The sequence below is a fragment of the Dufourea novaeangliae genome, unplaced genomic scaffold, assembly GCF_001272555.1.
Source record: "Dufourea novaeangliae isolate 0120121106 unplaced genomic scaffold, ASM127255v1 scaffold124, whole genome shotgun sequence".
In the NCBI taxonomy this organism is placed as follows: domain Eukaryota; kingdom Metazoa; phylum Arthropoda; class Insecta; order Hymenoptera; family Halictidae; genus Dufourea; species Dufourea novaeangliae.
Genome location: NW_015374010.1, coordinates 2,315,274 through 2,458,805, shown reverse-complemented (window position 1 = coordinate 2,458,805; position 143,532 = coordinate 2,315,274). Strand labels below are relative to the sequence as shown.

Sequence of the window (143,532 nt, the reverse complement as noted above, 5' to 3'; positions counted from 1 at the left end):
AGGGGGGGGGGGGGGGAGATTGGTCGATACTTTCGAAGCTTTTTGCGCCGCAACTTTTGTTAATTTGCAGTACAAGCAGACTGCGGGCCGCCCCGCTGGTTCTCGTTATCCATTACACACCACCACGATTACAGAAAGTTTCGGCTGTGAGTGGAGAGCGGAAGAAAATTCCTGCGAGTTCGCTCTTTTTAGTTCTTCCCACTCCCGCTCCCCTCCCCCTTGGTTTTGAGTGTTGGTTGTGGAGGAAAAAATTGAACAGGGGGATCGAACGGTGATAATAGGTGTTATTTGTAACAGATTAACAAATTTGTTATTTAAATAAATACGTGAATAAAGAAATTTTAAAAAATTTCATTACACTAGTCATTTTAAGACTATTTAAAACATTTAAAGGAATTTTTTTTGTAAACAATATGCTTGCTCACGATAAACAACGTGGTCGCAGTAATACCGTTATTCTAATGCTTGGATGTCATTTAAAGAATGTGAACCGTGGCAATCGTGAATTTATCGTGGTACAACTGCAACACGCGTCTTTATACCTATCTAATCCTTTTTTCTGTTCGTTGTTTCAGCGTCGAAGACCAATCTGGTCGTGGACATCGAGCCGAAGGGACAGGTCGCGGTGCGTCTCGGCGAGAGTCTGCAGATCATGTGCAGAGTCGGCAGACCTTTGAAGGTCTGCCGTGTCGAGATACCAGGCGAGGCAGGCGGTATGGTATTGTCCAAGGGTCAGCCGGCGGAGGACGGGATCGAGTACTATGGGGAGGGCACCGAGGCGGGCCAGTGCGGGGTCCATATCGCTAAAATCAAGGAGAGCCACGACGGGGTCTTCAAGTGCACGCTAACGGCCACCGACGTACGACAGGAGGCCCAGGCATCCGTGATGATTATTGTTGCCAGTAAGCATAGACTTAACTACTACAATCAGAATTATATGCTTTTTCCCAGCGTGATTGAAATTGAAATCGAGTGAAATACAAGGGTCACCATATATTGTTATTTCATTGAAAAATATACGAATGGTGATCTAACTCATGGAAACATCAATTTTATAGTATCAGCCCAATGGAAGATAATACCGTATTTTATTCGTTTAGATCCTATTGCAGGGGGCAACTTGCCGCCCCCCCCCCCCCCCCCGGGCGGAAGAAAGTGACTTTTGAAAAGATGCATTGATCTTGAAATAAACTTAAGGTCACCTTGATATTTCAACAAAAATATAATATAAAAAAAATTTAAACGAGTTATTTTAAATAGTAGTTCTTATTTACTCACCCTGTATTATCGTGTTGAAACTAGAGGATTTACGTAAAACATAACTGATTGCTGCGCGTCTAGCGTGTATTCTCTAAATTAATAAAAGAATGGCGGGAAGGTTCATAAATTCTCGTGTCGGTGGAAAAATATCCTACCGTAAAGGGAGAAATATTACGGGATGGGCCACGTCGGAGAATTCGAGAACTAATTAATCTTCATTAAGAGAATTGCTTACGGGAGAGCGAAATAAGAGAGCGCGAAAGGATATTACTGTTTCGAATAAAGTCGATAGATATGAATAACCGAATCTAAATGAAAATTTGCACATTCGATCCGCGCAGTAAAATTAATGGACAGAACAACATGGCGAACAAACACAATTCCATCGACCCTTCTAATCAAAATTCCAACAACGTTATCCTCTTCTCCGATCAATGGATTTTGGGGCGTCCCAACGATCGTTCAACGGTACGAATTAATAATATTCTATTCGATTTCTGCAGAACCACCGAACAATCCTGAACTTCAAACCAGTCCCGGAGCTTACGGCAGAAGCGTCTACAGAAAAGGAGAGAAACTGGAAGTGAGTTGCAGCGCCCCCTCCGGAAGACCAGCAGCCAACGTATCGTTATTCCTTGGTAATTATTTTTATTATTAATTCATTATTGTCACGTTACAGTCGAATATTCGGGGTTAACATGTATTATTCGCCTGTTCTTTCGATCCAGACGACGAACCAATCGGTTACGAGGAAAGACCAACGATCTACGACTCGAACGTGAACGAGAACTCGTTGGCAGTGCAAAACGCGTCGCGCAGCTTGGATTGGACCGACAATGGCAAAGTTCTTCGGTGCAGAGCCAACCATATCGCCCTCGACAAGCCTAAGGAAACCACTATGCAGATACAAGTACGCTGTAAGTAACAAGTACTGTCTATAAAATAACAAGCACAGTCTAAAAAATATCTTTTTTTAACCGATTAATTTTTATTTCGTACTCTTATGTCTCCACTGTAAGTACCCGCAAAGCTCATTTCGATCAGTTTGTTAGTTCAATAGTTATGATTTATTGAAAAAAGGGTGACTCTAAATTTCAAACAGCTGCAAAATAAAAAATTTTTTAAATTTTCAAAAGTCATTCGAGATAAGTTTACATATCGCTAAAGAATACATCATATCCAACTTTTATATAATAAGGATATAAAAAGTTAAGCACCAATGAAGTGCAGTTGCAGAAAAAATGTTAAAAAATTTCAAAAAGTTTAGTTAATCATTTTGGCCTGTGAATGGCTCAAATATTCAAGTTTAATATTCAAATTGAACCCTGAATGATTTCTTCCAGATCCGCCGCAGCCACAGCCAACCATCGAGCGATTCGGATACGTGATTGGACGTGAGGGTCACGTGAACGTAACCGTTTACGCGAACCCCAAGCCACATTTCTTATGGCGAGTGAACAACGAAAAGATCCTCGAGGGTCACCTGGACCAGAGCCACAGACTTCAAACCTCGACCGCCGTCGATTTGGTAAATTCATTAAACTTGTTCCTTTATGTTTTTATACTTTTTTACTACCGAACGAACTGGTATGCAAGCGCAGAACCACAGAGGACCATACGGTACGCAACACCATGAATTTAAGTGGAAAATATCGAAGAAGAAGAAGTTTCTCCTCGCAATATGTATGAAGCTTATCGCAAAGTTTCTCAACGTAAAAGGAACGTCTATCGTGAAACAAAATCTTCGCCTACTTGGAAAGTCTAATATCCATCGATGTGGTCCTGGTTCGATTCTGAGTAACGCGATTCAACGTGAACATTTATAATGGGAAAATTTTATTCATGGCCAAACGAATACAAACGAAACGTTCAACTTCGAGTGGGGTCTCGAGAAAGGCAATTGAAACAACGACCGATTTTCCATATTTCTTAACGAACTAGAAAAACCCGAATAGCGACGAAATTTTGCAGTATACTGAAATCAAAAGAAAAAAAAAACAAGAAGGGTTACAACGTTTGAAATATTGGGACGATTGCAACGCGCCAAATTCGACAAAGAGTTGGAGAATTGTGAAAAATATCCAGAGTAATGAAATCCAACGAATGTTACGTGTAGGTATTGAAAAATGTAAAATGGCGATGCGGCGTATGCAGATATAGAGGATGCTGTGAACGAATTACTTTCGTGAAAGTGCAAATTGAAGCAGACGAGAAAACTAAATCGGAACAAGAACGAAGGTATCGGGACAAAAGTTTCGTTCTCTAACGCACTTAACATTTTTTTTCAAGCATTGCGTGACTTGAAAGTTTCTCGTTAATCAAAGGACTTTAATGAAATTCCGCTGAATTCGGACGGTACAGATCGACGGAGGGCAATTACTCGAAATAATTCGACTGTCGGTGTCTTTGGCCGAGCCAGGCTTCTTTCATTCGTAAGAAGCACTGTAAGAATATACCAATGGTAGTCTAACTCATGAAAATATAATTTTTATAGTATCAGCCCATTGGAAGAGAATACAGTGTTTTATTCCTTTAATTTCTATATTTGCTAGAAGACTGAAACATATAAAAAAAATCATCGCAAAAAAAAGTCGAGTTGAAAATATATATTTATGATACAGACACTAATTCACCCCTTTTTTAATGATATGCAATACACAGAAACAATATTTTATTGAAGATCCTCAAAGTCCAAAGGCTATCACTAGCTACCTTGTAAAAGAAAAAACATTTTTTCATTGCTAAACGGTTCAGTAATTAAAGATTTTCTACCACAACAAAACGCAATTATGCTCGACGAAAGAGTAGCGTGTTACCCCGTTTGTGGCGATCATAGATTTATAAAGATAGACCGCGCGCCCGATACGAAAAGGTGTCTTCCCTTTCTTTTTACCCAAGTTGGATATTATACGAATAAAATTTAATTCGAATAATAAGTCATTCGAAGAAACCAGCGAATAAAAATTTATTCGAAGGAACCAGCGGATACAAGTTAGTGTTTAAATAAATAGAGGGAGGATGTAACGCGTCAAACATATAAATGTAAAGCTGAATATAAGTATTTGAATGAAGTGTGTGTAACCTGGTATTCCAGGGAAGAGGAGCGTGGAGCGTAATCCTCACTATCGACAGCATTCAGAAGTCCGACACAGAGAAGGAGTACATATTGGAAGCCCGCAATGACGAGGGAGCGTACGAGTACCGTATCGTTTTGTCGACTTCCACAGAACCCGCAGGTAAAACTATCGTGATGCTCACGTTTCAAACTTTCATCCCACTTACTCACATTCCGCACCAGTTGTAGCAAACAAAACACAGACCACACTTGCATCGATTTCGAATCGAAAGTATAAAAGGAAAACGAATATCATTTTCAAAAACAGTGCGAAGCAATATTTCCACTCATTATCTCCCGTGTACCTCATCTTTCTAGCTATGACTATGAAAATGAAAAAAAAATTTAAACATTTTACAATCAGTAAAATTCCTGAAAAATTATTAATATTGCCGGTCGGGGGTTGAAAATAGAAGAAAGCTCAGTATTCCCTTTTTATATTCACGCTTTGTCAGTTTTCTCACTAGATCGACCTTTAAATGTACTTATTATTATTATTGCTTACAAAAATTTAAGTACATAATGTAATATTAAATCATTATGAACCTTTTAGTATTTATAAAATGGAAGGGTTGCAACGAAACACGATTGAAAATCACTGGTAGCTGTCGATCAAGCTGTTAGTTCACGCACTTCGTTTTCGTCACTTCTCGTCTCATACCAATCGAGCATACTCACTCCCCGTCTATCGATCTACATCACGTTCGTTGTCACCTTCACGTACTGTCAGTCATCATTACACCTTCGGTCATCGCCGAAAATACGAATTAGAATATCTCTCTGTGTTTATGCTCTCTGTCTCTCTCTCTCTCCCCCTGTCTATATCTACCTCTATTCTGTATATACATATGTTACAGTGAAAGCGTTAATTCAGTAAATGTATACATTTCCTAAATAGTCAATGTACGCACTTACTAATCTGGTTAGTAAATGTATTCACAAGGAACGAAATTTATACTTTGACTAGTAAAAGCATGCACAAACAGAAATGCATTAATTTCAATAAATACTTTTGCTAGCATTTGTTCATATGAATCATATAACTTACAAATTTTAATTTAATAGAGACGCGTCTTTACAGTTTATATATAGGTAGTTAATTTCACGGGTACAAATCATGTAGATTATATTACTAAAATGAATAAAAACTGTACGAAGGAAATTTCTCTGTTAATTTATGTAACTGAAGTATTTATATTACATTATAATTATTTCTTTCTAAGTGTATTAAACGAAAATATAACCTAATCAAACCTAGGTTCTTATGTTTATTAAACAAAAACAACCAATTTTCTTAAAAACAATTCTTAAACTAACAAATAATGTGTTAAGTTTTCAGTTTTCATTTTTGTTCTTTAAATATGATTACATTTTAAAAAATCATACTTTTGACATTATGCTTTTACTAACGTGCTGTAGGAAATGTATACATTATCTGGTAAAGGAATGCATTTACTAGAAATAGTATACATACTTATATTCGATTCATACTTCTGCCAAAATCGTACGTAAATACATACATTGACTAGTAAGTGTATACATTTACTAAACTTCACGCTTTTACTGTGTGACATATACATGTGTTTATGTGTTTTCTAACGATATCGATCCTTCACCGCATGCACTCACACAGGGGCGTTCAGTCACTTCTATGGTAAGCTCTCCGAACACATGCACGCACTAGGTAATGTCATTTTTTCAATTCATTATACGTAAGTAGTCGGCGTAATGACCGGTGCGCGAGGAGCTTCATTCGAGGGAAAACATGGTTAACGAAATTGAGTTATAATTCGATTACTCGTGATTGATACTGAATTCAGCAGGGAAACTATACACAGGCCAACGTAACTGATTCACCTTTTTTGCATTTTTCAAATTCCAGCGTCAGACCACTTGATTGGTGCTTGACTTTCTAGATAAAATTTCTTTAATCATTTTTAAAATTATTTTCATTCGTTCAACAATTGAAACGATGTTTAAACTTTTAATCAGCTGTATGTAATGCTGTCAATGTGAAAAAGGTATAATTATGCAAGATCTAAATGGAACTACCGTTAAGAACTGTTGTAAATATTAAATTACTTCGGAATATTATGGAATCTGAATTTTTAACCACCGTTTAATTCACGATGGTTTACAAAATGTAGCAAAATGCGTTATTTAAAAATTACTAATATTTGATCTCCTTCATGTTACTATACAAATAATATTTAACACAGTTCTCTTTCAAAAAATGTCTTTCATTCAAAACGAAAACCAAAAGAAAAATTAATTTCTCTTAACATCGTTTCCATGTAATAGTTCAAATACTAAACCAACTAATCTGCAAAAATTCTTCCAAAAAAATTGATTACCACGTTTATAAAATACACTTTCTTCAAATTCGACATGTCAAAGAACCGAGCTTATTCGCGACATTTACAAGGGACGATTTGTTTTTCAATCAATTTTCGCACAGTCGTATGTTCCGAGCATCGAACAAAAATTTCACCTGGACCTCGTTTGTCCCGAACCTTTTACCTTTCGCTCGATCCCACGATGTTATTGGGGATCGGACGTTTCAATGGATCCACGGAATTCACGTGAATGGAGCTCCGCACGCGGCGGTGCACGCGTATATGCGTTAATGTCACACTTTTTACTCGTACCAGTTGGACCGCGAATGGCAGATTCATATTTTCGATCAAAACCGCGAATAAATTTCTGTTCGATCGCTTCTCTATGAATTAACGCTTACTATGACGCCGCGTGCACATATCGGCGCCGTTGATTTCTTTGCTTATTCTCGCACAAAAACTGGCCCGAGCAGCGTTTTCAAAAAGCTTTGGATGCTTTTTCCACTGGTTTTTTTCAATATATGATCGTTTGAAAAGTTCGTAGCGTTTCGAGCACAAGTGTCTTCGTTACCTTTCCTACTGGACGAAGGAAAGATCGTTTGAACAGGTTAGTTTGTTGCACGTGAAATGGCCAATTCTACTGATAAGAATATTTAACGTTACTTTTATGAATGAAAACTGTTAGAAATAGCTCCCTTTTTAACTGCAAAATTACACATTGTGTACTGTACTCGTTTCAAAGCACAACTACTTAACGTAGCAATGAAATCAGTTATGTTAAATAGGTACTAAAGTTATTTAAATTGAGGATTACTCTTAGTTAATCTAATTAATTAGACTTTACCTCAACTAGTCATTTCGATCGTTAGAATATTCTGTATCAGGGGAAGAAACTTCGACAACAAAGTCCATCTTAGAAGCAGATTAAAAAGTTCTTCAGTCAAAACCATCGAAGTTGTGCATCACTGGCACAATGATATTAATCGAAAAATGGAAAGAAATTTGTACACGAAAATAGTAAATAAGAAAATATAGAACTGTGCCCTTAAAAACGCTACGAAGTTTCCAAACAATTCGATACTTTATCGCGTCGAAATGTTCACGCTTGCTGCGCCTCTTTCTCTCTGTTAAACATTTCTCCAATATCGATGAAAATTGCACAATTAATTTACGAACAGAAAGATCCGCAATCGAACCGCCATTATTTCATGGACGTGTTCGAAGCTTAAGCTGGCTTATTGTTGTCAGTTACTGAAGTTCCGTTTTATTCGTGTGAAATTACTAGCGCATGATATCGAAGATAATTATTCGTCCTTCTAACCCTTTAACGCCCAGTGTTGCACCGGTGCAACGCTCATTTTAAAAGCTCGTCAAATTCTGTCGCCAGATAATATCTAACTTTTGTCAACAAGGATCCCCAGTTTCGTTTATTTCCAGTAAATCTTCGCGTTTTCAGTTGAGAAATTCAAGTATTCCCTCTAAAAATAAATAAAAAAAGAAAGCAAAAAATTAAACAAAAATGGGTCTCTTTAATGTCGATATTTTCAACTTCAAAATAACAAGATACAATATACACAGCAGTCTCATAATTTTAAAATAACGATTTCAGGGTCTGGGCGTTACAGGGTTAATGTGTATCACGATTCTATTTGTGTAAATCACGTTTCAACACAAAACATTGATATTTTAGATAGTCTATATTGATCCAAATGTACAGATATTTTGAGGATGGAGAATATATCGTGAGAATATTTATCTTTCTTTTTTTTTTCTTTATGATAGTACCATAATCGACCGTAGACGATTTCGCGATCGAATAAAAATTAACGTTCGTTTCGTGGAACGCGATCAGGAATCATTTCCGAAGGTTTTAAATGTCCTTTTGCAAAATTTCAGGCGTTGATTTAGACACTGGCTCGATCATCGGTATCGTCGTCGGAGCCCTGGTGCTACTTCTCCTCGTTTTCGTACTTATTTTCGCCCGTGCAACCGGTCGCTGGTGCTTCGCAGGTGAGTACTAGTTCATTTAATTATCGTTCACATTGATTGTCCGCGGCCCGAGCCGACGTAATTCCCTTTTTTTCCCCCTATTTGGCGATTCTTCGTGTACTTTTGTTGTTCAATTCTATATGTACCTACCTACATACGAGCAGTCGAGTGTACGAGCAACGACGACTTTAATAACAAACGAACGAGCGATGGATTGAATCATCGAAATTCTCTTTTTCAGCGTCCTTTCACGTTTTATGAACTGACAGGAAGAATTGACTGCCTCGACAGAGTATACATTACATTATTATTACGCGACGACGAAATCTTTTTTTTATACGTTCTTTGTTTTTCTTTGTATATCAGTCTGTATCGATGTATAAAAAGATCATTTAATCGTTAGTCGTTAGATGTACCGATTCATTTCTAAAAGGTGTACTCTGTAGCTGATTGTTCTCGCCAATTTAATTTACACTGCTTTACTTTTTATTTAATAGCGCAGGCCTGATGTCGGATAATTGTCTGTGCAGAGACGAATGCGTATACTCGTAGGAATTCGTAAACTGTATTATGCAATCGAAGCTACATATATCTTTTTTAACGTGTTATTATTCGAATGTGGATTTTCTGTGTTTTAGGAGTGTATACGATTGTCCAAGACTTAATATATGTACAGCCAAAAGTTTCGTAAAGCTTAGCAAAATTTTTATTTTATTTGCAATATTTTAGAAACGAATTTCTGTAAATTACTCCTTAAAAATTCATACGTCTGCATAAACAACCGCAGTCTAATTAATACGTTCTAATCGCGTTTTTAACCTGGAACGCTGCAACTATAAAAAGGGAATGCTGTGACCCAAAAATTCCTAACTAGATCCTCAACAATTAAAACAAAACACAGTTTTTAATTCATTCTGGTGATTATTCAAAAGTATCCACGTTGAAATATTGGTTTATAAAATCGTCTACGATAAATCGAAGAAAACAGCGAAAAAATGTTCCATCAGGAAGAAATGTTACAAAAAAAGAAATACTTATACACGTGCGTGTGATGATTAAATGTCCTAGAGAGCCAAACGATTTCCCGCAGCTGTAACCAACACCTTAATATTTAACCCTTTGCACTCGATGGGATAACTGAGAGACACTGTATTACATTGTTATACTGACACTCACAGCAACTCGAGCGACTAGTGGGGAATCGGCAGTAATAATGGCCACGGTTATCTTTTATTTTTGCATTGTAGACGCGTAATTCTGTCGTGCTGGTGCATCTGATAATAATACGTTGCATTTCTGTATGTTATAATACTTGAACGTTAATTTTTATTTGATACCAAGTGGTAAAATTTGTGGCAGCGAAGATTGGTTTGATTTTACAATTTTTGGACATAATACTGATCACCAAAGTGCGAATGTTTATGCATTTATGGCATCTCCCAATCCGCAAGTCGTAGGAATAAAATGATTTTTCTGAAGTTTGTTACCGTTTATACATTATGATTAATATATTAACATCCTTAGCACAGACAGTAAAATTCTGTTGACATTTCATTTTCGTATGACAGTATCGAAAATTCTGAATTTGCATAAACATCCGTAGTCCAGCAATCGTATTATAGAGGTAGCAAATATAATACGTACAGATAAAAGTAATAAAAAGAACGATTCAATGATTGGTATAAGAAGAAAGAAAATTGGAATATTAAAAAGCAATAGTGAAAGAAATTAAGCATCAAGTCCAACAAAAATTAGAAACCTTGAAATTCAAATATTATATTTTACATAATGTAAAATATACGAAATATTGAAATAAAAATATTTCTATTCATTTCTTTATACGTTTATTTCAAAGAAATTTCGTCGAGTTTCTAGTTCCATATTGGGAAAAAACTTCGAGTTGCTTTGTCCCCTTACAGCTTTGAGTGCAAAGGGTTGAATGCCTATTTATTTGATATTTATATATTTATGTATGTATACAAATGTCTTGTGTGTTGTGCTGCTACCGATAGGACAGCATGCAAGTCGGGCCAAGTAAAGAGTAAGGAGAAACATCAACAATTACCTTGCGATTCCGTACTCTAGGCATGACACTGTCCAGGGGTAAGTCACCTCAGGCAGCAAAACAACCACCAAACTTTCCCCCTTTTCTGCAAAAGTACTACTGCTCGTTCCTCGTTCATCATCAGCTCGTCTCCGCTCGCCACCCCCTTTTTTCTGTTTCGTTTTTTTTTGTTTTTGCCCAGCAACCATTTTTATCAGTCAACCATGCCCCCGCGTTCTCTCGTCTCGGTTCATCGACGGGAAACACTTAATCACTGCACAGAACCCCGTCTGTGTTCCTTCGACATTAACAAAAAATAATCAAGACAATTTCTTTAGTCCCTTTTAAGGATTCTGTTCCGATCAGACATGGTATTATTGTGTTAGATCCGATTATTCGATTACTACTACTCGGATCTTCACTTATTATCGAGTAATAAGTACTCGATTTATATAGCGAAGAAGGGAAATACATAATTGTAAACTTCTAAAGAAACTTGGATCATCGGTGACTCTCACGACGGTGAAATGAGATTTTTGCATGGGTACCTTTGTGTAACTTTCATGGCAGCTAGCATCGGATTAATAGTAAATAATTCGATGTGCAGAACAAGAAACGGAAAGAAAAAGTCTGTGTTCAAATTAATTTATCCAGTACTGTAAATCGTGATAAAATATTAATGTTAAATTAATACGCGGATTTCGTTAATAAACAAGTAGAATTCAAAATCGAGCTTCGATCGGACCACGTGAGTGGAAGATAAATTGAATCGTGTGAAAGGTCTGTGTAGGCGAAACTGGATCGTTAAATATAAAGTAATCATCTAATTCGGCGATAAAACAGAATCTCTCCGAACGGTAAACATTTGCTTTTCCGTTTGAAAACGAACGATAAAACCCAATCGCTGCTGTTTAAAGTTACTCCCCGTTCGAGCCCGTGGGAAAATAAAATCGATTTAAATATATGTATATGTACCACTGTTCCATTCCGAGTCCTGGATAAATTCCGGTGGCGATCGATTTCTGTGAATCCACCGCCACCCCCGTTCATTTTTTAATTTCATTCGGCCCGGTGCCGCGTCGCCAATGGAGAAACACGAGAGAAAAAGGTACAAATTTACCGACATGCAGAAAAGAGAGAGAGAAAAAAGCATGGCGTGGGTTCGATTATTCGCGCCAGAAGTCTACTATATAATCGAGAGGCGCGAGACGAATGAACAAATCAAAATTTCATTGTTCGGAACGATCCGTTTATCGGTTTACGGTAGAATCAATGTACACTGCTAACGAACACGTTTTCTTTTTTTTTTTTTTGTGAAATCGACTAGCTTGTGGTTGACAACGTAACAATATTCTCTTTTTTTTAATTCTTGATTGCCATTTTTTTTTGTTTACCATTTCCATGTATAAAGCACCTATTTAGGTTGAACAGGATAATGATATAAAAATCCTATAAAGATACGATAGAAGATAGACACGAAGTGGTATTGAATACCCTTATAAAAATAGATAATATGTAAAACAGAGAAGATAGTGTGTAAGAACTCAAAAAGTCTCAGGGTGTACATACAACTTCAAATTCGTAAATAGTATTAAGTTTCAAAATCAAAACACAGAACCAGATTTAACAGAAAAAATACTTTATCAGAGTCCTTATTTTATTACGTTCTGTGTATTCGAAGCAGAAAAAGCAACTACCTATTCCAAAATTTTCTCATAAACACCATATCTAATAAATAATTTATTCAGATATACCGTGTATTCAATGCTGTTTCGAATTTTTCTCCACACAATAACTCGAAATCACCGAACTGTCTTGAAAATTAGCTTCAAAATCTGTCAACGACTATAGGTATATACATCCACACGTCGAACATCCGTGCATGCACGTTGCGCTTAAGAGCTCCCCGCCGCATGTACTAATATATAGTACCTATTTGATATTGCATTCACCATTATTCATGCAGTGTTTTTACAAACATAGTTCCTTGCGGCCTACTACACGCGCATAACTAATTTTCCAAGCGGGGAGGAAAAGTTCACCGCGGCGAGCGAACAAGCTCGCAGAAATCCGGTGAAAAATCATCCTATGGGATATCGGTGGCGTCCGCTGTTAACAAACTACGATATACACACCGGAAAAACAGAGCACAACTTCTTCAGAAACCGCGAAATTAATGTATTAGGCTGCTGGAAAATTCTAAGACCATTCGAATCTTACAAAATTACCATATTTGTACTATTAGCGAACATACAGTGACTACGAAAAATATTTTTCGACTTTCATGTTGTTAAAGTAATTTTTTCGATTCTTAGATTATGTTACAAAAATTTTTATGTTTATGCACTGCCTTGACTAACGTTTGACTTTCAAATAATTCAAATTCTGTTCGCTGCAATTTTTTATCCATCTGCATATATTGACCTAACAAACCAATGTTTGTTTACGACATTCCTGAAAATTCCCATGATTCGTCTAAATTTGGAGAGCCCACGTGGCAATTGAACAGAATTGGGCAACAGAAAACAAACTACATGAAAAATTTCGAACAGCAACTACAAGACAAAAAAGTTATCACATAATTCGACCAAGAAATATGAAAACTTCTAATCATAAAATGATAGAATGTCATCCTAAATAATTGTGCCCATGTTTGTGAGTAGAAAGCGTTCCCTTTAGCGACAAGCAACGATAAACAATCGGCGAAGGCAAGTGTGGTGGCATTTGTTCGAATCGAAACAATGGAAACCGTACTATCTATGTCGAAATTAATTTCCTTTATTTCTGTTTGCTTCTCAGTCTGTTTCTCTATTTTAAAAGAAAGAACAAAAAATGGTCTGTATCCCCCCCCAAGTATTAGATCGTTCAAGCATGTTTATATAATCATCCCCCCTCGCACCCAAGGCCCTCGATCTTCATTCTCTTCGTTTCCTCATGGACACGATCTCAATATTGTTTAGACGACAATCAGCTAATTACATGTTCAACCGATGCTGTACGTGCTCATTCACCGTCCACCTTTTGCTTGGATTGAAATCTACGTTAGTGTGATGACTTGCCTGTGAATGTTATATGATTGTTAATTGCCCCCCCTCCCCCCCACAGATAATCGATCGATCCGCACACCAAGGAACGCAAACGCCCGAGTGACGCGACGGAAAATGAATTTTAATCGTGCTCTCCTTTTAAGTTCACGAGGATCGAGATCCGTCGTCATTACGTTAACGTCTCGCGACGCAAATAAACTTCGACGGTTGTTTTTCTTTTTCGCGGAATCTGCCGAGACAGTTTGTTTTTCGCGAGACTTGTTATCGAGGGATCGAAGTATATGTAATGAATTAAGTTTCTCGGAACAGATCAGCCGTTTTTTCGTTCAACGTTTCAAATGGGTGGTTTCCTGCAGAATTGCGTTTATTAATTGTTTAACAGATGGTATACGACTGTATGAATTAGTCAGCTGTTGAAGGAAACATATTTTTTTTTCGTTGGTCGAGTGATAGTATAAGTAGTATCTTGAATATACTATAATAATTGTAATCTTTGCCATATTTGCAGTTACTTAAAATGTAATGTCACCTTTACTGTTTTCAATGGAGATCAATTATTTCCGCTATTTCGTAAGCAAAACCACACATAATGTTTTTCGACGTTTAACATGAATTATTTAGATCAGTTTAGCTTTTTTCGTTTGATTTTTTTGTTAGGTTGGTGTTTGAAGTGGTCATTTTCTGATGAAAATATGCATTAAAGAGCTAAGACTAGTGGTTAAAATATACTGGAGCTAGTAAATAATACATAATATGTCCTTCTATTGAGTCTGGCATACAGTTCATAAAAAGTTACGTAGAAGTGTTGGAAACATATGCTGACGAAATTAGCGTTTTGTTTAACGAGTAGATTTGTTAGAGCGATCTCTGTCAAATACAGGAAATCAAGAAGAGTAATTAGAAGTAATAATATCAGAAAACTGATGTCCATAATTCTAGGATAATACTACACCCAAAAAATTATCTTTGCCTTTGACGATGTTCAATGAATTAAAATTGGCAGGAATTGATTGAATTATAGTTATATTAAAATTTCTGTTTGTAGTATTTCATACGGTTGCATTTACAGCGTAGGTCATAGTCTATATATCTTTCTAGTAATCAACAAAGTAAAATAATTGATGCAGATAATTTGTCAAATGTGAATATTAATTGTATATTAATATAGTATATCTTTTGTCTGATATGCAAATTATTGTGGACGAAATATAATGAAGTACCTACCAATTACGTGAATTGATTAAATCACCACATAATTATTACCAATTTTAATATCCACATGATTCATTTCTTCGTACTATACTTCAATGGTTATGCTTAACGAATAGAACAATTAACGTTTAAAAATAATTACGGCAATTATTATACAAATATACCTCCATTTATTTCGAAAAATGAAAATTTTCTAAATTACATATTAGAGAGCAGAAAAATTGATTTCCACTAAATAATAAAAGGTGACCAGAACATACAATGTTAATTAAAAAAAAAAACAACAACAGTTGCTAAATTTCATCAATTATCCATGTACCTACGTTATACGTAGTATTAGAAATCCTCATTATAATCTCAAAACATACGTATTACAACGAAATTACTAAATCATCCCATAAGTAACGTCGTTCATAAACTCACTTTTAACCACCAATAAATTGCTTTCAATTATCAATATACTCTCTAGAATCACATCTCTTCCCTCACTCATTTTCAGAATACGTCTTCAAAAATCACTCATTCACCCTTTCAAAAATCATTCCTTCTTTCTTTTCAAAAAATCACCTTCTATATGTAGAAGTCACTGTTCCTTTCATCCCTTCAAAAAATCACCTTCCATGTTAAAAAATTATTATTCCTTCCTCCCTTTAAAAAATCACCTTACATATTCTAGAATCGCCTTCCATATTAAAAAATTACTATTCCTCTTTTCCTTTCAAAAATCACCTTCTATGTTCAAAAATCACCATTCCTCCCATCCTTCCAAAAATCACCTTACACATTCAAGAATCACCATTCCTACCTTTCAAAAATCACCGTCACTCAACACAACAAACAACGTTACTTACCGGATGATCCGTCACAACCAAACAGTTCCAGTACGCCAGAGAATTTACCGCCAAGCGTCAAACTCGCGCATTTGCCGTACCCCCTCGAACCACCAGCCCCATATACGCATCTCATGACACCTTCCACCGCTAGAAACAAAAGCGTAGCTTAGAGAAATACCGCGAAACGAATCCCGAACACGAAAGACACTAACCCCAAAGCTACCCCCCGCTTAACAATGCAACGTATAAGATATACTAAATTCACGAAAACAAAAACAGAGAAAGAAGTAAAAAAAAAAAAAACTACGGAAATCCACACGCACACTTTTGCCTTGACCGATCGTGGCGTTGCTTGTTGCAGCGAGGCGTCGGGGCGACGAGGAAGCTGCGAGCGGTGTCGGTGCCGGAAGCGAGGCGCACATCACCCCCGGGGACGAGGACGACGAGGATCACGAGGACCCACGTATCATCGACGAGAAAATACCGCAGGGCGGCCAGGAGAATCCGATACACGCGAGCACCGAATACGTGAACGGCCGTACGGACCTCAAGGAGCCAAAGAAGGACGAGAAAACGGACACGCCCGTTTAAATACGGCTGTTACCCTCCCATGGTGTCCTGGTCCTTCTTCAACCGCGGAAATAAGCTGTCACCGCCTCTCTGCCATCCCCCTTTTTACCACCATCACCCACCACAACTCAGTTCGACAACCCTTTGCGCTGTTCTATCACCTTGGGAAATTCTATTCGCGACACGCTCGATGCGTTTCTCCATGGTCATTGGATGAATCGGATGATCATTTTATGCTACGTGTCCACGGTAAAGAGTAACCGGTTGTGTACACGCCAATTGTCGCGACATTTATCTGTGGAATGGATACAATTTTTGAATCAGATGGTCGTGAAGTCGTGAACGGTGCAGATTCTATGGGATTTAGTGGTATTTAATAATATTTTGGAGTAGATTCTGTGGAGGAATTGGACGTTTTACGGTTTGATAATCGGGATATTGTGGAATGGTAGTTTTGGAGAATCCGGGACGGTGTTTTTGGAACTATGAACGGTAACCGGGGCATAAATTTTAATAAGATGTTTGTACTGAATTTTGATAAATATTTATTTGCACGACACGTCCCGTGGTATTTGGTTTCGTGTATACGCAGCTTGACAGGTGGAATTTGATCCTCTCGAAACGACACATAGCATTGCTATTATTCGTTGTAATCTTGTATTTAATTATGATATCTGTTATTTGCCACTTGCTACAGTAGATTACTTCGGACCGAAATGAAAAGAACATCTACTGGGACGAATTTATTTTTATTATTTATGTACGTTAGATTCTAATCGTGAAATTACTATTCTTAGTATTTATTATTTTCCAGTGTGTCTGATACTTGAAATTAAGAGAGAACTTTTATTTTTATATTTCGTGTGTCTAACGATAGGTGAAAGTCTAATAATTACTTCTAGAGGTTATTGTATAGGAGACCCTATTCCAAGAGTTTATACGATTATAACACAATAACATTTTATTATCGTCGTGATCGAATCAATAACTTCTGTCGAATTTAAGAAATTAATTTATCAATTTATTAACTAATAGACTATAATTTCATCGTACAATGTATCAAATAAAATTCCTATAAGTAAAATATAACGTTTCTTCTGTGAGATTATGTACAATATTCTCATTCAGTATTGCAAGAAACCGAAGTTGTTGATTTTATTACGGTAATAATATACCAGCGACGTGTTATAATTACGTGACTGCTTGCAATCAGATCAACAGCTAAATTCACCTGAAATTTTCTCTTCGACACGACCTCTCATCGACGTTAGTTGTCAGACATTTTTACGGACACGGTAAAATCCCCCATGGTCACCGTTTAATAACGAATGCAAGAAAACTTAGTGACCATAAATTGATGCCCTTCGATCCGTGTGAGAAATTTATTTTCATCGACCTCCGTGTACTCAGCACCCATCCAACCCTGGAAGAAACACGAGCATCGAGACATATCAATCTCTGACGTCTATTTCCGAATCTGCTTCTTATTCAAACGACAAACTGTTTCAAACTTCCTGACTGTATAATTTACCCACGATATATATATATTGACCGATCGAGGTAAAGTGCAAAGGGTTTCAAGTCGATCGAAGAGGATCACGTGTCCCAAGCGCGCACGTGATCCATCTCTCGCCTCGAATCTCGATATATAGTTTTCTCCCCTAACCAATAAATCTTCGAAATCGTGCAACGAGAACAATTCCTGTCGGAACGAAAATGGAACGAAGGAAGTATTTCGTTATACGCTCGCGACCCTTATTTTTCTACGATTTTTCGTCTGTTCGATGGCAGCTGTGTTCGTATAAGCCCCGAGATACTATCCGTATTCCGCGCGTATTGGTCGCGTGAAACACACACCGTTTACCCCCGGCGATCGACGATCGAGAACGATCCACCTCGATATGCCTCGACGCCTGCGACCATTCGCTCGAACTTCGTCACGATGTAAGTTTTGTAAATAGAAAACACACTGAAAGGCGACGCGTGTGCCACGCTCGTCTTCTTTTTCACGCGATGATCACACACATACACACACACACACACACACACACACACAGGCACACGGGGAAATTCGCTTGGTTTCAAGATACCTTTAACACACTACACAGAAATATTCACACACGCGCAACTGTACGATCGTTAATTTTTCGAGGATCAACGATGAAATTATTGTATGGGGGAAGCTTTGTCGAAAAAATAGAATTTTATATGTTCCGTTGTGGAATCGAATAGATCACGCGTTTTATCAGTGGAGTCCTCTCAGGACCTCGAAAAGTTAACGGATTCAGAGATCCCTAAGGTGTATCCGTTAAGTAACACGTGTTTAAACGAACTGTCCTTTAAATTGTACCGTTCTACTATAAGTGAAGATAGTCGATTCTTAAGCGAGACTTTCGTACAAGCTCTGGTGACTTCTCGCCGGAACTAAATTTGTTTTCGCGACCCAACGACCTCTTTAACGACTGGGAAGAGTTCAGTGTCGAGGGGCGATCTTCGACTGGTACCGATATTATTCACGAGGTGATTAACGGAACGACGTATAGGAGGACGAGACGGTTCTCCGTGGATTGAGAATTCACGGGGTGATCGCGAAACAAAAGTCAAATTTTCTAGAGGTTTTTTCTAATAAACACATCAACCTCTCATATAGAACGAAATGTGGATTGCGCGTGCACGTTCGGCTGAAATTTTCACGATCGAATTAATATGAAATTTGGGAAATTTTGACCCAGTCAGGGTAACTATGTCCCGAGTCAGAAAATGATCATTTTCGATTTTGTAGCTTTCCAAATTGTTCAGTTAAGTTGATTTTTATCTGAAAAGCCACAAGACAACTGTATTAATATCACACCCGTTACCACGTTCGAAGACAAACGAGCACATTCCACGATGTAGAGCTTTCGTTAGTAGGCAAACCATTAATTTTTATCGGAGTAATTTAGAACGTTCCCACGGACAGTATTATTTCGATCGAAGCGAACTCGATGCCTCGAAAAACGGGGCCCCGTGACTCCTTCGATTTTCGATTTTGAAACGACGATTCCATGAACGATTTTACTTTTTTTTTACGTCGTGAAAAAAACCACTTATAATACTCGTCTCACTTATACACTTATCACGATTAAACGATCCACGAAGAGCTATCGAAATCGTTAACCCTTCGAACAGTATTAGGTTAAAATCGTTCTTTGATCTCGTTGTTTCGAGACGGTATTTTAAAGAATTTTTAAATATTCGATCGTTTTTAGACATTTTCATGGACAATAGACAAACGCCCGATTTTAAACAGATCATTATGAAGAGATTCTCTTCTGGGCAGAGATTTCTATTATGTGGTACGAATGGAGAGACAGTGATTACGAAGAAAATATTATGTGATTATAAAACGTGTTCATTCGAGGCTTTTTTTTCTAGAAAATCGAACTTGAAAATTTCCATTCGTTAATTTTACACTATGAAAACGTTCGTTTTTAGGAGGTACATTTCGTCAACTTGAATAATGCTGAAAATTTTATACCGATTTTCACAGAAATGAAACGTACCATTCAAAAAATTGCAGTCACTATTTTTCGTCTGTACCACTTATTGTAGAAAAAAAATATTGTACGCTTAATGGGAAAACATTCGAAACAGAATGAAATGTGAAGAAAAATAGAATGTCAAATCACTTTCATACACTTTTATCGCTAATTTCAGACCGAAGGGTTACGACGGTAACTATAGGCGCAATTTTCGAAGCCCAAACACATAATAAAAATCGCAAACGTTCAACTTTACTTATAAGCTTCAATTGCTGTCGTTCACTTTAGTCAGAGCTGCATCCGTACGCCGTGCATCTTTTTTATATCTCGAACGAAGACTAAGACTGGAAACATTCCGTGAATACCAAGACTTTTTAACGGTTTTTTAGATCGAGTTTTACAAATTAATCGTGAATTATGACCAATAAGACCTCATTTCTCCGACGTTTATTCCACACATCTTTCACAAAGATCACTGCCACGTTTCTTATAACTACAAATTACATCCGAGTATCACAGAATCGATCGATAACGAGTATCACAATGAACAAAAACCATACTTCATTTACCACACGAACGAAGAGAAACAAGAAGAGAAGTAGAAAAACTTTTCGAGCGAGTAAGACAAACGCTGCTACCGGAATACTTTCGAGACAGTGACTTTCGTAATTTCATTATCATTCCCCGTCGACAATAAGTGTTGTTTGTACTTTTGTACGGGTGATCCTTGCTTAGCTCAGTCGTCCCGAAACTAAAGGAAAACAGACGTAAAACTTGAAAGAGACAAACAGAAAAAAAAGCGAAATGCACGTGCACACAGATATATCTACACAGATGTATCTACACAGATATATTTACACAGCGAAAGAGAGACAGACACAACATTTACACACCACCAGAAGAGAAGTTCCCGAACGTATAGCTCTCCACGACGTGTCGTACGGAAGGACAATTGAATCCAAGAATTGTTTGTTTTTTCGGGGGTCAAAGAGAATGTACGGTATTGACGAAAATATAAAGAATCGATCCCTGTATCCGTCATACACATTGACGAAAACCATTTCCGAATTCTGCACATACACTCCTTCACTTTTTCCATATGCGATCGTGTTTTCACTTACAAAGAGAGATCGTCCTGTCCGACGAGCTCCACGTGTTCTCCAGCGACGTGTGCACGCAGTTCGAATGATTCGTGCTCTGTCAGCCCGTAAATCAAACAGGTATATAGAATCATTCGGTCGACATGTACACGTCCACCAATTTGTATTAGAGACAGACAGCGCGTATCGAAGAGAAAGTATGAACGAAGGAATGAAAAATATTATTGAATATATATATTATATTCTGTGTCGAGGGCACTTGGCTTGCAACTCGTAAATATTTACTGAATACTTATTTAACCACTTGCACTCCAATTGCCGTGCGACCTGTCGTTATCCGTGGAATTTTTTGAGAGGAAGACTATTATCGGGCAGAGTAATAGGGTTTAACGCTTAAGAGGGTGATTTAAGGTATTTCGGCGAGGAACCCCGGGGGTGGGTGAGGCCACGCGGAATCAATCCGTGGACCTCTCCCCCGCGACACGGTAGAGACGTGAACTAGATGGATATTTAAGGAGATATTAAGAATCGATTTTATGTGGATGTATGTTGCCAATTATGTACTTTGTATCGTGTCCGCGATGTCGAGGCGTTGTTTGTACCGTTAACGGGGATGACAAGTATCCGATGTATGTAGTGTCCGTACGCCGTGGAACAAGTGCCCGTTAATGGCGGCTCTGTTCCGCCGGGTTCGAAGGAAAATGGCACGCGTTTACTGGCCCCAGCGTGGTTTCGTATTTCTACTGACGTATACAACGTCTATTTCGATCAATTTTTTGTTTATTCGAATCATTTCGACTCTGGAACTATACTATTACACGTAAAGGACATTTCAAATATGAAAATCTTCGTCGAAATAGAAACTTTGTTGAATGAAATGGAAAGTGTATATTCAGGATTTGTCAGGATTGTTCAACCTTATTGAGCTTCTTTAAATTTGTTTTATATAATATGTGATTGAAATTTTCAATGTAGGATGCAATTGCAGCAGTCAGTGTGTTAGTATTTTCTAACCCTGAACATTCACACTTACATTTCATGACCGTAAACTTCCAATAACCGGGCTTATTTTTTTATTAGCAACAGTAATGATTAATTTTTTCATGTTTCCAGTAATGTCTAGTAATAGAACAAAGGACAGGATAGATGAAAACCAACGTTTTCATTTTATTCGCGTAACGTAGGTAAACAAAACAAAGTTCACCAAACTTGTTTTAAGACACTCCTTCATTTAAGTGACTCACTTGGATTACTCAGACCACTTTGCAGTTCCAGGGTTTATCTTCCGTTCTATTCGAAATTAACGGTATCTGTTTAAAAAACTCGTTACGACATATTTTACGCATATTTTTTACTATTTACAACTTATATCGATTCAGAAAAATATAGACGTACATCATTTACCAGTTTTATTACACTGACCTTCAAGATGCAGGAAAACACTCTAACTTCTCAAAGAGAAAGATAATAATATTTCCATTCATAAGACCACACTGCGGATGTTTATACATTTATTGCATCTCCTAATTTACAAAGCATATTAAAATAATGATTTTAATAAATTTTAATAGAATTTATGTCCAAGTCTGTGGTACGGGAAATAAAATTCTGTTTGCTTTTAGTTTTCAAAAAAAGAGTTTTTAAATTATAATTACTACTAGTATCCAAAGTTTGTAATATGCATAAATTTCCGCAGTCTACATATAACCAGTACAAAATATAAAATCAGTCCAAAAACGTTTCACTAATTTATTCGTTTTCGTAGAGCACTTTATTTTCCAACCGACGTCTCATACGTCACGGACTCAGTATTTCGAATAGCTCTTAAGAATGTCTGCTTTTTTACGCTAGTTTTATGGAAGAAGAGACACGATACTGCCGACGAAACATAGCACAACCTTTTATCGACGGCCATTTCCTCCCTCGGCTGGAGCGGAGAGTCGTTTTACGCCGCGAATTCCCAGCGAATTAATAGCCTTTCGTGGTTTATGTTACCTGTACTAACGATCAGCGTATTAGTACCTACACGCAATCGAGCCTAACAAACGAAAGAATGATACACGTTATTTGGCCAACGTATAATAAGAAAAACACGAGGGGATGATTCGACGACGAGTAACAGTCAGGCCGAATGGCCGACTGAACTTTTTTTTCCCGTAGCTCAGACACCTAACCCACGACTTTTTGAAACGTTCTTATTGCGTCAGTGAACCGGAAACTGACGAATTCTGAGAAAAGGTTCCACAATGAAACCCGTGTTTTACAACCGTGTTGCGGTTAAGATGACCACAGAGAGACGACAAAAACGTATTTTTCAGTGCCTTCTCGAGAAATCGTACGGATTGGGAAAGCTCAGCCGCGATTAAAGGGGATTCACGAACTGGAAATTCGTTCGATGTGGACTACAGAATTCGAGAACTCTGTTTTTAGTGAAATACCTTGTTGAAATACCATTTTTACTCTAATACTTGACCTCTCCAATTGGACAGTTTCGGGGCGTAATCGGGACTAATGCGTTGAAAAAATCAAACTGTAACGGAAACTTCTCTATTGGTCGTCTTAAACGTAACAGGTACTGAACAAATAGACGCGATAGATTTAGCACAAGCAGCTGGATGGAAATCCTGGAAGCCTGTGTGTCAAAGGTCACTGCCAAATTATATGCACCGATCCATTCGCAATCATTCGACTCGTAGCGATTTATTCTACGCTCCGAATCCCCCCCTCTTTTGAGTCCTCGCGCGATTTTATTCCCGTACGAAATGGTAACTGTTACTGGAAAATAATCTGATGGTCCTTCGAAATATCGAACAAACGAGGGAGAAAATTTGCGCGAAAGGCTCTCGTAGGACGCCATTTTCAAAACCATTCACAGCCTGCGTAGCGACCATACCTACACACAAAACACATATAACAATGAAAAGCGTCGATACGATGATCGATTTACGGAGGGGTTTTAAGGATATTACCCCCACGGATTTAAGTTTTAATGTACAAACAAATTAATTGCGGTACATTTTTAATGGTATTAAGACACTTATTTCGTAATCGACTTTTATGATTCATTAATGGGTAACGATATTGTATAATTAATTTAGACCACGCGATGATCATGCTGACACATTTGTACGTGTTATTACATCGCAACATACGTGTGCAACGCGAAGATAGGTGAAAAAACTGCGTACGTATACAAAAAGCGTACGCAGGAAAGGAAAATGGGAATATCCGTGAAAAATGTTTCGACTTCCTTTACGAATCGGTGCATGTTGCATTCGAGCGTCAAATTATCGAATCGCGAACTTACGTTCACATCTATATTTCGTTAGATTTGTAAATGAGATTAGAGGAATCAGCTCGAAGTTGAGAATTTTTGTAAAACTTCTAATATTAATAAGGAGGGTTAATATTGTAATATTGTAAGAAGCATGATCGTTGGCCATACAATGGAGTAAATATATATATATATATATATAAATATATATGAATATATATATAATATTATAAATATATTATATGTATATGAATATAATGTTAACGTAAGTTTAGGTATTAAAATACGACTATAAAGATAACGGATTACGAATACCTGAAAATGGTGTTCTCTGAAACATTTTTAGAAGTCAATCAAGATTATTATTAATTAGACGAGCGTTTAAGACAACGGGAGGCAGAACGTGCGATATCCTTGTGTTTGTGAACGTCAAGTTTTTTCGATGATACGTTTCTCGGTAACCGACGTTTTTTCTATGGTTTTTACGTTTCTGTAACGAGGGCCCAATTGTAAACAGCATCACCGAGATGGAAGAACTTTAAGAATACTTCAGAGATCGCTACTTTAAAACGAGACGTTTGAGTATAAAGAAAAAGATATTAAAAGTACGATTTTAAGAATTTAACAAAGAAAACGAAATAAAAGAAAGAAAGAAGGTGGAGTTTGAATGTTATACGGTCGATAAAACGGAATACGAGAAACATATGTAACACACGGAACATACATAAATACACATGTACACACATACAGGCGACATTGCGAGCACACGAAGAATTAAAATGAAGAAGAGAAGATACGAATACGTGGAGAACATGAACATTTTGTATCTGTACTTGTAGATACAACGCAATAGGCAAGAGTAAATCTAATTAAGAATTCAAATGAAGTTAATATATAGAGAGCTGTATGTAATTAATTGTAAGTTCATTCATCGCTATGATATTATACTTAGGTATTATATGATTTTTGAAATAAAACATTTGTTTTAAATACAACACGAACGTACACGAGAATATGCCATCCTTGTCACCGCTATGTTTCTCCGAAACGTATGGTTTTGATTTCTGCTCATAAAATTATGTGATTGTAGATCCTTCAATCTGATTTTTAGAACCACTAAAAGAAGTCAACAAGTATGTTTTTTATATGTTTCCGATTTTAAGTTAATTCTTTATTTTGATGTGTGTTATAAGATTCGTTAATAAACTTCCACAGTTTCTCAAATAATATTCAAAAGCTTAGGTATTCTTATAATACAAAAATAATTACTAAAGTTTCTTAAAGAGCCAGAATTCGAATAGTAAATAAGTGACATGTGATATAATAGCTTTTATTAGATGTAAATTATCATTAATCCTGTATTATTATTATAATTAAACAAAAACTGTTTCTTTTGAATAATTTTCAGGTAACTCATCATCAAGGACTTTCGGCGAGTCGTGAGTATAAAGTTCTTTCCTTCAGGTTTCTCTAGTAGATTTCTGGTAGCACAATGCACTGTTGGGTCTTAGTATATTCTTTCGAATTCCGTAACTAATACACGTTTGTCCTGCCAGTGCTTCACAGTAGAACACTTTGACTGCTAGCCTGACACATTATTTTGCACACGTTGTGATGTAACGTTTAATTTCTATTAAAATGAAAATCGGTTTCATAGTAACACCAATCTTGCAATACAGACACGAAATATTACCCAAATTATTGATTTTACTGAAACACAATATTCGTATAAAGCACACAAATATATTCGACAAATCTGGATCACCCTATTGTCTAGAGACTCAAATTCTTAACCAAACTATAGAAATACCTAAAACTCCAACGGATGATCAACCAATATACAAATATTTGTAATACCTATCTTTTCGTGTAAATGTGATAAACATATATCTAAGGTAATTCCCACCAATGAAGCATGTAGAAAATCGTGCAGACCTCGATTTAAATGTATCTGTAACTTAAGCACATTTGAATTCAGCGATCTGTACGATTTTCCGTTGCTTGTACATCAGGAGAGCGGTTAAAAGGCGATTTGTTTCATAGACTTCCGTTAAGGGTTTATCTATCGGTATTTACCATGTTGCAAGCAGAACGAAAATTTTACAGAGACGTCGCGGATCCGGCACTGAGCGTTAGTCTCCTTCGTTTTGAGAAATCGAAAACACCAGACGATAACAATAAGCAAAGGCAAGCCTCTTTCTATTTCATTCTCGAAACTGTCATCAAGCTTTCAACGGTGTTCAACATTCGAATCGTCATTTTATGGGAAATACCGAGATACGCGGCGTTAACATTGCTCGAGAACGGTTTGCACAAGCTTCGTTTCACATTGGCCTGGGTTAATGTAATTCTTGATCAATGTTGCTTCGCTCTTACAGTAATCAACACGCCACGAAATCTGACCATCGGGCGCCTTGCTATACTTAAAATATGCGAAAGAAAGAATGAAAATATGGAAATCTTGACGCAACTGCTTTTTTCGTATAATTATTGACAACCGCGTCACAAATTGTGGTATAAAATTAACATATTTCCTGATCCACGTCAGCTAATAAATTGAAAAAAATAACGTACCAAACAATGCAATTGACGTTGGTCTTGTAAGGCTGCTACTAAATTTCAATTTCATGATAATGGATTGTAGCTAATCTACTTAGTCTTAACAGAACATAAATCTTCACGTCGTAAATCAAATTAAACCATTCATAAAACAACCAGTTGCGAGAGTGTTAATAAATTATTTCTTAGCATGAAAAGCTTCACGAAATTGACTTTGTTCCATAAAATTCTCTTATTTCGATCAAATGAATGTTCATAGATAAATTATGATATGATGTTTTAGTTAAAAAAATGGAGTTACGGCCTAATTAAATTGTAATCAAAACTAATTTAGCGATTAACACGTCGTAAATGTTATTTCTTTGAAAATGTGAACAACGATTTAATTATAGCAATAAAGAATCTGCTACGTGATCATACTTGACCGCAGAGCTTCAAGTAATTGGAACTCCGGTTATGCTAATCTATGGATATCGATATTAATTGGAGTGCAAAAAGTGGTTATAATTTAAGACAAAGTAAAATCATGTCTAATATTTTACACGGCGATTGGGATCGTCGGTTATTATCAATAATTTCCGTCTGCCTTTTTGCCAGATGCCACGTTGTTGATTGGTCTGATCTATTTAATTGGCGCACATGCAATCTAGTTTTTTCCCTCCAAATTTGAATTTTTCCTTACGACAACACTGACAAAACGATGCTTATCTTTTAATTGTTACGTAACGCATTGCGAAAAAATATAGTGTACCACACAGACACGATTCGCAATAGTAATCGATAACCACCTGTGATTCCGGTTTATTAGTTCTTCAGGGCGTAGCACAATTACCAAGAATTTATTGCAAATAGATGCATTAAGTAAAGAAAAAAATTGAAATAAAGACTGCAGAGACCACCGAGATATAATAAGAAATAATATGTGTATATTAGAAGTCTTTTAATTTAATAATCGATTAAATGATTACATTTAATGTAACTAATAAAGAAGAAACAGTAGTACCGTAATTTACTTCCATTCAAATTACTTCCATTTAAGTATATTTTGTAAAAGAAATGTAATGAAGATTTAACCTCCGGAATTTTTGTCAGTTAATTAAACTAATAGTAAAATACTATAGACATATAAATAATAATAATCATCATAATAGCAATGAAGACAAACTATTCCAAGCATTAGAAATTACAAATAAATTTTTGTATCGTTCCTTCTATTTTTCACCTTAATGTGACACTGTGAATCATTCCGTTGTTCATTAAGAACATATTTTATTAAGAAATATTTTTATTCGGTAATCTGACACAAAGAGGTCGACCTTGAAGTATATTAAGCGAGTTAATTACGTTTGTTTTTTGTTGTCCCGAGACAATAGCTAGTTATCGTATGAGTTACACAGTCTTTATGATCGTATTTATTCAAGAATCTATTCATTAAAGATCTTTTTTTCCGGTGTGCATTACCATAGAAATTTAAGTCGCTTATTGTGGATAAGTCATTAATATTTCCGTAATACATTTCGCAACGGATGGCAAAGACATGTCGCGATCAATCTGAATTATTCGTCGCTGAATAATTTTTTTAATTTGCTTCAACGTCACCTTGTCAGTAACTAATAGGCTGTTATCGAGTCTCTTCAGTGAATCGTGTAATCGTTTATTAGCAGTATTTTTCTTTGCAGCTGAATAATTCGAATAATTGTTCTAGTTTCTGTTGTCCATCTTCGGGGCACTTTTCTTTGATCATTAAACTCAATATACCTATTGCCATTGCGCTTTCAGCAGCAACATACATTTGAACCCTATTCGACCTTTTCGTAAAATATCATCATTGTTTCATATAAGACTAATATAAGAAATGTTTGAAACTGTGTTACAAGTGTTTTGAGTTTGCTTCATGTTATCTCAATTTTCGTCGCTTTAAAAAAGTATGCAGTTGCTTTGAAAATTCGTTTTAAATAAAACCGCGAAAAGTTATTTTTTTTAAACATGTTAATTTTGTTTACTAGAAGCGACACGGAAAGTGCTGGAAGGTACTCTAGAACGGAAGTGGACGGATCAAGGGGTGGACGAAAACCAAAAATCAGCTTGACCAGACTCTTTAAACGGAACAAGGACAAAGTTTCTGGCGCTGACACTGATACCGTGAGGACTGTTGTAACAGTCGATGACGAGAAGGTATTATCTTCATACAACAAAATATTTATTGAAAATAATATTATAATAAATATACTAAGATCCACTATTTCGTAACGAAATCAGTATTCATTTCTATGGAAATCGAGGGTCTGTACTATTTCACTTACAGTCATAATTGTTTTTCAACGTTCTACCCCATTTTTACTCGGTGAAAAATTGAGAAGATACATTTAATTTAAAATTTATTGCTCGTAATTACAAGAAATAGTGGAGTACTCAGTGCTACACCTAATAAGAATGAAAATGTTAAGGTGAACATATGAAATTTAAATATTCACGATTAAATAAATTGTAAATTATTTGTAGAAAATGTTCACACCGATAAAAGTGGTAATTTTAGAATAGTAGAATCGAGAACGCAATATAGCTACTATACGTCTCGCTGGTGACTTCGACGCGTGGTAAAGAAATCATTACCAAACTCCAAGCGTAAAGTTTCGACTACTTTTCTAGTATTTCGTGTTTGACAATTCATATCGAGTTTCTCTACAAACCAAGAAATGTTTGTTGAACAAAATCATTCTGAAATGAAAAAAAAAACTATTCACTTACAAATATGATTAATTGCACAAAATTTAACAAACAAGTACTTTGCCGCTAAAATTTGAAAAAATTTGAAACGTGGTATTAGTCACTTTGGTCTGCGGAACGGTTCAAATAATATTCTACAGTTTATATGAACAAATATTAATAACAGATTGTGTAAATACACGTATAATAAAAGAGTAGATTTCAGAACTATGATACATAATAAAAGAAAAAAGGCGATCTGCAATCGTAAACTTCTATTCGAAGCAATAAATAATATTTCGTACTTTTCAATTTTGTTAAATGCTTAACAAATTATGCAAATACATCTACAACAAAAAAGAAGTAGATTTCTTGACAAGATAATTTCAATTTTACAGCTTCAGACCACGGCGTCGGATGCACAGGAAGGCAAGCCTAATCCTTCGACAGGCGAAGGCGGTATCGTTTACGCGGAATTGGACTTGACGCTGCAACAACAGGGCGTTGCGCCGCGTCGTTTGAACGAGGACAAAACCGAATACGCTGAAATCTTGTACACGAAACCAGCAACGGAAGAACAGACGCCCAACGAATAAACTCGCGTCACGATCACGAAAGAAGAGTAAAAACGCTTGCAATCAAACATCCAATCCTTCGGTCATTATCGGGGCGTGACTTAATATTCGATCCTTTTCAGTTCATGTGTCCTTACGTAAGAATAGATTTAAGAATTTGTTTCGATATTTCGTTTCACATTTTCTACGTGACAGTTGATTTTACTCCATGAAAGATTTTATTTATTTCTAGTAAATCGTGGAAAATTTACGGAAATGCGAACGTATGATGATTTATTGTGAATTTGAAATGTGCTCCACGAAATCGTGGCGGTTGATATGTATAGAATGATATTTGAATGGATGGTGGGTAATTAAAAATAATTTTAATTACAAGACTTTACCATACGATCGCATTTGTCTGAAAAGGGTCGTAACGATCTAGGTTAATTTTAATATCCTATATAATTCCTTTGATAGTGTTACTTAAATGTTCTTGAAGTCACGTGTATAAGACAATGAATACCAGAAGCGGTTCTATACGAATCAAACGAAGTAATTAATGTTAAGTCGGGACCGAACTTTCGACAATTGAAGAATTAAGATAATCTTGTTATACGAACATTGTAATACGATAATCTCTAAAGAATTTTGAAACTATACTGATCAATTTTAACTAAGACGATAACGTTAATTTGTGAAAAATTTAAATATGCTATTCGGAAATGACGTGTCCATGACAAGCCTGTGACGAGTCAAATTGATTGGAGGTTTCAGAAAGGGCAACCGGTTGTCAAAGTACACGCGTCTTTATGCGGGTAAACAAATTCCGCGTTACCATAACCATTAGTCGTAATTGTTTGCCTTTCGATATGCGCCAAATACCATACGATGTTTCAGAACAGTGAACAGTGGAAGTTAAGCGAGCAGAAAATAACCAACGAAGAAGCCTAATTATTTCTTCCGTGTACAGATCGTTCGTGTACATCAAACAGAGAGGGAAAATATGCTGAACTTGATGCAGACACGAAGTAAAGTAAATAACTTAAACAATTTTCATTAGTAAATATTAATTACCCAGAACGTTTTACAAATTAATTTTCTTTTATCAATACGAATTTATTATGAGACTGAGGATTTTGTATGCAAATATAGATTTTTACAAGTTAATAACAAGGAACCGGCAACAAATAGAAATTTGTTCACGATATTTACTATACTATCGAGTTCCAAATAAAACGAAAACTCAATTCTAGACAATCCTTTACACTATAAATGCACAAAATCCGTAGTCTACTTATTATACAGAGATATTGTTATCATCGTTTCTTTCATAATTCTTGGAACTGTTCAATTAATTACATTCTTATGCAAAGTCAACAAGAATTAATGTGCACCAATGATACTAATTTTGTAAATTTGTTTCTATTCGACTCCATAAATGGATCAAGTTTAAAAAAAAATATGTTAAAATTTCATCGTCGTCGTACACGAAAGAAAACAGATTGACGTACTTAAATTCTATTGTTACTATTGTTATCGCGCATATAAATATAATAACTAATGAGTGTAACATTTGTATCGTACGTGCTGTTCGGTTGACAGTTGCTTAAAAATGTTCGCTTCCTATAAACTGCTGTGAGTACGTACAAAATATATATCGAGACCTGGATCAGTGCACTGATTTTGTCCTGTATTAGCGACGAAACTAATTTATTTAATAATTGACACTTCTATCAATAGACTTCCAATTATATGAATTTATCATAACTTAAATAAACTTACAAAATCTTCTAAAATGAAACTTTTAATAGAGAATCCTAATATTTTTATTTTATTCATATCGTAATAAAACATTCAAGAAAGAAAAACAATTTCCTTGAGATTCCCTTTTTCCATTTTCTCTGTGCAAATATGAATATGCATAAATATTCATCATCTACTCATCGATATTCTCGTCGCAGTTTAATCATTCCACACTCACATAAATGCATTTTTATATTACGATTCAATTTTGTATTGATAAAATACGTATGCCTTCCGTGCATTTATGTTATCGTGAAATGCATCAAATAACACAAATACCAGGAGAATATTAAATATAAATATTGAACATTTTCCGATTTCGTAATTTGTCGTCGGTTCCGGTTTCGTGCACTGATTCAGGGACCTTATTGCACTTGTAACTAATAAAATGCAAATGTATCGAATTTTACGAAGGTTGAATTACGAAAGATATAAATGTGAATGTTAAAGAACCACCAGTTGATGTATGAACTCCGCCGATCTTTTCGATTCACCTTAATTGCACAATGTTTTTATCTTTTGGTATCGTATATACAAAAGGCAATTGAAGTTTATCATTGAATTAACGTATCGACACTGAATCCATATCAGAACAATCTACAGCTGCTTCGAAATGTTGTACACACTGTATTCTGTATATTGTGGATTTTCAAGCGCTTAAAGAATACATGTTATATAGATCCTATTAATTTTTCATTTACACTGCGATCCCGTAAGGTTCAGTGACTAGAACGAATTATTATTTTAGTTATGTATTGTGTCGCCATTAACTTTGTATCCCTCTAGATATTTAAGACCTAACGTATCATAACACTGCTTGTACGATTTACAGATATTTCGACGGTGTCTTTACAAACGTAATTTTTACCCCGAATTTACTATTACCTTTATAGTTTGTAATAATTTTATACTTAACCATGTGTCATCGCGGATAGAATAATATTACTACGTAACAAATTGTTCGCTAATTATATGTATCGTTTCGTTGTAAAGTTTTAATTTTTAACATTAATTGCCGTCCATTCCCGAAGTTTCTCGCTAATTTGTACGTTTCTTGTCAAATAAACTCACAATTTGATCAACGTGTGTTGTGTAATCATTCCCCACGTACGACGCCGACGACGCGGGACCAATTCGATTATGCTTGATATGCTTTAAACTATCTCACGACTGTGAAGAATTCGATGAAATTTTAGCAATTTCTTCCAGTATTAACAGTGTGTTATCGTGAGTGGACTGACTTATTCTGATACGAAATGTTTCGATCGACATTGTGGATTATGTACGTAAATCGTTGAGTGTACTTATCCAGAAAAAGAAAATATTATGAAGAGTCACATTGAAAATATTATCAAGACAATTAAAACATAAATAACTAAGGCATAAACAACTTAAACATTTTTGCTGATATTCCGTTCCATTTCAAGTGATAACTTAAGACTAACTAACTTAGTAATTATTATATAGGATAATTAAATTAAATAGTTAAATCATCTGAAATGTAGTTGAGACAAATAAACGAGACTGTTTCTAGAACTCTACAAAGCACGCAGGGTACTCTAATTTTAATTACAAGTGAGAAAATTTAAAATTCCAAATATTTTGAAAAATTTTTTAAAATGATTATATTTTGGATAGGACATTTTAGCTAAGGAGGGCAGATGTTCTTTGTTATCATGCATATAAAAATGGAAAGAGTAATTCTTCAAACGAGAAAGTAAAGAAGTGTTCTTGCTAATTTTACGCGTTTTTACAGATTTATCTGAGCCGATTCAAATATTCCAATGGAGATTGCGTTGCCATTTCCTTCCACTACAAAGTTATGTAAGAATCATATGATTAAACATTTCCACGATCGATGAAATTGCACCATTAAGTACGATGTGATATTTTTTCCTATCAATCACTTGGAGAATCTGATCAGTATGGATCGTGATGAATGTGTTTGAATTTCAAAATGGCGAACAATGTTTAGAATATGCCACGGAATATATCTCACGAAAAAAATAGCACTCCACCATATTCAACCGTACAGAGTTGCGATTCCTTTTTCAGAAATAAAGGAACACTCAATATATAATATATTCTTCTTATAATATTTTTCATTTGCAATAATTGTATTTATAAGTATCGAGAACTTCGTATATTTATAACGTACAATATAATGGTACGTAAATGTTATCAAAATATGTAAATTAGTAACTGAAAGCAATCATTATTACTAGACTGAGGATTCATTTATGGCATCCCTTGACTTGCAAAAGGTAGAAGACAAGAATTCTAGTAAAATTTAATAGTATTCACGTATTGTGATTAACATACTAAACTCATTAGTGCAGGAAATAAAATTGTGTTCAATTTTATATTCCATATATTATTAAAATTATTAAATTATATAGTATAAAGTCAATAAAATTATAAATGATAATAAATTTGCATAAATATTCGCAATCTATTTATTATTTTCTTATCGTATAAATAATTTTATAAAAACTCACCAATTGTTGCGTCGCAAAGTCTAGCACTATGTATTGTTGTTCTTGATGTGTCCCGACCTCGCACATCGAATTAACTTTGTGTGAATGCACTGATAGCGAAAAATACTTGTTTCAACGAATAACGGTTTATCAAAAACTAACGAAGTAATAACGGAGACAACAGAAACGACGCGATCTATTTTGAGAAGTTGACTGTTCAATGGTTGAATTTCGACTGAGGATTGAAGATTCTAGCTGTACGATGGGAAAAACTATTGGCTAAATTCTAACGGAACTGTGTTCCCACAAAGTAGAAAAGGAAAACTGTTACTAAAAAAAAACTACCTGGGGGAAATGTTCTACAAGACTCCCGGCCCCCTTGTGGAAGGAGTTGGGTAGGGCAGAATTCTTACCTCCCTTGCTTATCCTTAATGCTTTGTTTCTGGATTCCAGTATATAAAAATATGAATTTGCAGAACACCCGTAGACTAGTTATCAGACATTAGTTGAAAAGTTTATATACAAAAGTCGATTTCGTCGTATCATAATATTCCACTAGATACAGCTGTAACAATAGCAATAATTATTTTAGCACTTTCGTACGTCAGTTAAAGTATATTCTGTCAATAATATTTTTTTATGTATTAACAGGTAGCGTGTATTGACGTACAAACCACACGAGTTTCGTTTCTCGAGTCGACTGTAAGATTTCGATGGAATACAAATTGCATCATATGTACGAAAACGATGTAGCAGTTTGTCCTGTGTTAATCAGTTCGTTTTTTGCTAATTAATACATCGTTGACGTAAATTCTGGACGTTTAGACGTAATTGGTCGGTCGTTGTTATACGACCGTGAAGTAAACAAAGTTCAATTCACGGAATTATTTGTAAAAAACGAGGAAGAAAATCAGAGATTTGTTATAAAGTTTTTACACGTTTTCTTCTGAATTTCTGATTAACCCTTCCTCAGGGTCTATAACAAAACAGAATCAACGTGAATATAACACAAAGCACAATTTTTAGTTGAAACATAAGAAACATACATAAGCGTGGTACATAAAAAATTTTATACACTTATTACGCTTTTTATTTAGGAAGCTACTATAATTGTGATGAATGAAAGTCATAAACAGTTTTTAGTTGTAGCGATGAAGACCTGTTATAAAAATTGAAAATACTTCCCACTATTTTGTAAATATTTTGAGTACGTTCTTATTTTGCGAATTATGAACATGCTAGGAACATGTTGTTTAAGAATTGAGAATAATGCTTATCATTCTTTGGTATTAATTGCTGTTGGACAAGATTTAATTTTTAGTATGACGCATATATAAAATTGAATAAAAATGAAACAGGATTGCGAGTCTTCTATGGATCATAAGAAATCTGTTAATAACAGCTTCGTGTTTTGCAGCAAGTTAATATGAATATGACCGTTAATGTACATTTAATGACAAGCATTTTTATACGATAAGTGAATGAGAAAAAAACTAAGAAATCATCATTATCTACAGATGAGTACAAGGTGACAAGATGTCACAATAATTTATTCAATCGAATGTACACTTCTTAGCAAAAGACAAAACGATCACAATTGTGTATAATACTATTTCATTACTACATTGCGAATTTTATAAATATATATATATATATACCTTATACACAGATATAGAACACAATATAATGTAAACGTTACTATAAATACAATAAATCTTTCGACTTACGTTTACCTCTAACAACTCTTACGAAAAAAATGTTTCTCTGCACTTTCAGTCTCATATGTTGTTTACATCTGTCATAGTTTTCAAAATATACAGGAAAATAGGAAAACACACTTTAACCTTCAAGGGGTGTTCTCACTCGGAAGAATTAAAAAGTAACACAACAGAAAAATTTCCTGATACTTTTATTAACGTCCCCTACAAACGTGCGGAAATTTAAAAAAAAATCCGAATTATCGGCTTACCTTGTTTCGTCAGTTTCTCACACTAGAAAATCAATCGTCTTCAGTCGTGGCTTCCGCTTCCGTAGCAGTCTCATCTTCCGTGCCCTCGGTCGCCTCCGTATTATACAGTACTTCATCCTCGTCGTCCTCTTCAGCAATCGACTGGCTGATCTCCGATTTCAGTGGTTTCGGCATTCGATGCTGGTAAGTCTTGTAGACCTCCTGTCCCATATCCTCCGTCCAAGTGTTGAACTCTTGACGAGCAGTTTGGGTGAGGAAATTGGGTGCAGCAGCGCATACCACGGGCGTATCAACATTGGTCACCTCGCTCCTGAAGTCCACCACTCTTGGATAATCATCGCAAGCCGCCAATAGATCGGTGATCGACATCTGCACAGGATTATGGGGCATAAACGAATCCACCACACGTTTCTCACACTTCTCCGGATCGTAAGCGATGAGCGTGGGATCGAACTGGGGCTCAGCCTTCTCCAGCGGCACTTCCTGGCCCAAATTCAGATGCCAGGTAGTGCTAATTAGCGCGCTGGTCATTGCGTTCCGGCCTAATACAGGTTCGACGGACGGTAACTCGGGATTCTCCAGCTGATGGCCCTTATTGATACCCAGACCTAAGTTCTTCCTGTAAACCAGGTAGGACTCCCCATCCGGTGCAACCTCCGCGCCTGGCATCACCGGGCCAGGCTCGAAACTTCGTCCTGGGCTGGTTCTCACCGGATCCAGTAGAACCTTCTTCTTGGTCTCGTAGACCTTCCCGTCCACGAAGTTGAAATCCTCTTGCTCGAACGCGAACGACACCGGGACCAGCCGGAAGTCCACCCTCTTGTTCGTGTTCAGCATCTTGACCACCGCGTAGACCAAACAATTCATGTTCCTGCAACGTAGCACATAGATCGCCCCGTGGTCCTTTTGGAACAACGGTGGACCAACCCAACAGGGATCAGCGACGTAGAACCCATCCTTGGCAGCTAACGCTGCCAGAGTGACCTTGTTGCACTCGATCAGAACGTTCGGTGACTCGTCGAACGCTTTGTTCAACGCGGCAGCCAGAGTCATCCTGTTTTTCGCGCCGTAGAGGACGCCGCAGATGTTGTCCCTGAAATCGATCACCCACAAATGGGGAAAGATCTTGAAGCAGGTCTGCAGGTTGAAGTGATTAAAGTGTTTCGCGCATTTCTGGGCCGAGCTTCTCAGGCTCTCAGTGTAGTAAGAGTCTCCGCAGATTACGGCTGAGTCCAAGATCGCTGGGCCCCAGCGAGATGGATGACTGAGGTACTGCATCGCCAAGACCGCAACGCAGATTGCTGCCTGATTCCTACCGGCTCGATCGCCGAACCTGGAATCGTAGGAACCGATCGTTCCCCACACGGAATAGATCAGGTTGGACACCTCGACAGCGTAGTTGTTCCAGAACTGCTTCACTTTCTTTACATCCTCGTCATCCGGCTTCTTTTTCTTCTTGCCGTTCGACTTGACGATCTCAGGCGCGTGACGGAAGTTCCAGTGGTAGTTCAGGTAGAGCCACATCGGGTCTTCCTTGAACGTCGTGAACGGAGGCACGTTGATCGAGTCCACGTGGACACGATGAATGAAGAAGCCTGTCGTGTCCTCGAACTGATTGAAGCACATGTTCTTCACCATCTGACAGACCGTCGGAAAGATGCACAGACAAGCCTTGCCCCCGCTCGATACCTTCCGTCCTTTCTCGTTGCATTGGTACGGGTCCAGGTAATAATAAGCGTTCGTGATTCGGCTGTACCAGAACCCGTAGCAGCAGTTCGTGAAATGTATCATTCCGTTCGCGTACGTTTTGAAGAATTTTTTCAGGTGCTTCCTTACCTGCGATAAGAACCTCTGTTAACATTAGACACAACGAATTCTTCATTTTATTCTGAACTCAATGAGATACTTAAGCGGTGAAAGGAATTCCTGCAATTCCTCTCCGTTTTATGAATTACTTTGGAAAATGTAATTTTGCATAATTATTAGACTGTGGGTGTTAGGAGGAAAATAGAAATACTTACACTAATACTAACTCGAGGTTGAAACCCTTCGCTAATCCATAAGCTACTAACCTGAACATAGAAATCGTTTCTCAGGGTCCGCGGATTCACTGTGAGCGTCACCAAAGGGGACGCACAGTCTCGTAGATCGAAGATTCTATTCATCACAGTGACGTCCCGTAAAATATGCTCGGTATGAAACTTAGGTTCCTGAAACTCTCTGTAAACCGATTCAGCGACTTCCAGAATCTTGTCCACCATCCCCGGCATCGGACTCTGAATTATATCCCTCTGCACCATCACCGCTAAGATGGCGACGAAGTAACACCTCTTGACCCTCGGTTCCATGATACTGTCCCTATTATTCAAAGCAACCGTTCCACGAATGAATATCGGCCTCGAATCCGGTACGGACGGCTTGAAAATCGCTTCCAGATCGTAAGGTTCCTCTGACATCCTATGGATCTCTGGCAACGAAGTAACTGGAATCACCGGTTCGTGAAGTCCCTTCATATCGCTGCAATCAGGATCCATTTTCTGAGCATAAGACACCGTGATCACTCTCATCACAAACGTTTCCTCATCCGGTTGATCGATCTGCTTAACGATCAATCTGAGGAACTCCTTGGTGTCTGCAGAAGTGACGATCCTCAAGTTTTTAGTGCCTGGAACGACCCACCAGGCGAAGTAATTCTCCTCTTTCTTCATAACACCAATATGCGCCACGCCGCAGATCAAAATCGCGCCTGTGTAACTGGGTGTGTCGAATATCTTCTGCAGAGACATCGACAGATTCCAACCCTCGACTGCATACAGGGTACCATAATGCAACGGAACGAATACCACACGGAAAACGTAATTGGCTATCTCGAATTCAGGTAACATGCCATCAGTCATGTCGCTGACGGTTGAGTCTTCGGCAGCTAGTAAAGTATCGAAAGCGTAATCGAGAGCAGCCTCGAATAATCCCCTCGTGGTTCTCACGGACCAGGTGATTGGATCGTGAATCAAAGACCAGGCCATGATACAGAGATCCAGAGGGGTCGTCACCACTGTGTGAGCCTTGAACTTTCTGTCGTACGTTTTTCTCCTGACTAATCGTTTACTTATCTCGAACTCGTCCATATCGTCTGTTATTTTATTAGGGAAGTTTTTGAAGGGTGCTAACAATGGTGTAGTGATTTCGTTCTCTAATACAGTCACCTCCAGGATCGAAGCGTTGTAATGTTTAATGGGGGCAAATCCAGGAATCGTCATGTCGTACGCGAAACTAGTTTCCGACTCGACTTTGACCCAGTCGGATTGTTCGATCAAGGACACAGAGGATTCGGCGGATAACTCAATTTCCGGCGGTTCTTCAACGCCGATTTCCTGTTCTGTTTTCTCCACGCAACGAACCGCTTTCCTTTTACGTTTCTTCCTTCTTCTTTTTGTTTCCATATGGGCTATGCAGACGGTGTACAGGCGATACGGTTTCCTGGTGTTGTCCCCGACATTCATTTCGATTTTCTCGATTATGGCACTTAGATCGCAGAACTCCATCAGGCAAGAGTATCCGTCCTCGGCGACGTTACCGTTTTCGTCGCACGCGTACGGATCGAATAGGTAATACCTGTCGTTCGCGGTCCAGAATGCATACGAGCAGTTTGAGAATACTATTATACCCGTCTGGTTCTTCTCGAAGAATGCGTCCATAACGAACACGAGATCGTCGTCCTCGGAGTAGTCTGGATCAGCATAAATAGCTTGTTTGGTGATCACGTTGTAAATCGTGTGAAGGATCTCGATGTGGTGAAACCATCGGTACGGTTTGAAACGGAGTTTCCCGGTTTTTTGGTAAATCTTGTCCCCGAGGTAGATGAACTGATCTAGAGTATTTGTACGGAACTTGTCTGGATCCAACTTGATCTTCGTCAGGATACACAGCAAGGCAGAAAAGAAGCATGACTTGAAATGGCAGGCTTCGTTCTCAGCGCGGTTCTCGAGGCACATATTACCTTGGAGTATTCGAATTCCATCGTCGGTAACCTTTAAATATATACACACGATAGAAAACAAAGTTGATATTTACAAGGAACACCACCAAATTGAAAGCCGGTCGTTTTTATAAAACTTCGTTAAAAGTTCTAAGAAAGTATAATCGCGTTTAGAAACAACCTAAAATTCAAATTAAAAAAATTCACGGTGTGGAAGACTGAACTCCAATATTCGATATAGAGTTGACAGACTGACGGTAAGACTACCCAGGCTGAACAAACTAGATCCGATCCAGATTCGTGTGACTCAAATTAGATACATACAGGGGTATACTCAAATAAGATCAAGGCAGGATTAAGAGACTCAAATCAAAGTCATCTATGACTGAAAAATACGAGTAGTATGTATCCAATATCAAAAAACTCTAATCCCATTTAGGTCCAAGGAGCTCTGATCGAACGCATTCGAGAACAGAGACCCAAGTAACCAAGCAGGAAGACCCCCGGACCTAGGGACTGACGCCAGAAGAATTCATGACCAAATCAGGGCAGCCCCAAGCTTAGGGATGACTCAGAAAGCCCCAAGCTAGACCCCTTTTTAAAATTTGCATATATAAATTGAGTAATCTCCCTTATTATAGATTTATTGGCAGTTATAAAACTGCGAAATGTAAATCATTAAGCTTACTTTCAGCCCAATAGACTGCTTCTGTTGTTTCTTTTTCGGAACTTTCATTCGAATCGTGGTCACTACCGAATCCGTTGATTCCTTATGAGAAGCTTTATGCTTAGAATCTGCATTTTGATCCTCCGATTGTAACTATTACAACAACAGAGTACTCCTAAATAACAACTCCGTTTCGAAACATCTGACATATAATTTAATATTGTCCATACTTACCTGGTCATTCACTTTGAAATCAGGAAAAAATAATTCTAACAACAAGTCCTCGGTATTGCAAAGAATCTTCTCAATAATCGTATCCCCCACGTCACCCTTAGCCAACATGCACTTTCGTTTCTTCTTTTCATTACAGCTACCAACTTTCTTCTCCGGCATCGGTGTTCTAATAGTTGGTCCGAGCGGTATTAAAACCGGACGAATACGAATTCCAACAGGTGCTTCCGGCACCTCCTCGCGAATCAAATCCTCCTGCCAATTCGCATCTTTGACCTTTTCCTCCAAAGTTCTATTTCGCTCGTCATACTGAATGTAGAGATCATCGATGGCCCTCATGGGCATCAGACAAATCGGCAGTAGCCTGGAGAACAAATACCTCTTCGGGCACAAGTTAATCTTCTTCGAGGGTACATATTTATCCGCCCCAGGTCCGAAACTCGTCGCTACGATGGTTGATCTAGATAGATGTATGGCTGACATGCCACCCTTCTTCTTAACATCTAATCTAGAATCGATGGAGAACCTGGACACCAACGAGGGAATTGATCTCTTCGCCCGTTTCGCGTCGAGAAGCTTCTTCAGGGTTTTATTCGACGGCATAACATACGGAGGAGGATGCTCGTACTTCAATTGCTCCAAAGCTTTCTGTTCGTGTATACGTTGCATGTCTTCCTCGGTTTCCTCGGGAATCTTCAGGCCAGCCGTGAGTAAAGCTAAATTTAATCTATAGGGCGCGTCGGATTGATCCTTCTCTCGAATCTCGAGCAAAGGATCGACTATAGGCTTCTCCACGTGGACTAATAACCCAGCCCTCGGTTTTCGTTTCCCTTCTTCTTCTTCCTCTTCCTCTTCTTCCTCCTCTTCCTCGTCCATAACGACCTCGATCACGTCTTCTTCCTCTTCTACCTCCGGGTTCAGCTCAGCCTCTAGCTTCTCTAGATCCTCGTCAGTGATTGGTAGGAATCTCGTCTTGAACAGCTCGAGGTCATCATGTGGTACAATTATTTCGTACTCGACCGCGTATTTGCCAGGTTGAATCGAGTCCAACACGACGAAGTGAATTGTAAAACCGGGATCGTTAAACTCGATCACACCGTACAGTAGATCGATCAGCTCGTTCAGGCTACCAACTACGGCGAACGAAGCGGGGTAGTCGCGAAGCCGCCAGCCCTCAGGGTCGCTACCATACGGGTTGAACATAAAGTACTGGCTGCCGTCTTTCCAAATACCGTACATTAGCTTGTTATTCTCCAACACCAGTTCGTTATACCTCTTGAAGTAACACTCGAGAGCCTCCGCAAGGTTCGCGAGGGGAACAGCCTCTCCTTGAATGACATTCGCCTTCGTTTTGAAAAACACGTCGTTCTCGCCCAGTTTCAACCTAACCGGAAGCATATTGAGGTTCAAATGGCTCGGTATCGGTAGTAGTTTGTCTACTTCCTCTTCTTCAGCTCCCTCTTCCTCTTCCTCCTCTTCTTCGCCCATCACTTCCTCCTTTCTATCCACTATAGCAGGACTCCCTTTCCGGATCCATTCCACAATGTCACCGTACGTTTTATCGCTGACATCTATCAATTGATCGATATCCATGTTCCTCCAGCGTTTAGGATCCTTCAGCTTCCTGTACGCCATCGCCGTCATCGCCGCCACCAACCCCTGCTTTCCCCTTGACCTAATCTCAAATCCATCGTCCAAACAGTTCTTGGAGCCCTGAACTACCAAGCGATTCGGGTTTATCTTTATGTATCCTCTAACGACCTTTTCGACCGGTTTCTCCACTTCCTCTAGGTCCTCAGTCTTCAGCTCCTCCTCTTCGTCCTCCGTGAATTCATCCTCGTCCGGCCTCATCGTATCCTCGTCCTCCTCCTCTTCTCCAAATTCCACCACTGGTTCCTTCTCCTCTTCTGGCGGTAGAACCACGTAAGTCCTTGGCTCGTCATCCGGCATCATATATAAATCCGCGTCCTTCATCAAAGGAGGAACCTGGACCGCAGCGTCCTTCGTTTTATTCATCTCCGGTCGTATCATTGGTCTCATATCCACGCTCTCTTCCACATCCACTTTCTCACTGGGTTTCTGAGCAACTAACGGATGCTGGGCAAGGGGCCTGCGATTGGTGCCTTTCTCTCGGTAAATTACTCTCTCCAAAGGACCACCAGGTGTGGTCCCAGTCTTCACGTAGAGGACTCTGACCCCGTGTATGATGAAAGGATCCCTCTCCCTGCTACCAGTGTTCTCCATGATAGTCTCCAGCACCTGGTTGACAGAGCTGTTCATCGTTACGCAGGCTGCCTCCCCAAGCTTATCCGTTCCATCAATTTCAGCTGTACCGGATCTAAACCCCTCGTCGTCGCACGCGTAAGGATCCATGAAGTAGTACGTGTCGTCGTGTCTCCAAATGGCGTAATAAATACCCTTGATCTCGAGTAACCCGCACACCTGTGACTGAAAGAACTCTCGCACCCCGGTGTCGAATGCTACCTTGCCCCTTTTTTGTCCGTAGCCTGGAACTACGTTCGTTCGAATCTTCACTTTGGCGGAATAAACGCCTAGTATCACATCGCCCATGGCATCGTCCATTTTCAGTTCGAAGTCCTCGTCGTTCAGATTCTTGTCTAGGACCCGTACCAGGTCGATGAAGTATATATTCGACTGATTGAAGATCAGGTCTACCAACGCGCTAGTCCATTTGTTACCGTTCACCAATCTAGAGTAGACCAAAGCGGCTAAGGCGATGATCATGTGGGTACGGCCGCGTAACACCGCTGGGATTGCTGGGTGCATCATGTGGTAAGATCCTTGGACCACGGCTCGATATTTATCCTGCACCTTATAACCACTTGGTCGTCTTTCGACCGCGTGAGTGTAGACCTTCTCCGTATCGTCCACGGAAATTGGTTGTGTATAATGGTCCACCCCGCTAATGGCTATCGCGTAAAGGACGAACGGCTCATTCTGAACGTAACTTTTTTCGAGAATAATGAACAACACTCCTATTAAGTCCTTCACGAGGAACAGCTTCGCGGTCCCGCTAACACCGTCTGCGGCGGGCTCGCTATTCTCCTTTCTGGCCTGGCCGTCAAAGATATTGTAGTACTTGGTGTCCTTCCAGATCGCTATATTCAACACGGTTGAGCACAGGATGCCGGCGTTGTAACGTTTGAAGAACAGATCCAGAGCTTTGACCAGGTGCAATTCCGTCGGTTCCGTGGACCGGAATTTTCCGGCGTACGCCGCGTCTTCGATGCTCACGTTTACGGTTAGTTTGTCCTGGACACATAGCGTCCTCTGGAGATCGAGGATAGTCAACAGTCGTCGATCGTCGGTGTTTATTTCCATGTAGGACTGACAGTAGAACGTATCCCCGTCCTCGATGATCTGATCGATAACTGCCTCGTTCCAGCAACGAGACTTGTAGACTGTTGTCGTGGCGAACGCTGCTATCGCCGTCGCTCCACCCTGTGATTTCAGAGGATCGGTAAGAACGATCGAAGCCACGGGTCGATTCTGATTATATATTAGCGGGTACAAGAAGCGAAAGAAATTAGAAGGCGCGTTTGCCCTGAAAAAAACGTTCGAAGGAAGGAGATAACGTCTAGAATCAAAGTGTTTATAGTCTCGATCGAGAAACCTCGATGATCATATAGGAACCAAAAGAATCTCGGTAAACGCCATTTTGGATTGCTTAAGTTCGACTTTCTAATCAGACGTGATCGATATGTCTAGTGATTATAGAGTGGTGTTCGATTTCTGAATCACCGATGGTGGTGGTCGACAGAGAATTCGCAAGATTTCGAAATGGTCAATATTAATTAGAAATGCAGCAGTAATGCTGGAGGCAGTTTGCCATAATTGTTCATGCAATAGTCGAACAGAAAGTTTTTATAGCTCGAAAAATTCTTATTCATAGATACCAATTATTTAAATGTTGTAACTATCATGTTATACTACTATTGCTAGCAATTTTTCGTAAAATGAAAATTAGTTTTATTACCGACATACAGTAATCATTGGCATTGTTCATAAATAAAAATATAAATATCATCAATAATTATTACTCAACGGAAATTGTTACAAGAAATCGAACTGATGTTCAATATTCTTTTCTTTTTCTTATCTTTACATCTTATCGATTACTATATAGTTCATTATTAATAGACTGTGCATTTTTTTATAAAAATATATTTCTGTAGACTAGTTTACAGAAATTGGAATCTACAAGAATTTATTCTCATTATTAAAGGTTCTGTAAGGTAATGTAAAAATCTCATCAATTTTTGTTGTGTATGTTACAGTAAGTACTGAGTTTCAGATAATCTGCCACCCAAGTTATAAAGCTAAACGATAACGCTTTCAATGATTGGTCAATTAGTGTTTCTGCATCATTCTCACAGGAATAACTAAAAGAAAAACACGTTTTTCGAGTTGTATCATTTTTGTAGCAAGGGTGCAATATGTTTGTGGCAGTTGTTGCAGGTAACGTTGTTCCGTTTGTTCTTTTCAAACCGCGTAATTTTCGAGTGACCGGTTAATTGATCGTTGAAACATGAAATATCCGTTTACCTGATGACCTCTGGATAAAGGGGAGAACTTGGGCATATTTATGTGAGTCAATCCAGATCGAACGCCATACCTAACGCAGGTTGGTAGCTCAGGTCTGATCTCAGTCAGAGAATAAGTGTCGTCTGGCAGATCGAGGAAGAAGTTCAGGTCTTTGTACTGCTCCTCCAGGTTCTCATCGAGCTCGTCGCTGCTCGGGGCATTTTCGTCAGCAGCTCGAACAACTTCGGTCACTCGACCGATGGCGTTCACAACATCAGCAGAAACGATCGAATCGCATTCCACCAATTGCAATATATGTTCCTTATGCGTAACCTTCTTGTCGCGATCAATCTCCACCACCGACTTTGTTCTTTCCATGTTCGGCCTTGATCTTGTCTATTTCGTCCAAATCATTCGTAGAATATTCGAACGATTATCGGTACCGAATAGAATATTGAACATCAAACAAGTCACACTTTAAATGAACATTTTACACAGAGAGGTTTGTTCGTTGAATTTTTCACTTGAAATTTCGACGATTTTGGTCAATTCCTCCGTACCCGAAGGTACTAAGTACACTTCATTTTACATTGAAGATTTCCTTTTAGAAGGTTATCACTTGAAATTTTGAGAATGGTACACAGTACAGTCTGAAATACGACTCCAATTCCACGTGACAGTACGAGAAACAAAAGGATGAAGATCATTTTTCCGTTATCCAGACGAAATTCATTCGAGTGACAAAATGTCACCGTAACCCCGTAAGGGAACATCTTTGAACCGTCAACATGTATTTAACGTAGAAAAATCAATCAAAAATCAAAGCAAGATGCTGCACAATAGCATCACAAAACTCCTCCGCCATGCAGTCCGTCTCTGAAATCAATATGCAATAGGACAACTATCACATTTCGAGGAATACACCGCTGTACCTCGCACGTAAGAAGAATGAATCATCGACCGGAATGCCGGAAGTACAAGCAATGGAAAAAGGAACAGGCCAAGATGTCGAAGGCGACCGACAAGACAAACAAGAAGAAGAAGAAGAAAGAAGAAAGGGAGAAAAAAGTGGCCGATTGTGTCGACGAGGACGAAGAGGACAACGGCCCGTTGAAAATCAATTACCGGAAGTGCAAGAAGCCGAAGAAGACCAGACGGAAATCGATGAAACCGTCGATGTACGTGCTGAAACGTGTTTCCATGTCGGAGATCGTGGTGAAGAAGATTCAGCCGCCGATGGAGGTCAGAGAGTTACTTCTTAATCCGCGTCACACAGCCTGCTTGCGGTCCAGCTCGGCGGAAACGCTCGTAGAAGTTCTGGATTGTGCAAGTAAAAATTCGGGGAACATGATTTTTGTTGGCCTCATTGAATTAAATTTTTAAAAATAACATATTCGAGAAATCTCAAGTTTTAATCAAAATAGAATTTATTACAAAATATGATATTAAGGTAAATTGAACATTTGTTTCTTCTAACGAATGTTGAAATATCCATGAATATTTAGGAATACTTGATGCGAATAAGTAATATTTATGATATTACGAATGTCTCTTTATCATATGTACATAAAAATACATTTCTTTTGTAGTGTTTCCTTAATATTTCGTGAAACACAATGCTACGTGGATAAAACCACAGAAGAGGGCAGACATGACTCTGCAATAAGCAAAATATCATTTTTATTTCATATTCCTGGTATTGAAGGATGTACGTGTTTACAATTTCACCTTCTATTTTCCTTTCGTTGCTCACTTTCCTTCGAAATAGGATTCCACGAACCGGGAAATCCAAGATCGTACTCTGTTTGCAGTGTATGAATTATATCTTGTGTAATATTTTGAGTCCGTATTAAAAGTTATTAGGGTACCAATAACTATTCCACTATTTCATTTCAATAAACTAATAAAACTTTAAATTCAAAATATTTTCTTTTTCTCTTTTCTGAAAATGGCGGTAAATGTCGACTGGACAAATAGCTCTGAAACAGCATAGACTTCCAGCTTTCAAAAAACATAAATACTCAATTTGACAAAAGGTAATGAATTACTTATCGGTACACCAAATACAATATCAAATTATTTAAAAATGAAATACACACAGATGAATTTAATTCCTTTCGTTTCTTATATTCTAAACAACATCTGTCATCACGTCCTTCGTGCATAATAATGCTCGAAACAATGACAATTCCTTTTTCGTGTCAATACGGTATTATCAATAACACGTGTCATTGTGAAATTTACAAAGGACCATCGTGCATAGACAGCCCGAAAAGGTCGCGAAAAAGACGCAGAAGAAGAAAGACAGCTGCGAAGACAACGACGAAAGAAGATAAATCGAAACAACAGGAAGAAACAGAGGCAGCCAGCGTTAAAGCAAAATCAAAAGACAATCATGCAAGCAAAAGCAAAAGGAATGGAACGGTCGCCGGCAAAAGAACGAAGAAAAAAGGCAAGAAGAGTGAAAAGAAAATGATCGGAGACTCGGATTCAGACGAGGACAGCGTGTGCGACAGTATTTGCTCTTTCGACAGCGAAGTATGCCTTGCAGGTAATGTGTTCGATGATAATAAATAATAACACCGTTATGATTGTTTTTTAACGAAAGTGCAATTAATAATCGGACCAATTTCATTGGAATATTTTAATGTTGATTGAGCCGTGTACCAATAAGTAATCCACCATTTATTTTCAATAAACTGGTAATACAGTTTAAGGTGAAAACTTTAGCGAACGTTCAAGGGCAAGAACAAATATCACTGAAACGGATTCTGATTTCCTCGAAAATGAGCATTGAATTTGACAAACTATAGTGGATTATTTATTGGTACACCTTATACATCTAATGCTCATGTTACATATAAAACATAGATTATTATTACACGAAACATATAAAACCTCGTACATTCATTTATGTTATTATATTTCTATGAAAGAAATGGAAGTTCGTTCCTTGATAATTAAATGGCTCGAAACTTTTCAGTAATATCACATTATAACCGTCTAAATGGTTTAAATATTGAAAAATGTATTGTTAATTTTAATAAGAATTTCGACAATGAAACGGTTATTAATACACGTTTGTACAGTAAATATAATTTTTTCTGAAGTAGTTTGTAGAAACTGGAATTAAAAAATTGTTTACTCTACTAAGCTTCGTCAGTAATAAAGAAGGTACCATCATAAGTGCATTTTCAATTCCGTTCTTGATCAAAATTCAAACGAGTGACATCAATTTCGAAGTGTTCATAATAATTTGATTATCCACTGTACCTGTGAACACAATATCTTTCCAATAAAATACACTATTTGCGTCGGTCACAATATTGGTATCATTCTGACGGGACACGATCTGTACAGGCATCAAGCTAACATCCACGGACAAGAAGAAAATAAAAGAATATCTACATCAGGTCGAAGATGCAAATGCGGTGGAAAATAGTGATCCAACCGATTAGGCGGAGACGAACGACGCAAATATGTAATACCGAGCAGAAAAAGGCCGCGCGTTTCCGCGAATGTCGTGTATGTTACGGAAGAAGCGAAAACTGGAAGGCTAAGAAAAATCCCAATAACATGTCGTGAAAAAAAACGTGCAATTAAATGGAAGAATAAAAAGTGCATTCATCGAGCCGAGAAAAATACTCTAGGCAAGACGTCACAACTTGGGGAGGGGGATTATAATCACACCCGACGACACCGTAAAAATGGCGTACCCTCTACCTGAGACGACCACCGACGATCCGAATATTGGTCCATGTAAAAGGTCCGTCCCGATTTTCCTATAACGGAAAAGTCGTTTTCACGAGTTTCACCTGGCCGAGGTGATCGGTTTCACGCCCGTTTCGTGGACCAATGACGATCGAGTGCCCAGTCGGATCGGACCATTCTCGTTGAAGGAATGTTGATGAACTAGGTGTTGCGTGTCTGCGATCGGAAACGGTTCGATACAAATCGTTGGAAAAACGATTCTGCTCTCCGACACTTTTTTTTCGTTCTTATTTATCTGAATAATGCAGTCAGATTTTGAGACAAGGACGCTAAATGGTCTATTAATCGCATCATAACGAGGCGATGTTAATATCTTAAGTATCGGTATCGAGAGCAGGTGATGTGATTAATTGCGCACCCGTCCCGCGAAGTCCCAGGAAACAACAACAACTATGATTTTACGAAGAATTCAGCTGTGTCTTATGACGTGATCGTTGATTGGAGGTACTAATGGAACAGGTTGATTTATGTCGGTGTTATTATCCGTAGGGAATAATGGGTTTAACTATTAGTACATACGCTGCGCTAATGTATTATACTAGCAGTTCCCAGCGGCTATGCTTGCGTTAGTTTCTAATATTATTTTCGTATCATATGGAGCTGAATTTGAAGAAAGTTGAAGCTTTTACGAATACACTGTTAAATTTTCAACTAAATTTATAATTATTAAACTTTAGCGGAAGCCACTTTAATTTATTTTTACGAAAATCTACACGAATCATATAGGTTTAGAGTAGTTTTTACAAATATTGAGAATCCATTTTAACAGGTACATTCTGGAGTAATAGGTATACCAATGAACAATCCATCGTTCCGTCTCAAAATCAATGTTTGTTCGAAAAGAAAAAATTACACGATCTCTTAACCCTTGGACGATGAACGTGAGTCAGTGGAAACCCAGATTTGAAAACTACACTAAAGCGTAGGATAGAAACTTTAGGTCAGAAATCACTCCACTTTTCCACGAGTTAATAACATCTGTTGTTCTTCTCCAATACGGTATGCCATTTTCATTAAGCCCAGGATCGAAAATATACATTGAATTTCACCTATATTCCACTTTCCTGAAAAGATAGCGCAGTCCGTTTGGATTTATCTAATACATCAATTTACAGTTTCTTCTCGCAGCAGTACATACGTAGTGTCCACGATATTACTAAAAAGGCAATGGATTATATACCGGTATGACAACCTACAGTAATTTCTAGTTTACTTCTCGTGACACATTTTACCCACCTTATTCCACGACCTACTCATAAAACTATGAATAACAAGACACCATGATAGATTACACTTATAACTAGCAAATCATGCTATGGTTGTCGCTTCTATTAATTACAAACTTTGGGAATAAACGTGGATATAGATCTTTTCAGCGATCTTTCAGGTTCTATTTAGGTCAAATCTGCTGTACAGTGGGGTATTTCCAAAAGATCGTTATAACCTGTGGACGGCAGCCATCTTGGATACTGGGCGTGGGAAAAATACATTCTCGGATGGCCAGGGGTAATTTATGTAATAGGACGACCGTCCCATCAACGAAGAACCTGCCTTCGATGCCTCGGATGCACCGTTGCAGATGCCTTTTTTTTCACCAAGGAATCGCGGTGAACGCCATCTTGGATTGTTTAAATTCGATTCTTTATCACAGGTAACTGTAAATTTCCAATGTGATTGTAGAGTGGTATTCCATTTCTGAATCACTGATGTATCGTCGATAAAGAACTTTTAAGATTTCGAAATGATCAATGTCAATCGTGACAGAGTAGTTTGTGTTTAGAATTTCTAGGTTAGCGGACCAATAGATGCGATGGTGGAATTTTCCACGTTCCCCCGGGTTTCATTTAGATAATTAATTTTAATAAACCTGTGAACAGCGGCCATCTTGAATACTGGGTGTGTGGAACATATGTATATTCCCAGATAGCCAGGAATATTTAGCTAATAGGACGACCGTCCTATCGACGACGAACGACGAAGAACCTGCCTTCGATGCGTCAGATGCACCGTTGCAGATGCCTTTTTTTCAACAAGGAAAACCAAACCACACCTCCGAGAATCCATTACGGCCTTGTACTTGCCCGGTTGTTGACCTTGCAGATAGGGCTGTAATACGTTGACCGGTGTTTAAGTAGGAGGAGCCAAATTCTGGAGGTCCCTGAACTTACTCAGGCCATCATCAACCTGTGTCAATCCCTTTCCGACGATGTAACAGGTATTTGGACAAACATCGAGAAACTGCCTGTATTACGCATTGGGAATTTGTACCCAATTTCTCATCGTATGTGAACTTTGGTACTGTGTCTGGTATTTTTTTTTTGGTCCGTAATTACAAATTACTTTCTTGTATGATATATACGTGATCGTACACGACGAAAAAAGTTCATGCGTGATAAATGACTTAAACCGCGGAGGGAATATTCGCAGCTGGAGATAAAACGTATTTTTTTGCGAGATTAATGATACTCAAGACCCGATATAGACATTTATTTCAGGTACACCTTGAATGCCTTGGGTGAAGTACAGTTACGGTACAGCTTTCTTCGGAATTGAATATTTTTAGTGCAGATTCTATATTTGGAATAACCAAGTTGTTTGCAATTTACCAGAGACGTTGACAAGTTAGCTCCAGGCTTAAGCAAGTGGCTTAAGCAAATTTTTTCCCATCAAGCATCTGCTTGATACTTGTACATACCATGAAATAGTGTATAAATTACATAATAAAGCAATAATTTTGACAAACCTGGGTCAACTTTTTATTTTGTTCTTGGTTAAATAGTATTGTTGAGGGAGAAAGTAATTTTCTATGTTAATTGAGACTTTGTAAATTAATTTTCAGATATGTAAATTTATATGTGAATTTTCTTTTTAAATTTATAGTTCAATAAATTTCGAGGTCGATATACATTCATTATGTGTGTTGCTTCATCAGTCACACAACGACGAATTTTAATTATATTTAATATCAAGACCTGAAAATAACCTTGACCTCCAGTACACGGAAATAATTGCGCTTTGTTAAGCACCTCCCCCTACGCCGTTCCGTTGAGCAATCGAGAAGATTCGTAAAGTCATAAATACAATTTTGAACTGTCTTGAAGTTCAAGGACGCTTCAAGTTCGTTTCGTAACAGATCCTTCACACAGTCTTTAGAGCAGGTGAAAGACCGTATGATGAAAACGATCGCGGCCAATTTTGAGAAGGTCAGTATTCTCAAAATTTTCCAAATCATAAAAGTTTATAAAAAAATTTCTAAATTTATATGATTTCATTGGAATCTTCTAAAACGACTCAACCCATGAATTTAGAAATCTGTGTTCTAAACATAATTCTAAAATACACTTTAAAGTAGTTTTTCATTTTCTATAATAATAACAATTTTATACTATAGATAGTACAACAATACATTAATAACAATTCTATAATACTAAAAGTAATAATAACAATAAATCCTTATTACACCACAGAAAAAAATTAATGCATAGCAAATAAACAGACAGCATACTTTAATCTTGAATTAAGTTATATTTAAATTAATTGTTATATTCTCAGTTTTTATAAACATTTCATTCGGTGTTCGAAGGATCATTGTGAACATATCTCAAAAATGATTATACACGGACGCGTCTAAAGACCCAAACAACGGTGATTCACCAACTGTTTTACAGACAAAATAATAATTAAGCCCCAAAACTATCACGTTATCTCTGTTTCCTCATTCCTGTATCTTCGTTCCCAGCATTCTACAATCTACCTATTTAACTCTAATGTGAAACATGGCAGTGCACTCACAATCTGGACAGATAAGATACTCGTATATAAACAAGTTTTCTACGAGTCATCCTACAACAGTTTAGTCTGTAAATGCATCGATGTGAAAGAAAAAATGAAAAAACTAACGGACATCTTTTTGGAAAATAAGAGGACATAGTATTGTTTTATTTCGATTATAAATCTGTTCATCCTCAATTCTAAGAGCGACTGATTCTCTGGTTAAAGATCTACTTACACGGTTGCAGTAGTGTGTTGAAGCGCGAGGTGGACACTTCGAACGTATTATTTAATCGTCCATAGCTTGAAAACTAATGTATATAGGACATATGTCCATATGACATTTTTTACTTGCTTTAGCGTGTAGATATACCCCCTGAAGTATTGGCATGTATTTATGAATCACCCTGTATATTGCAAAGAAATTCACTTATGATATAAACATTAATGTTATACCGAAAGAATCGATTTTAGGACCTATGGTGATCAGACATCTTTTATCTTAAATACTACAAGCCCCTCAAGGCCCTATAGTCTCAAGTATTTTTCTGTTTATCACCCTGCATATGTGTATAACACCTATACACAAACTAAGACCTATGCGCATTTACTTAACGAGGTGTTATTGTGTATACTGAATCAGTGTTTATATATCCGCGGTCACACGAACTACTCGATAGTCGTGCTATGTAGTAGCAAAGGCTGCTCTATCTTCACCCGCGCCGTATTTCTCGATAGATAGGTCATTGCTGCCCTCAGACGAACAATCCGACGTGTTATCGGCTCCTAACGGCAACTCCCGGTTATCACACGACGATTTCAGACTCGTGCCGAACAGAAAAATATCGGATTTACGAGGGAGTCTCAGCTGCTGCGTTCAGTGCACGGACGGTCGTCGACGGAGACGTCCGAAAACTGCACTGAAAACCGTCCAGAAAATTGTATTTTTCGTATCTTTTTTTCCTTCGAATCGTATTTGCTGTGTATTTTTATCGAAGAACTTTGAACAACCGGTGTTTTCGGGTATTCTTCTGTACGAAGGACACACATCCAGAAGCCAATATGTTCTACTACGCAAGAATACCAAAGCTGATCCGTAAGTAAAATTATTTATCGTTATCGATCAGCGTGCGAATCGATAGTCGGGTGTAGAATGGATTGCGGCAATCATTGAGTGATCACGAAAGATCACAATCTTCTTGCCCGGTTGCGTCAATTCGGTGACGGAGGGTTAAAATTATACGGTGTGCATACACGGCCATTAAAATTCATGAATGGAACTGGTTCGGTTATGAATGACGGATGACCGTGAAAATATCACGACGATATTCATAAGGCCCAATCGTAGCGAACAGGTGGGTATTCTTCAATGTACAGTAATTTAAGTAAGCAGATCTTTATTGCGATTTCGTTTAATTATAACCTTGAGAACAGTTATAACGATCTGGATACATTATTCCATTCTGGTTAGAGATGGGGGACGATGAGAAAAAAATTCTACGTGTGAGACTGTTTCTTTGTCGATACTGTGGAATACACCGGATATTTATATCGATCGATAAATCACATTTAATTATCCATCGAACTGTTTGAAGAGTTGAGTGCACAATTTTTAATAATCGACGTCGTAATCACACCTGTTCTGACAGATATTGATTTATTTTTTAATTCATGTCTGCACCGATTTCAACGATAATTAGTCATTGATGGTTAGATTTGTGCTGGTTAGCACATCAAGATCTTCATAGTATAGATAAGAAATGATACAGTAGATGACAAAAAAGGAAATCTCGTATAATTCGAGTATCTGTGTTTTGGTTAATGTTTAATGTTGTAGAGTTTGTTTATTGTGATATTCTGTATATTACGTATCAGTTGTATACGGTGCTTCATAACATCTGGACGTAATTTCAAGGACGAACGGATTAGATAGACTTAATGAAAACAAAACAAGTAAATACGCTTCCCCTATTTGACCTCATCTTATTTGTAGGGTAATTTGTAGTTTAGTAATTCTCGTTATAATCTCAATCGGAATAATTCATTTCGCTGGATTATTTGTTATTAATAATTTATGAAATGATTGCTTTATAAGGATGCTCAATAGAATTTTAAGAAACATACTTTAAACAATTTGGGTTATCTCAAATAAATGCAGTATAGTAATATGGTAATTTTATTTCACTATAGAAGTGTTAGTCAACTCACCGCAATTTCAAATATAATTGATCTATGTTCATTGATAGCATTATCCATGTTTCAATTGATAAGAACGAAAGGAGTCACAACAGAGTAATGTCAATCTTGTTCGACACTGTAATGAACAAATTAATTCGCGCATTTATCTGAAGTCACAGTGAGAGACGGCCTACTTTCGCAAAAACATCAGAAGAAGATCTGCTCTCTTTATATAGTTGCCCCGGAACTATTATCCAGTCACTTGATTTCACGTGCAAGCCAGACGACATAATTGCGTCGACATAGATCCTGCTTATATGTCCTGGTAGTGACCAACATTTCCGATTCCGTGTTCTTCTACTACTTTCTATATTTCTATATTTTTTAAAAATGTGGTACCTTGGATTAGAGATGTCGAGATGAGACGTTTAGAGAAACACGTTAAAATTATATGTATTACATTTAATTGTACATTGAAATATAATGTCATGTCCGATCGATTATTATTTTAATTAAAAACATTTGAATATTTAATAAATGTTTTCAACTTTTTATGAGAGACAATTATAAAACACATGGAGAATGACATCGCTTAATTGAATATTAGAGTAACTAACTCAATTTCATAACTTCGTCAATTACAACAGCTAATTTATTAGATACCAAATGAATTAAATTATGAATTAAATTATAAATTAAATGAGGAATTATATTATGAATTAAATCATGAATTAAATGAAGCATTTATGGCATAAACAACAAGGAAAAGTGCTATGAAATGAATGCTTTCAAAAATACTAATAAAATTTTTACACACTTTTGATGTAACAAACCATTTTATCGCAGAAATTAATATCTCCATGACCCTGGTTTCTGCAAAATAACTCACAAAAATGTGCAATGCAGTTTTAAATTTTTCCTTCCGCCCTGATACACATATAATTTTTCACAGTCCATCAGTTAAAGAGAATCAAATCGATTTTCCTCATGTGCATCGTTATGATCAAAAAAGTCCGAGTCGAATCGAACACGGTGTGTAATTATCTCTCCTATGGCCAGCAATTTACTCAAGCCACGCGTCGTTAAGCAATTCCCATGCCCGTAACCACCTTGCAACTGAAACATTTCTGAAAACGGCGACCTTCTGTCGCAACCGTTCGCGACATGGTGTTCTTGTTCCGAAAAAAAAATGAAATTACACAGACCTTTCGGCGAATATCGGAGATCAGTGCAATTTCGTGACCGCAGCCTCGAAACACTATAGTGTGACACCGAAACGCGTCAGGTCCGCCATTTTCCGACTGGCCGTGGAAAAAAAAAGTGGATTAGCTGCGTATAAACGCTGGAAAAATTATTGGAAAAACGCTAATAACTCAATCATAACAAATACTTAAAGTCTCTGTCCGCGTCATCAACGATCGATCGAAAAACCTGCATCGAGATCATGGAATTAATCATTACAATTTATACGCCATGATGCAGCCCCGACGTTTATACGTAATACAGAGTATCGAGGCTTACTTTTCGTCTGTCGATCCACGGTTTCCAAACGAATAGATTCCAACCACCGTAATTCATTTCCTTAGGTCAATTATGGGGCTTCATTTTAACACTGGAACGACCAAACTCGTCAAAATGACTGATTGCAGATTTCTTATTTTACGATTACTAAGTTTAAAATAGTTTGGTGGTATTTATGAATTTGTCTTTAAATTTACTGTAACTCATTCTATATTATGCTAAATTACATTATATTACCATATGACAAAATTCAATTTAGTATACTTTCAATGCTGGTTGTTCTAGTGCCAAATGATTTCATTTTCTGCTTTACTTTTAATAAAATTTAAATAATACAAGTACATTCATCATTTTAACGAAACAATTATTTATCTGTGATATTTATAGCGAAAACTGGTTCGTTCTAGCATTAAAGTTTTGAATCTGTAAAAGACTGTCTGCACCTTTTTTGTTCTGCATTAATAAACTATGCAGTTTTTTCATTCTTCTGACGTTCTTGTCATTTCCTTCGTGTTTTTTTTTATGATAAACGAATAGTCATTGCAAATTCTATTTTCTCTCTATCGAGTCGCAGTTCCTTTTTACTTTCTATTGCATTACAATCTTTCCCGTGATCCTCGTCGAATCTTTTAATTGGATTTTTCATGAATACTCCCTGTAAAGTTGAATTACATTTTCTTCACATCAGAATATTAATTGAACGTTCGCTTTGTATATTGTCGAAGCGATGCATTCGCAATTAGAAGCGTTCCATCAATGACAATATTCACAATCGTTCACATGGAAAATACGAGGAGCATTATCTACAATTAAAGAATTTCGCACGTAACATTTAATAATAGTTACTTATATTAATAATACAAACAAACGTACATACGTTTACATTTCGTGAACCGTGAACTTGCGAGAACTATCGAACGAAATACGTGTGCGTATCGTGGAGAGAAACGGTCACTGAATGAACTACCACCCATCAACGCACGAAAGCCACGATAACACGATAAACGGAACAATATAACTTCCGATGGAAAAGCGTGTTATCGCGAATTTTGACACGTAGTTTGTTATAATCATGCATCGACGTAATCGAACAAACGTGTAGTTGTTCCCAGTGTGTCTCGAAAGAAATTTACGACCGGATAACTGTGATACAACAGTACCACTTCTTGTATTAGAGTCGCCGTTTTCGTAAAACTTCGCCTGAATTCCCCCGAATCGGATACATACATTCATTCAATTGGAAACATTGCGATTTTAATTCCTATTCATACGAATCGTTCAATCAATTGAATTCGCACAAAATTGCGTTTTAACGTTGTGCTTTCAATGTTCTGGATATTTAAAAATCATGAGAACCAACTTGTCAGAAATTATTACTCAGGTTTACCCAGGGGAGTCGAAAGGAAATACCTAGTGGATCTACTCATACCCAACAATCGACAAATAGTTAAATACTATTGAACCTTCACTTCGAATTATCGTTTTTTTTTCTTTATTTTTTTTCTTCTTTTCGTTCTTTATATTAATAACTAATATTGGTTTATTCTAGAGATTATCGATCAATGTGTCGAAATCCACACGTTATTTTTTAAATACTAGCATAAAATAAATGTAAGTAATTGTAAATATACAATTAGGGACATTTAATAAAGGAAAATACAAAAACAAATCTTTATATTCCAATGTACGTAAACCAATCATGTCGAATTAATTCACAAATTTTCTAATGACAGGAATAATACAAAATTCAAACTTCAATTTTGTGTCAAACTAGCCCAACGATCAAAGTTCAAACCTATTTTCGAGCAAATCAGAAATTTATGCTGTTTCCGTGTGATATTTATTCTAAATCTTCAATGCCTGCCATTTTGGAAGGCGAAAGCGGTAGAAAAGTGTTTTATATTTAAACTGTGTCACCAGTTTATTAAAAAGAAATAGTAGATTACTCACTGGTACGCCTAATAGTTCCAAGTTTTCAAGACAAATATCATCGTAATATATCATAATAATAATATTACTTTGTTAGACAGCGAAATTATACATATACATTGAAACACAACGAAAGGATAAAATAAAGATTGAGGGAAATTGCTTACTGAAGCGTAAAGACGATATCCAATGTTATCTAACCGTGATACCGTTTTTACCTTAATGCACTTTTTAGGCTCGTTATGATTAAGTAACGATCTATCGTAACGTTATTAGCTCGATCATGGCACGATGTAGTGAATTAATCAGAGCAGTTTATGAAGTCTGCGATGAAACTACAGAATCATACATGTAACATACGATCAACGAATAATTTAAGCAAGTACCTTCTACGCGACAAATAAATTAATTACGGTCCACGTACGGTCGATCGACGATAAAGTAATGGATTAAAGTGACACTTTGTAACCTTCGGAGTAGTATGTGTTGGTATAATTCACGTTTTTATATTTTTTTTTCTCCCAATACACGATTGGTGAGTCTCATTTGTACAAGAAAACAAGTTATTTTTTACAATTCGATATATCATACCGTTGACAAAGCAAAGTACACTTGTCGTGTATTCAATACAGAGGGAGATTGGTAGCGTTTTTTACATTAAAACAAGAAATATTTTGTGAAACCGATAATATTTTGCTTATTAAATAATATTTGTTTATGAACTCAGACTAACGTGAATAGGACCTGTTCACTGTTAAATCTGACCTTTGAAATTCGCACGGTACATACTCGTCATTTTTATACGCACAGAGTTTCCACTGATCCCGAAGTCATCAAGCGTCATACACGTGAGCATGCCGCGCCGTATCGAACGTGATTTCGCCCACGCGAGACTCAACAACGGATAATAACAACAAAGGAGTCACATAAGACTACCCACAGTTTATCTTGTTTATCCCAAGACATACAACACTCAACAATACTAATTTCAGGAACCGTGAAGTCATTACAACGCTATTTAAAGTGCACACTGGTGTTCCAACGTATTGCACGCACACTGAGTCCTTTGGAATCTACAGAACTCATAGGTTTAAAATCATGTATGTGTAGCCCGCAATAAGGATAAAGTACACGTGACAAGGGGTGATAAATATAAGGACAACATAAAAACTGTCAAGTGAGGCTTAATGAAATTTAATGCATTTGCTGTGCATTTCGTGGCAAACACAGCTATACTTCGGAACACCAGTGTATAAGACATAATGATACAAATATTAACCATTATTGGTGTATTATTTGAAGACTTAGAACTCGATAAGTACAATAAGGACATCAGACAGAGGCTGTAGATGCATCCTCAAAATCGTCACAATTCATATAGGAACTTAGTGATTAGTAGCACTTTCCTCCCAGGGGAGGAGGTTTCGGTAATCCCTCCAGGGCCACGAATACTGGAACTTAACTCAAACCTAACTCAGACTGGTAAAACTAAATATAGGCGGAGCCAGACTCGTATAGTCACTTATATGCAACACTAAAGTAGTAGTGCCTTGTATACTATGTATATAATGGCATACCAGAAGGAACAGACACGGACGTCCACAAACTCGTAGAGCCCCATATAGACAACGCCTGAGTCACAATACCCTACACAAATAGAATGGAATCTTAAGTCCCTATATTTACAGTGGCAGTCTAGACTATCCTAGCGCAGAAAGCGTAAGCACGTAGAACTCATTTGACTTATAGAATATGAAGGTTAGGCTTACAGGACGCCATATTGGTAAACACATACACGTGCAAGGTGTCACAATGGCAACCACATCATTTTATAGAACATACAGGTAATCATAAGAACGCATACGCACATTCGTGACATCTTTATACAGACTACCTGGGAAGTATAAGAACCAATAACTTCCAGTAATGATCTCGTTGCACATCCTGCTAGTAACCTTAAACCCTCATCAAAGACAACGCTAATTGCGATGGAACTTTTACCAGTCATGAAAACCAGTGCAGAGAAGCTGAGGGTTACAGAACTCCCAAGGTTCCTGAAGTCCAAGGGCATCGGGCATTCCAGCCGTCCTCGGGGGACCCCAAGATCTAAGGGTGGGGGATGAATGGGAGGGGGAGGTCTTAACCATCTTGGGAATCCCGCATGACCGGAGGGTCTTGAGGGTCACAAGGACGTAGGGAATCCCTTATGTCTTGGGGATTTCCAAGGACTCAGGTATCTCAGATGTCCCAGATGTCTCAGGTGTCTTAAGGGTCTCAAGAACCTTGGGTTGTGGTGGATCCTACAGATCTCCATTGTCTCGATAGTCTCCAGAGTTTTTTGAGTCCTAGAGACCATCACAATCTCGTGGGTCTTCAAAGTCTATTGGGTTCTAGAGGTCTTTAGACTGACGAGGATCTCCGAAGTCTTTTTAATCCTCGAGGTCTCCACGATCTCTAGGATTTCCGGAATTTTGTAAGTCCTAGAGGTCTCGAGGGTCGAAATGGTTCCCGGGATCCCGTGGGTCCTAGAAATCTCTAGGTTCTCGAGGATCCCAGAGAACACGAGGGTGTGAGAAAGTATCCTATGCTATGAAAGGTTTTGGAAATCTCTAGGGTCTGCAATGTCTGTGGAATCCCAGAGGTCTGGGGGATCCAAAAGAACCTTAAGTCTACATAGAAAACTCGTTCTATCCCTTGAATGTTCATGCCATCAAGTAATCGGGTTGGGCACTTTTCGCTACACGAGCAGTGTTCTGTATCACATGGCACCTCGTTAATCACTTAACTTTATCCTTGCAGGAGACGTCACTTACTCCGTGGGTGCAATATTTTATAAGTGTTTATAATTTTTTTTATATGACACCTACGTATGACTCAAAACCGGCTTTGGCGTATGAAAAGCAACAATTAAATCTTTGAGGGGAACCTTTTTAGGTATACACTCTCACATATTGCTTCCAAATCTGCATGCTTCTTATGCCATATGTCATTCTTATTGAAGGATCAAGATAGACAAAAATATTTCAAGTCAGATCCTTATTAATAATTAATCATTTTAAAAAACATGGATTTTTTTTAAATTGCTTGTATAGATTTCTCTGCAATGTAGGTAAACTGTTAAACATCAAAAAGAGTCATACGAAATTTACCATTACTCTAATTGATCATTTTGTCGAAAAGAATCCTTTGTTCTTCGTTTCTGCCAATATCAGCCACGTTCGGCCAGAATAGAACCAGTTCTGATTTTTTACGAGTGCTTTACACTTGGATCGCGAAGTTAATGCATAATTCTTCCTCGTAGCCAATAATTCAGAAAAGCGGGTAATAAACGGAGATTTATTTCGTCAGCGAAGGATTTTATTACGCCAAACGTGAAATAAAACATTTACTACGCTCGATTAACACACTTACTTAACATAAACGTCCATGGTCTACGTATAAATTTGTTTACAGAAGTGTCGCCGAAAGACGTCTTTTGACTACTACCTATCCAAATATCTGACGCACTTCACCACAACCGTATGTCCTCGTTTTCTTATGACGCGTATAAACTTGTGCGAATTTCACGTTCCCAAAATCTTCCAATCTTTCCACTTCAAACTCCCCTAAACGCGCCGAGTAAAAGTGACACGTCCCCACACTGTCCGAAATAAAAGTGACACGTTGTCACAAAACGTAAATCGAATTGTACAGATTTTCTTTAATATTTCACGCCAATGATACTGCTCCGACAAAAGTCCATCGAGATACGTTTCTATATCACTAAACAGAATTCGAAATGTTACTCCAAAAAGTGTCAGATTTCGCGTGGAGTGACCTGATACTGGAAAATTTTCGACACGCTTCCAGATTATAATTGAAACGGCCATCGCTACGCAGAATGATCCACGAAGAGGAGTGGGTTGTTGTTAATATTTACGATTCGAATGATGCGTTCATTGACGCCAGACCATTTGATCGCAATCTATCAGAGCGTTGTTTCGAGCGTCTCTCGTCTTCGAGCGGATCCGCTCGAAGGTCGAACAAAAACCCGCTCGCGGAGGACAAGAACAAAAATCATCTACGAAACCATGGAAAATCACCAGAATACACGGGCGGCGCGTTACTAAAGGCCCCCAGGATTTTTGTTTTTTTCCACATTTGGTCGACGAAATAGGAAATTACGATCGGTTTCGCGGTGGATCCGATTAGTATAGCATCGTGACGTGTCCGGCCGTATATGGCGGACAACATATCGCGTACAATTGCCTGACCGGGGGAATCACGAGAAACCGTTCGCCACAGCCGTGCCGCCAGGAGAAACGGATGAAAAGAAAGGAAAAGAAAATAGGTCCGGGGCGCCGGTGACGTCAATGGTTCTGAAAAAAAAGGCACGATCCAGGGGGATTCCAGAGATCGCATAGTGGTTGCCCATTCGACTCGTTCCTTTTATCGTGGGATAACCGTTAAAAAACTGTTTTTTGAGCTGATCGTTTCTCGAGCGAAGGACGGCTACATTTTTGGATCAATGATGATCGACGCAGTATGGTGGATAATAGTCCACCAGTGTTACCAAAGTGTGTAGATTAGAAAATAAAGGAAATTTTTGTTATCTTTTCGTGGGATGGACGGAATATATTATTTATTATAGAGGAAATATTAATCGTGCATTGACAACGGAGTATACGTTTTGGGATCGACAATGATCGATGTAATATAGTAGATTTGTTGTAGTGGTACTCAAAGGATACCAAAGTATGTAAATTGGGAACCAAAACAATGTTTAATATCTTCTCCCGGAATGGACAGAATATAAATTCAAATTATTTATTAGAACTTACCAATAGTATATTATTATATAATTTTGATTTGCAATGCTTTGCGTATATTTGTATCAGTTTTCAGAACAAATGAAAATGAAAAACTTTTTGAGTAACGAACGAGTTTCGTGAGTGTTTTAAAGATAAAAAATAAAGAATCTAGAAATCTTGATCTTCTATCCACTTGTCTATACTTACACATTCAATCAAACATAATCGAATATTTGTAATATTATCCAAAGTGTGTAGAAGGTTATCAGTAGTATTTAAGAGTATATCAAAAAATCGATTGGTATTCAAACAATCATCAACGTATGCAATCGTAGCTGTCAGACGTGCAAAAGTCAGACATAATAAATTAAATCTGGTTTAGATGAAATGTAAGCTTTTCAATGAGTTCTAAAATTTTTAAATTCTCATAGAAGACAAACTACTATTTCCATCCACACAAGTGTCTGCTTTGTATGTGTAAAAAGTGTTAAACTGATGAGTTGATTCATTCTTGAATGAACTTGGATGACTACATCCTAGGAAAACAGGTTTTCCTTACTTTGTGACACTGTAACAACACTCCCTACATACTTTCGTACCACTACAACATTTAATTCTATTTAGTAAGTAATTTTAGAAATATTTTCGAAGTTCCGAAATGAAAAAAAATATATTAGAAAAGAAGTCCTATTTTTTGATTCTGTAAGCAGAATTAAATCCCTTAAGATCAGAATTATTATCGTGAACTCTGCGTTAAAATTATAGAAGCTTAACATCCGGTAATTCGAATTTGAACAGAGTGATCGTCGAAGATTCGTCGACGTATCGCTAAGATAACATTTCTACTACTGTGAAGGAACCTTAAACTCACCTATCGGGTTGTCGTGGTACCATAAATCAAAAGGGAGGTGAACCGAGTTCACTGGCAATTATTTCAAGGAAGATAAACAACCCGGCTGACAACGCTTGCTTTTTAAATCTCGGTTAATAGGAACGAACGCCACTTAACCCTCCTCGATCCCACACTAACCGTCCCATATTCATTATAAACGCAACTTGAAGACTCAATTATCGTGCTTCTATAAATTACTACCACTAACCGATAGTTGTGTGTTCGTAATCACTTGTAATTCGTACTTTCGAACTTGAATTACATAGTAAACGTAAGTCGGATCTGAATGAAAACCTCTTTATCGATGTACCATTCTCTTTAGTATACTACTAATAGAATGGCTGTATTATTTATTGCAGACATTATGAATTACATATTAGTATGCCCAACAAATGCATTCTATGGGTCTAAAAACATTATAGAAATGTCTAAAACATTATATAATTTCAAGCATCAGGTCGCGGCGAATCTCTTTAGAGGGGTTAGTGGCGTACGGATCCAGCCACCAACTATCAGAGCAATTGGTCCATCCTCGTTCAAGAGATTCTACGCTATTAATTAATTCGTAATAGATAAGAACTAAAGTTCATTGGTGAAAAGCCATAAAGATGTAATCAACGACACCAGATGAGCTCGAAACCGATTACGTGATCGAGACATTTTCATAGACTCGCCAAGCTAAATTGACCCGTGTGTAGATAAATACGCATTTACTAATGATAATGTCTAATTCGAATGATAAGCATTCGCATTTTCTTCACTTGTGCAATATCCTAAACGTGCACTTAACAACGTACCAACTCGAGATCACATTACACGAACCGATGTTCGTTTTACATAAGAGAGGCATCGGCCAGGGTAAACAAAAACATCAATTCGCTCTAAACGATACACTAAGCAATTATGTAATATCTGTGGAAACGTGTAATTGGAATGGCACAAACGTGTGAAAAGAAAAAAAATTCGATCTAACCCACAATCTGACCTAGACCCGACCCACTTCTAACGTCGACCATGGCCATGCGTAACCTACATTTAAGACACGTCTGTCAGACACACGAGCTATCAATTCCAACTTCAAAACTTATCTACGGTTGATGTTCGCGCTATTTATGTAATACGCTACTCAAAACGATTAAAGGATCACTGATAGCTGAAACAAAAGACATGCTGTACGTTTCATAATTTCACATGTTCTTCTTGAAATACTAACGCATAGGCTTGTTTTTATACACGGTGTTAATAAAAACGTAGGACACTTTCAATAGGTGAATTCTATAATACACGTCAGACTAAGACAGAAATCAAGAATGACAAAATTACGTTCGATATTGTTTAAATAAACGTGATAAATAGGAATATGATATGAATTAAAAAATATTATTAATACCTTGTAGAAAAATTTCTTATGATTTAATGTGTTATAGTGACGATGAGTATTCTCTAATTGTTTCGAGCAGTGTAGAATGTTTTCCTTGTAGCAAGTTCCTATAGTTCTGACGCGTGGTACGTGTTCGTCGATACCCGAACCATGTTTAATATTCATGAGTTCTGTTGATGAATTTACGAAAAAGTTAACCATCGACGCCGAATTCGTACAATCTCATTTCGCCTGCGACTTCGTAAATCTTCATCAAAAACGAAACGACGGGCATCTGTCTAACGGATATCGTACGAGCCACCTGCTGTACGAATGTTTTATTACCAACAAGACAGCCTACGACGGATCTTCTAATTTTTCTTTTCTCGAAGGTTCCACGATAAAAATAAATTTGTTCGTAATAATTTAACATTTTTAAACGGGACATTAATAATTCGGTATTTGTAATTTAAATAATCCTCTTCTCAGTTATTGAATCCTTTTCAGAGGATACGTTTAAAACTAAATTATCGATTGAATTACAATGTAATTGCGAACGGTTAATTTACGACATACGGAATATTGAATTACACGTGTGAAAAATAAATAAGACGTAAAATGTATTTATTGAATGGAAGATAAATAAATGCATCGATTTGTAATTTATAAATATATTTTATTATGCTCCATAATCGAAATTAATGCAATCAAAGATGATATTGATATATATATAATCCATTATACGTGTATTGTTTACCGTCAGACTAGTTTAATTCGATACTAATTTCCAAAAAGTTTGCCTGATTTGACGTACACCATAAAATGTGTGAAAACAGGTTTCTGGTGTCGGCGTCAGCTTAAAACGCATTTTAAATTCGAAATATCGTTCAGAATATCCTAACACCTACGTCAATTCCCGCAGTATTGCGTTCAAAACTGAGATTATACTGCCACGTTTCCGGAACTAAGAATTACACCGAAAACAAAAAAACGACCATTAAGAAATGGAAAAGTTTCAGTGTCAAGAAGGTTTCGACTGCCGTGTTATGTTTGAAAAACCGCGGAAAAAAATGCATTAACGAAGGAATATTCCCGGTTTTCCTGGATTATACAGTAAAATAGAGTTGTCACTATAATACAGTGTCATTAAGAAAATTAACGACATTCACGATAAACAGACGGTGTCGAGACAAGTGATTCCGTTTGAGAGTTCGTCGACAACGTGTTCGTCACACGTGTCTCTTGTGTTCGTTTAATATTTTATCCTGCACGAGTCGGCGAGCTTAATGAGAACATTTTTTTGCGACAGAATACATTTGCTTAATTCGGATGTTCCTCCAAAATTATGTTATTTTCAATTACCTACTGATTATTATGGCAGTACATTATGTCGACGATCAAGTTTATGTTCGACAAGCCATTTGTAGTCAATTAAATAAATCTGATGCCATCGTTGACTATTCTAGTCAAGAAAATTATTGCAAATTTACAAAGCCACCATGAATCTAATAAACGTCTGTATACACAACGTATACATACTGAAAACTTTTTTTCAATATCTTGATTTAATGTCTATAAAATCTTGTCAGAAATGAAATACTTGAAAAATGTATTTCACCCTGTATTTAATTTCTGACAAGACTTTCTAGATATTCTAATTTTCCAAATATTTAAACTTTCTAGTTACCCAAATTGAAGACCTGCAATATTAACTCTGTTTATGTCTGTTTATAGGATTATCGTTGCATATATCGTAGTATACTTTTTACTTATGTTACATTATGCATACCATACAAAATGGGGAAAAAATCTAGTTCGAAGGTGAATCGTTACGGATCCGACCTCGCGGAATTTTGTTCGATCGACTGTTCGAAACTTCTCCGACACGTCGGTAGATCTTTCAGATAAGATAAAAGTTATGCCATCGCTCATCTGAGAAAAAAGAAGGTAACAACAATGCATTAAGATTGTAGATAAAACCGTTTTTGTATGTTCTGATACCTTGATGGTATCAGAAGGCTGCAAATAATGACCGCACGATTCGTGCCTCGTTAAACGGAAAGGTAACAATTTAGTTAACCACCAGTGTTAACTAGCTAATTAACTACTAGATTCAACTATAAAGTTAACTATGTAAGGACAACGATGAATCTGACAGTTTACGAAAGTACGAATTTACGAAAGTAACAATTACAGTTTACAATTTACAACGGACAATTTTAAAGCAATATCATCGATTCAGTTCGTCGAGCACTGATTCGTATAATAGATATCCGTACAAACATGACTGTCGTTGTCATCCCTAGCGAAATTATTAGAAAAAAAAATTTCATTTCAAATGTGTCACAAGAATTATTTACACCGCAGAAGATAAGTTCACTTTTTTTATTTACTTACATAATTACTTTTCTATTTACCTGTATCGAATCTGTCAGAGCACAGCAAGGTTCTTCGTTGATGATCAACAAATATTGCACAAGGAAATGTCGTCTACCTTTACACCCAACAAACTGAATCACCGTATATTTATTCCGAGTAACTGTGTTATATTATGAACATGGTACAGTAATATTGGTGGAACTTAAACTATGGACTGTATTTAAGATAATTGCATAAAAATTTTACTGTTCCTTCTCGAGATGTAAACAAACATGTATGAAAAACTACAAGTTCCTTAGTCCATTCATCTTAGTTCTAAAAAATCACTTAAAAATGACTCCTCCGAGTGGAAATATCCCCTTCATTCATAAAACAACCGGTAGGAGCTCCTGTTTGTTCCATCTTTCACTATAAACGCACAGTAACCTCACAATAAACCTTTGAAACAATTTGTTTGTATCAACAGATGTAGAAATTAACAAAATTGTCCATATTTGGTCACAATCTGAGCTACGCAAACTGAATGGTTAAGCAAACAAAAAGGATAACGTTGCACAGATGTTAGTTTTATTGGAACTTGTCTGACTTCTGATTTGGTATGACAATTACACAAGTCTGTGTGACTATTCCACCACGTCGATTTCCACTGGCTATTAGTGTAACCGAGCACGAACGTAATGGCGACAACAAATGACCATAAATATACACGTTTATGCTACTATGTCGGGCCTACTGATTCGAGAGTACGATTTGCATGAACCTTTAATAAATTATTCCGTTGCTTGTAGAATCGTATATGCGTAATGCGCCTTTATAATGCGTGTATCTAGCATACGGTTGCTCGAATGATAGCAATAAAAATAATCTTTCGAGTAATCTGACGTTTAATTAGAACTTTATTCGTTTCATTTGTTAGTTAAACAAATACTTCGAATTACGGTGATTGATGAAGACGTTCGAAGGATACGATTTCCTAATTATTTTGTTCAAGGGCAATAAATATAGTCATTTGATCATTCTTGATCGGGTATTGTAGTCCCTATTATAATTGAAAGATTAGAGATTGTAAAATTAAAGTGAACCGTAGTAAACAGCGTTTCCCATTCACCTGTGCGAAATAACACGGAATTTTACTGAATTTAAATTCACAGTACTTATTCGAATCGTGATCAGCCACTTATTTCCCACCAACTTGCTACATTATTATGTTAAATTATTTATAATTTGCATAAATAGTACTCCCATTTATTTACAAATTCATGTACATTTAATGGGCGTGCTTTTATGTAAGAATAATCTTTATGCAACTAGTGAACTTTCGACTATCCTATGGTTCGAACATTTCTTGTTCGCTGTATGTATATATACACGAAAATAAATTCCACATTTTCAACTGACATAGCTTATTTTAGAGCAAATCATAATCTACTCTACATTTATGTTTTGCTCTACTACCCTGACAGCTCCCATTACACTGTCTCGAAATTTTATTACCAGTTCGCCCAATTGATCCACGTGTTCACATAGAGGTAAAATGAAAAACAAAAGAACGTAGCTCACCTTCAAATATATACCAATGAGAACCAGAAGCTACGATACACGAAAGTTCCGGGTGGACGAAGAGCTTCGAACCAACACAAAATCGGATGTGCTATTTTACTCGTGCCGCTGCACCACGTTAATTCACATTAAATTAGAACCGTGTCTGGCAGGCCACGTGTGTTAGCCAACCGATCGTTGCTTACAGAGGATCTTATTTACATTATCAATAAAAAAAAAGCGCGCGCTGAAAATTCACTGAAGGATCCAGAAATCATTCGAGGACACGAAAGCGACACTACGATATGTTTCTTGAAAATTCAGATTTCACAAATGTTGCACTTAATTCGTCCCCTATGATCAAAGGTATTAATAAAGCCTTCCTGCGATTCGAATATATTCCTTGATCTGCTTAGCAACGACTTCGAACGCTTCGTCGAGTATCCGACGGAAAGTTCGAAGACGTGGGAAAGTTCCCGACGGAACTCGAATCTCTCAATGCACAAGCAATCTGCGTCGCGACAGAATCAATCGATCCGCTAAGTATACGACGAAATAAAGTATATATATATATATATATATATATATTGTAACGCGTATCGATCGTAGTCTGAAATCGAGTGCCAATTAATCGTCGATCAATGAGTGGATTAACAACTTTTAACTAAAGTATACTAAATAAGTATAATAAGTGAAAACTATAGCATTGTAAATCATCGTAGAAAGTGAATCAGATACAGTAGAAAGTGGGTTATCCGAGTGTCGATTATTGTCGGAAACGTTGACCATTCAAAATACCCATTAACGGTACACAATGAGTCACAAATGTTTTACTGAACATTGTGCAGTGTCTTTTTATTGGCATTATCATGTATAGAAATTGATGATTTCAATTGTGATAATATTCAAGGGTGGTTCAACGTGCGTAAAGATGATCTAGGATATAAAATTGTGGACGAAGATGTTATTTCATCTATTTTTTTTTCGTGACATATGTGAAATTTAGGTTCTCCCGGATCAATTATATCCGAAAAACCGTTCATACAAACGAATTTGTCTCCCTGTATTGGTTTGGATAATCGAAATTCTATTGTATTTTATTCGAAAAATCAAATCCACGATTCACCCTCGTGACAAATGATTTGTACTAGGAAAGAGAAAAAAGTGTTTGGTTTCGAGAGAACCATGTTAGGGCAAACACAACATTATAGTGTTGTCGAGCGGGATAATATTTATGTTAATGAGGAATCGGTGGAAATTTTTAGTAGAAAAAACGATGGAATAAAATCACAAGTTCCCAGACTAGCTTCGTAAACGAATGCTCGTCAACCGACGCTGGAATTCTCCATGATCGTGTGCGACTTCGAAAAAACATTTTGTGTATACGGAAGCCCAGGGACATTCTTGTTTTTCGATTTCCGATGACTTTCGAATGTAAACAGAAACGAACCGATTAAAAAAAAAAAGAACGCGACAACACACCGAATATAGTGTCTCGTGGATCCCGATAGATCAGATCTACCAGTTCGTTCGTCGACGCAATTTAATTAATCTTATGAATATTTAATGTTCGGGTGTACAGTTAATGTTTTGCGTCCCCGGATTTCCGAGATCGAGAATTTTTTTTTTTCGAATTGTTTGCTCACTTCTTGTCTTCGCTATACATCCGTTACATTGCTGCGCGCTGGACACATCGCAACAATTTAGTCCAGATAAAAAATCCGACGGAAAAAACGAAAGGTAAAAAACTGTTATTTTATGTTCGTCGAATTAGAATTCGCGTGCTGTTTTTATTTCGACTGCGGTAAAAAGCGTTGCAACAGTTATCTTACGGTTAAACGGATTTGTATTCCACGATATTTCTATTTCGAGACAGGGGCAGAAATTTCTATTTCTATTTCTAACGGGGATCACCTAGTGAAGAGTGAATGATGTTAAAAAAAAAACAATGACATATGAAATGAATGCTTAATAAAATGATTTTTCATTCTTATTTTGAGGTACATTCGAATGAACATGCAAAAAACTCCATTTGCAAGTCGTGGACTAAGCATGAGGAGGCACGATGCTGAATTCTGCTTTCCATGCTTCCAGGAACATCAAAAATAACATAACTATAAAAACTTTTACTGTGTAACATACAAATTGTAACTGCATTTGTTATTATAATTATTATACAGCGGACCTTATGCATTCATGGAGCGCACAGGTGTGCTAAACCGAAACTAGTGGAGCTCTAATCTTACTTGTGATTAAACAGTATTTCCTGTGATCCCGATTTTCATGAAATGATCATTAAGAACAGGAATTTCCAATATAATATCTCACATCGGATATTTTTTTTTATTTACTTGATTGTTGTTCGATTATTTGAGTATTCGAATATTAATATTCAACTGCATATGTATTCGATTATTCGACTATTCGGTTATTCATTTATTCCAATATTTCAGTATTCGAGTATTCGATTTTTCGAATATTCGATGTTTCGAGTATTCGATTATTATCCCTTACCGATTGGACATACGTTAAATATAAATAAAACCAACATTCGTCCCTGTCCTTTTCACGTACACTCAGATCCGAAACCTGGAAACTCCAATTTTCGACGACGAAAACGACGTGATTTCGCGGTTTGAGGTGTCTTTACCCACTTTTGGACGTAATATGACAGTGAACGAACATCGTCCGCCGTTAATAAGCGAGTATCGCGTATCCAAACGTTATGAACGATAATTACATTAAAGTTGAAAATTATGGTACCAGCCGCATGGTCGAGGTCGTCGGACGAAACAAAGTCAGATCCCCAAGGGTGAAACAAATAGCCGGGACCAAGAAAGGGGCGATGACACTGTGTTTATACGTAGAACACATCTTTCATAAGTCTGTATTTATAAACGCATTAACATTCTACCGACCATTTGCGGGGCCGGGTTTTCTGAATTCGGCATGGCCTTGGGGCCTCGCATTACCGGAAAAAGGTTCTTGACTCCGAACTGGTTCAAGCAATTGTCCGAGATCTCACTCTTATTTTCGCGGGCCCACTCTAAGTCAATCCTTCGGACCCTATTTTTTGACACAATGCGAGAGGACAATGAAAGCGGACCTGTGATTCGAGTTCTCTTGTTCCGGAGAATTTTGCATAAATTCCAGGAAAGTGGTAGCCAGACAATTATTCTGCGTGCTCATAATAACAATTACCGTTAATATATCTTCCATTGAATATTTGTTTTATTTATTTAATTGTTCTTGGATTATGCTAGTATTCGATGATTCGAGTATTCGATGATTCGTGTATTCGATGATTCGGTTATTTGATTATTATCCGTTACCGATTAAAAATAGGTTAAACATAAATGAGAAAAGTATTCGTCCCTGCACATGGGACGGAACAATGAGAGCGGGCCGTGATTCAAGTTCTTTTGTCTCGGAGAATTTTGCATTAATTCCAGAAAAGTGGTCCCAGACGAATATTCTACGTGCTAATAATAACAATCACTAGGCATTCATGGGGTTTTATAAAGCTGTTAGAATGCAATGTACGGGTTCTGTAGGAAAAGAAGTACCAAAGCAACATAGCGATAGCAGTGTAGAATACATAAATGATAGCAATAACAACAAACTATTTTAGGCGTTATCGTTGGATTGCGGATATTTATGTAAAAATTTATATGTATGTACTAATTTACAGAAACTGGACTCAAATAGAAATTTGTTTACCTTATTGAGGGTTCTATCAAGCTCAAAATAACATAACAGTTTCATTAAACGTGAGGAAAGTTTTTACTGTATAATATATTAATTAAAGACATTGGTTATATCCACAAAATGTGTTAATTGAAGTTTATTAAATGGATAGTGCATTGCAGGAATAAAATGTCTGTACTAAATAAAGGACTGTATAAAATTTGTAACCTGGAAGAATTCCCACAGTAAATCACGTTCTAATGATGTACAAAAAGAGAGGCTGCGAACACGTTATGAATTCATTAAACTGAAATTCAGAAATTCTTTACGCACAACATCCAAGAATACAAAAAACGCCTCCAAGTGATTTATATTCGCGAATCAGGATTTCCTTGTACTATCTGTACTTGCTACATACCTACTAAAATGTTTGCGATATATTGTATTTAACCATATGAATTTATTATTTGTAATCTACTAGATATATCTTTTAACAGTACGAGACTTGATAAATTTAAATTGGCCAGTATTCAATCTTATTGATGTAGTAACTAAGTAACACCTTTTACCATAAATTTTCCTTAATTCCTAATCTTTGCTGCTAAACCTTAATCTTTCCTTTTATTGTCTCTAGTTTATTTCCTTATATTTTGTTTCTTTTCACAATATTATGACATAGTTCAGTTTATCCTTAGCCTGGATTTTACCTCGTTCCTTACACATTAAATATATTAATATTAGGTTGAGTCATTTGTGAATTGAGTTTCTTCATGCAAATATTAACGTTTGCAGACTAGTTTGCAGAAATTAAAAACCAACAATGATTTATTTACTTTGTTAAGAGTTCTATCATCTTTAATAGAAAATAATATCCTTAATGAACTTTATTCAATTTATTACCACATTAAATTTTGGACAAATGTGTGAGCTATAGTAGTCTGGTCATAAGTAAGAAATCACTATATCACGTAAGAAACCATTTATCTGAATTAACGTCAATTATGAATTGTCTTACGAAAAATTATTATTGACTCAACCTAATGTTCCCCATTCCAGACTAAAGACTGTATAATAATAATAGTATATAGAACGAGAAGCCATAGGAAGATCAAACTTATCTTGAACTCTTTCAATAGTTGTTTTAAGAGGCCTCGCAATAAAGTTTCGAGAATAATTACGTTCCCGTCAAAGTACATTAACTCCACAAAGTAACGCTGATTTTACAGAACAATGAACGAAAAATGTCACGATCAATGGATCCGTCGATGAGATGCGTCAGCGCGTACAGTCTCAAAGGGATCACTTCGAAGACCATTCAATTCTCAAATAAAATTTTTAAATAAATTATTCTCGCAACTTTATTTGCACACCACGTGCAGGTATTAACCTAACGAAGCTAAGTTGTAGGGCAGAAACGAACTGTTTCTACGGATTTCGACGAAATTATAAATCATAATTTTTATTTCGATAGCAGTTACACGGTTCGGGTATCGGAGATGTCACCTGGGGACTGGACACTTAATTCTCCGCGGGTATTCCATAATCGTGGTAAACAAATCGTTCGTCGAGAGCGCATAGGATCGGAATGGGCGTTCCTCTCGCCGCCATTGACACGTTGATGAATACGTCTCTTGGCTGTCTACGTAACTGGATCATAAGGAAGAAAACAGAATTGGTCGGGCGTGACGATATATGTATGTACGTATTTATTATTCAGCGGAAGATCGCTTACGCGTTTCGCCGCGGGAGTGAGTGTGCATGATGTCATGTCAACAACGAGACGGGGAACAACAATTCGAGGATCCACGTAAAACACGAGCGACGCGTTTACCTGCCTACCGGGAAAATTTCCTCAATGAATCAACGAAAAATTGTATTTCTTCGGGAAAACTGACGCGGGCCAATGTGACGTCGTCAAATTTCATATTTGAACGTGTCCAGCGGAAAGAAAGAAAAAAATCGGGGAAGTTCCGGCGAAACACCTGACGATCAGACATTTCTTTTTTCTCGAAAGGGGGGAAGTACATACAGACCTGTCGGCATTCAAGCGACCGGGTTTAATTCACGGGGAACACGCAACTTCGATGTGAACATTTTTACCTTGACATGCACTGTGCTACCGTAAAAAACCGCATAAACGCATCGGACGATAGGGTGGAGTTGAATTGTCCTTGGTCGAAAGGATAAGTGAATTACATGTAATTCAATGACGATACTTGCATGCTTGTGAACAGAAGGGCAATTTGTCATGGAGGTTGTGGGATAATATAATCTTGGTTTTTTTGAGCTTTAGAACGAAGAGTGAAACTGTAATAATTCATTTGATTAAGAGATGAGGTTAAATTGAAGACACTATGAAAGTCGAAAATGTAGAGTTGTATCGAAGGATTACTTTTTATCTTCATAGACATGTAATTCGTTTCTTTGTGTTGTACATAGATCATTTTATTAAATGTCGATATAGTTTTAAGGAGAAATGTAGAACTTTAGATGGATAAGAAAAGTTTAAGGAAAAATTTAGTTGTTAGTTGTATTTATTCGGTAACTTTTTCAATTAAAAAATTAGTTCAACATTTATTCAGTTGTTCAGGGAAATTTAGTTATATTTTTGTATACTAAAGGATATAGATATAAAAATAATATACTAAATAAGTATCCGTTTCACGAAGCAGATTACAGGAAAGTAAAATTTCCGACTGCCTACTAATAATAGAAAGTTAATTTAACCGTTACAATCAATGAATTAAAATATTCTGAACATTAATAGTGAAAGTAACTCTTCGGAAATACATAGATGTGTTTCCTGGGAAAGAATTCGGAACTTGAAAATACATTATCTAACTAGACTCTACTATTTAAGAATAATAAGAACACTTACACTCCGATGTGGTCTTTGATGAAACGAAAAATACAAATATAAAGTATCTAAAAGTAACAGTGTACAAGATAAAATTTCCGACTGTAGTATAGACGGACAGAAACTTATTGTACTATTTATTAACCACGATTTGACCTGACCTATTTGTACATAGAGGAATGTAACACGTACAAGTAACTTTCCACAAGTAATATTTGAACATTTGTTTGCATATATATCGACTCATTATACAGAACCATCATTTCATTCTGACAATTGAAATTCTCATTTGATTATTGAAACTGACTTATTCATTTTGACTCACGATAATTGGGTATCTAAAAAGTAGAAATCCAAAATATTGCCATCCAAACCCTCGAATCCAAATTACCTAGTTACAATTCCCTCAAGAGTTACGAGTAAACAAATAAGAGACAATTTATTGACACTTCGTTAGAATCAGCGTTCGTTAATTTCCATCTTCCACAAAAAACATTTAAACATAAAATATACCCTTGGAAATCCAAAATATTGACATCCAAACCTTAAAATCCAAAATACCAAGTTAGACTACCCTGAAGAGTTACGAGTAAACAAATAAGGAACAATTAATTGTCACTTCGCTGGGATCAGAACGGAACACACAATTGCCTTTGATCAGACAGCTCGTAAATCTTCTACCGACAGCAATACATGAAACACCGACGTCCCAAGAAGCCGCGGTTCATCCCCCAAGATTGCAAGCAACATCCTACTCCATCTATTCCATTGACCTTTGATCGTGCCGGCATCGAGCGGGGCACTGCAATTGTTACTGTACACGGTGCACCTCCTTCAAAGAACACTGATCTGTCCCGTCCTGTTCGCGATAGTGGGGACACCGGTCCCGCTCGCCGATTGGCCAACGATCCACGTGCAACCGTCGAGGATCGGCGAGGTGAACCGACCGATGGTGTGGGGAGAGAGGTGGCAGGCTGCAATGACTCTAACATAATTTTTGAACTTCCACCGACCCGCGTTTTCATCACTTTTGCACAGAAGCGCACGCGGTACGCACCGAGAGAGGAAAGTGTTCCGTTGAACGTGTCACGCGTTAACCGAGCGGTCTTGCATTTCTACAACTGAACGTGATAGAAAATCGTTAATCCTATCGAAGACAACATCATCGTGGAGCAAGTCTGTTTCGTGCATATCGGACATTATCGTTTCTTTTTTTGGAAAAATAAGAAATTTCGTAAATCGACGAGAAATAGAACTACGGGTCTATCGAACGGTGTGTCGACGAAAAGTGTCAGGATATGTTGATGACCTAGAATTTCGTATAGTACTAAAGATCGTTCGGTTAGTTGAAATTTCCGAATAGGTTCGAGTGCATGGACCGCCGAACGAACATTGTGTCCTACCTGAACTCCGTTTCTCCCTTCAGAGACCAGACCTGGGAGTAATCGACCACCAGGTTACGTTTCGCGTGATTCTTGCAGGAGACTGTCTCTGTCTCTGGTCTGCTAACATTTCGTTTTCTTTTTCCTTCTTCTTCTTTTCTTTGCGCAACGCTGAAGTAACACCTGAGTGAATTCCCGCCACGCGTGTCCCGTACCCGTGGCTCGCGAGCGTTATACCTATAGCGCAAGTGGGGTTGTTGCCCAAGACACTTTTTTTCGGGTTCCATCTATCTGTCGGTCGAACCGAGTCGCGGTTCGAGTGAAGTGGCCGAAAGATGAAGGACTTCGTGATGATCTGGAACCGTTTCGCCGGCCGGCGTTACTCGACCGTAAATGTGAATCAGAATCAAAGCGACTCGAGCGAGTCCGAGGAGATGACAATCGCACGAAGGACTAACACAATCAGGAGAAAGTCGTCGGTGGTCGTGAACCGTTTCTTTAATGCGGCACTACCGAACGCTGTGCATTCGCCCATCAGCCCGAGATGGCCAAAGAGTGAGTAGTTCAGCGACTTTATATTCAGTTGCGAACGCCAGTTTTATAGAGTAACGATAGTAGACGTTAAATGGGGATTTAGTGCCCTTTTTTGGTGTGGATTTTATTCGGGTTCGATGATTTATTGTTACGAATTAGGCGATGAGGGCCACTTGGGGGACGTATTTCGAGGCCTGTGTTTATATTAGTGGGGAACTCGACGTGTTTTTTGAAGTTCCTGAAATAGAATGAGGATTTTATTAAATATTTACTAGTTGGGTGGGATATTGATGTGAATCGTAACACGTGTTATAATTCAAATGTGCAACGATCTGGTTTAATGTAAAATATTTCATTCGAGAGCACTGTTTGACAGAACTTTTGATACTAGTGTGTATGAATGCGAAATTTGACAGGTTTATAATCTAAATGTGCTGGAATAAGATTTAATGTGAAGTACTTATTTCTATTTGATGTTAGTTTGATACCTGTAGCTTTAAAGTGAAAGGCACCTGAAACCAGGGTTGGGCACATTTTATTTGAAATAAAATAACAAATAATCATTTGAAATAATGAATTATGTCAAATATTTTATATAACGAAAATTAATTTTATTTTGTGTTTCTGTTACTTGACTGAAATAAAATAACAAATAATTTGACATACGAGGTAAGGTAATATATTATCTAAATGATTATTTTTCAACTTCTTTATTTGGATAATACCTAACATGCTTAAAACATTGGTAGCTGCACGATCGGTGAAGTGTTAAGTTTTTAATTTCACTACATTTTGTAGGTAACTTCCTGATGAATGTAAACATTTGTTTTACTTATTATTGAGTATTATATCCACTTCGAAATTGTTTTCAGATTACTTTCCACGAGTAATCCGAAGAATTAGTTATCCACATTTATTATCTCCACGAGATTTTCATTGATCTTTGTACTATTCGCCAGTATTAACTTTTTCTAGCTAATTTATTCATTGCTCTCGTTATTCACAAATCGCGACGCGTATAATTTACCCTCAACGTACAATGCTCATAACAATTAACAATTACAATGCTATTGGCAATTTTATTAGGATACACTCTTATTAGGATAAGATCAATAGTCAATTCATGACTCGACATAATAACCAAAATAGTCTATTCTGAATTAGTTACCTACTCCGGAAAAAAATTTGATCTAGCTCATAACAATACTACCAAATTGCCATTTACCCAGTCAAAATTGTCATTTAAAATTGTTAAAACAATCCTCAATCGGAGAACCGTTCACCTATCAACGTTCATTAGCCTCGAATAACAGATAACAAGATCAATCAGATAGAATGTCATTCAAACAATTGTTGAATCGAAATCACTTCTAACCTTTCCCACCTCTCCATCGCGTATCAATGTCAATGTTAATTTACCTAAATAAACAACTTCGCCTCTCACGCAACAAAATTCTCAGGATAAACTGGTTTCGCTGTAACACCGTCGATCGTAATTACATAAAACTTCTATATTCCAATAAAAACACGTGGTTGAATGTGGAACACTTATCCAACGAATGTAGAAAAATGAATATCATCGAAACTGTATGATCTAAGACTTTATAACGACATTACGTAATTGTTTAACGATACGAGAAATTTAATGAAAATACGAATGCATTATTACATACCAATTAATTCATTTCACCGCGTGTTACACAATAAGGAAAGGAAATTCGACACGGTTGCTCGCGTTTCGACCACCTTCGATGCCTAAACACGAGGAATAATCGCTTCCTACTTGCATCCGGCAATGATTCGTAAACACCGCTCCAGTTACTGCGCAAAAATTGATCGAAACGTTGGATCTGATAATGTTACGTGCAAGTTTCGCGAGAAGACAGAAACACGATGCATATTACGGAGAGTGCTAGATGCTTCGCGGTCCTTCTTGCATTATGCAAACTTGCGATTGTTATTACATCGATGATGCTTTTTGCTTCACTTTCATACCATTGAATTTAAAATGATGTCTCGAACCATCGAATGAGAGGGATCAATCTTTGTGGTTCGAAGTACCCTGTATAGTTTCATTATAGTCATGTAGTCCGATTATACAGGGTGAGTCAATAAGAAGTATTATCTAAAATAACTCATTACTTATTCGTTGTATCAAAAAACGTTTCAAGTGAATCTGAAGGGACTCATGAAGTGGATGCAATTTGATATTTTTATATCTTACATTTTCTAAGATATCAAGAGAAACATTAGGTTTTTTCAAGGACAATAAGTATTTTTGTTAGTGCTGTGTTGTGGCCGATAATAAGACGAATTAAACGACCTGGAATAAAGTCTAGGAGAAAGAAATTGATTGACCTTCAAAAACTCAAGGTTACCTTGATATCTCAAAAAATACAAGATATGAAAAAATCCAATTGCGTCCATTCGATGAGTACTATGTTTCAGTCAATCAATTTATCAACAAATTCATTTTATAATGTGGTATCGCTGTCTGATTTGTTCCCATGGCAAATGTCAATGTTGTCTGCGTCGTTTACGAATATAATATCAATAAATGCATAAATAGATTACATATGTACATACATTTAACACGTGAAAAATGCTAAATATCTGTGTCCTATTTCCACCGTTAAATGATCTATATTTATCCACAATTAAATAGTTGAACTTGTGCAACTAGATCCCGATAAAAGAAATGCTTTATCTTATTATATTTGTATACACCATCAATGCCATTCAATCCGATCACATTCATTGCATTCGTTACAAAGTCATACAATCTAGGAAATCATACTTATGTCTCGACGATAACACATTGAATTATGTAAAGGAAATAATACTAATTAGAAGTTTTTTTCCGCTTAAAGTATAAAAACATTCGATAATTAATACAAAATTCTCGGAATGTTGCAGAACTACATCAATGCACTTGTATAATATTATACACACGTGTGTTAATCTAAATTATCAACACCTTTTTTAGTTGAAATTACATAAAACTTCTCGAGCCAGTTGGATAAAGTGTTTCAGTCTTTCATTGAATAAAATTACATTGACTTTGGTTTTGAAATAGAAAGCAACTAGCCTATTTATTTCCATTCTCAATAATAATTCTTTATTTTGTCGAATTCTTCCTGAATACGTGTTCTGTCATTTGTGTGTCCTGTGTGTCGTATACAACTCTGAGAATATCTTAAAGCATAAAATTTATATAAAGAACATTTTAAGAAATTAATAACTAGAACTGCCAAAATTTGTTTGAAAATTATTAAACCTAAAGGTTATCATTTTGATAAGACGAAAATTTGATAGGAATATATTATTGCCATACAAAATTCTCTACTTGACCTTTTTTACGATTTTCATTACCTACCTCAAAACTTTTGAACGATACTGTACGTGTCAATTCCTCCTGGACGGTTGTATTTGTCGAAAATATTACGATTGAGATCAACAAAGCAATTACGATACCATTCCAGCGAGAACAAAGGAAAAAGTAAGAAGAATACGCTTCGTCGCCCCCCTTATGAAGGTTTCAATGAAGCAATAAAAACGCGGCTCGCGTAGTTCATGCTAATAATCATTATCCTTCCTGGACACACGCGTTGGATAGCGAGCCGGAGACCGCCATGAAATCCTCGAATATGAAAAAGGCTTCCGTCTTTGTCCAATGCCATGAACCGGCTATTTTAACAATATAAATTAAGACTCAAGCATTTGTAATCAGCGCGTCGCGCATTACGTTCCTGTTCATAATTTATCAGACACTCAACACATTGCAAACCAGTTTTATCGCTGCTCATATACTCATAGGACCATTTTTATTCTTCGTGTACTTGACACACGTTTACGAACACGCTGGCTACCGGCGTTAAGTGACGTAATTATTCATCAGCGATTAAAAATTAATCTCCACGACAGGTCGTTGAATAAACAAACAAAAAAATTTGGTTAGGGCGTGTGAGATACCAGGTCCTTAATGATAAGTACCCTGATCAATTTTGAGCTTGTCTGAATACTGTTGCCATTGCGTAAAAAAAGGACTTCAGCCGTGTGCTGGTGACCGTGTTAATTAAATCTTTTTTTGTTTTCGGCATTAAACGTGTTTTCCGGTGAATTATTCCTAGGGAGATATCGTTGGCAAAACTAACGACTGGAGATTACTGAGTAACGGATCCATGTGCATGAGAATGTAAAGACTCGAATAAATTGTCTCAATGTAAACAGGATGAACATTTACTGTCCTGATATTTAAATAACAACATTGCTTTTAATGGGATGCACTTTGATGGTGCCTGGCATGATAAGAAATGTAGTGACACACTATAGTTCACAATATTGAAATGTGTGCACTGACTCTCCAAGTTTTAAACAGTATTCACTCTAAAAATATTGGGTTGGCTAAAAAGGTGACCAAAAGTGATGCCTTTTTTTTTAATTTTTCGAAGGACTGTTCTTAATCAGTAAACTGTATACGTATTCTGAAAGTTGACACTTCAACGAGTCGTTTGAAAAGAAAATCATTACGGCTGCATTGAACTTTCTCGAAATGGCCTTGTTTCGAAAATGAACGACGAAAACGTGTACTTTCGAGTACTTATTCTTTTTTATTTCTACGTTTACAGAAAATTATTGCCTGTTGTTTCTACCGTTTTCCTCTCTTTTAGGAAGTAAAAATGAATAATTGCTCGGAAGTACACTTTCTCGACACTCATTTTCAGAACAAGGTCAATTCAAGAAAATTTAACGCAATCGTGATGGTTTGTTTTTTTAAACGATGTGTTGAAGTGTCAGCTTTCAGAACAGGCATGCGTATATTTTATTAGTTAGGAGCAATGCTTTGTATTGAGAAACAAAAAAGCATCATCTATTGCAGAAATATGAGATTACTTTGTGGCCAACCCAATGAATGAAAATTTTCCATATACATGTGTATGTCATAAACAGTTTTTAATTATGTCTTTAGGTCTCCATCGAAGATATTTGACAATCATTATTATTTAATTTAACAACTGTTGTGAAACTTAAGCATTTCTATTATTACTACCATTTAATTATTGTTTATTTTATTTGTATATTGTTGTTTATTTAGCCCAATAGGTCTATCCAAATTGTTCTTTCGCCTCAATGTATATATCGTAAAAGCAGAGTTCATTCAACGATGAATTTCGCGGCCGCGAAATATATTCATATCTACAACGAAGAAAAGAAAAAGCAAAACAAAAGTATCTTGTACATAAATAGCTTACGACCATCAGAAATAGCCAGTAGATTTGCATTCCGAATTCATAGCGTATGCCGGTTATTCGTAACAGGTACGTCTTTATTCGACGGTTCGATACACCGGTAGAATGAATTAGCATACATTTTTTTGTTAATATTTAACACGAGTCACTTCATCAAAATCAGACGATGAACTATTAATAGAAGTGTCCCGAATACCTCGATATAACTTCCTGACTCTCCGATAATTGTTCACGATTTTTACACGTGTAAACAATCATGTTACTTTATGTATGATATGATAAATGGAATTTTTATTTACATATGCATGGACTGTTCATAACTCTTCGACAGTGGCCAGACATTATTGCCATATTTTCAGTCGCTTAAATTCCTACGTGTCTAATTAAACTCGTTTACATATTTCCGACATGATAAATTGCAAATAAAATAGAAACGTGAAGACGGTTTATTTCACTTTCGTCTCTGTGGGTACATTCTAAAAATATACGTTAAATATTTACACCGAGCTAATCACATCCATCATTAGTATTAAAAAAAATGCCTAAAACAATCACATTAATTTTGTCAGTTGGCAAAAGGGAAACCGTGCAGAATGATGTATATCATCCGACGGGGCGATTTTTCCTACGCAGTGATAATATTGACATCGGTACCGAAAACAAACTGGGTTGTATCGGTCGTAATCGGTTCACCTGCCGAAAAGAGGCAGAAACGGTATGTCAGAAATTTCCAGACACTTTTGACCAAAATCGAGCTAACGTCATATTAAAACAAAGGAGGAACTCGTTGTCAGTAAGGCCACATAGGGTCGTAATAAATATTTCATTTGCACACTGCAAACAAAGATGTATTATCGAGGAATTATATCTAATCCGATCTGTCATATATATACTTATAAAAGGGTATTAACCATTGATATTCCTCATAAATATTGATCTTCCATAAACAGAATGATTCTCATGACTATATAAAATTTATGTAACATGAAACCAAGAAATATCAACCTTGGAATATAAATTAACTATAAATTTACAATTTTCAAAGATTTCATTATTACTCCAATATCTCAAGATAGAGTTAACAATCGCTAGAAAGAATCCTATCGATTACCAAAGAGAGATTATGGAACACGATGTGTGCGCTACATACGGGTAAAGAATTAAATTAGTCCGAAAAAATAGTGATATACCGGTATGTGACTTCAAAGTCACATGGAGCTATGGAGGGTTAACGTAACGTGAATTCAAGATTTTTCCCGCCTTTTTCTTAGCACAATTGTGTTGGGCGTTGAAGACGAAGGAGGGATATCATTGAACTGGCGGAACTTTTTGATTTTCTTAGAAACAAATCTTAAATTTAATAGAAAGTAATGAATTATTCATTGATGTTCTAAATAACTTAATTTTTGGAAATAGCCTAGAAAGCTTTCTGGTATTTAAGATGATTATCTCGTGAAGAACAGAGTCCGAAATGACATAAATCCATTAATTAAATCGTGACTTAAATCATTGTAAGTTCCTCATTTTCGATACTTATCCGCCCATATATGTACCAATCATGCGAGATAAAAATCTGACACACATAAGAACTGTACGGAGAGCACGGCGAAACACGGTGATTAGGATATATCTGAAACAGTGAGCGGTACCTGCACAAGGCAATATATTCACCGTAAGTGAAAAAAAGGAGAAGGGGTAAAGAAAAACGGTATTTAGAATCGTGATTAGAAAGTCAAATTTAAACTTGCGTATCAATAAAATTGGCCGACTAAAAGGTCACGCTATGGTTGCCGATCTGAACGTTAAAATGTCCACTGCTATCGGTAGTCTCTATTACCAATTACAATTCATGGGTACCATATACGTTGTATACCGGGTGACTCGTTACCTCGAGGTACCAAATTTTTAATCATATTCTATAATTCATATAAATCATTTTTAGTTAGATATACTACTATAATACCAAAATGTGACCTGAATATGATAACCAATATACATATTATTTAAAATGTTACTACAATGAAAATAGAACAATATTATTAAAATTTTCACGTCAAAATGTAAAAATCTGGAAAATTATTTTCATAAAATGGATGCGTGCAGGTACTTTTTATCCACTGTAGAATACGTCTCAGAATTTTAAATGTGAAACAAGAAAAAATTTTATGTAAACCTGTCAACTTTGATTCACTTTTTTTTATTCTGCGCTCTTCCATTTATTGTCACTCTGAAAAATCATGTGCATATCTACTAGATACAGATCCATAGATCTCGTTAAGTCGTTGCAGATTCCGAATGATTAGAAACGGCTTGTGCCCAAAGCATTGCCATTTTAATCACCATCGGCGACAGGTTCGCGTCGCACTTGTGCAAGACGGACATAAACATGGTACACGTTTCAGAATGCCAAAGTGAAACTTCGTAATTTGATCTTTCATCGGTGGCATTTGATACACCCATTGAAATTCCAGTCTAACACAATACCGTGGGAAATTTTTATTACTCCAACCCCTTTACCCAAGTTTGTTTGTCGCGCGTTTGAGTCCGCTGACGAAACAAAATACGCCAGTCGATTGCTTGGACGCCCATCTTTACCTAATTTGTCGGCTGGTTTCAAATGAAAAGTGAATGGAGACAGGGGATAATAAATAAGAGAATTTTCTCAATCGAATCCTGTAGATTGTATGAATTTAAACTATACACGATTGGCTGGCTGAAACTCACAAACAGGGTATGCATAGATTCGAATGCATCGGGAATTTATTCGTTATTGCATGCGAATAATTGGAGACTATGATTAGACTGTGGAGCTTCACGAATTGAATTGAAATAAAAATTATTTCCTCTAAGAGTTCTATGAGATTTCAAATGAAATGAAACTATATTAAACATTTTGATACACTGAGTTTTAGACAATCGTAAATTCTATAATTGCATGACATCCTTAGTCTGTATATAATGTATTTTAAAAATGTATAAAAATAAGTGTGCGTGATCCATAAGCAGGCATCGATCCCTGGATTTCTGAAATACTGGCCAAAGATCTAACAATGTATCACAGCGCATTTTTAAATAGGTACATATTGTGAATTTAGACATATGTGTTGAAGTTGAAATGTTACAAATTTAATTTGGTTAACCTAGAATTTCTCAGAATTAGTGACAATGTACTATTGTGATCCCTTTATTATTGCAGCAAAAAGTTCAAAAAAACCTTAAGAACTCTGAAAAAAATATCTAGCGAACTCAATATGTTTAATTATGTTAATAATTAATTTCAGATACTGTATGTCAGTTTATAAAAGTCTATATGTACATAAGTATCCATAGTTTGGTGATTAGGAAGGAACGTGAAAAGGAAAGTTTAATTTCGTGGACTTAAATTACACGGAAATTTCGAAACACTAACAGGACGTTATTACGTGTAAAGATAAGCGCACGGTGCTTATAGTAGTGACGATATTCTATAATTTCACGGTCATCCTGTTGCACATGAAAATACACCTTGCATATTCCGGTTCTGGTTGATAACTCCTGCCATAGCACTTTCGATAGTATTTTAAGTACACCTTGTTCGGCTCCTGCAGCGTTAAGGGGATTGTTAAATGAAGTTCAAACCAAGTTACTCTAGTTTCAGATGAATTGTTTTCTGTGCCCGGTATTCGACAATGGGCTCTTAAGATAAATTGTTATCGGGGAAAGGAACAGGATTGTCTAAAAACGTGTGAAACGACACCGTCGTTCAGGTCACTAGATAGTTATTTGAAAGTGGTTCATATTACATAAACTCCCGACCGTTAAAGAACTGCGTGGTAGAATGATACCAGGTTAATTTTGACTCATTTCGATATCTTTTTCTACACACTTGAAAACTAATTCCTAGAATGTTTGATATATTTCAATGTTTTTCCATAAATTTCTCAGATTTCACAGAGTGTTTTTTTTTATCGCTGCAGTTGAAATATGAAGTGGGTCAAAGCTGGCATTGGGGCAAAGACTGGCATTTGCTGAATGTGGATTAAAAGTAATACGCTTATCGCTATAACTATAGAAATTGTTTACTCTACAGTAGAATAATGTAAAGAAAACTGATCTCATCATAGGATAGAGCAAGATTTCTTGCAAAGAATTCTTCTAATATAAAGTGTAAAAAAAAAGTTGTAAAGAAAACATAGTAAAAAATCCTTCTTCGGAAGATAGCCCCAAGAAATAAGAAAGCAAGAAACTAATCGATGAGTCGAAAAAAAGTGTAACAGTTTTTCCAGGAATTATACTAATTAGGTACGTGCACAAGATCTGAAAAGACCTTACAACCTTCTGAAGATTAATTGATAGAAAAAACTTAACGTGCAGCGATTTAATATAATCAATTAAAATAGACTCTGGTTCAAGATTAGATTCTCAACTAGTCTTTATATGACTTTGCACCTGAAAATATCAGGTTACCTCAGGTCAATACTCTTTGTGTAAATCAGTCAACATATATTTGAATCCCAATAGTAGCTAGATTTTAATCATTCAATAAGACGCCATATAAATTCATAAAGCCTTTAGAAGCCATTCGAATTTGAAAATTTTTAAGAAGCTACGACATTTGATAATTCTGAAAAAATCCTCTTTTCACTAGGAATCGCACTCTTTTCTCTGCTCATGAATCATTTAGAAACAAATTAAAAAATTTGAAATATCAATAAGTTCGGCAATTTTAAAACAAATCTTCCTATTCATAAATCTTAATCTTCTTTTCACGAAGAATCACCTTCACTCCCTATTTGTACATTAATTACAAAAAAATTCAAAAATTTCTAAGAATTGACGACGAGGTATAGCATGGTTTCAAGAGGGCTTTAACGTGATTATAGCAAATTTTTTGTCAACTCTTTTTTCTCACGATTTTTCAAGGTCACATTCAATTTTTTGCAAGAGTAATCTCTACTCATCCCGATTCGTGGTTTACCCTGTATATCGCAACCGAAAGTATCGATACTAAAAACACTTTGTATCGATTATTTACTTCTATTTACTTGGATCGGTTCATCCCTACTTCCGTGTGTCGTTATTATCCAGCCAGACAGTAGTCAGGATTCAGAATGACATTCCGCGAATGGTCGCCCTCGCCTCTTAAAAGGCCGCGACGCGCTTCGGAGGGGTTATGCAAACGGCTTCGCGTGCGCTCACTCGTGCGCTCGCGCGCGTGCCGTACCTCTGGATTTATTTACGTTGCGTAATTTCATGCGGCGGCCAGCGGCATTTAAAAAATCCATAAACCACCAAACGGAACGCTGGACAAAGCCGCGGAGCTGTGCGTGTCGCGCGTGCTGTGGCAACGCGACGACGACTGGAGCCGTCATTTCCCCCCTGCTCCACCACCAATCCACAAAATGGCGGTAAATTGCACGCGGTTGAACGTACGAGCGTCGGTTGACCGACGCCTGAGACGCGTACACGCTTAATAGATATGCGTTATCAGCGTGTAATGGTGCCGTATTGACCCATTAAGGGGAAATTCTCGTGTAACAGCTCTAAAAGCGATTTTTCCGATTTTTTTTAAAGAAAACTATTGATGATTTGAGGGTAAACGATCTTGCAATATAAGAAGCAATGCATAAGTTATAGAAAAACATTTTTTTTGCTTTCCATTCTGCTTATTGTTTATTGCATATTATGCAAGAATTGTAAGCCTCTTTGAAGGTGTAACCTTCGTTGGCCTGTAATGTAACATCTTTAACAGTCATCGGAATGCAAAAGCCATGAAATTTTCTGAAAGCTGGATAGCTTACGCTGGGAATGTGCCTATTTTGAAAGAAAAATATGAAAAATTTGAAAGGTTATAGCGCTTAGAAGAAAAAAATTTTTTTTTTGGCAGATAAGTTGTGTTTGTATTGTTTGAAAAAGTATTATAAATTGAAAGTAAAATAAAAGTTAAAGGTATAATACCTGGAGAATTATATAACGAATGGACTGAGCTTAGTTCGAAAGTGATCGGTCGATTAGTTTTTAAATCATCTTGAACGCCAATTTCGAAAACATGGTTTCGAGAACAATGTGTTTAAAGTTGTATCGTTGGCCCTTTCGAACTTTGGCGTGATACATTAAATATGCTGTAACTTCTTTATGTTTATAAAATGTTGTGTCTGATTTATGTAAAAAGAATCTTTTTATTTTTTGGACCCGTTACACGAGAATCCCCTCTAAGACGTTAACTGCCACAGTGAAAAAGGCCGTTCGTAGTCAGACACACCTTATTTTACTTTTCAAGTCATAAATCGTCGAAAATTGATGCGTTCAGATAATAGAGGTTGTTGCAAAATTTTCTAACAGTATTTAAATAATCCAGCTTCTTTTCAATATACGTGTCACCCATATTTGAGGTTTATCGAATGCTTCATGTTTGGTTACAGATTGATGAATGAAAATGATTAATATTTCAACAGTGACATTTAAAATCCTTGTAAATTTTAATTAGTACGTATTAAATTTTCTTATCTCTGACTGCAAATCATTGATCTATTGATTACTCGTAACATCAATATCAAAATAAATGAATTTCTTCCCACACATTTGTTCCCTACAAAGAATTTTTAATCCTTAAAAAAAACATTTGATCATTTACACAGAATAAAAGTTCCAAATTCACGAAGTCACATCTAACTTGGAACGTTCAATTTAGGTTACACACGAGCTTAGTCCATGAATAATCCGTTGATAGGCTGCCCGTTTAATCTTCGACAATCCTCTAAGGACCAACCAATATTCTGGATGCATTACGAAACGCCAATAAATCGTACATTGTTTTCACGTAGAGTATTTGGTAATTTCCTCTTCCGTGTACACGTACGGAGGCTGGCAATTCACGAGTCCAACACATCCATAAAGGAGTCGCGATTTCACGGATATAAAATATAACGACGGATGGCAAATATGCACTTTCTATTGGATAGTGCATTCGCAGTCGCGTCCCGATTACCGTCGGAAAATTATTACCACATCATCGTGCCGCACTGCCAGCAATCGTGCAATAGTCGAGAGCAAAACGACCGCTTCTGCGAAACGTGCACGGCCCGGCTGGTTTGTCAATCGTGAATCCCGGTTTGGGATATTAGCATCTCTGCCTATCAAGGCATAATGTCCGTCGACGGGAATGTTCGGAAATAATCTCTGATTCTTGTGACGCTGACATCAAAAACATACTCCGTGTACCATTCGAACAATATACTCTTCGAGAACTCTTGCAAAACCAAACCAACGACATCTTGTTGTCCTTACCCAAGATCGATGATGATATTAACCAGGCAGACTATCGACAATGCATTATTATTTCATCGTTAGAACGTTTTTTTTTTTCTGTATTCTCGTGTGTCCCATTTCATAAATTTCTCGCTTATGCAGCACCGTCGTCCGACGAAACACGTGTAGGGGACGTAAAATTGCGCAACATTAATATGCCAAATTGACGCAAACGAGATGATAACAGGTTCCGCGATCATGAAAAGCGCAATTCATTTAGCATTTTCCGAGATTCATCGTAAAGCGAGAAGAGATCCGTCAAACGACGTAAATCGATTATAATCGCGCGATGTTAATCTGCTGTGGATCGTTCTGGATCATGATCGAGCTTCTCTGTTTTTGTTGTTGTTTCTTTTTCTCTGTTAATTTGTTATAGAATTTCTGTTTTCCGCCGCGGGATTCGATTATCTGCGGTTACATTTCCGTGACGCATCGGTATGCCGCATGATTTACGGTCAGATTACTTAACGGTTACCAAAGCAGAGTCGGTTATACGTTCGGCCGTGTCTCGATGAATCAGTGTGGGCGTGCAACGTGTTGCAGGCAAGCAACGGAGGAGGCTACAATTACGTGGCACGTGCCGAATGAAAATTCACCTTGCGAATCGCACCGGTGGGAAAAAGGCGCGGGAACTGAATAGAAACAGCCCGCGGAGATCTGAATGAAGCGATGAACCGTGAAATTCCGTTGGTCAATCTCGCTTTTCAAGTACACGTTCACTTTTCTATTCTTCGACGTTTTTGAAACTGTATTATCGATTACTTATCGATTACCGAACGAATAATCATCGATTACCGAACGAATATTTATTGATTACTGAATAAATACTTACCGATTCTTTAGCGATTATTTATCAATTACCGAACGAATATTTATCGATTACTGAAGGAATACTTATCAATTACCGAACGAATATTCATCGATTACCGAACGAATATTTATCGATTACTGAAGGAATACTTATCAATTACTGAACGAATACTTATCGATTTTTTATCGATTACTTATCAATTACTTATCAATTACTTACAATTATTCAGTAATGCATTCGGTAAAGCAGTAAGTAATCCACCATTTTGTTGGAATAAAATTGTAGCATCATTTGAATTCAGAACATACTTCAACCTTTTTTTTCGTAAAAATGACGGAAGGTCATCGAGAATGAAGATGCATATCACTGGAGTAGCACAGGGATAAACTTCCGAAAAGCACCCACACCCAGTAACCCTGACCTTGACATAGTATGTATGTTATCAAGATCAACCTCCCGAATAATCTTCGAAAGGTTACTAGCTCTAACTAACTCAGACTAGTACAATGCTTTGAAGAGTATTTTTATAATACATACACAAATTCAGATTTCTGGGAAAATTACCGTACAATTTTTCAATCTTTCTTTGTTAATAACTTGTCAATAACCAATGATCGGCGGTTTAAACTTTTTGAAGGTTACTCGGAAGGGTGACCTTGATAACATATTTCAAAGTCAGAAATAATCTTAATTAAGACTGATCGTTCCAGACTGAAAGTCACAAAGATTTCTTATAAGTTATTTTTTCTTCTAAAATAAATAAAATTGACGTTCGAGATTGGAATTGTTTGGTTTCGGATAATCGACAATAATTCATGCAACAGTGACTGTATTATACTGAAAACAGTAATATCCATAAAAGCGATTTCTGCACAAGAAAATCACGCGACATTCTAAAGAGCAACTCCACTTTTTATTGGCAATATGCATATCATAAACTGTTTTTTTGCTCCTTTCATCATAATCTACCGGTCAGTATCAATGTTTTATCGGAACAAAAAAGCATATAACGTTGACATTCGACATCGTTAACTATCAATCGCTATTGTTTAATTAGATCATTGGAATGTGCAGATAATGAAAAAACCGTATTCTGAATTTTCTCTTCTCATCATCTGTTACTCATGGAAATATTTTCCATTTTTTACAGCACAATCTTATACATGAAGTGAAATGTGTAAATTTGCCAACGATTCCCTGAAAAAAGAAACAAATAGTTCTTTGGATCGGGTGGTGAAAGAAAAAACTTCATTTCCAGTGAAAATTTAAAAAATGTACTAAAGCATTGCCACGTTTGATACGAAACAATTGATTACTCGATACGTTATTCTAGTCTTGCGTAACAAAACACTGTGAAAAAATGTCTAAAACGATCTTATCAGTCCTGATGGAATCGAGCTTCTGTATCGATAGAGAAATGTTAACGACAAAGGAATGAAATCAGTCGCGCTAAGGTACTAGTATATAGAATTATGTAGATCGCAACGGAAAAGTCCTTCGTTCCTAATCTCAAAGGCGATCCAAGGCTTTTACACGATTCTTTTCCACTGACTCGATAAATAACAATCCGCAAATTTCCGCGATATGCTGGCTGCTTGTCGCGATAAATTTATTCCATCAAGGATTCCAACGATTACGCGCGAACACGTAAATGCCTCGGGAATGAGCATATTTAATGGGCAATTCGTTAATTACCAGCGATTGAATCAAAAACTACGTCAAAGAACCTATAAAATTTTATTTCTCCTATGAGATAATGATCACAGCAAAATAGTGTACCGCGTGGAAAATTAAAAGAAGATAAGAAGATTAAAGAAATAAGAAAGCCACATCAAAATGGCTGAAACATATTAAATATTCCATTCCGTAAAAACACAATTGCATGGATTATTAAATACCCCTGAAAATGTTTACTTTAATAGATTTTATGTATTCCTGCACAAATGCAAAAGTATGCCGAGTTTTATGAATTTCGATGGTAGAGCTGTTTGAATAGCTCGTTACTCCGATTCGAATTACGGCGATCGTTATAACACTCGGCAAGGATCTATCTACGTGAGACACCTTCGAATCGCTCGATTAAACGCCCGTGTATTCGCGAATCCGCGCCGAGCGCCACGTTTCCGGTAACGAAAGAAGACTGTGCTAATCCGTATCTAGATTAAGTACTACATTTTGTAAGAATTAAAAACTGTACTATTTTGTAAGAAAATTTGCAAAAGAAGAACACAAAACTAGCCAAAAGAGTCTCTTGACCGTGTAGGTATACCAAGAAGCAATCTAAACTCAAAATTCTATATTCGCTTCGATTATTCAAGTGTTCAGTTATTATTACATTTCTTTGGAAAATATGCAAAAATTTCTTTTTTTTCTTATAACCAATTCGCGGTGAGTACTAAATAAATGCAACTTTGTTCACTTTATTAAGTATCCTTCTACTTTTGTCCCTAATTCTATTGTTTGTCTATTTTGTTCAGAACTTTATAATATCTCATTAAAAATAATAGTGACTTAGTTATATAGGAGCGTTTCGTCATATGACAGATATTTTACCCGAGTTACTGTATTACCAAATGCCCTACCTAAGGTTAACAAAAGAATATTTATTTTCTGTTACATTTAGTTACGTTTCGATCATATTTAAATAGTAACTGCGAACAGAAATTAAAAGTGACTATAATTAGAAAGATAAAACGATAACTTACGGAAAAATATCATTTTTATCGCGTTTTCTTTAAAAGTGGGATGTATTGTTTAGTTTTACCCTAAATGGACGAAAAAATGTATTGTTCGAATTATCGCACGAGAAATGTCTCGTTGCGGTCGCTGGTTGCAAAACGTTCTCACGAACGGGTCGAATAAAAATTTTTCTTGCTGATTGGTCAAACAGTTTTTTTTTCAATTCGCGTCTTTTAGCAATAACTTTTAGACGTGACGGAAACACGCGGCGAAATGGCCTATTTTATAGGCTGTTCGAACTTTGTCGGCTGGAATATTAAGTCGCGCCTTTTATTTTTGAAACACACAGGTATTTTTATGCTGATGACTTTGGGGTCGATCGGCCTGGCAACCGGCTGCATACTCTTGGTCTTCCAACCGTACGAGCTATTGTTCAGGCTGAAAGTGATCTTCACCCCGGGCGGCGAGATTTTCGAGATGTGGCGAAAACCGGACGTCGAACTCTACCTGAAGGTTTTTCTTTTCAACGTGACCAATTCAGAGGAGTACCTAACCGGAAAGGAGAGCAAGCTGAGATTCCAGGAAGTCGGTCCGTACGTTTACAAGTGAGTCGAATTCCCACACCCATTTGCTCCGTCTTCGATCAATGTCGTTATATTCGAGTCTCCTAAACACCATACTGAATTATTTTAAATTTAATATTTCCTTAATTAATATTATCTTTTAAATACGTTATAACTTGTTTATTATCGAGAAGTTAAGATTTAACGAACGATACGTAAAGTATCATTAGTTTTTGTTATTTTTTATTTCGTGGACAGTGATCAGTTTGATTTGAAGAATCTTTAACTGGTTCATTGCTATGTAACCACTGTCGAAGAAACACAATTTTCGTTTGTTCCTGGTTTCCAAAGATTCAATTTTAAATATTCAATAGCGTACAAATATATACGAATAATTATTTCTTGATACACAGGGTGGCACGGTGTTATCGAAAAAAAAGATGATACATTGTATAAGCAGGAATAAAAATATCCGAAATAGTTCTCTTCCTGATTTTACGAAATTCATACCCCCCAATGGTTGGAAGATTTATTGTTTATGAAGGCTATTAATAGGTAATGTTCGATGGTAAACGGCTTATGAATTTGTAAATTCATCGTTTATTCCCGATTTTTCGGATGTATTTTTAGATAACCGGCGCCACTAATTATTCTTTAATTATGGCATATATTATTATACGTCACCCTCTGTATCGGATAGTTTTCGATCGCAGGACGCAGTCACGATAACCTCCGTTAAATAAATTTCAGGGAATCGTTGGAACACGGGAACGTAAGATTCAACACGAACGGCACCGTGTCTGCGAACCTTCATCATCCTTTGACCTACGTACGGGAAATGAGCAACGGGACCGAGCTGGACTTTCTGATACTACCGAACATCGCGTTATTGGTGAGCAAAATGACCGACCTTGATCTTTATAATCCGTTCGAAAAATTTATATTCATGATTGCTGTTAAAATATAAGTTCCGTTTTCTCACGCGTGTGTGTGCGTGTGTGTCCATTATGCACGCTTTAATTTCGTCATTACGATCGTATGATGTATGCTAATCGTAGCTGGAATCATTAAGGAGCCTCATTACTGGTAAGGAGAAGAATCTCGGCGAAATCTTTCCAGTAAACTTTCAAAACTTAATGCTAATGTAAGAAACGCAAAAAATAACAAAATGAAAACTGTGGCACGTGAATGTTCACGAATTTCCATTGTCAGAATGAATAACGTTTTTTTGTCTTGAAGTTATTGATTCTTGAAGTTATGATTGTAATGAGATTTATTACTTAAGTAAATGTCTTCGTCACTTTCCTGAGTTCTTATAAGTACAAAAAATATTCAATGCGATCTCTAGATGCAACAATCTGACATAAATTCCGTGTGGAAAGAAAGATGTATAGTCGATAGGAAGTATATAACAGCTTTACATTCTGATTTTCTTCCAAGCTGATCTTGGATGATCTTGAACTATAGATTACTCGATCTACACTGGTTCTAAACCCACTACCAGCAAATAAAAAGTATATATCGATGTTTATCGAAAAAAGGGCCGATGATCTTCATGATCCTAGGTAAAATCAACAACTTGCACCTTGTGTACATTAGATTTTAAATATTTTTTCTATCCCTGAACAAAACAGTGAGGCGTAATTCGTGAATGGGACGATTTTCATGTCAAAATTGAAAAAAAAGAAACTGTAATACAAACATCTCGTTTATCAACCAAATTATAATCGCACATTTGTTTGATAACACATTACTTCAGGTTCATGTTTATAAACACTGATAACGATACACCATTATTTATTTTCCTGGTTAATCGGACGTAAATCGACATCCTAAAGAATAATCGAACTGTTAGCAAACAGCGATAGAATGATGTTTACCATAAGTAGAAATAGTCACTACTGAAAAACCACATCATCTAATTTAGAAGCTTGCTGTACTCGAAAAATTCACGAAGTGGATTTTCTCAAAGAGCGACAATTCGTTTAAACATATCGTTTCCCATATCTTCAATTTTTTTTTGCATATGGAACTACCTAAATACATAGAACGCTAGCAATTATCCTAAATGATATTGCAAATTTACCAAATGTTGACTAAAACGAATTGTAAAATGCATGAAAGTGTTGAAAGCAAAACCTGGCATACCTGTTCACTTTTCAACATCCAACGGTGATTTCTGTCAAGTGATCGCGTGCACTCCGCGCGAGATACGGGTGTCGTTTATGGGGGAGTTAACAACCATAATTCGCGAACAATTCAACGGAATCGCTAATTATACCGCTGTTCACTTGACAGCTGTGACCTAGCACAGTGAAACGGCGCGATTAATCGCCATGTGTTTACTTCAGCCTTGTTGCACACGAAGGCTGCGAGTTTACTTTATTACGCGATGCTTTCACAGATTCCCGCCGAACGCTTCCTGCATTGTCTGGTTTCGCGAGAAATGGTTCTACAGTGTATCGTTTTCTTAAAATCGTTATAACTTCGTCATTTCAATAACTTGAAGCATATCACTTTGTGAACATGTTTTCAAGGTGTTATACTTCAAGAAAATACAATTTGAAAGTACGATTTTCTGACCCTTCCGAGTGGGAATACCCCCTTAACATTTATCGCGACTGCAAATAAATGCTACGCACGGGGACGCAAAAAAGGGCTGTTACAAAATTCGAAATGACGACGCTATCGAGCGTCTATCATCAGCATATAATATTTTTTTTCGAAAAATCGTCGGACACCATGCTCGTCGCGAACGAAACAATCGAATGAACGCCCCGTGTCGATATCTCGTTCCGTGGCATTCAACCGCGACTGCCGGTGTGCGAGGTCAACAATTTATCGAAGATGACTACAGGGGTAACGGACGCGGCGATCCGAGATTCCTTTCGCCAGCGGCGAAAGGATGTTACACGCGCCGGCGCTATCTTAACACGCTATAACGCCTTCATATCGTCGCCCGAGTTCTTAATTGTTCTAACTCATTTCTTAAACAAAATGTAGTTAATCAATCTGCATGCGTCCCATTGATCCAAAGAATACAAATTCACCATAATATAAAGAAAATTCATCCGAAAAAATAACAAATATTTTTTTAAGTCCCAATTTCGAAAGTTTGAAAGTTTTTTGTTTCTTAATGGTTGTATCTCCAACTACTAACAACACTTAAAAATGCACACTACAATAAGATCAAATTTTAGAAGTTGATATCATAGTGTGTTTGATTATTTCACTACTTTCCTGTTTCTATAATATTCAACTTCGTGCACTTTAAACGGAATTTCCTCAGTTTAGAAACTAGTGGAGATGGAACAATTAAAAATTAGAGTAAATTATATTATTAAAAAAAAAATGAGTAAATATTGATTTTAAAAAGTTACAGAATATTAACCCTTAAGGAAACGGACTGTGAGTACGCCATTACTTTTTTCGTGATTTTAAAAGGCAGCAACAGGCTTTTTGTTTATCCTTTAATACAATAATATTCGATTTGTAATGGTAGATAGTTGGGATGAAGAAAAAACATTGTTCCAGTAAAAAAATTTCGAGAAATAGAAGACTCCTCTGTACCGGTGTTAATACCTTAACACATTAATGCATTAATTATTCCTGCAACCAATAAAAATCTAACTAAAAATTTCAGGGCTACCAACGTCATCTGTACTTGATTTCGAGAACTTTTCAAATAACCTGTGTAATTTCGAATTGTTCGAACGGGAGTTTCGAGGAACGAAAGAATCGTGTTGTCATCGTCGCAGCAATGGAATCGGTTACTAATCACGGGGCTCAAGGTTCGCTTATGGGAGCAGGTTGCAAACCGGCCACGGCAAAAAGAACAGGGAAAACACGGTATTACTGATCCGACTCCGCACATACGCACGGTCGACTAGATCTCGGACGGTAATGACGAGAAATCGCGACGGAGTCGTCGATTCCGCAGGGACGAACGACTGGATCGGTTTACCGTCACGACAGCATTCCCATTTCCGCGGGAAGCTGAATTTTGTTGACTGTGCCACGACGATTTCGCGTTTTTGATTATTCATTCAAACGAAATGTTAATATTCATGACCACCGTCGACGAATTGTGATCTCCGGCTTCGACGTTCGAAACTACCGACGACGAACGTACAACCATAACATTTTTATCAGATTAAAACATTGACAGATATATGACGCTATAAAAATGTAGAATTCTAGACATTTTATCGTTTACCAATTGCGACGAAAATTACTAAGAACTTCAGAAAATGTACTGTTTCAATCGTATGTAACTCTTTAACGCCGAGCGTTGCACCGATGCAACGCTGATTTTAAAAGTTCGTCAAATTCTGCCGTCGGTTAACACTTGACCTACCGAACCTGTCAAAATGACGGATTTCAGATTTTTTATTTTACAATTACTGAAATCCTAGAAATACTTCCATCGAAATTTATGTTGACTTCTAATTTCTTATGCACTTTATATTACACTGTACTAAGCTGTATTGTATTATACATATATTACACATATGAATATATTACACAATTTAACTTGGTATATAGTTAATGCTGGTAGTTCTAGTGTTAATATCTAACTTTTGCCTGCAAGGATCCATAGTTCCACTGATGTGAAGTAGATCTCAACGTTTTCGATTAACAAATTCAAATATTCCCTCCAAAAATAAATGTTTAAGAAATGAAAAAAAATTGGTCAGTTTAATATCGACATTTTCGACTTCAACATAACAAGATACAAGGTATAACTCAGTCTCATAATTTTGAAATAACGATTTAAGGGACTGGGCGTTAAAGGGTTGATCATTCGTTAAATCACCCTATCGTCTTAATTGTATTTAGGAAAACCTGAAGTGGAAAACCTGAAGTGAAGATTCTCTGTTCGGTAGATAGATTTTTTACACCAGTCGCCATGACAGATGAAATGTCATAATTTTGTTTAAATTCGTGTCATTTTTTTGAGTACTCAACATTCAAGAGGAGAAAATGTAGAATGACGAACACAAGGAAACGAGTACATATCTTGGGAATACAGCCTATAACCGTTGTTGTCGCGAGCCTACAAGTACGGTGAACGATTTTGCAATCAGCGATCGTTGCTGAAGGGAGAAGTTACTCACGTTTCTGATACTTTTTATCGGTCATTTGTACGTACACGGAAACGTGCTGCGTGCCTGTCGTATCTGACGCAATCGATTAACTAACAGCCGAGACGGATAAAAGCAATGCAACGTGGTCCAGCGGAAAAAAGAATAATAGTAACGACAACTAAGTCGTCATCGCATCACAGAAAAAATAGATACACAGCGGAAAGAAAAAAAACAAAAGTGATCTATTTCACACGGAAGTGTGATTTTTTACTTATAAAACAAATGTATACTATTCGTTCAACAACGTTAGTCAACGATTTTTTTTACCGATTTTACAAGTGAAATAATTAGGCACATCCGTTCATTAGTATCGAACAACTTTGTTTTTTACTGATTCCATAAGACAAATAATCAGATACATCCATTTACCATAACATCAATCATCCTTTTTTTATTGATTTTACAGAGATTTCTCGATATCCAATGACTGGATTTTGTATTTCTTACGCAGGCAAATTATTAGCTATCCTATTTTTATGGATCACGCGGACAGGGGAAAAAATAAAAGGTGAAAAAACCAATAAAGCTGATAACTGTGACATAACGTGTCGCATTGGTAATGTTCTAACGTGCTAAATCGATCTGCGTGTCGATTCTTTTTTTTTTCTTTTATTCAAGGAGTAGAGTAAGAATTCCCCCATGTACGCAGGAGAGAACTAGCGAAATATGACACACGGCAAGCATGACACACTTTTATTTCCCTGGAAGTAACTCTGGGAACGGCTACAGTTGAAAAAAAAAAACGGTTCGTCACGGATCTACACTAAATTTCCATTCGATGCACGAAGGACATTCTTAACGAGTGTATCATTGCACCGAGAAAGCATAAGATTTGCCTGACGTGACTGTTTATGACTATCTCTTTCTACTTATTGTACGCACGAACGAATGTATAAGGTAAATCTTGAAAGGATATATTCTCCAAAATGGAATATTACATTAGAAAATGTTACAACAAAGTACCAGCCCCTTCACGGTTGTAAATGAATATAACGAAAATGAAATATTCCAAAAAGATGCTACACTCCGAACTTAATACAGGCACTTCTTAATATTCATCTCCAGTTATACTTGAAAATTTCACTTTAGTTCACCACAAACATTACCTGCTCTAAAAAGCTCGTCGAACGTGAGGTAAATACCAAAATGTTACTCTACACTGTACTTTTATATTATCCAACAGACTTTTCTTGCTATTGTTCTTTTTACCTATAGGTAAATTTTATGTAGAGAACACTTCAAAAGCTATTGACACATGATTAATTTTTGTCCCTTTCAGAACTAATTTCATATTGCAAGCAAAGAATTTTATCGTGACGGTATTATACTCAATCAGATTTTGTACTTTTCATTGCTCCAATTTAAAAACAGGCACTTCATTCGAACGTCATAACGTGCCATCACGAAATGACGGTCCAAAAAACAGACTCGAACGTTCAATTAGAGATTAATGAAATAGTCACCGATCAAGGTTAATAGTAGTCCAATTACCTTTTTACTTCCAGTATTATGCGACCCGATAGATCTCTGATCGACAGGATCGGACGACAGGGATGCAGTGACGAACCCATTGATTACAAACATGTATATCATGTTTATGTCCAAGAACACAGTGTTTCCCGGGAAGAGAGAAAAAAAAGCAGAATGACATATGAACATCTTTTTTCAATCTTTTAATCGCCGATTTCCGTCGTTGTTTATGTGAAAAATGCCATGTTACGTAACAACGTAATTCCGTAAAATTCCGTACCATGTACCTTCCGTGGCATCGGTTTTACGAAATTGATATTCAAAAATGTCCAATATAATCTTACGACGCTATCAGAAATATTTGGTTCAAACGATAACAACATGGCTTTGGTAGAAAAAAATCTAGCAGCATTGATAACACCGAGGGAATTATCTGCCAAAATTACGTATCTTAGTCAAAAACGCGTGTCACTTTGTATTATCTGTTCAAAATCTTTCTTAAATATATTTATAATAAATATAGATTAATATCGTCTATCAGATTAACAATCAAAATGAGTGATTACAATTTAAGAAAGATTATGAATAGATATTAGAAAATAACAGGTGTTTTCGACTAATTGTAAGGTATGTAATTTTTACAGATAATTCCTTCAGTATCATCAATGGTGCTAGTTTTTTCGAATGAGGCCATGTTGTCATCGTTTGAACAAAATATTCGTAATAACTCTGCAAGATTGTACTTGAGATTTTTGAATATCAATTTCGTAAAATTGTGAATTTCCAGAACCACTGTAACCGTGCAAATCAGACGCGGCGAAGTCATCGTGTGTTTATTTATAGATAGTCTTCGTCGTTTAGCAAAGTGATTAACTATTGCTGCCCCATTGACGGGGACTTGAGCGAAGTGTCGTCGAACGAATCGTGGATACACGAATCGAAGACGCGTTTCCCGGTTGCACTTCGCTGGTCATTCACAGCGAACGATGGCGGCCAAGCCAGGCATAATTCCCGAAGTGCATCCTTATGTAACACGTGTGTGTCGATAAGTTACGCATGCATATGTATGACGGCCGATAGAAATGTTGACTTTAAAGCGTGTACGGGATCCTCGACTGGCGCACGGTAGCAAGCAGATGCTCGATGCCCATAATAACAACGTCAATGAACTTTCGGAAGTTCAAGAATCGCTTTGTTTTCACGTACAAGGGACGCGCGATGAATCGTTCGACGTGGACGCGCGTCGCAGAATGGAACGTAGGTAATAATAAAATCGTTTCAGAGAAGTGATAACAAGAGATGGAACAATGGACACAAATGAGGGGATCCCCTTTAACGTTACGTGATAAGAGAATAATTGCTAATTAAGCGAGGCGTTTAGCCCCGCAGGATATGTGTGGTATTTTTTAACGGGAGCGATTAATTGACAGTAACGAAGAAGTCGCGTGGACTGTTTTCTTGCTGATATTAACAACTGTGTATTGAAAGTACGTTTGGTTGTGACTGAAAATGTACGGGGTTTTGTAAGATATTATGATATAAGAATAGACAGACTAATGTATAGAAAGATTGGTACAAAATTATGATATTGCCCCTTACAATGTTTCCCCTTTGGAATGGTTAGGTGTTTCATACATTATGAATATATGCTAAATTCTATTTCCATTGCTAGCAATAGGTCATACTGATAAATACAGATCAATTATATTGAGAAAAAAATAATAATGACCCCCTAAATTTCATAAGTGAAAGTAAGCACAGTATCAGTACGAGTAACACAGCACTGAAAGATTTAAATTATAACAAACCAGGATTAATAAAAAATAGACAGACGGGAGTTAGAACAACTTCAAAGTGAAAATCACGAATTGGATACATTGAAATTGAAATCATATCCACCCAGGACAGAGAAACATGAATCGAACCCTTCCGAAATGGAAAGACTCGAATTGAAGCAATTCAGGAGTGAAAGACTCGAATTTGATTCATCCAAGTCCACAAAATTCAAATAGAACTAACTTGGGGCTAAGAAACCACGCTAACAGACAATCCATATTCTAGTTGTCTGATAATAAACTGTTCTGTTCTACTTAAATGACGATGCAAAGCCCTCATTCAGCGTGTCTAACCACTAACCAGTCCTATTCTACTTGTCTTATCTGAACCGGTCCCTATTTCACGTGTCTGAGGAATACTGGACCTGTTCCACTTATATGACCAGGAATGAGTCCCGTTTAAATCCCTTTTCAATTTCTGGACACCTGAGTCAAAGTGTATTAAATTACACTGTTTAAATTTTAGAAGAGAACAAACCAAAGGTGCAAATACCTTGTAATTCTGAAACCATTCAGTAAGAATTCAACGAGAAACAATCACTACCTTCGAATTATTGGATGGACTTAAAGCAAGTCGCGATATGTAGAAATGCTGAACATTGCATTAAGTCCCCTATCTAATGGAATTTACACTGTTTCGCTGAGAACAAGACATGAACTTAATATCACTTGTAAAGTATTATATTAAAAACTACACAAAACATGTAAAATATATTTTTTAAAAAAGTGTACTTAATACACTCTGGCTCTGGGGTCCAGATTTGCATTTCTCGAGTTTGGATTAAGTTTGTATACACAGAGTTTTTCATATCTAGATCGTTTCAATTCTCGTTACGACAGTGTCTGGATCCATTTTGACCTGGGATTTCAGAAACTCGTAGCACCATTCCAGCTTTAGAAAACTAACTGGAGCGTACAATTTATGTTAGCCTTTCATAAAAAGACCTATTTGAAATTTGGTAAGAAAAAAACAAAGATAAAACCCCTATGTTGAAGAATATTTGTTTGAAAACAGTTCTAAAGACAGATAATAATTAGGGGTCCATCTGGATCTAAGTACTGACCGTCTATTTCATCATCCAAAATGTTCATCTTCCGTAGGTTAATTTAAATTTACAGCTATTCACAAGTGAAATCAAATGTTACAGCCCCTGGAAATCTAAGAAACAGAATTTATAGAATTCAATGCAACGGCTGATTCGATGTACAATTATCCTGTTTTAGAGTATCACAAATGTGATGAGGGATGCATCGTATATCACCAGGCTTGGTCTAAACATGCTGATCCTCCACACAGACACGCAACCTCTAGTGAGAATGACGGCTCGAGAATTTATGTTTGGTTACGAATCCACTCTTGTCACGCTAGGCAACAATATGATGCCATCCTGGATCAAATTCGATAAACTGGGTCTCATCGACAGAGTAAGTAGATGTTTCTTTAGTTCCGTGTACTTTCTCATCAACTTCTCAGAACTCTGTTCATATGATCTAAGAACATATCCAAGTACACTATTTTACAAGAAAATTGAAAATTGGATTATGAAGAAAATGGAATAGACAAAGAAAAAATTATAAACGAATTTATGATAAATATAGAATTCTTACCACGTTAGATATCATTTAATTTACAAAGATTGTACTTCGTAATAAGATTATAATTCATAATAATGAAAGAAAATCTTTCAAATCCTTCGAAGAATGTCACTCTTTGGATAATGTGTCTCGAGTTGAACTGACATTCTTTGCAAGTTCATAGAAATATTTCCAAATTTTTTTGTATTTCAACGTAACGTGTTTCTGCTCACAGATGTACGATTTTGACGGTGATTTCGAAACCGTTTACACAGGAGAAACCGACGTCCGTCTGACGGGCTTAATTGATAAGTACAACGGCAACGTGAATCTGCCGCAATGGACAGGAAAGTGTGCGAATGTGAACGGTGCCAGCGATGCGGTCAAGTTCCCCAGTTACATACAGCCGAACGATACTATATTTTTCTACAGAAAAAGTCTCTGTCGTAGCGCTTATATGGTACGTTGAACTTTAATACCAGAAATATCTGACCCCCAACCGAGACGAACTTGTTTTGGCGAATTCCGCCGGGATCATAAAAATGTCCATCAGTTCTTTCCAAGAATTCAACAAAAATTCAGATTCGATCGAGCCAATGAAAGAATTAATTCGAAATACGGTTTGACAATTGCCTTGTGAAGGTGTACACTCTTATTGCTTACTGTTGATTCGGTGGAAAAAGAGAAACTCGCGGGAAACTTTGGTTTCATGGATACTGTTCCAGCGAAATCAATTTTGAGTGATTGAATTTATTAATCTGAATCGATGGGAACTAAATATAACCTTAAAGTTAGGAACGAGTTTTTATGCGATGAATATTGAAAGAAGAATATTATCGATGATCCTATAACACAGAATAAACAATAAATTATGATAGAAATTAATAGAAGAACATTGCCTGGTATCTGTTAATAGACAGTAAACAATATATTGTTCTCCCAGCGACGATAGAGTTTCCAGTTAACTCAGCTATTGAAGACCTAATTAATTGTCATACTGTTTTAGTTGAAATTGTTTCAAAAAAATAATTTGTGCTATCGAAAACATGTTACAGGGACGAACTGGGGAAAAGTTCATAAACGGGTTACACACGTACGAGTATAAATTCCTCGAAAATCAGTTGGACAATGGCGTCTACAATCCGGAGAACAAATGCTTCTGCCGTAAAGGGCATTGCTTGCAAGCTGGCTTGATCGACGTTACCGATTGCTATTATGGTAAGACAATTTACTATTATTATCTATTATTATTAGTCAGTTACAAAATGAAAAAAAATAAAATTTAAAGACACGTGGTAAACAATATACTACACTGCGCTACAGAGTCCGACGATCATGTGTCTGAAACGAATTATTAGTTGTGCAATTCTCATTTGAACGGTTGTTCAAAACAGCGAATGCAGTTGTAGACGATTGAAATAATCGAACGATCGGAGAAAAATTCTAAGCAATCAGGGAATTGACTCGCATTACAACGTATTCTGTTAATTGGGTCTTCGTCATAACATTTACACGTACTATAAAAACAGAAGAATTCAAAGAATTTTGAAATTATATATTAAGAATTTACGTTGTAATTAAAGTAATACTCTGTACACTGTATATTAGTTGATTGTATCATTTACCACGATTTTACTCTGCCAAGTTGCACGGATAAAATACAATCAGCACATTGTCCAATCAGCACTACAGTTATGCACAATCTTAAATTATTGTTACAAGTTGAATCGAGAGAATTTCGATAAAATTAACGTATACCGCATTGTTACGCTTCATAAACTTCGCGCATGATCCGTCACGATTCACGGGAATATTCGAGAGTTGAATCGCGTCAATGGAAATGAAACGCAATTCGCAAGTCGCGGTAAACGGTGGAAAAAAAATTCATCAACTGGCTACAAGTGCACGGGACAATTACTGCGTTAGGAGACTTCATTATCGCGTCCACGGTGCATAATGCATGTAACCAGCAATATTGTTAATTGCTCGTGTAAACAAACTGAAAAGCGTAGCCGCGTCGATGTTCCAGCTACTAGTTAATATAAGTTGTTCAGAATCGATGTAATAGGATTAAGAAACTCACTTTTACGTGTTCTCTTCAGGTTTTCCAATCGCTCTGTCTTTTCCGCACTTTTACAAAACGGATCCAAGGATCTTGGAAGCTGTGGAGGGTCTGAATCCGAGGGCGAATCTGCACGAGTCGTACGCCTATGTTCAACCCAAGTCGGGACTTCCGGTGAACCTTGCCTTCCGATTCCAAATAAATATGGCCTTGCAAAATATCGGTCACATGGCCAGGGTCCAGAAATTCGAGAACTTCGTGTTACCGCTCCTGTGGTTTGAAATTGTACGTAAATATATTTGATATTATATAGAAATTTATCGATACGTCGATGCAGTGAACATATATTTAATATCGGTACATCTAAAGTCGCGTTTATACTGTACACATGTAATGAAACGCTTAATATATAGTATGTCTAAGTCTCGGTGTTACCTAATTAATAAAATTATGGTAAGGATTCGTCCCTGTTAGTTTATTTCGTAAATTGTAATGATAAATGGTATTCTACAATTATTATATGTGCATGATTCGAAACAACTTGCACAGGTGAAAACGGGTTGCCTATCAACAGGCGCTCAGGACTAACTGCATAATATGTATATGTATACATATGTGTACAGCCACTGTTCACATATAATGGCACACTTAATAATATATCTGAGTGTCAATGTTATCTATTTAAAAAAATTATAATGAAAACTCCACCTTTTGTCTAACCTTTTCAATTCATTTCGTAAATTCTAATGGCAAAATTGATTCTAAAATTATTACGTGTGGATAATTCAAAATTACTTGCACGGCAATGGCGGGTTGAATATATAAGCAACTCGATAGACGCTCAAAAACTAACCTTTATATACATGTATATGTATAATATAGCACAATATTATTAAGAATTTGTAAGTTTGAATTAAAATTAAGCTAACTAATTGAAATATTTTTTTCTAGGGAATGTACGAATTACCAGCATCATTGAACACTCGCTTCTGGCTCTATTTGAACGCCCTTCCAGTTGTGGAGAAAGTGGGGATATACGGTTTAATATTTGCCGCCGTGGTCGCTATATTTTTCGGTGTCCACAAGATCGTTTTGTTCCAAACAAAAGGATCGTTGTTACCTCAACAGTGGCAGGCCACGGCGGACATCACAAGTCAAAAGTTGCAATTCTTAACAAACCGGCGACTCTCGTGCAAGTCGAACGAAATGGACACTCACTATAGTTCACTACTCGATTCGAAGGAACCGAACGGGACGTCCGATGTGACAACGGAATTAGCGAATTTAAAAGAAGAGATCGTGTGATCGATAGCATGCAATACCTGCTTTAGGAAGAGGCTATTTCTGCGTAAAATCGTTTTACGCGCATACCCAGTAGTACGCATCGAATCACTTCGATTTTTGAAAGACGATGACCGTTTCGAATAAAAAGTCGAAGTCCGTGTTGATACATTGGAATTGTACTCTTGATTTCGAAGAGTTTTGATTCTTCTATGTCGAGATTTCTAAAACTTTTAGTAGTGTCATAGGGTTCGAATTGTGTTGAAACACTGCTTTAATTTCACCTCACAGAATTTGTGAAACTATCTTCTATATAGTTTATTTAAAACTAGTAATTGTAAAAGGGCTCCTCACTCGCGACTCACGACACTTCGTACTAGTTTAAATGTAATCGTAACGTATTTCACCGTTCATGATAAGTGGCGTCATCTTTTTGTATATTTATAAATCATATTTCGATTACAGATTGCCATCTGTCGGTACAAACGGTGCAAATTCAAAACAATTTACCCGCTCACAGTATGAATACATAATTTATGTACATAATATTAAACAATTATCGGTCTTTATTTTGTACGTATCAAATTATTTCTTTTTGACAAAATGTCTTGTCTGGTTTAGCCGCATAAAATTTATAGGTGGTTCTTGTTTCTTTATGAAGAGATGATGCAGTTCATTAGAAAACTTACTAATTTTATTAGGAACAATAAAGTAAAAGCATAAAATACAATGATCGGTTTGCTCAAGAATGTGTCGTGTAACCACACGCAAAAAGGAAATGAACTAAGACTGATACTATTATAGACTGGTCGTAGTGATTAAGCGATTTTTATAAAACCTTGATCGAACGTATCTATTTAAAAAGGAACAGGAGAAAACATACATATATAGTTTGAAACTCAAAGGATGTACATACACATTTAATTTAATTTTAATCCGGTGAAATCGCATTATGATTGTCAAACATGGTAATTTGTCAAAAATGGTTTATTTGGAATTGCACCGTTTGTTATTCTAATGCATATCTATCATAGTTGGCCTTACATAATCATAAACTCGAAAAATTTACACAACGTCGCAAAAATTATATCGTATTATCATAAAAAAAGCAGTTTCTACTGTGCGTTTACTATATGTTTTTTACTATAAAGTACATGTGAAAATAGTTAGATCAACCAAAACGATAAAACTTGCTGTGACTTACTTCATTCATATGCTCAAACCATAATCATGTATCTTATTGTTAGTAGTAAATCCTTAAAAGTATTATTTATAAGAAATGTTTCGTAAACTTTTCATGAAGCATTATTTAATGTAAAGCGTCGTACTTTTTTTTATTAACAGGCGTGAGATTATTCAATGTTACTTGTCTATATTGAAATTACCAGTTAATTGACTCCACCTTAAAACTAAATTCATGCCAATAATGAGTAATCATTTTCTTAAAGTATCATGTCTGTTATACAATTGTATAAAATTATGATTGGATTATTACATGGGGAACAATAATTACAAGCATTAATAAATAGATCAAGTTTTGTAGTACCCAAACTTTCAAACTTAATTTAAAAAATTGCAGAATGCGATGAAAGTAAATATTTGTAAATATTGTACTTAGGTAACTATAGTTATGAATCAACTGTTTTTTAGCATTACAATTCCTCATCCGATTGTATTGATCTAAAGAACAGGTAACTTTCAAATTATGTATAATAGCTAAGTCTGCATTGGAAATAATAAGGTTCTAATGCGAATTTTTAATTTTTAAGTAGTTCATTAAATAGAAATATTTTGAAAACTTTCAGTCTTGCCTGAACTTGCGGAAATAATAGATCAACTAAGGAAACAGTATTTTCAAAATGAAAATAAATACATGTCCTCGACTTATATAGTTTCAACATTTATTTGTATTACAATCATACAACATTGTTTAAAAGTTCTGTAATGATTTCTGTTTCCTTTGTTTGAATGTTTGATATATTTTATAAGAATAAATGTATTTAATAAGACATATGTGCATATGTATCATGACTGTTACATTTTTCACTTTCTTGAATAGTGTAATTCTTGCCAGTGAAATATTAGTAATGTGAATAATTCGAAAAATTGCTCAAATAATATTTTTAATAAAATTATATTACATTAATACTTTATTTTTAAACCTATAAAAATCTTTCATATACTTCCATCATAAAACATAAAAAAGTCATTCGAAGCTTTAACAAATATATTTCAGGAAATAAAAATTCACTTTTAAATATTGTTAATTGACATTTATATACAAAAAATATCTATATAACATACAATAAATAAAATAGATAGGTAATGAATTTGTAATTCTACATTTATAGATGTATCTGTACAATTGTATATCAATGTTTATCGGTGAAAAACTTTAGATACTTCTGATTAATTCTGTGTCATATATTTTATAACAAATCGCTGTATTCCCTGTTTATCTGAAAACAATTGTCATTATATGCTACTTATATTAAGTGAATACTGTAACGTAATTAACATATAAGTTACCGAATATTTTTTGATCCAATATCCTATAATGCATTTCTCTACAAGTTTTTGAAAATGAAGTTCTGTCGGGTATACGTTTGGATGGATAGTATTTCATTAAGTACGATTTCAGAACTTCTGCAGTTTTAAACTGCGTTGCTTTATCTGCAGGTACCATTTTCTTTTCCTTTTTATCTGTCTGATGTTTTGTACGATTCGATTTATGACGTTTTTCGTCAAGAGACTTGTGTCCTTCTGACTTCTTAGTTACCAAACGTTCATCTCTTGATACTTCTTTATCTGCATCTTTTGTTATCGATAACACCAAATCATTTTTTATATTTTTGCTTTCATTTTTATTTTCCTCGGCAACAATTTTGGTTACACCAATTTCTTTACGACAATTAGTTATTTTCTTACAATCAATCGCAGATAATTTTTCTTCGTTAAGCTTCACTCTTTTTGTCGATTCAGTACGAACATTGTTCTCATATAAATCTAGAACTTCATGTTTTCTCTTGTTTCTTAATTCTGCTGTATTGCTCATAGTAACATACATATCGTCGTTACTTTTATCATTTGCTACACTTGATTCATCAAACATCATTTGTTTAACTAGATCGTTAGTTTCTGATTTGGCAGATTTCAAAATTTGTTCATAAACTGTTTTAGTCGTACGAGATGCATTTTTACTTTTTGGCTCTTTCTTTGCTTCCTGCGAAGACCTTCTTGATTTCTTGCCCTGAGTCTTTGATATCACTTTATGTTCCTCGTGGAGCTTCCGAGCACACGTAAAACCATTGAATTTGTGAGATTCTATGATTTGTTTATCTTCTTCTACAATTTTGTCTCTTCCAGTATTTACACTGTCACTATAATCAACAGGACTCTTAATTACTTTCCTTTCTCTCACGTCAATATCTTCACTATCATCTTTCAAAATACTTGCATCAAATAAATATTTCTTATTAGTGGTATACGTTGTTTTCGTTACTATATCGTCATTTCTCAATTCTAAGGCGGTTTTGAATGTAGGAAAAATATTGTTTCTTGTGGCACTTGATTCTTGAGACGGAACACGGATATCTTTACAGCAGAACTTACTTAGTACACTTTGACCTTTTTCTAAATTACTATTATTTCCCCTCTGTTCATCCTTCCTAACAAGAATATCATTGGAACTCTGCGTTCCTATGGTTTGCTTATTACTTACTTTATAATCACGCAAGTATTCGTGAAGAGTATTACTGCTGGTGCATTTTCGGACAGAAGATATCTTTATTTGTTAAAAAAGTAAATAACATGTAACTATCTGTATGTAAACTAGAAACACTGAAACATATTAAAAAGGTATGCGAATATAATAAAATACATACCAGTTTAGACATATCAAACTTATACTTATTTGCAACTTTTGTGTTAGATAATGCTTTGTATTCAAGTTCATACGCTATATTATGCATATCTTTTTCCTGTAGCAGTTCCTCTGCACACATTTTTTCATAGTTATCGGTTAATGCTGATTTCAACTGAATATAATAGTGTTCTCGTACTTGAACAGTCAAACCCTTGATTTTTACATCAGTACTTTCAGCCGCACATACATGGGATAGTCTGGCATCTTTAAGATTTTGCTTTTTTATCTGAAATAATTGCAAAGGTCGTAAAAAAAATTAACAAACGTAAAATTTATACTCGTACCTCGTCATTTTTATTAATATTTCTGCGAATAGCAAATTGTTTCTCGATTAGTTCTTTTGATTCTCGTTTACTTTCGGCTAAGAGCTGTTCTCTTGAAATTGGCTGCCCACTGCATTCATCTCCTCTATATACATTTAAATAGTCATATATTAAAAAATAATATTACCACACATCATATATCATTTTATATTACTTACAAATCATCGTATTTTGGCAATGCTATGCTATCTAAATTACTACTACGGTTATTTCGTTTGGTGTGAGACATTTCAAATTGCGATATCCTTGCCTGAACGGCATCTTTATTTTCACACACATCGCATCTGTTCTTGCATGGTGGTGGTCTATCCCCAAAGTATTTTGAAAAAACTGCATGTCTGCATCTATTTGAAAACAATTAAATAAGAATATGTCAAAAGGACATTTATAACATAAATCTGAATATTATGACTCTTACTTTACTTCAAGACAATACGAAACAGTCTTCTCAAAATTTTTCCATCTTAATTTTACAAGTTCTGTATTTTTCTGTGTAACTTCTTCTTTAATAAGAAATGCAATGGGTCCATATTCTTCGTTACTAAAATAAACTCTACAGAAAGCTGGCTTGCCATCTCTGCCTGCTCTACCAGATTCTTGATAATATGCTGCTACATTCTGGGGGACTGTCCAGTGAACAACAAATCTATAACATAAGTTCCACAATTAAGTTTAAATAAATAACATATACACTAGCTACACAATTCTGTGCACAACCTAACAGATCCTTTATCCACACCCATCCCAAAACTGCATGTTGCTGCGATTACAGGCACTTCACCGGATGTCCATTTATTTTGAACTTCGTTACGTTCTTTATTTTTTAAACCTACAAAAAGAATTATTCATTTCCACATGTCACTAAGTTAGCCACGATTATAAAAGAATAAAGTATAATTGACATGTACCAGCATGATATGCTAAAGTAGCTATACCAGACTTAGATAATTTATTTGCAATCACTTCAGTTGTTTCTTTCTTCCTGCAATAAATAATGCCACAGTTTTTCTTTACCTGAAATCATTAATTTTATAGACTTTTATAATGGAAGTGTATAGCATTAACCACTGTATAATCTTATGGACAACTCTTACTTTTAGAACAGATGCATCTTGGGAACCAAGAGCTTTCAAAATAAAATCCTTTAAATGTTCAAAGGGTTTGTCAAGTGCTTCTAGGAACCATACATCATAATAAAGATTAGGCCGAAACACAGGGACTGAAAATATCAGGGGATTTTTCATGCTTAAGCATTGAAGTATATCATCTTTTACCTGTAAATAATGCATGGCATAGTACACAATTTTCAAATACATTTTAAAAGACAGTTTGAAATTTACCTCCTTTGCAGCAGTCGCTGTTAATGCAATTATGGGAATATTAGGGCATAATTTTTTAAATATACCTAACTGTCTATAAGTGGGCCTGAAGTCATGACCCCACTGACTCAAACAATGAGCTTCATCAATAACAAAATAAGCTAATACTTTTGCTTTCCTTAATTTTATGATCATATCCTATAACAAGATATTGGTAATTATTTAATTATATTTTTTCAAATAATGACATTGTTACACTTACAATGAAAGAAGAGTAACTTACTTGAAAATGCTGCTGCGCTCCCATTTCAGGAGTAACATATAATAATTTAGTTTTCGGTGAATTAGATGACAAATCCTTAATTATTGCATTTCTTTCCTTAGTAGATGTATTTGAATTTAATGAACTTGCATTTATCTTTTTACTGACTAAAAAGTCTACTTGATTCTGCAATAAAAAATTAATGTTATATTAGATATTCTATTCATTGTGAACCATTTGATTGATTCATGACATACCTTCATAAGAGCTAATAAGGGTGAAATGACAATTGTAACTTTATTTTCTTTCATTATGGCTGGCAATTGAAAACATAATGATTTACCACCTCCGGTCGGCATACACACAAATACGTCATCTCTTCCTACAAATATATAATGAAAATTGTTTATAAACATAAGAACTGACAGTGATGAGTTTTAACAGACACAACATGTAGTTCATTACCGAAACAATTATACAACCTTTATAAACAGCGGTAGTTGCTTGTTTTTGAATATCACTTTTGAAATCGTCATGACCAAATACAGATTTCAATACAGCCAGCAGCATTTTATCATATAATGAAATAAACTGTTCTCTTATAATAATTACAAATATAGGATTATAATTGCATTGCAAAGTATGTTTGAAACACACTGCTTATAATCACTGTAATGGATAGGTATATACAATACAACCATAAAAACCCGTAAATGCCCGTAAACTGCTGTAAATTGCTGTATATAAACTACTATGTCGCAAAAATCACCAAAATGATGACCAACATCTTCTATTAAAACTTCCTGGGGAAATATGATATTTTAAAGGATCTGCTAAACGAAGTTGAAAGATATTAAGATTTTCTGCCGTATTTTTTATTACTTCAATCAAGTTTCATACTAAATAGAATGTTTATCATCTTTGTATCGTCTAAAGCAACAGAGAGACACATATATGATAAATGATAAGATGTTCAAGCAAGTTATTTAAATAAGCAGATACTCTATATAGAATGTCTAATGAATAATAATAGCAATGCAATACTTATTTTATAATCTCGTGAGCAAATATACGTAAATGTATAATACTAACAACATTTTAATAATAACGTAATATGAATCCTTTTACTAAATTTGGAATACTCTTATTGGTTTCGTTTGAAACTCGCGCACGCAAGGTGAAAACTTCTTCTTACTTCACAATTTATTTGGGCGGGTACACAATTGTGTTCAATGATGTGCAGAGCGTCAGCAAACAGCATTGTGTTTCATTACTAACAAATTTGTAGTCAATGACAGTAGTTTAACTATGGAGTGGTTATGTGTGTAATGTGTGTTACTGTCCATCGATGACAGTTCTATGACATCTATTAAAACTGATATACTAATAAACATTAAGCCATGAGTGACACAACAAAAATTGAATGCAATTCTTATATAAGTACTAAATAAAGGTAAACTAGCCAAACATATTTGTTTGACTTGACATTTGTTAATAAAGTATTTTTTTTAAAAAGTTCGTTTCGATTGCATTACATTTTCTGTGTATTTTGCTCTCACTAATAAGCTGATAACCATTCGAATTGCACAAGTTATCAGTAAACATAGAACGAAGCATAATTTTTATTTGTTAATGCTGATAGCAATAAATATATTCTTTATAAGATGTCCTTTGTTTTTTTATTGGAGATTAAATAATATTCCGTCAAATAGTCACAGTATTGACAATAATAAAAATCAATAAATGGATTTTAATGTTTCACATAACGGAACAATAAATTAAAAAAAATATGTTTTAATTACAGTTTACCAAGTAGGTTATGTTTACATACTCAAGTTTTCCCTTTCATCATTTAGATGGCAATTCATGGACATTAATACATTTTTTTTTTTAATTTGCCTGAGATAGTAAAGTTTGAAAATAATAATTAACTGTTATGATAAATTAAGGATTATGCATTGGTTGATTGTATGATTAAAGAAATATAGATTTTAAGCAATGTTTATATCTATCTAATGGATACTCCTTTGTATTTTTTTAGCGTTGAACACCAAAATGTGTAACAGTTCTTGATTTGATAATTACAAGAAAGACATCATGGAGGAGAATGAGCTGTATAATGCTACAGTTCCATCTTTTTCTGGAATTGAACCAGCCTTCTGGAATTATTCCGATCATGTCATCCTTGATGACCTTAAGATGGATAGTAGTTTTATATATTTACTTTGCTCATTAGTATCTGCCACTTCTTGGATTATTTATATAGCTTATTATAATAGCAGAGTCATTGGTTACATATTGACAAAATTATTAAATCGATTTGTTATTAGAGATGGGTATGTTAAAGTAGGTGAGTGTTTGAAATACATAATGTTGCCTCATTATAATGTATGTTTGTTCGTATTCTACAATTGAATTTCAACACAATGTTTTATGTTCAGGCTCTTTTACTCTAAGTGCACTAAGTGGAAAAATAATGTTTAGAGATATAGTTTATATCACAACAGATTATAGTCTCAGAGTTCAGGATGGATGGCTTATATTCAGATGGTGGAGGAGTTATGTTCCCAAAGATGTATCCGAAGGTACTATATAATATGATAAATATAATTACATAACATTTATATCGAATGATAACATGGACATCTACATTGTTACTGATTATTTATACGTTTCTGGTATTCAATTTTGTTTTTCTTAAAACTGTTTCTAATGGAAAAGGACATTTCTTTTTAGATCTTTCACATTCCGATACACGACTCTCAGTCATGTTAAATGGCTTTGAATTACATGTTTATAATCGCTGTCAGCTATATGCACAACTAGAAAAAGCATTTGGCCTTACACCCCAAATGTTTTCCAATGAAGAAGATCATACTGTTAATATCGATGATCGTGATGCAGAGTCATTTAGTAATACTGCTCATGAAACTCGCCAGCAAATAAATGCAATGGATGTTTCGCGACATGTTGATAATATTAGAAAAAAAGAAGCTCATGTTATAGCTCGAACTTGGAGAGATTTAATACCTGTTATTAAATTAGATGTCTGCACGGTTAGTTTGACTGTTAATTTTTTAACTAAATATGCATACATGTATAACACATTCTGTTATTTTAGGGAAGACTGGTATTTGGTAATCGATTAGTTCCAACAACTTTGTCAATAACTGTAGAAGAAGCACATTTTGTATATTCTACGAAACCAGCAGCATCCCGACATGATCATTTCATGCATTTTACGAAATGTAAAGCAGAAAATTTCAAAGTCATTCTAGCTCCTAGTCCAAAGTATACTGGTATGGTGGATGATCCACCTAGATATATGGGAGAAGGATTTGTTGTATTAAGCTCAAACCATATGGAAGTTTATTATTACATGGATGAACCTGGATTTGTCCCTGAACACCCAGAAATGATTCAATTAGTAAATGGGGATATGGTAGAGGCTATGCCACCAATTTGGGGTATTGATATTAAATGTGGAAAGGGTACTGATTTTAGTTATGGACCTTGGGCGGATAGACACAGAGAACACTTATACAAATTTTTTTTTCCTAACGATTATCAGTCATTAAAAGTTACAAAAACCCCTGTGACTGGAGAGAAAAGACAAGTTCAGTCATTTGATATTCGATTATCAACATTAAATGAAGCTACGATTGATATATTATTTAGCAAAAATAGAGAAACAAATGCTGTTCACATTAATGTAGGACCTGGATCATATCTGGAAATTACTATGCCGTGGATTGTTTTACAAGACGGGTATACTACGAAAATAACAGGTCAACTACTGCATTTAGAAGCAACTACGAGTTTACAATATCGAAGTTTATTTGAAAGTGAAACGTTAGAATTTGGTGTTAGGTGTCATTATCCAATAAGATGGAACGATCACCAAGAATGGACGTTAAACTTAACTGGATGCAAAGCCACTGCTAATTTAGTTTATTCGCACAAAGAATTTTTTCAAGACATGATTAATGATTGGGCCAGTAAAGCCAGACCTGATATTTTACATTTTGTACCTTATACGTGGAAGGTTAATTTGTTACTAAAAGAATTTGAATTGATCACGTTATGTAATGAATATAATTGGATTGATTGTTCATCACAAAATCAAGAAAATGCGCACATTGCTTTTTGTGGGGAATTCTTCGAGCTGTCATTCGATCTCCCATTCGTGGACTATCTGCCTATTACGATACCTTTACGTTTTTGGATTCAAGGTGAAAGTGTTGACCTCTCGTTTTATTTACCTGAAGTCAACACGAGTCGTACAATTTTGTTAGCTTTGCATAAGAATGCAAAAATTATGACACGTGATGGATCACACATATATCTATCGGAATTAAGTAAAAATAAAAAATGGAGAAACGTTTGTCAGAAGGGTGCGGGCTGGGTTGATTGCTGGTCGGTACCGATTGTGGCATTAAGTATAAATTATACATATCATCCATGTCCACCTCTAGGACCCACCCCACAAGCAAATATTACGACTCCAGAAAAAGAAGAAATTCTTTTATCTCCGATGAGGATTCCTCGATGTAGAAAATCACCTGGTCTTCAGTGGACAACAAATGGTAGCCAGAAATTTGATCCACAATCTATAGCTCCAGACAAAGTTAGCTTAGATCTTGAAATAGGTCCATCTATATTGGTTTTATATGGGTCATTGTTGAAAAATTTTATACATTTAAAAGAAAACTTATTTGGTGATTATCAAACATTTACTGATATGCAACAAAGCAGAACAAATCCTACAACTATGACTGCAGAAAGAAGTAAAGACAGAGATGTACAAAACAGTAGTATTGAATCTGTAGATGATAAAGATGCAAAATCAAAATCATTTGATCCCAGAGATTATAGGCCATTGGAAGTAACTGTCGGAATTACCATGCACGATATTCAGGCTCATTTAGTAAAAAATTGTGGTGAAAACGATCCTCCTTGTCCAGTTATACTTCTTGAACGATTTGGATTCGAAATGAAAAAAGGATATAAAGAAACAGAACTTCAGTTGCTTCTCTCGCCGGCTATTGCACTGGTTACTGATAATGTCGTTCGATCGAGCAAGGAACGTCATTTAAATCAAGGACATTTAATGTTAAGCGCATTGCAAGTTAGGGGACACGCAATGTTTAGTAACGAAGGAAGAAGTTTAGATCAAGAAACTTTGGAATATGCATGGTTAATTGAAGTGCAGTTAGGTAAATTAACTGGAAAAATGAGCTCTCCTCAATTGCATCATCTTATCACATCTCTGGAAACGTTCTTGTTAATGGTAAAAAATACAGAAAATATTTTACGTCCTCCTGATCTACCACATCATTGCCATCATGGTATTCCTCCTTTACAATGTTCTGATAGTGACATTGATAAACATTACAGGTATATAATAAATTTTTTGCAAATATTAACATTTAAAACAGAATGATACACTTCATATCTCATTTTAGATGTCCTAGTTCTGAGGATATAAAATACAGAATGACAAGAATAGCAATAGATGCTGTTGATTTGCATTTTCAAGAGGTAGGAACTGCCGTACATGTTTGGATATCACCGATTCGCGTTTCAACTTGTAATCTTCATGGTCATCAAGTCAAATCTGGTATAACCAGTGTATTACCTAGAATATTAATACGACAATTTGTATCGGCAGCTGATCACTTTGCAAATACAAGTAATACCAATACAACTGGTAGTGGAAGATCACACAACAATGCAAGCAGTCGTATGTCAGGTATAATAAAAGTATGCTATGGAGACAAACTTTATTACTTTACTGATTTATTATTTATTTTAGGCGATGGATCTGACATCTGGTTGGAAGTTGGATCGGTAGCTTTAGGCCCGGTCATTTTAGAAGCTGCAATTTCACTCCCAACCCCTGAACACAATTTACATTTGGTACAAAATAAATATTTAAAATTACACGATGATGCCACAAAACGATTATGGTTCCTATGGCCCCAAGAAATCGGCGCGAAGTCAGCAAAATGTGGTTGTACAGGTGGATGTGCATTTTTTGGAAATAACAGAAACGGGCCGAGATTTTTCAAACCAAATTATCATGATTTTCAAGATGGTATCAACGTTGCTGCGTATAGGTATACTAGCCGTAATATATCTATAATATTATCACTGTGAATTATGTTTAATACGAGCAATAAATAAATACACCGTCTTTTATTTATTTCAGAATTAATGAATCTGGAAAGGAAAAAGGTTTCGGGCAGTCCATTTTGCATGATGGTCAATTGGTTTTTCATACATCGCCTTATAACTTACAAGATGTGTCTTTACAAGATTACCCAGTTGTAGGAGTAAAAGTAACTGCCACGCAGGATGGACCGCACACTTCGAAAAAGGGTGTAGAACGTCCAAGGTCTGTGACAGATCATAATAAAGATTCCGGTATCGAAGAAAATAGTAGTACAAAATTAATTACTGCATCAGCAAATCCATTCGTATGCAGTGGGGAACGGAAACTGCTGGGCAGAAGATTTTCTTATACATCAATGCGGTAATCTTTGGACTAGCTTTGAACCGGCTTCTTAATGATTTCAATTGCTTTTCTAAATATTGCATGGTTGCAAAAATACACTGAAATTAATAATTAAGCCATACATACACTAGATTTTAAACTGATAAATCGGGGAAACATGAATCATACTGATAAAAATATGAAAACTGCATATCATTTACGCTGTATATCAATGTAATTATTTTAATGTATTCTAAGTTTCTACGGGATTTTGTTCTCACGAAATTTTTCTGCTTTTTGCAAGCTTTTCACACATGTTTAATAGAAAAATTACTTCTTAATTTTGAAACATTTATTTCCAATGTACGAAGCGCAAAGGCATAACACGCAACAATGTTACTAGTAAAGATGTATAAAGAGATTCAATACATGACTAAAATTTTTACATTAGCTATATTTGGAATGTCTTCATTTTCTCTTATTTTTTTGTTACAGCGGAAGCAACGTAAGAGATGTTCCATATTCTCGATTAGTTGACGCGAGTCCTGTCGCTCAGTTGCCTCAAAAATTGGACTCGGATTCGAAATTACATACGGAACGCAGTAAATCCATTTTAAGTGTTCCTGAAATCGAAACTGCTCCCAAAAGTAGTGTGTCTGATTCTAAGTTAGCGGTAGATTATTTCAATGCATCAGATGCAGAACCATTTGAATCAAACAGTCCACAATCATTACCAATTGTATCTACAGATACAAATTATGCTGAATCAATGCAAACATCTACGAAAACTATTGATGGTATCAACGTATCCGATTCTCATCACTCGTTGTATATAAAATCAGAGTCTGAAGAAAGAATAAAGCAGGAGGTACGACCAACATCTATTATATCCTTGTAGATATGTTGTATGCTAACTATATCGGACTATATTTTTAGGTTCAACGGACAATATCAATGTCTTCGGAAAACCATTCAGAAGCCTTTTATTCTGCTGACGAAGATACAAGTCATGGATTAAGTGGAAGTCGTACGTCTAGCTTACGTCAATCTATCGTTGGATCTGGTTCGGTATTAACGCGCAACGATAGCATGAAAAAGAAATATTCATCGGATTTGTCTATCGTAGAGAGTTCCGCGAATGTAAATGTTCCTGTGTCTGAGAAAGCACACACCTTAGAAAGAGCGAAACCACAGACGATGAGCATGAAACGTAATGCCAGAGTAAATCGGAATACCAGCTTCCAAAACGACAACGATTCGAACGGAAATGGTGCATTACGTGATTCGTCCGACAGCCATTCGGTTTCTTCGACAAGTTTTATATCCGCCGTATCTTCGCAAGAAGACGTTACTCTCGTAAATTTGCATATGCAAGTAAACAAACCGATTGTTGATTCTCCGCTGTTGATGTCAAGTTACGTTAGTCATTTAACACAGGTAATATCAAGAACGCGTGTATCGCAGTTTGAAACTTTCTCAACTGAATGACAAAATATATTATCGATTTCAGGTGCGTTGCTCAAATTGGAGTCAATCGTCAATACCGGTAGGAAGCAGTGCATTTACTACACCGCTTTTTCAACGTAGCGAGGATGGCAGATTAGTTTATGTGGGTGTTAAATACGTGCCGAAATTCGACACTATCGCTGAAGGATTTACATCGTTGAAAATGATCACTCGATCAGATGGTTCACCCACAGCTAATTCATCCAATAAAACGCCCACACACCCATATCTTTGGGATAGTGCGACCATAAGTCAGATGGAAGGTAAAATATATGACAATCATCGAACTGTAACAAATATTCTTATATGACTCAAATTTAAAAAAAAGTTGTTGTCATGTTCAGGAGAAGAAGATCATACGACCCACAACGAGGAAGAATTATTAGCCGCACAGCACGAAAGTGGATCGCGTACAACAGTAATTGTGAAATTCAAGGGAGATGTAGATATTATGTTAAGTCCGATGGTGCTAGAATCGCTGCAACGTTTCATCGATGCAATTATACCAACATTAGCTACTTTACATCCGTTAACTACTTTAAATCATCTTCATCACGAATGTATCGGAAAGGTTGAAGACGCTAATATTTTGAAACAGGATCAAAGCTTATCCTATTGGAGTCAGGTGCAAACTAGTTCAAAAAGATCTACCGCTGAAAGAAATGTTAAAAATGGGCAAGGTGACGATAAACGTTAGTTTGAACAATGCAAATTATTCTGTTGTGTATGACGCAAGTGTGTATTATTTAACACTTTTTCTTCCGTAACAGGTAAAATTGCATTACAAACGAATGTGTATGAAGAAAGTATTATGACGCAAGTACAAGGCAGTATTATTTTACCGAAAGTAAGTGGAAGGTTATAATACATATATGTTTTTTTACGTCACGCAATGATATTTTTTATACAACATAATAATATGTTATCTTTTTAGATGAATATAACTTTATTACAAGCTTCTGTCGTTGAAGAAATCATATCCTTTTCCGCCCTCGAGAACATTCGTGATTTAACGTGTGTGTCATTGTTCGCTGTTTGCTTTGACGATGTAACAGGAAGATTTTATATTGGAAAGCAAGCTCGGGAAGTTGTTCAAACGTTCAATAAGCCAGCTGTATTACCGAATCAAAAGAAGGTTAACAAAATTAGCAAAGCATTTTTACCTGGCCATCAAACAGCCGCTGTAGTTGCGGATATTGGAAGTGGAGAAACAGTGTATATAGAGACTTCGGAGAAACAACAAGAAGAAATTGTAGTCACATTAAATATAGGTAAATTTCTATTTTCTTGTACACTAAGTATATTTTTGAAGTATCGTAAAAAAACTAACTTAAACAATTGGTGTAACAGGGAAAGCTCATTCTCAATTACGTAGGCTTAGAAACGAATCATCAATATTGAAAGATGCTGTTATAACAGCAATACCTGCTCATTATTCAAGAGTATTATTTACATGTACCAGAATAACTTCTCCGTTGAAGTGTGTAGACTATTACCTGCATCAGTTTACGGACGACAAAGACAAAACTGTATGGTTCTTTATATTTTGTAATTCTTATTGAATGTTATAAATTATTCTGAATATGTTATAAATCCTATCTATTATAGAAGCAGAATGGCCCCCCGCAGGCTACCGAAGAATTTACTCTCGGAAGTGGAGAAGACAGATTGGGTTTTATAATGTTTGAATGTGGTTTGGAAGGTATCAAATTAAAAGTAGTAAAGAGATCACAGTTTGAAAAAGGAGAAAATGGAAGCGATAGCAAAAAAGTGGAGACTGAAGTATTTTATACGGATAGCGTGAAAAGTCAAGAAGAATTAGATAACACAGCTGGTATATAATGCTCGTAATTAAATGAATAAAAACTTACAAAATGCATTTACATATTTTCTTGCATTGTATTTGTTACATGTCAGCGTCTACTGCAACTGCAACTGAACCGGAAACAGCATCGACGAATTTACCTAACGGAGTACAAATAAATCCTAGTGCTACGTGTGCCAGTCTCGCTTCGAAAGCAGGGAATGGAAATGCAGTTTCTTGTATCATAGAACTGAAAACAGTATGGTTTAACTTCGCAGCGCCTCCGCGTACTCCAATAACTAGGAAAATTGATTACACTCGACTAGATTGGAATTTATTGAGTACAGCATCGCCAGCCATAAATGCTTGGATGAATCCTAGTAATAAGTTTACAGTGCGAATCGTGCACATGTTTAAGACTATGTACAGAAGATCGACTGCTATTGTTGCTTGTCTTATGGCAGAGGCATTAGATGTACAGGCGATTCATATGCCTGCTAAGGTATTTCAGACATTTATATATTTTGTTTGTATAAGGAAGTAGTTAACGTTCAGAAATAATATTAATACTCTTATTATATACTCTAGAGTCGTTATGGGAGACTGACTCCATTAGCGAAAACATTACAAGAAGATCCATCGTGTCAATTATGTACAATTCTGCAGAATTATGTTTTGTTAAATGATCTAACAAATATCGAAGCCAATTTAAAAGAGTCTGATTTACCTTTATTATCGACACTTCGTCAGGTAAGTTAGCCTTTAAACATTATCTTTTTTATTATTCATACATAACATCTTTTTTTAGGGAGTTATAGTACTGAGCAGACAATGGAAAAATGTTCTCTACACGCCATTGTTGTTGGAACATAATTATAAAACGAAGCATGTGAAACCATTGAATGTCACATTTGCTGTGTCAGATCCAGATGAGGTATGAACTCATTTTATTTCCTATGCGAACTTAAAATATTTACAATATGAACGGAATTAGGAATATTTGGAATGTAGTTCTATATAATATTATTGCAAGTAATGATAACTATTTTCACACTTATTAATTTTTTCTGAAGTACTCATTAACACTATTGTTTCTCTAACTTTTCGTATCTTGGATTTGGAATTATTCCATTTTTCTCGTTTGTAAATAGTTTGAATAACAAATAAATATCATAATTTCATTCATTTTAATAACATAACTTCGACATTATGGAGGAAGTTTTTTATTTCATACAGAAGTTTATTACGCGCCATTTGGGGAACATAATTCGGTAGATCATTTTTTTTTCAGCAAATAAGCAAGGAAGTGCTGAAGGATGATTGCGATTTAAAATGGAGTAAGAATCTTAAAAATATATGCAAAGAAGTAGTCCTAACATAATACTTTCCTATAAAAAGATTTATAAAAATCAGAATTTACTTTCACATTAATGAAAGCACAAGCTTTATAATATAACTAAATACTAACTTTGTTATAACATCTAATAATATATTAGCGCTATTATATGTACATACACGTCCTTGTTAATGAAATAAGTTACATACTCATACTAACAGCATAATGTTCAAATTGTAATTATTTTATGTCGTGCTTTTATAAAATAATACTTTGCAATAGAGAACAGTTCTGTTAACTTATATGTGAAACAAAGCTTTAATTTACACTATACATGATATAAATTATAATGGGTGAAGGTTTTCTAATGCTTGTATAATATGTTATATAATTGAAAACATTACACACAGTGTATGCACAAATTTTGCAACAATATTACGACTTCCTGTGAAATTCAAAACTTCTGAAGACAAACTCTCCTCAAAACTATTCTCACATTTATTTATTTTCAAATTTACTAGATCGCATTATATTTTATTAAGAACTTAAATTCTTGATTGTTCACTTTGTTACCTATTTGTAATAGTCAAACAAAGTGTCTTGACTTCGATTGTCGAAAGTAGTTGATGAATATTTTCGGTTTAACTTACCTTATTCACAGGAAAATTTGCTGACAGACGGTGAGGGTAGTGCAGGAGAAGTAGATGATCAGGAAGTCACAGATGAATGTGCTATGTTAATTCATACGGACCACATTAATAAACATACACATGTCAAGAGTGGGCAAGACAAAACTACAGGTACTATAAATGATACTAAACAAAATACTAATTACATAAAATACTATACTCACAATACAACATACTTAAAAATACATGGTACAATATCTCTGTATCTCTGATACTTTTTTTATCGAATTATCAATTGTCCCATAAAACTTGAACAGAGTACACCTGCAGCTTTTCAGCATCTGCTTTACATTGTGATTTCAATAACTGCTTAATGTTTTACTATGCATTTTCATATGGTCACATTGTAACATGTGCCATTAGGAATAGTGATTGTAAAGTATTTGAGCATTAGCATCTGTATTCTATTAAAAATTCTCCTTTGTGTTATATAAACATTCATTTGCTTCTACTAGTATAATCTGACTTTGCCCTTTAATTATTAATACTAGTGAAATCTTAGACCTGTATACAGAGTTTTATAAATCGAATATATACATACACACTAACGCTGATTGACCCATATTAAATCCTAAATTGCACATACAATCTGCATATAAACGAACAATCAAAATAATCATGCGAGCTTACTCTGCATACAAGTCTTTGACTTACATAAATTTTGGGTACACTTTTAGAATACATATTATCTGTAGAAGTCAGTCTAAAAAGTGCATTTTGTACATAACATTATAAATGTCATTGAGACTTTAACACGCTTTTTTAAAAAACATACTGTCGTATCATAATCTTGGGCTTTCTGAACAAAAAACTTGGCTTGATATGGAATGACCAGGTATTTGTGGTGATGGTTTGACGGTTCCTGTAAGTTCTCCTCGGGGGAAAGACACAACCCCTATAGCAACACCGGTTCCAGGCCCGGATTCATTAACCTCCCCCTCTCCACCAGTAGTTCATCCAAAGAAAGGAAAATCACTACAACCCACGCAAGTGCCTGCTAGTACACGAGCAAGTATTGTTTTTCCATTGCTTCCAAGTGGTGGGTTATTCAATCAAACTCGGGAACCGAATAACATAAGTAAGTGCGAGATAATCAAACTTCATAAATTAACAGTCTATACATTGGTGTAGTACCTTTCAACTAATATTTTACTTATCTTCATTGAACCGAATAAAAATTGTTCAACAGGACTTTCAGTTTAATTGGTATTCCAATCTGTAGACTGTTTGGAGTGTGTTGATTATTGTAGAGCTATTAATTTTTCTCTGCCGTTTGTATTGCTTCGCACTTCAATCACAGCACATGTTTCTGTATGCATTGGTTCCCTATTTTCTTCATACCTGTTGCTGGCTTCTTATATCACAGTAGCACTCGATTAGATACCTATTCTGTGTTTGTTTCCCTTTATATGCTATTCTACATTTCTATTCCTTTAACATTGTTTTCTATCATTTATATTTAGTAATTGTTGTGTTTTTGAATAAAGATTACGTAAATATACACAGAATTTTCTATCAGGTTACGGCACGCTTCGCGAAGAGAAGACACCACAAATTCATACTTCTCATTCTCATCAACTTGGTTCCAATCCGAGTATTTATTCTGGTGGAGGGCACGGTAGTCAGCACAGTACTGGAAGTTTGGATCAAGTAACTTCTCCAACGAGTCATCATTCCAATAAGCCTTCAAACACGGGTGAAGATTTGTACAGTTGGATGGTTAAACAGCAAGAGTTTATAAAGGATAATGATAAAACCAATTTAAAAGGAAATTGGGTAAGCATCATTGCGACTTTTAAGCAATAACTGTATAAAACTATTTACTTTACAGCGGTCACTTTTACTATTCCTTTGATCTTAGGTCTTTCGAGCAGAACAAAAGTCTTTGAAGGTATTTGCAATTTGCATTTGACTCTGACGTTAGACCTTATGTAGCTGTCCTGTTATACGTTGTGTACAATTTATTCTTTCATTTAATATAGTTCTAAATATAGAGCCGTAATATTATTTTCAGGATTCAAAGATTAATACCATGACAACAGATGATACAGAAGACTCCGATGTTCAGAGTGGCACTCTTCTATACCCAATGAAAGATTCCCTCAGACTGCTTGATGCACATTTAATTTTTGAGCCACTTCTGTCTTCCCTGTCCGTTATGCCACAACAAATGCTTTCTGCCATTGGTTCTGGAAACATCAACAATGTGTCTTCCTTAGACTCATTAGGATCAAACTTGTCTTTGGTAGGAAGTATGGAAACTATGCGTATCGACATAGTTGTCAGTGAATTCGGGAAGATAACAGATAAGAAGAAAGGTGCGTATTCAGTATGTAATGTTACAAACAGAATCACTTAATGCACTACTATAAATTTTAATACATGTATTAGGAGGCAAATACCAAACAAAGAAGGGAAGTAATTCCAAATTCCATTTGGACATACCACCAGAAACTCCAGCATTTTTATGCGAGAAAATTGGTATTGATATAGACGTTAAGAAAATGGCTGATATGACCGTAGATGATATGATTCAAAAACAAACTGTTTTGTATATATCACGGGGCCAATTGAAAAAGCATACAAGTACAGTTGTGAATTTTAGTTTAAATATACGATACATTAGCCAACAAGTAAATATGCCCCTTCTCAGATTGTTACATCAAATTAGTAATATGTATCAGAATGTTAAGGAAACCCAAATGGAATTAAAAGAACAACAACCGGAAAGTAAACAAACCGATAATTTAATTGTTAATGATGCAGCGGCCAAAAATGGTTCATCGTCAAGTAAATATCATGCAAACTATTAGTTTGTTTCGTAATCTTTTAACATAAATCTAACACCTCTATGTTTGTTTAATAGCATCTGATTTACAAGAACAACTTCTGCTAGGTGGCAAAAAAATGGATATTCCTTTGCTTCGCAATAGTTTCGAACCGAATTTATCCAAAGTTTCATCGCCTGGTACGACTATACGATCTCGTCCACAAAGTTTCGCTCAAAAGTTACGTAGTACCGGGAAAAGTGTTAAAGGATACATTAATTTGAGCGAGGGTGTAATAACTCCTAACTTCGGAGCGAGTCCTAGTGGTTCTGGTTTGGATAAATTTTGCGTGCTTCCTGATAAATGTAAAGATACGCCTCATCTGACGCCACGATGCTGGAAAACGATTTACTATTTGCTGGATCTGTACGCCACACGACCAGAAACTAAGACTATCACGCATCGTTTCTCAATACCGGCTGACGCGTCAGATCACTATAAAAGTGGTCGAAAGTATGAGTTACTAAATGAAACGAAAGACGCGGATATCGAAAAAGGTTTGAATGCTGAAAATAGCTCAACGCCTGTACCACTTCCGCGAGAATTAAGTTAGTACATGTGTAACATTATTTTTGTTTTCACGAAATTAAACTTTGACGGTTCTCTCTGTAACTCGAATTATTTTATAACAATATATTACAGGTATCGTTACAGGAGAACGTACAAGATTAATTATCTTTGGCGTCGCTCGGATACATAGGACTAGATGGTTAGCTACTCTCAGTGGTTTAAAACTCGAAGCAGAAATAACAAGTCTTCACGCGAGTTTAACATGTTGCAAAAAGTCAAGACCTGCCAGTTTCGAATGCAGCTTAACTGGACAAATCGGTCGAACTATGATCGTTTTATTAGAAGGCGTAGCGCCTAACCAACAGACAGTTGTGAAAGTAACCGTGGGAAAGTCGCAGGCTTTGTATTCTAGTATCAGTAAGCATCAGAAGGACAAAAATAGCGGTCTGCTGACTGTCGGTGCTGTGAATATAGATATCCCTCAACATCCAGTAGCTCTACACGGTATGATGACTAGGGGTAGTAAACAGTTATCATCGACCTTACAAGTAAGTGTGAAGCGGTTCGTCTTTTACTCTTCTTGGCATGTATTCATGGGTAATTCAATTGGCCACGATTTTCGATGACCTTTATTTAGGAACTCAGAGTAACAAGAACTTCCTCGAGAATGTCCAGAGGTCAACAGCAGGATGATGTAGAGCCAGGTGTACCTGGTAGTCCGCATAATTATGCTCCAGCCCCACAAGTAGACATAGAAAAGCCACAAGTTGTATCTAGTCTACTAGAACCTATTGTTATGCAGTTCAACATCATATTTCAAAGTTTGAGTATAACAGCGGCTCTACTGCCATCTTTACAAGCACAATACAAAATGGATCAAGTCACTAGTTCTGGCATAACCGGCAGTAAAGCTAAGTTTACCATAGACCTACCTCATCACACTTTAAGTTTCACAACAAAGCTTCAAGTAACCGAAGCGAATTTGCCTTCTGAAGCTAGTATTGAGCTTCCTAAAGTACACGTGTCTGCGGAATACGTTCAGGATGGTAATAGTAACATAAACGATAGTAAATTGGCTGGTTAGTAGACTATAACAATTTACGTTTTAATAACCAAAATATTACGTTTTATAATACGAATGTATTCTATGAAATTTATTGTGACTCACAGACGGGGTTGTGTTGAGACAAGGTAGCTACCTTAGTGCCACTGCTGATATTGGTGTATTTGTACATTCTTTGACCACGGATCTTCTTAATCACTTAGTATTTGTGCAAAAAGTATTCATGAAGGAGGTGAATGAAGTTGTACAGAAAGTTTACGGGGGGGAGAAACCCGTACCTTTATGGTTAGAGGACGAAGAACCCAATAATTCACCTGTGAAAAGGATATTATTCTCATTAATTATGCGTATCAAGGTCTAATGTTTTTACATTAATATTTACTATTCACTAAATTAAATAAGTTCTAAGGTGTCTGACATTTTTTTCAATTATATACAGAGAATACAACTGACTGCAACAACTCCAACAAATTCGGCGGTACGATTAGAAACTGGAGCTGTTGAACTTCAGTTGTCTAACAGAGTGCAAAATGTTTTTGGTGCTACTCAACCAAATCCATACATGAAACTGTTTGGAAAAGCACAAGTTGACATTAATTTAAGTCTCGGTCAGTTGCTGAAAAATGTTTTATTCGAAGAGGCAGAGCCGGAATTCCAGCAGTTTGCATTTTTCAACACTAGAGTGGGATTACGGAACGCCTTCCAAGACGAGATGGCGCAAGGTGAAGATAAAGAAGTTGTATTAATCACGTTGAAACGCCCGTTAATATATGTCCAACCGGTCGCCATCGATAAAGCTATACTTGTCTGGCTGAATTACAAAAACGCGTATGAATATTGGAACGAGAAAAGAGCAAACTTAAATAAAGAAGTTTTAACTGCTACGCAGCAAGTATTTGAGAAGGTTCCGTTTGGCCAAATAACAAGTCAGCTTAGCTCTCCTCATTTGGGAACGCTGTTTTTGCAACTGACTGTAGATGATATGGGTATTTGCGTGCCACTTAATCCTTTACCGCCTACCTGGGGCATGAATAGAGGAGTGTACGATGGTGAATCAAGGGATGCTGTCGTAGTGACGTTGGAAAATACAAGCATATCGGCATGTAGCAGTGGTAGCTTAGTTAGTAAAGGAAGGTATCGTGTTGTTGTTACATTTATTATAACGAGTGCTTTACACCAAGTGGTACAATTGAGTAACAAGTAGTTTTACACATTTTCCTATCGATTGTACTACTTATAATGAAGCAGACAATATTTCATATGTTTTATAAGAGGCCTTAAAATATTTCTATTATGTTGCATAGGTTTATGGGTTTATGCTTACGATTTGCTGAAGATTTTGAGACTTCTTTGGATGATTGGAAACCAGACACGACTGATAGTAGCATAATGAATTTGTGCATGGTGTCTGAAGGCACTTACGAAGTTTGCAGTAGAACAATTGCACAAAAACCGGATAAGTCTGGTAAAAAGAATATATTTATACTACAATAATCTTTTATTGATTACATATAATATATTTTAATCATTTTCAGATAATGCTAAGTGGATTTTGAATGTACAGTGGCAAATGGAAGGTGTTGATATTCATTTAGATGTTAGCGTTGGACAACAACTGTCTGCACTTGGCCATACATTAACAATGCTAACTGGTTCTGAAGAAGACGATATTCACGTACCTGCAGAGTACGATAGCGACGACGCGGATCAGCCAGATAATAGTACTAGCCAGGTTAAAAAAAAAGTATGGTTTAATTATATTTATTTTATCCCATGATACATTTTCGTCCCCATTGATTCGGTAATGTATTAAAAATAAGAAAAAGTTTGTTCGTGTTTTAGTATCCACGTTTTACTTTACGTTTCTATAGATTAGTTATATGCGACACTTTGTGTATTATTTACTAATCGATACGTAAATATTTACAGGAAAGTATATTAATGAAGAAGTCAAAGAATTGGACTGACAGTTTACCAGCGTTTGTCTTTGACCCGACACTCGATGCGAAAAAAAGATCGAAACTGATTGAGAAAGAAATGAATGAACAGGCGAAAATTATAAATGATCTACGATCACTAGGTGCTTCTCACGGAACTATAGAACAAGAAATGAAACGCTTGCATGAGTTAGAAGCTATGATATTTAAAGATTTTAGAAGGTACAACCGTGTGATATATCTTGATGAATGTTCAAATAGAACATGTAAAGACATGTTAATATAGTAGTACAATACTTTTTTTGTATGTTATGTAGAGATATGATTCAAAAATTACGAAGACAGTCAGTTAAAGCGTCAGGAATCAAAGGTAAATTGGGACTTGGTGGTAAACCAAACACAAACCGATCACGGTCATTTATTGTACCATCACCAACGCTTGAAAATCAATTAGAAAGTCCCGAAGATATGAATATGGACGTCAATTCAGCTAATTCTGCGAGTTATGAAAGTAGTCCTAGAAGTGGTCCAAGCCGGTACGATAGATTCTTATTTTTGAATAATCTTTGATTATAATAATGTTTCATAAAAATTGCAATAATAAATATTAATTTCTAGATCTGCTTCTCTTCGAGTAAGGGGCCTGGGTGGGCCACGCGTTACTTTTAGTGACACACATACAATGGGCAGGTATGTTGGATAATTTAGTAAAATTTTTCAGTAAATAACATCATTTTAATTATATAGACAATCGTCACTACCTAGTGCTGGATCAGAACTGAGCTTACCAGAGGGAGAGTTAGATTGGCCACAAACTATCGACATTGAAGGGGAAAGGGTTGAATTGAGAAAGAAGAACAGAGACATCAGCTGCACTTCGAGTTATGACAGCATGGAGGGAAAGTGAGTATAGTAATAAAATTTGAAATTTACTAGAAAAACACGTTTATCATTGTTCTTTTGTTTTCATTCATAGCGCTCCATTGCTTGATTCATTTGGGAGAGAGCAGTCCTCTTCAACGTCATCACCATACATAACGCCTCAGAAAGCTCAAGAGCCTAATATAGACTTCGAATTGGACGTAAAAGTTCTGATCAATAGTGGTAAATGTGTACTGCACACAAAAGATACAGGACGGGAAGATGAAATAAAAATGTAAGTTCAACATTAATGGTTCACATATTGTATGTGACTAACAAGTGATTTTTTTTAGTATGAGTAGAATGAAGAAAGAGCGATCGTGTTCAGGAGGCACGTTCGAATTTCAACCAAGTAGTCCTAGTAGTAGCAGGAAACATTTAAGTAGTAAAGAAAAATCATCGACTACGAGCACGTCCCGATTACGGTATTTGCAACATGCGAACGTACCCTTAGTGGACTTGACGATTTTTCATATTCCCGGATTAGATGTGAAGGTATAATGTTTTTCATCGTAAGACGTGGACAAGATTTATCTTTTAATAATGTTATTTGTTAAATAACATGGTTAAATTTTTTAGGTGCACTATGAATCTAAAACGCTTCCCGAAGAATCTATGTCTCCCCGAGTCTCGTCCGATAATAGTATGCTTAATCCTACACCATCAACGACCGCGCTTAGAAAATCCAGCACAAAAAAGGCCAGCCTGTTTGCGTGGATGACACTCCAAAGCATACCGGAAGAAACTATAATAAGTCCACATATTTTGGAATTTTTAGAGCAAACATTAGAGCCAATACCATGCAAAACGAACTTCCACAGCAATGCACAAACGAATCCGGTGTTCCCGTTGGAGAACACGGAAAGCACATCTTGGGCTGCCACTGCAGCAAGTAGTAGCAATTACGTTTACGCGAGTTTTCCCGTCGATGTAATAGTATATTTTCATATGCAACCCTCTACATTCAGGTAGGTCCTGAATTTCATTGACATGTTTACTATGTAGCATTGATTTTGTAGTTAGGAACCGGTTTTATTAAACGTTCAGATATGCGGGATATCTTGATATTATCTACTAAAAATCTACTAAAAACTCTCCTAATGAGCGAGCATGTAATAAAAAATGGCCTGATCATCCTTCATCGAATCCTTATTTTACCATGTTCTGTTATTGTTTCAGGTTTTCCTGCTTGCCAGTTTCACGCGTAGAATGTATGCTTCAATTGCCGTCCCTTGATATAATATTTTCGTCCAAGAGAGCAGAGGAAGAGCTCATAGAGTTTCGAGAGTACAAATCTCCTGGCACACAGTCGACAGGAAAAGAATCAAGTTCAGCTATCGGCGGATTATCCGTCACCGGTTGTCTCGCTGATTTCTCAATTTATATCTTCCATCCATACGGTGGTGGGAAAAAGACAGGCTTGAAAGAAACCCAGTGGTCACCGCTGTCAGACAGCGAAAGGAAAGATTCTCTGAGTATCAACGTTGAGTTTGTAAAATTTCATATTGCAAGAAGTAGAAAATTAAACTTCCAAAGCGAGCAGTCAAAGAAGATGTCTGATACAAGTCGCGCGGTTATACGATTTTCCAGTGGGTATAATTAAGTGTATTCATAGGAAAAGGTACAGATTCTTGAATAATGACGTGTTCTTTGTTTAACGTTATAGCCATTGTTGATATCGGGTCTGCCTCGTTTAAGTATGATATGCGAAGGTTAAGCGAAATTCTGGCATTTCCAAAGGCGTGGTATAGACGCAGTATAGTACGTCGATTATTTCTGGGCGATTTAAGTTCAGGCACGGCGTACTCCGAAGGTGATGGTAGTCCTTCGTTGAATCAAGAAGAAGCAGCCATGGGTAGTTCTTTGTTAAAGCATTATGAACGACATGGTACCGATGGCCTGTCGAAAAGTGCACCAGAACGAAGTCCGACATTGAACAGAGACAAGCTAAGATTAAGCTTAGAAAGCGATATGCCCAGGCACGCACGATTGAAAGGTATTCAACAGAGTATTTTCTTTTCTCGGTTTTAATTTCATTCTTTCTAATTATTCATTTTGGCCTTAGATATTGGCAGAGGATGGAGTTTTACCTCTGACAAACAAACATCCTCGGAAGTGAAGTTAAGAGAAACTGCTTGGGAGACATTAGTATTATTTGCTATAAATTTCACCCGTCTAAATGTTCACATGAACATGAGTAATGTGATGGGCAATGTTACGTGGATGACAAAGGATTTCAGGTCTGATGGAAGATTGTCCATTGGTAGTACTGGACACAAAAATTTGTACATAGGTATCGGTTTAGAAGGGTCCAGTTTAGATGCAAAGGGTGGTATCGTGGGTGGTACTATAGAATTGAGTAAAATTGATACATGCAGTGAGTCATTTGTAATAACTTTTGTATTAAAAAATGAATATTTACATTTAGTCGGGTGCATTACATGTATATATACATTTTTATAGTACACATTCGAGAAGAGCCAGGAATAGAGCCAGATCACACATTGGGTTTGAAACTATTCGCTCTAGAATTGCGATTGGATTATATGGGAACTAGCGTGTTAATGTCTAGAATTTCCTCATTGGACGTTATATTAAGAGATGAATGGAAAATTAATCGAAGTAATAGTGGAGATGCTTTTATGCCAACCAGAAGGTCGTATTTATAGATATTTTTCTATTGTCCACATTTTCAATAAACAAATTCGTAATTGTTGGATTAAAATATTCAGGCCAGCGATAATCTTCATGCACGGTGATTTAGGATGGGATCAGTTACAAATTATGATAAGTAAATCAACAACCGCGGACTTATTAAAAATGTACTACAAATTAGACGAATTTTCGAATCAACAATTCAAAAGTAGCAAACGGGTATTCAGTTCTTTACAACCAAGGCATCAAAGAGTGAATAACAGTAGCTTCAGGAAGAGGCAGATGAAGTACAGATCCAGCGGTGATGGTAAAGCGTAACATATATACATACATATATATTCTAATTATATGCTGTAAATAATTGAAATAGAGTATATAGTAACATGTTAATTTATATACCACAGGCCCATGTAATGTAAATCAAGCAACGACAGCAGATGCTCGTCATCATAGACATTGGCAGGGAGTATTAGCCCAAGTGGCAGGTCTTCAGTTGGGAAGTTTAAAATTCTCTTTACCATCAACGGGGACTGTACTCGGTGGTACAATGGAGCTTCGCGGTTCCAACATTAGTCTAGCTTGCTTCCATGGGATTAACTTTAAGAGTAAAAGTTGGGCAATATTTTCATTGAAGGAACCGTGTATCAGTTTCGCTACCGAAGCGCAAGAAATTCCAAGTGTTGAATGTAAGAAGTTTGTGGAATTCTATCTAGTCTATTTAAATCTTATTTGTATGGAAAATTACGTAACAAGTACATATTTTGCAGCACCCAATACATGTGATGTGCATGTTGTACAAACGTTAACCATCAGTTTAGGCCAACAACAGGAACAACACGCACGGCATCATTCAATGGCTACCGTTTGTAGATTAAGTCGTAGCGTCCTATTTCCGCCACAATTTAAATCACTACAAGAATGGTTTCACTATGCGTTTGCCAGTAGTGAAATCGATGGTACGTTGTATATAATACGTCGAATGAACAGATTTTGTATATTCAAGATGTTTTTCAAATATTGAGAATGCTCTTTAATAGTCTCGCTTTCGAAAATAATAGACTATGAAAAATGGCTAGATTAACGTTGACTATTTCTAAATTTCGAATATAGAAACGGACATATTCCATTTGCTAATAAACTTATTCCACGTACATGAAAATTAGTAATAGTAACCGTATATCAATTGTTTGTTTAAATCTGTAGCTGTAGATCGGTTTCCAACTGTTGAAAGAGAACGAATGGACAGCGCATCTGATGGTGGCAATGTAACTCGTGGAAGAAGTACATCAACAACCTCTGGAAAATTAATGGAACATTCTCATGCAAGGGAAGTTATATTTGCGCTACCATCGTTGCAATTATACTTAAAAACTGAACATCTTCAGACAGCCAAAACTCCAGATGTCATTGGTGAGTATGATGTTTTGTTGTCATTATCACTTACTTTTAATCGATTTCATGTCTCTTTTGTTACTCGTAATTGTGTGCAACTTTACAGTTACACGTTAAAAAATATTTTATATATTCTTTTCTTCTCATCTGCTTACAACACAAGTGTGAAATACACAGTTTTGATAAGTAGAAACTGTTTCTCTCTGAATTGTTGCAAATATTTTCTTCCTATATTTTTAGGAGCACCTAAGCATATTTTATATAGTAAGTACTGTGTGAAAATTGATGTATTTCAAGTCTGGTAAGCAGCATTATATGATCTGTAGAACGTGTTTCATTCTCAAGCGCTTTACTAATTTGCATGGAATAATTAGAAATTGCTGAAACAACATTAAAAATTATTGGGTATGCAGTTATGCACATACTACCATTATTGTATTCGCATAATCATGCTATACTTATCGCGTATAATGCGCACAAAGTAAAACGACTACCGCCTATATAAACAAAATATTTTATACACAAACCATTATTGTATGTAAGGTGACAGTAGTATAATCGAAAAATAGACCTGCTTTTCAGTTAAAAAAAGTCAGTAAAGAGTAAATGCTTCACATTACTAACAGCACAATTATAGTTTAGTAAACTTTTTGCACTGAAAAATTATCTCACTAGATATAGATAGAGAGTACAGAGATGCAATGCTGTAATGATTACTAAATATAGTAAGATACACCATTATAGAACATATTGTACAACATCTATTTGTTTAACAGGTGAGAAACCATTAGTCGAATGTAGCTTCATAACAGAGTTCGAAGACCACATATTTGTTACTGTGGATGCAGAGGCCTTTTTCTTCCTGCATGACTTGATTACCTCATATGTGAAAGAAAAAGTGGTAAGTTTACTATCCAATTTCTTAAGAAATTCGTAGACTAGAGGAATTGCGATATCAGCTATATTTTTATCCTTTCACACGTAGCATCATATGGGTGCACATAGTCCCGATCCTCAGGAAAGGAGAAGCGGAAGTGCTGCCACTGCCAGCACGTCCGGTACAACATCGACCACCTCGGACGACGACAAGAAACGGAAGCAATTCGATCCAACGGAAATGTTCATAAAGGATTGGAGATCGTACAGATGTAAAACGTGGCACTTAGAACCAACTGTGAGGTAGTAGAACGTCTCACGATTTTCCTCTCATTAATATTAAATGTTACAATCGTATTAAAAATAACACTATTACATATCATATTCATGAATTTCTATTCTTCACATTACAGATTGCTCTCGTGGGCTGGCAAAAGCATCGAGCCCTACGGAATCGACTTCATATTGCAGAAGCTAGGATTTTCGCATGCCCGTACAACGATACCAAAATGGATTCAACGAGGTTTCATGGATCCTTTAGACAAATTACTAGCCATCCTGATGTTAAGAATGGTCTCGGCCGTACGTGAAGAGTCGCCGGAGGAGCAGAAGGAGCATAAGCGTGAGAAATAATAATGGGAAATAGAAAAAAAGGAACGTTAAAGCCACTAGAAATAAGGATTGAGAGAATAAAGCGAAGTCAAGGGTGAAACCGTACAATAATCGTCCGTCATAATAAAGACCTTTCAACAGGTTGGTAAGTGAGATTAACAGTACACGACTCACGATCTTCTTCGTTCCAATGCGCAAATGAAATGTTGGTTAATAACGATTACTAACGAAGGAAGGAATCGTGGAACACGTAAGACCACGACACTGATGTCTTGAAAGCATTACGGTATACGCTTTAACGGACGTTTGTAACGAAGTGTAATTATCAAAGTGCAGCCTGTTATCAAGCAACTGTACATTAAACTATAGATAAAGGTTTATAACCTCGATATTCCGTTCGAACGTGTTGGCTATTGCACAGACCGCCATGAACACATCGACAAGTGTTTAGAATACATAACGTACATACATATATATACGTATACATACTACAGCGTTTGACGACGCTTTGTTATATTTTCGTATCGGTAATTAATCGAGAGTGTTTCAGTTCAAAACGGGAAATTCGAATTCATGTACCACGTTTCATGTTCATTCAGTTTCGGATGTGTCGAAGTGACGTTGCTACACGTGTTTCCCGCTTTAGAATTTTATAAGTTACATTTGCGGTACGTATTCTATACAGTTCTTAGAGGTTTAAGGAGTCACGCGCGCCTAGATAGAGAAACAAGGGAAATCGAAACGAACGTAAATGTATTACATACGAAATTATACAAAAGCGTAGAAGCTTCCAGCTTGAAATTTTGCAGCTTTCTTAGCGCGTACCGTGCAGGGTTCTCCTCAAGTTGCTTGGTTAAAATCTACCAGCCTATTTTATTAGTTCACATGACTGAACAAAAGTCAGAAAAGAAAAAGCATGTACATGTTCTTCAGCTACAATTCTGTATGTATTATAAAAAGAAATGCAGTTTGAATGTAATGGGTAAAATATGTAATGCATTTAATAATTATCGTTGTAATAATTTAGTAGAATGTATATAATTGTAGTTAGGCACAAGAATGATAATACGTATTGAATGCAAACCTTATCTTCTTACTTGAATAGTCGAAAGGGATGCATTTATGGACTTACGTTTCTGTAACATTTTCTTTTTTACGAACAGAATCGATAAAGTGCGTTGTTATAGTTTGGCCACACAACTCAGGAATACCCTGTGTGTATTACATTGCCGGAGGATTTACCTTCGTATGAACTGCTCACGCGATTACGCTTACATTCTTAAGAACATTTTTTGTAGTCGTTTTTTTCTTTTTTTTAGTGAAAAACAAGCTTAACTCCATCGAATGGGTTCCAAGCTTTCAAGTCAATCGATACCGGCCGTGTATTTTGCTCATATTTACAAATAATTTGTGCGAGTCCTACGACAGAGTAATTCAACGTCTTAAGTTTAGCATCATGAGGCGAACACGATTATCTTTGATTCTGTGACATTGTATAAGCCGCTTTTGTGTATATGAAATTCTAACTGTAACGTAATGTAATATATTTTTGTGTATACATCGCGATTCTTTCCGTGTGACCCGTAAATATATATATATATAGATACATATACATACATATACATATTGATGCAAAGTTGTAACGACAACGTGCACTTTTAAAGCGAATATACGAAACTGGTAACGTAATGTCGTTACTTGTAGGATATACATATTATACATACATATACATATATACAGGACGTACCATTTGAACCTTCATATACAATTATCTCCCGAAGTATTTGTTATTCCAAAAAATGTTTGAAGTAAAACTGACTTTGTTTCGAAAGAGACATGTGGTGTTCACAAATCTTAAGAGACCAACATTATAGATCAATGAATTCGTCACGGAATCGGCTACACGTTTACCTATATGAAAACATATTCTGTTTAAAAAAACAAAGATCACCTTGAAATCTCGAAGGCACATGCACCTAGATAAGACTTGTGACCAACGTAATCGTAAGATGTCCCCCTCGAAATAAATTAAGTTCTGCTTGGAACATTCTTCGGAGTAACGAAAAGTTCGAGAGATAATTGCGTGTAAAGTTTCAGATGGGACATCCTGTATATATTATAGTTTCAACGTATACATATACTGTATTTTAAAAGAAATGTAAAAATCGATTAAATGTAAAAGTAGGAGAGATTCAAAGGCGCAGAATCGATGTATCGTTGTCCGAGCGCTTTTTTTTTCAGTCGCCGGAATCGTGTTAGTGTGAAAACAACTTGTGTTACACCCACCGATGATGTAATTCCCTAAAATGTATTTTATTCGGTTCAGTCTTCCTGCAGCGTTCTTTAATTTTAAAGTAAGTCGGTCGTTTCTTGATTACCCGCTTTGTTAGTGGAACATCAAGAACAAGAAAGGAAATACCATAACATTATTATTAAGCTCGAAGAGTACGTTTCCGAATTGGCACTCAGCAGAGAAGGGTGAAATTTCGCAATGTTTATTTTATTAAATAATTGTCAAATAATTTTTTAATTATACAAAGTGGAATACGGGGTTAGTCGAAATTATGTCGACACTCGCAAGAAAAACGTATTTCAGTCAAACGTAATTTCATTTCATTTACGTGAACTATGTACAAGTCCTAACATAACTTTAACTAACCCTGTGTTATTGTGTCTTGGCAATTAAATTGTTTATGTATATTTAAGGAATAGCGAAAGAAAATTTCTGTCTTCTGTTTATTTCAAAAATTTTTTCTAGATGAACAGTTTGTCCATTTCTGACATAGTATCTTTACAAAATGAGGGAGATATCCAAGCGATAATTAACGGGGCGGGGGGGGGGGCGCCATGACAATTAGAGAGGCAGTACCGTACATTTGTGCGGTTCTATCTTCACGAATCAATGCTGCATATCTCTTAGATCACAAGTAGTACTCTCAGGCTTCTGTACGTTCACAATTGCTGAGGCAGCGATAATTGTACATTTACAATAGGATTTTGAATTTTGTAACGCCAAACCTATATACATATACATATAATACGTGTACCTATTACATACGCATCACATAGAACTCGCAACGTGATGTACGTATTTACTTTGTATGCAAGTTCCAACGACCATCCTGTTGTACATTTTGAAACGTCGCTGATAAATTAAACTGTAAAAGCGGTGATCAAAATTAAACGAAGCTGTGCCGTAGACGATTTTCTACGCTACTTTTACGCAGCTGGTTTTTGTTCGTTAAGGGTTACACTACCGATGGACTTCATAGGCAGCTGAGTATTATTAATCGGCTCTTACTTCGGTCTCTTATTGTTAGTAATACGAAATACACAATCTGTCGTAAAAGTTACCGAACTGAATTTAAGGACAGCAATACTTTGTAAGATATTGATGTTTTCACTGTAATTATTTAAAATAGGGTTTCTTTGAAGATATACACCATTCACGATGAGAAACAAATCTCCTGCTTCTTCAAAATGTCGGGACGAGAAATGGTTGAAGACTTTCGAATGCTCGAAACTATATTGGTCTGTTTTTCCTTTATCTTTCTTCTGAATTTGGGAAAGAGAAAATAGTTTACAGTCGCGTATGATCCGTAAAAAAGATTTCAATCGTTTCTCTTTCTATCACCTTGAAGAAGAAGTATCAGAGATGTTTCCAAAGTTTGCATAATCGCCATACACAATATATGTCCATATAATTGAGCTACTTTAAATAATTCGTCATAATAATTCTCGATATCAGACGAACGAATTTTGCTTTAATTTCATTTAGGAAAGTTTCAGGACAAATCGTGTGTACATTGATAGAATTAAATATTGCAATTCAGTACCGTCTTAACATTTACTCTTTAACTTACGTCGATAATTTGCTCATAAATTTACCTGTAATAAATAATTTTTATTTATTCCTCTACCCAGGCGACAAATTTCGTCACAAGAGTGAAGTGTGCGCCGATCGGTTTTGGAATTCGAAAGCAATCTGATCAACAGTTAATCGTTCAGTCGATACCTAATAAAATATTTCTCACTAATTAGATATTGGTATATAGAGTTCTAGCTGTGTTGTATGTGCAAACGGGTATGTCCAAATTAGAGAAAGTATATACACGTACATAATAAAGGGGGTGTCTTCTGGCACAGATGGTTCACGTGCTTTTCTTGCAACATTTACCAGCACAGGCTTGACTCGTTTCAGTTCTCAATTCTTTTTACTGAATTATCAACTGTTGTTCTATTTTCTATGTACATTTGTTATCGATATTTTAACAAACGAATAAAAACTTTTAAGCCGACAACAGTCGCTGTTTATTTTGTATTCCTAACTTAACATAACTCTGAGATGTTTTAAAAAATCAGTAGGATGTATTATGTAAATTTGAGTAAAATATTTTATTTTTACATAACATAAAAGATATTTCGTTATATTGACATTTGTAATAATTATGGATGTTGCGGGGAAATCAATATTATTGACATTATGGAGCATATAACGAAACTTCACTGTAACACTTAAAAAAGTTTTAAAGTTCCATTTATATCATAGTCCTGTGAAAATGTTCAAACTTCCAGCAGCATTCATATTCCAATTAAAGAATTTACAGAACAAGGAAAAGGAATCTAAAGTAATTTTCAGTAGTTCCATACATCTTTATCTCGAATAATTTTCTAAAACATTCAAAGTACTAGACATTTTTACACTTTGAATCTCATATCGATTTCTAAAATAATCCTA

At 36.2% G+C, this 143,532-nt stretch overlaps 6 protein-coding genes across 6 annotated transcripts; 4 read left to right on the top strand and 2 right to left on the bottom strand.

Annotated features, from left to right (window-relative positions):
- Positions 1–413: 413 nt before the first annotated feature.
- On the top strand, positions 414–30,162 carry LOC107188334 (fasciclin-3). The gene is made up of 12 exons (XM_015576609.1): positions 414–501; positions 576–902; positions 1,764–1,898; positions 1,989–2,177; positions 2,604–2,788; positions 4,355–4,496; positions 6,009–6,059; positions 8,608–8,721; positions 25,710–25,740; positions 26,408–26,488; positions 28,867–29,035; positions 29,965–30,162. The coding sequence occupies exons 1-12, from the start codon at positions 414–416 to the stop codon at positions 30,160–30,162; spliced, it is 1,710 nt and encodes a 569-aa protein (XP_015432095.1).
- Positions 30,163–36,402: 6,240 nt separating this feature from the next.
- On the bottom strand, positions 36,403–46,169 carry LOC107188333. The gene is made up of 5 exons (XM_015576608.1): positions 45,813–46,169; positions 41,250–44,708; positions 41,037–41,168; positions 38,445–40,436; positions 36,403–38,208 (listed from the first exon to the last, which is right to left on the bottom strand). The coding sequence occupies exons 1-5, from the start codon at positions 46,167–46,169 to the stop codon at positions 36,403–36,405; spliced, it is 7,746 nt and encodes a 2,581-aa protein (XP_015432094.1).
- A 32,013-nt stretch (positions 46,170–78,182) lies between these two features.
- On the top strand, positions 78,183–108,364 carry LOC107188361 (scavenger receptor class B member 1-like). Its single transcript, XM_015576637.1, has 8 exons — positions 78,183–78,402; positions 94,757–95,012; positions 95,721–95,862; positions 104,647–104,847; positions 105,233–105,457; positions 106,053–106,215; positions 107,100–107,344; positions 108,011–108,364. Exons 1-8 carry the CDS (start codon positions 78,183–78,185, stop codon positions 108,362–108,364), a joined length of 1,806 nt encoding a protein of 601 aa, XP_015432123.1.
- A 2,385-nt stretch (positions 108,365–110,749) lies between these two features.
- LOC107188416 (ATP-dependent DNA helicase Q5-like) lies at positions 110,750–114,765 on the bottom strand. The gene is made up of 13 exons (XM_015576709.1): positions 114,652–114,765; positions 114,427–114,551; positions 114,191–114,355; positions 113,929–114,105; positions 113,683–113,862; positions 113,497–113,602; positions 113,306–113,417; positions 113,007–113,234; positions 112,747–112,932; positions 112,550–112,673; positions 112,225–112,491; positions 110,870–112,124; positions 110,750–110,799 (listed from the first exon to the last, which is right to left on the bottom strand). The coding sequence occupies exons 1-13, from the start codon at positions 114,737–114,739 to the stop codon at positions 110,750–110,752; spliced, it is 3,063 nt and encodes a 1,020-aa protein (XP_015432195.1). The 5' UTR covers positions 114,740–114,765.
- Positions 114,766–116,266: 1,501 nt separating this feature from the next.
- On the top strand, positions 116,267–120,708 carry LOC107188489 (uncharacterized protein KIAA1109-like). The gene is made up of 7 exons (XM_015576783.1): positions 116,267–116,519; positions 116,611–116,754; positions 116,906–117,225; positions 117,291–119,566; positions 119,635–119,921; positions 119,985–120,288; positions 120,381–120,708. Exons 1-7 carry the CDS (start codon positions 116,267–116,269, stop codon positions 120,706–120,708), a joined length of 3,912 nt encoding a protein of 1,303 aa, XP_015432269.1.
- Positions 120,709–121,472: 764 nt separating this feature from the next.
- On the top strand, positions 121,473–138,892 carry LOC107188490 (uncharacterized protein KIAA1109). Its single transcript, XM_015576784.1, has 43 exons — positions 121,473–121,533; positions 121,602–122,102; positions 122,176–122,434; positions 122,516–122,851; positions 122,942–123,018; positions 123,106–123,442; positions 123,522–123,700; positions 123,780–124,005; positions 124,089–124,477; positions 124,564–124,725; positions 124,784–124,909; positions 125,973–126,111; positions 126,836–127,078; positions 127,520–127,776; positions 127,862–127,891; positions 128,015–128,318; positions 128,392–128,790; positions 128,867–129,376; positions 129,471–129,886; positions 129,976–130,417; positions 130,509–130,756; positions 130,841–131,535; positions 131,706–131,866; positions 131,937–132,145; positions 132,331–132,560; positions 132,656–132,874; positions 132,957–133,028; positions 133,086–133,241; positions 133,315–133,494; positions 133,553–133,754; positions 133,839–134,227; positions 134,439–134,848; positions 134,926–135,255; positions 135,325–135,636; positions 135,723–135,915; positions 135,992–136,221; positions 136,319–136,600; positions 136,682–136,870; positions 137,118–137,324; positions 137,547–137,570; positions 138,083–138,207; positions 138,292–138,485; positions 138,596–138,892. The coding sequence occupies exons 2-43, from the start codon at positions 121,620–121,622 to the stop codon at positions 138,813–138,815; spliced, it is 10,791 nt and encodes a 3,596-aa protein (XP_015432270.1). The 5' UTR covers positions 121,473–121,533; positions 121,602–121,619; the 3' UTR covers positions 138,816–138,892.
- Positions 138,893–143,532: the final 4,640 nt, after the last annotated feature.

Bases quoted from the DNA above. Each gene is read 5' to 3' on its own strand.
- LOC107188334 (XM_015576609.1), top strand. From the start codon at position 414: ATGCTTGCTCACGATAAACAACGTGGTCGCAGTAATACCGTTATTCTA. The intron at 1,899-1,988 runs GTAATTATTTTT...CTTTCGATCCAG, and splicing joins CAACGTATCGTTATTCCTTG to ACGACGAACCAATCGGTTAC. The intron at 2,178-2,603 runs GTAAGTAACAAG...GATTTCTTCCAG, and splicing joins TATGCAGATACAAGTACGCT to ATCCGCCGCAGCCACAGCCA.
- LOC107188333 (XM_015576608.1), bottom strand. From the start codon at position 46,169: ATGGAAAGAACAAAGTCGGTGGTGGAGATTGATCGCGACAAGAAGGTT. The intron at 41,169-41,249 runs GTAAGTATGGAC...TTGTTGTAATAG, and splicing joins ATTTCAAAGTGAATGACCAG to TTACAATCGGAGGATCAAAA. The intron at 40,437-41,036 runs GTAAGCTTAATG...TCCTTGTAAATA, and splicing joins AGCAGTCTATTGGGCTGAAA to TCAACTTTGTTTTCTATCGT.
- LOC107188361 (XM_015576637.1), top strand. From the start codon at position 78,183: ATGAAGGACTTCGTGATGATCTGGAACCGTTTCGCCGGCCGGCGTTAC. The intron at 104,848-105,232 runs GTAAGTAGATGT...TTCTGCTCACAG, and splicing joins AACTGGGTCTCATCGACAGA to ATGTACGATTTTGACGGTGA. The intron at 106,216-107,099 runs GTAAGACAATTT...TGTTCTCTTCAG, and splicing joins CGTTACCGATTGCTATTATG to GTTTTCCAATCGCTCTGTCT.
- LOC107188416 (XM_015576709.1), bottom strand. From the start codon at position 114,739: ATGCTGCTGGCTGTATTGAAATCTGTATTTGGTCATGACGATTTCAAA. The intron at 113,235-113,305 runs GTTGTGCACAGA...CTTATGTTATAG, and splicing joins GTGGATAAAGGATCTGTTAG to ATTTGTTGTTCACTGGACAG. The intron at 110,800-110,869 runs GTAACTTATATG...AATTGTTTTCAG, and splicing joins ATTGGATCAAAAAATATTCG to ATAAACAGGGAATACAGCGA.
- LOC107188489 (XM_015576783.1), top strand. From the start codon at position 116,267: ATGGAGGAGAATGAGCTGTATAATGCTACAGTTCCATCTTTTTCTGGA. The intron at 116,755-116,905 runs GTACTATATAAT...ATTTCTTTTTAG, and splicing joins TCCCAAAGATGTATCCGAAG to ATCTTTCACATTCCGATACA. The intron at 117,226-117,290 runs GTTAGTTTGACT...CTGTTATTTTAG, and splicing joins TTAAATTAGATGTCTGCACG to GGAAGACTGGTATTTGGTAA.
- LOC107188490 (XM_015576784.1), top strand. From the start codon at position 121,620: ATGTCTTCGGAAAACCATTCAGAAGCCTTTTATTCTGCTGACGAAGAT. The intron at 122,852-122,941 runs GTGACGATAAAC...CTTCCGTAACAG, and splicing joins AAATGTTAAAAATGGGCAAG to GTAAAATTGCATTACAAACG. The intron at 138,486-138,595 runs GTAGTAGAACGT...TTCACATTACAG, and splicing joins CACTTAGAACCAACTGTGAG to ATTGCTCTCGTGGGCTGGCA.